We start from the raw sequence: 144,179 nt of genomic DNA on the forward strand, positions 1-144,179 counted from the left end.
GCATCTTTGCTCGCAGACACTCCTCTTCTCTGTTGCAGGCGCCCCGGACCCTGGAGTTCGTGTATGTGCAGTTGCAGTCACGGAGTCAGGAGCATTTCTGGCCATCCTCCAGGCGTGGGAAAGAGCGGAACAGTCGAGAAGCTCTGAAAGGCTGGAGCCGCACACTCAGGCGTAATACAGCAGCGCACCAAAGCCACACTTCACTGCCTTCCTCCTCCAGGGCCAAGGAGGACGATTGGAAACAGTCCCTTTGGAAGCCGTACCTAGAACAGGTTGTTCCAATCCAGCCTTGGAACATTAAGGCTTGGCCTCCGACCCAAGCAGGGAGCTAACTCTCACTCTTCCCGGCTGCCGAGGCCCAGACGGCACACGTGTTGCTACCCGGCAGATAAATATTCCAGGGCACCAACATTCACGGTCTCCAGCCTGCCACCCTCTCCTGCACAGTGCGAGTCGTGCAAATCAGAGAGGTGTTCAGAGAATGAAGATGCGTCTCGCTTCTCTGTGATAATCCAGTGCATACCGGAAGCCTGCTCCCCTGCCCCCTTCTACCGTCATAAAGACTCCAGTCATCCAAGGGTAGCGACTACTTTTGAAAATTACAGGCAGAAGTTCAACCATGGATGCCACCTATGACTAGGAGCAAGGGACTATGGGGCGGCAGGGAGGGGGAGCTGCATTCAATCGACGCCCCTTGATTATTGTCCAGATACTCCAAGGTTGCGGGTTTGATCCCTGGGCAGACACGCACAAGAAGCAACCAATGCGTGCATCAGTAAGTGGAACAACCTATCAGTGAAGGCTGCCGGGCGACGAGACAATGAACTTGCTGCTGCAGCTGAGTAAGGACAACTGGTTTACCTAAGGAGGCAAGAAGCAGAACCTGGTCTGTTGTATTTGCAACTTTGCCAAACCTTGTGTAAGTTTGTAAACACCATAAAATATGTTACGATGTTTACAGCATATGTCTCTTATTGTTAAGGACTATTGTGAAAGTAGGAGCAGAGTCTACTTCTTAAAATATTTTTTATATAATAGTTACGGCATCCAATTATACAATAGTAATTGTGAATAATTATACCAAACCCCAGTCTGTTTTATGACTGCTTCACATGCTGAGCTCATATACTCTGTATAAACACCATCTGTATCAAACATAAAACTCTTAGTTGTTCTCAGAACACGGGCTTGGAGAATGTTGTTTATTAGTTTTGGGGCCAAGCGGTTTCACGGCTGTTGCTGGGCCCCAAACCGCATGAATCTGGTGATCTCCTCCATCTCCGGCTGGGTCCTGTTTCTTTGACTTAAGGCCTAGTTACCTGTGTGCTCAGGTTCATTGCAGGAGTTGCGGCCCACATGCCCAGCCCGCAGGAACGCTTCTGCAGAGCTTTTGTTTAGCACTGTGTTTGATTGCTCTGCTGAGCTCTGTTCACCTCCTGTGTGCACAGCGATGATGTCAGCACTTGACACTGGCCGAGGGTGGTGCTTCCTGCACCCCCCTCGCTGCCGTGCTGTGGGGGTGCCAGCCTTGTCCTCCGGAAATCCCCAGTGGAAGCGTTCCCACCATCGAGGCCCCTCGCCATGTAAATGGTTTTAACAATGAATGAGAAGAACAACAGCCAAAAAGATCACCAACCTCTGCAGTTTCAGGTTCAAGAATTTAATCTCTGTACACAATTACCTAACCTATTTGAGAGTCTGACCTTACTCAAAACATGAACACAGTTCATATTTTGTCCACAATGGACAAATTATTCTTTGGCCATAAACAAACTTTAGCCATAACATACAAATGAACAGAAATTGCTTCATAGGAATTAAGCCCAATCCAAAAAAGATACCATATTTTTCGGACTATAAAACACACTACCCCCCCCCCAAATTTGGGAGGAATAATGGTTGTTAATGCTGCTGTTGAGTTCTGATGACATTTACATTGGCGAAACATTATGATATTGATGTTATTAAATATTTTACCACATTTTTTGCTTCAAATTTTTTTTTTCCTATTTTCCTCCTCTAAAACCCGGGTGTGTCTTATGGTCTGAAAAATACGGTAATTTGTGCCCATTCTAAAAGCGATTCCGCTTTGACTGGCTGTGTGTATCTAGCAGCTGGTTGAGCCCAAGAAGCACATTGTTGGGCTTTTGATGATCTGGAAGCAAATACCATTGCCACCCTTTGGGCACATTTAAATCTTGAAAATTTTCCCTGAGAATAACCCCAATCTCCTTGCTAACCAAGATTTTAGGATATAAACTGTGAGAAGACACATTTTGACTGTTTTGGTTAGAAACGTCTACCTCCCAATAGCATAAGCAACAGTGAATTATTTTCTACATGCAAAAAGAACCATGCATTTCGTCCACGGAATTCTTTGCAAAGAACTACGGCTGAACTTGCATTTGTTGGCCAAAATATTCTGACCATTAAAAAGTCACACTCCAGGAATGCCAGCTTTCCGACACAATTTATAAAAATGTTATTATGGAGAAAATGGTGTCATTCCTTCCAGGTAACTGTCCAAACAGCCCAAGATGGATGACTTAATTTGGCATCCGAAACAGCACAGAAGAGGTCAGGCTGTACGTAGGTAATTTCCTCAGATGCCGTTACTGTCCCCTGGGACTCCACCTACTCAATTCCAATTACAGAGGAAAGGATTACAAACGGGCCAACAGGGTAAGGGTAGACCAGCAGGCCCGAATGATCTGAACTGAGATCTTGTAGCATCTTTGCAAATGACCAATTAAGGCAGGTTTAGACCATGGCATCATTTTCGCTCATTGTGACAACCTGAAAATTAAGGCTCTCTCTGCCTGTCCCAGGGATGACATATAACGAGGAATGTTACCAAAAGAATCCAACTTGGTCACATATCGTTGGATATGAGGCGAACTAGCCAGAAAGAAAAAGTAGGCCAAAAATCTGAAAATAAACCTAAGACCCGGATCTCAAAATAACCGCAACTCGGTTTGACGCTGGATTAAGTCACTCAAACGCCTTGGGAAGGGAAGAGTAAAGGGGGGGAAATGGGGACAGCTGTAATTGAACAACAATAAAAAAAAAAATTAGAAAAAAAAAAAAACCCTTGAAAATGAAAGGCTCCAAGAATTCGTTCACCAGAATGTTTATATCTGGTGTTCTGGATGAGTATGTTAGAATTGCTATTCATTTCTATTCAATCTTTGCAAATGACTCTTCGCAAGGGAGCTTTATTCATTTAAAGTTAAGACAGTACTAAAGTCTTGTCGACAGGGCATGAAAAATTAGAGGTCCCCACCTCCGTATTTCCTGTGACAAGTGGCGGTCCGTGGTACAGCGCAGCCCGCTCAGTGGGGAATGGGGGGGTGTGGTCTTGGAGATGGAAGGGAGACTCAGGAAGCCGTATCAGGGTGGTTACTCTGAGATCCCTGGGGAGATGCACCCCTAAGCAGCCATCAGTTTCCTGTACTCGGTATCGATTTGCCAGACGCCTTCAAATGATGCACATAGGGTGCACCCACCTGGCGCTCACCCATCTCCATCTTCCTTAAAGCCCGTCTTTTCTTTTTAAACGTGCAGAGCGGTATAAGGCTTTGGCACCTTTGTGGCATCATCTCCAGACCTAAGAGTCGAACATAAGTCAAGGCTGTTTGCTTGAATACGAAATCATCAGAGAGAACTTGCTAGAGAAACAACTGGGTGGGGAAGAGCCCACGTGGAAAAAAGGGCCACGTGGCATGAGGCCCCACGGGAAACGTGGACTCAGTGGCATTCACGCTGGCTCACTGCCTGAGTAGCCACGAGGAAAACACACATCCCTTATTCTCTTGGGTACCGACGGACTTGTCATATATATTTATATCATCCACCTATTCACCCACATATTTATCCTACATACAAATATATATGGCAGATATAAAAACTTCAAATATATGTCATACATGTACACACTTTAGGTCAATGACACAGGGGACCTAGAGTGGAAAATGTTCCATTCCCAGCTCCATGTCTCTTCGAGGCAAAGCGCTATCGGAACCAGTTGCCCCTCTCTCCGTGCCTCAGTTTCCTAACTTGTTCCGTGAGGGTAACTCTTGCCCAGTCTACAGAGGGAACTGAACGGGGCACCACACACGTGCTCGCGATAATGAGGCGTTTTACAAAAGCGCATTATTCCTTGGCTAAGTGTGCATCAGCATCCGTGTTTTCTAGCTGTGAAGGCTCTTCTTTGAAATTAAATTGAGACCACAACCAACACCCCTCCCAGGGCCGCCTGAGGTGTTGCGCTCAGCAACAAAGCAAGGGCTTCTTTTCATCATTCATCACATTTGAGTTCAAGCACCAAGAGGTACTTTTCACCAGCGGTGCAAATAGCTTTCCTTTCACAGCAGAAACACGGAAAATGAGCTCCCTCTCGACGCCCATGTAAAGGATAAGGCTCCCTCTGCAGTTGGCACCAAAAATGCCTGGATCTGGCTCCGCCGGCGGTGTTTCTTGCACCGGGAAGATGGGAGCGGAAGCTTCATGTGTGCGTGTGAATAATGAAAACAGATCATTAAAATAATTAACACAAAGGAGAATCTTGCTGCATTTTTCTTTCAGCTTTTAGGGGGGCCAAATGGCAGCTTCCCTTCTCGAAGCTAAGTTCAAATCCTTTCTGCATTCCCTTCCTTCCTCAGACACTTCAGTGTTTTCTTGTTAAGCCCAAGCCCCTGACCAGGTAGACAGGACCCCAAACTTCCTTTCTAGCACTTTCTTCCACTCGCCTCCCCCAGAATACAGTGCCCAAGTTGCTATGTTCTCTACTGATGTTTGGATAGTGCCTGTATTTTCTTTTTATTTTTTAGATTTTATTTACTTATTTTTAGAGAGGGAAGGGAGGGAGAAAGAGAGAAACATCAATGTGTGGTTGCTGGGGGCCGTGGCCTACAACCCAGGCATGTACCCTGACTGGGAATCGAACCTGCAACACTTTGGTTCGCAGCCCGTGTTCAATCCACTGAGCTACGCCAGCCAGGGCTGGTGCCCATACTGTCAATGTGAATGTTTTTCTCTCCTGCTCCGCCCTGTCTGGAGATAGTCCTACCAAGATAGTTCTACTCCTACCAAGACCTGACTTCCATCTTGGCCTGCTGAAATCCTACCCAGCCTTCGATGCACGTCTTAAATGCCAGGAACCCTGCGCAACTTCCACCCAGGTCCCTACCCAATTGCCATCACTTTCCTTTCCAAATAAATTTTAATTTTCTCAGATTATACAAAAAAGCACAACCACCCCCTATTTGTTTTACGTCTTGGGTTGGCCCACGAATCAATCTGCCTGCTGGGTACATTTCCCCACTGCAATAAAAAAAAAAAATTAAGGCCCCTTAAGTTAAGGAGGGCTTCTTCTTTTTTGAGCTTCCACGATGGAACATTTCAAACATACACCAAGTAAACAGAAGGCTGTGCTTATTTTTGCATCTCCCTCGGGGCCTATCCCGGTGCTTTGCATGTAACAGAAGTAAGTTTAGGTAATGAGGGCCGTAGGCAAATGAAGCTGTCGGCCTGGCCCACCTAACACCGCATTTCCCAGGGGGTTCAGCTCGTCCTCCGCAACACACTGGGCCAGCACAGCTCACACACCTGTAGGGTCACAATCAGGCTGGCTCACGCCCACTCGGCAGCTTTAAAACTCAGGGAGGTGTGTGTCCTTGAGGTCACCTCAAACAGCCAGCGACACTAGCCTTATTGGGGGAATGAGAACAATGGATACAGTCAAGAATATTTCCTACAAAAATTCTAATCTGGTTGTGTACCTGGGTGGCGCTCCCACTAAAGGCGGATTTGTTACATATGTGCAGTATCTGATGGGTAAAATCTACAAATAATGAGGACTCTGTCTACATCTCAGAATTAATTTTTCTCTACCTTCTATTATTAACTGATCCAAGTACCCTTGAGATTCCCTCGCCTTCCTAACACCTCCACCTCAGGCTCTTAGTAAAGTCTACTGTATTAAACACTGCTGAAACATGTGCCTAATCAGCCCCGTGATTTCTGCGATTAATGTGCAGCGCGCGTGGGGCTGCGTGTGCATGTGTGTGCCTACTTGGGAGAAAGATGAAATCCTTAAAGCAAAGGGGAATTCTAGAGTGAAAGAGGGCATGCCCAACCCGTGTCATATCTAATTAGCTCAAAGTGACTGCACAGGGCATTCTCCGGTTGGTGCATGGAAGATCAATAACTACGGGGAAAATCCACCCACCTCCCCACTTTCCCACCCGACTCCAGTAGGTCTGGGGCGGACCGTGCTTCTGCGATGTGTGCACCGCAGCCCAGGCAGGCAGGTGGTGCATAGACACCATTCAGACTTGGCCTATTCAATCCCAACTCCTCTAACTCCCCATTCATGCATAGCAAAACACCATCTGGTCCTATTTTGCCTCCAGCAATCACAGCTGACCAAAAACGATAATAACAGCTGTTGCAAAACAAAAGCCAAACAAAGGGGGTGGGGGGAGAAGGAAAGGTTAGATTGAAGTCCGGTGCTGAAAAATGCTCCGAGAAGTGAGAAAGGGGGAAAGAGACCATTCAGATGTCTGCGGCCCACTGAATGCACGCGGTGGCAGTGGCGGACTCCTACTTAAAACTTGAGCTAGGAATCCATTTGTCTAGAAAGCCCTCCAACCTCCGTCAGGTGGTCACGCACCACAGAAATTATGCCGCACGAAGGCATTTAAGCTTTTGTTCTTGGAGCCGGGAACTAATGACCCCACGTCAGCTAAAAAATGAAAACTCCTTCTGTTCTTTCATCAGGCGGCTTCCAGGTTCATGCAAGAAGGAGAACACGTTTAGCCGGAGTAATAAAATAAGGTGCCCGCGGCAAGGGGCACCAAAAAGGAAAGGTGTGTGATGGGGGCAGAGGGTGGGAGGGGGTGGGAGAACCCCGTTAATGACCACAGATCACTTCAGAGGGAGGGATGAGGGCCATGCAGGCACCCCACTAATCAGAGGCCACATTGCTCAGGCCCACTTTTCATTACCCTGATTTATTTCTGCTCTGTCACAACAAAGAGCACTCCAAGTGCTTCCAAAGTCTCCGGGGCGGGCTCCGGAGTCCCGTGGATGAATGGAAATACAAGTTGATGCATAATACATTAGCGGATCTTGAGAGAAAGAATCTGGTACCAAGTTTGGGGGAATTCTTTTCAACGATTCAAGCCTTTTGATGTTTTGAATATCTAGTTTTGCCTGATGATTAATTTCTGAAACTGTAGGAACTGAACTATTTTTTTTTCCCTTGAAACTGACCATCACTTAATCCAATGTGATAAAACCCACGATTTATAAAATCACTTAATAGATGTTACAACACCTGCTTCTAGCCGCAAACAGTGGAAAACAGACTTCACTTGCAATTAAGTGTTATCATTAGTGACATTTTTTTTTCCAAGCAATACTTCATGGGTTTTCAAAATGACAATTACAGACCTCATACACAATTACTGTCACATGTAGTTTGGCAATTAATTTTGAAGACATTTGTCTAAAGGTTTCACAACAGAATATAAAGTGGCTCTTATTGTTAGGTAACGTTACTTTCAATGCACCGAAAATCTTTTCCCATCAGCTCTGCTTCTGATGGGGCTGATGCAGGCAGATCACTTCTTTGTGGAATACAGTCCCCCCGCTTGTAGCTGTGATTAGGCATCATCCGAAGACTGTTCGAACACTGATACTCGTCAACTAATGCATCTTATGAAAAGCTCCAATTTAGACATAAATTTTCCTACAGCAAGAAATCTATAAATTTATAATTAGGAGCTCTTGCTGTTCAATATTTGTACATAATCCAGAGTAGGAGAGGATTATGAAATATTGAGAGCTGAATTCATTATTCATAGGCCACAACATACAGTAAATATTCTTTGAAATCTACAGCGGATGCAAGGCACCCATATTCCATTATTTCTGAATGTCTTGCACACGGTAACTATGGACACTACGGCTCACACCCTTGTTTTTTTCTTTTTTCTTTCTTTTTTTTTTTTCTTTTTCAAATTAGGATTCTGGTCAGGGTTGACACTTGCTGTTTTTAATTTTCATTTTATCATAAGCAGTTTAAGACTGTTGCCAGTGGTAATTTGCAATTTTTATCAAGACCTCTTCATTATAGCTTCTGACACGACAGATGCTGTAATTAATCATGCAAGACAAGTGGGGATAGTGGTCACACTGTTCTCAAAGAGGAGCCAGTGAAGAGCAAGAAAGGGGGGAAAGAAATAGGCACCGAAATAATTATTTTGGCTTAAGAATTAGCATTCGCCCTCAGTTTTAACAGCAGTAACAACACGGGCCCGCCAGCTCCAGTCCCTAACGTGAGAAGGCAAGTGCTGTTCCTCTGCACTTACCTTCCCCTTGCACTGCAACAGACAGGTAATTTACAGAAGTATTTCCAACGTTTTCCTTTGCTTTCAAGGGCCCTGGTGTGGGGCCGTGCCATGCCAATCCTTGGCTGTATCATATGTGCAATCAAACATGGAAGACGAGCTTGAGCCCAAATACAAGTGGGTATCTTGCCCTAGTTCCCCATCTGATACTTACTCAAGGAACCAAGAGGGAAATGTGACATATCATTTTATTTGAAAAGTGAACAGGTTCCTGGTTGTTGCATCAAAATACAGTCCACGGGTTTTACTGAAATGTGTTTATTCTATAGCAAGATAAAAGCATTTTTGTTTCAGTTAAGCAAAATACAAACAACTTAATCGCTGCTATCGTAACTCATAAAAAAGTATAAAACAGCATAAAAACACAATAAGCAACGTAGCAATGAATGGTTCGTGTCACCAGTGTTTACGTTAAAGCCTCGTTTATGAAAACTTTACAACACGTGATAGGAAAACTTACAACTTTGAAAGGAAATATTTACACTGATTATTCACGGTGGCGCGACTTTTAAATATTCTACCGGTATTACATCATAATAAAAACTCTCACTTTTTTTTTTAAATCTTAACTTTTTTGTAATAACTGTTTTCATTTAAGTTCATTTCCCTTTGAAAAATACAGTGTTTTTTTTTAATTTTTCGAAACTTGTCACTCAAAACACAGAATATAGTATTCACATTCTTTTCCTCTAATTGGAATGAGTATAACAGGCTAACAGCGGTCAGAGATATATTGTTGGGACATAGACTGTGGTTTGGTTTGGAGGAGTCATGGGTAAAAAGTGGGGATGAGTCAATAATTGAATCTAATCACTTGCATTTTTTTGTTTCTGGAGATATTTAGGAAAGAAAAATAAGACCTTTGGCAAGAGTCTGTGATTTACATTATTTTTTTTCATGACAAAAAAATGCCATCAACTATTCACGTCATACAAGTGTTTGTATGAAACAGGAATCTTCATATTCAGGTAGTTACAACTGTGCTTTTGATTGCTAGGGTTGCGCGAGCTCCCGCGGCCCGGAGGTGCGGTTCATTCACTCCTGGAGAAGTAAGGCCATGTTCTGTGACTCAGAGAGGCCAGTTTATAGTCCCCGGTATGTGTCCCAGGATTGGTGGAACGGTTCGATTCACATATTGTAGGTATAGCCTGAATAAATAAAAAAGGCATCGCATAAAAGAGCACAGCTTCTCTCGTTTAAAAACCAAGTGGCAGAGCGTGTCAGCTCGAGAGGATGCCCCGCTGCGCCGCGGGTCTTATTGCCTATCTAATAGACACTTCAGAGGACCACGTGACCTGTCCCACGTTTCTGCAGAACCAACACCGACTTACGGGTCTCAGCCGCGGACGGTCTCCCCTCCGCTCGCCTCCACGTGCCCGTTTGTCCGCCACACGCGTCTTCAGAAAATACTGACCTGCGGTAACACTGGAGTCTGTGCCTGGGGCTGTATTTGCGACTGGTGCTGCTGGGAGGCTGGCTGGGGGCTCCCGATGGTGGGCACGGGGGAGGTCATCTGAGAGGCGACGGGCGAGTGCTGTCGAGGCGAAGGCTGAGACGGGTGCGGCATGTGCTGCAGCTGCTGCAGCTGGAGCTGCTGCTGCAGCTGCTGCTGCAGCTGCTGCTGGCTGATCTGCTGCTGCAGCTGCTGCTGCTGCTGCAGGTGCTGCTGCATGTGGTGCTGAAAATGCTGCTGCTGCATCTGCTGCTGGATCTGCTGATGCATCTGGTGCTGCTGCAGCTGCTGCTGCTGCATCTGCTGCAGCTGCTGCTGCTGGGTCTGCACGGAAGGGCTCACCTGGGTGGAGGGTGCTGAGCCCACCAGGGTCGTGCCCAGGGAGCTGATCAGCGGGGCCCCAATGTTCGATGGCATGTTGGCCGCAATGGTGACCGACGTGACAATCTGGTTCATGGGCAGTCTCATGGTCAAGGGCTTGGGAGCAATTGACCGAGGGAGCGACTGCTGCAGAGTCTGAGGTGCTGCCGGCACCGCTCCGTGTTGAGACAGTGGAGGGTTGAGCAGCAGGGAGGAGGTCAGATTGGTGGACGCCAGTGTCTGCTGGACAGAGCGGATGGTCTGGGCCTCCGCTGATTCGGCAGCTGCCTGCATTTGGGGAAGAAAAGTCCAAAAGATTAAAACACACAAGTGGTTGAAATATTTAAGTATTTTTCAGCATGGCCACCACGATGCATGCTTCCCTGGACACAAGCCCTCTGTCATGTGACTTTTTAGCTTGTCCCCGAGATAGAATCAAATTCCCCACCTCTCAACCGGGGCTGGCCTTGTGCCTTTGCTCTGCTCAACGGAACGTGGTACAAGTGAGGTCTCCGAAGGCCTTGCCCCCTTCCACACACACTGTCTCTCAAACCTACCAGTGCCGTGTGTGTGATGACGGACACATGGCCGGCCCGCTCAGCCTACTCAAGAGCCAGCCAACTGCCCTGTACGTGAACAGCCCAGTTCCCCACCCCTGACCCCACACTTCCTGTTGACCGCAGACAGATGGGCAGAGCTAGCTGACCCTGCCCACCATGCCCTCGGATCGGAAGAAACAGCCAGGTAACTGGCACTCTCGGAGGTCGATCCTTATCTTTTTAAGTCACTGGCTCTGCAGCTACTTGTTACGCAGCAATACTGTAGCACACAATGACTGATACATGTGCAACAGTTCTTCACCATTTCAGCCTGCACCGACCTCCCCACCAAACCCTGACTGACACCAGCGTGCAGACCACCAGCATACAAATCCACCTCTCAGGCTTAACGACTCCGACCTGGGGTGGGTTCCCTCACCCCCCCATTCCTCGGTTTCCTTATCTGCAGAATGGGGTTGCATGGCGTTCACCTCGGGCAGAGGCGGCGAGGATTCAATTAGCGCCCGCGTGTGAGTCACACGGAACAGTGCCTGGCCCATGGGAAGCGCTTGGTAAGTATTAGCCATTTTTGTTAACAACTACCGCTACCAGAACACATCAGAGCCCCATATTTGCATGATTATCTTGCAACAGTGCTCAGCTGAATATAAGAAGGACATAATTGGATTCCTTAGAGGGACTGCACGGAAGCACTTTACAATGTTAGCAACGGTGCGCTGTACTGACTATTGGCAAAGGTTTCCAGGATGCATCGAGGCAGCCACAGGCGAGGGAAGAGCACCACGACTCACGTGACTGCGTGCCCTGTTACAAAGAACCGATCTGGGAGTCAACGTGGAGAGAGACCGCCTATTCCATTTTGTCCTAAAAAAACACAGAGCTACCTCCTCAGAAACATAGTTTCCACTAACGCCACAGTGACTGGAATGATTCTTCTGAAAAACTATTTTTTTTCTTATCCTTCACAAAACCAGGGGGCCTTGGAGGAAGGGCCGCTGGGGCACCGTGGGGCTATCGAGCTGATAGCCACTCTCTTCGAATGATTCTCAATGTTTACTTCTAGGTTCTTATTACTCGGATTTATAAAGCCTGCTATTAGAAGGAACCCGAGGCGCGACTCTGGTGTCGGGACAGCCACTCCGTGTGGGAGCAGCCGCGGTCGATGGCATCACTGAACGGACGCTCTGGTTCACTTTCCGGCTGCTGCGGAGCCTGGGCCTGGGAGCCGGGCCGCAGCGGAAGAGAGCGAGCCCCGCCCCGCCCCGCCCCGCCCCGCAGAAGCCGTAAGTAGCCCTCGCACAGGATGCAGCCCGCTAGGCCATCCCAGCGTGGAGGCTGGGCTCCTGCTCCCAGCACCCTCGCTCCTTGCAGCGGGGCTTCTCGCTGAGGCTCAGAGCCGAGACAGGCCTCCCCCACACCTGGGGACTCACTGCACCTGCTCCCCAGTCCTCACGTTCCGTCTCTTTCAATCACTTGCACGTGATTGGATTTTCCGTCCTCCTCGTCGCGGGGGCCACCCTCCGGGGGGCCCTCCTTGCCCACTGTTCCTCTTTAGACCGTGGGGTCCCAAACCAGAGCCACACCTTCCCGTGAGGCCAGCGGATCAGCCGCTGCTTCCTACTTGCGGTTCCAGCTGAAATTACTCCCTACACTTACACTCCACGGACTACAGTAGCGCCTACCAGGTCTCTGAATACAAATGCGGGGATGCTCTTATGACACTCCTTCCTGTTGACGTTTTGGAGCCACTGAATTCCATTCAAAACTATCTCTGAATCCGGTTTCTCCTAGCCAATGTGGACCTTATTCACCTTCCCCTTCTAAGGCAGCCCACGGAGCTGATGAGCCGATCGCCCTGGCGATTGCCTTCCCGCCTTTCCAGTTACTGGCTCTGGGCCGAAACCCATGTGCCCTCGATCGCTCATGCTCTAAGGCACAAAGATCACCTCCACTGCTTCCGGGTAAGTGAATGAATGAATAATCCACAGAAGGAGGACACTCTGTTCACGTCACTCTGTCTAATTACCCATCAACTCCACCTCCACTCTAAATATCGATGAAAAAACCACATTCGGTGGTTTTCTGCCAATGGGAAATCCGAGGCCAGAATTGGTACCACGTCTTTTGTGGCGCGTCTCCCAGAGTCTGAGAAAGAGGTTTTGCGATATATGGGACTGTTTCCTCTTTCTAACGACCTGGAACGTGTCCCGCCAGCTGTCAGAGACAGGAGGCCCTCTCTGGACCGGATTCTGAGCAGCTGCCCAGGGTGGATCTTAGCAGGAAGGAGAAACAATTCGGGAGAAGACGAGAAACGTGGGATAAGCCCTGGCCGACGGCTGTGCCACCGAGCCCGCCACGCCCTGAGGCCCTGGAGGTGGAGACAGGACGAGGACACGGAATCACTGCTCGCCAGAGGGCGTTCACCCAGATAAAAACCCTCGGCTTAATTCCTCCTCCCCCAAAGCCTCTCTAAATTCTAGGAAGGCTCAAGACAAAGTTAATTAAATGGTAAAATAATACAATGCAAAGCTCAGGCTCCTTCTGGATCAAGGTAATAATAATCTGCACTGACATTTGCTTTGGGATATTGGCGCATTTTATAATACATCAGGGTCCATTGTATACTCTGTGTGTAATACATATACATGTCTTTTTTTTTTTCCGGAACTGGGAGTGTAATTTTATTTTAAATAATCATGAGGCTTATTTATTTATATGATGTGGAACAGTTTGGTCAAAAATGCCACCTCCCCTGTTGCAATAATGTAGCCAGTGGAAAATTTATGATATGGTGTCCAAAAAAAAAAAAAAAAAAACGCCTGACAAACAAGCCTGCCAGTTGCAAAAGGAGACATTAATACGCGTCTCCCTCTCTGGCGGAAAGAAAAGAATAAGAGGCTATTTAAAATTTGTCCAAATAGCTTCCACACACATCGAAAGAGATCAGCGAATCCTTTGGAAACCATTTAGATTTAACAGCTTAAATTAGTTCTATTTATCATATTTTTCATGCCATCACAGCCATGAATGCATAATGGCAAACAAATACATGTTTGAGTTATTCAAGAGGCTTTCCAGTTAAGTCCGAAGGGAGCTGCGCTTATGTTTTCAGTGGTCCCAGGGTAGAAGGGTGGGGGTTCGGGTCTTCAACGTTGTCACGTTGTCACTCCCCGAGACTGGCCGCCCCCGCGCACGCCTACCTTAGAAACGAGGCTGGCCCTGTACGCAGCCAGGGCCTTCAGGTACTCCTTTTTGGCAGCTTCCGTTTTCCTCTTGTACACCTGTTGGAAGACCACAGTGAGCGAGCACCGCACGTGCTGAACCATCAAATAACCGTTGTACGACTCAGGTCACCAACTAACTCCCATCGTTCACAGAAAACGCTGGCCTCTGTGGCTTTGATCAACGTAAACACACACACACATCAAAACAAAACCCAGCTCGCTCCCTGGAGCACAAATCTGATGTTTACTGTGGCAAACGAGGAAAAGATTTCAGGTTGCAGCATAGACTCCTTGGGAGTAACAGCTGGGGGCCTCATGCACTGGAAGTCCATGAAGGTACTGAGAATACACTCCGCTGCTGCCAGGGGGTGAAATGATAGAAAGTAACAAGCTTCCCCAACACTGTCCACTTCCCCCCACACACGTTTCTAAACTGGATCAAGTCAGAGAATTAAAATACCCACAACAGGCAGAGCATGTGAAGACAGAATACATGGAGGCCTCCTGGACCCTGGTTTCCTTCCGCAGAGAAGAACAGTCAGAAATAGTATGACACCCGCAATGGCCATCAGTGCGACCCGGGAGTTACAGAGACACCTGCCAGTGTGGTGCCCGAAGGGGCTTCTTCCCCTGACAGTGGCCTGAAGGCTGAGTGTTGGGCCAAGGCACCGCTAACTGCCTCTCCCTCTGGAGTTTAAAATTAGGTGCAGCCGTGAGCCACACCCTTAGGATTATGTGCCCGGGGTAGAAAATCACACAGCAACTCAGCTCCCTGCAAACACACAGGCAGATTCTACATGCACCATCCCAACAAAACCAGCTGGTAAAACCGATTTCACAATTTGGAGAAAAAAATATAAGGCAATAAGGGTTTTCCATGCTCCAGACCGGAAACAAGTATTCTATGTTCTTCCTAATCGGGGTCTTCTTCTGCAGCTGTGAGAAGTTAACTGGTATTAATGGTCACCAGACTTGCGTGCCAGCAGCAAAGGGAGGACTGACCCCCACGGGAGTGGTTTCTTCTGCACTCTCTGGGGGAGCTGCTGGGGTGGGGGTGGGGGCGGCAAGGAGAAGAGACGGGGCCCTGAGGAAGTATCTCCCACCAGCGTGGCGAATTTCTCAATGCTTCTCACACTGCCGAGCTTTCAAATGGACCTGGAATAAAATGTCCAACGCCCGGGGAAAATAATGAGACACGCCGAGGCGGCTTCACAGTGTGGGACCCCGCCGGGACAGCACAAGAGTCCAGAGAGACGGTCAAGGGGAAGGTAGGCGGGACGGTCCTCACCGCTCCGCAGGGCCCTTTTCGAACAAAGCGGGGGAACACTCCACATTGTTTCAAATGAAGAGATGGCCGTCAAAAGTTTACGCGTGCAGGGGACTGCTTGGATTTCCTCCAGCTCTCCCCTGAATGGGTTCGCAACATGCACCCTTCTGGGAACTGAGAAGTCCATATACCTGGCCAGTGGTCTGGGGTCGTGTGTGTGTGTGTGTGTGTGTGTGTGTGTGTGTTGCTCTAATCCCACAGCTTAGAAAGGCTTCCGGGGGAAGCGATCCTATCAAGCGAATGAACCCACTTGGAAAAGATGCAAGGGCCGCTCTGGCCACGTTTTAGGGTCGCGGCCACGACGGAGCTTCGCCTTACCTGCTTCTGTTCCTCTCCCAGGCTGTCCCACATGGACGCCACGATTTTTGAGACCTCCCCGAAGGTCGCATTGGGGTTTTGACCTTTAATCGCAGCCTGCGTGTCTCTGAAAAACAGGGCGTACGCTGACACTGGCTTCTGAGGCTCGTTGGGGTCTTTCTTTTTCTTTTTCTTGGGGGTCTTGGGCTTCTTGCCAGAATCCGGAGCAGCCCTTTTCTCTCCGATGGCCTGCAAAGCATGAGAAAAACATTCACCGCCTGCAATGTATTTGCGGAGAAGGCAGCAAGACTCACATCAGGTCCGTAATCATTCTTTCAAGGCTTTGGGAAGTGTCATCAACAGATGAATCACCACCCGGGACGGGGGAGGGGTGAACTTGCTTAGAGTTGACTGGACAGCAGAGATTAGCATTTAGAACACTGATTAATGAGATCCAGAAGGATCTTCAATACATTTGCCACATATGCTCTAAATAGCAATTATGAGTAATGAAAAGCAGAAGACTCCATACCAGGCGATGCCATGCACGCGCGCACACACACACACACACACACGTGTGCTAGGCTATACATGTATACATAAACAAAACAGTTTACATTTTCAGGGGTTCTAGAAGTAAACCTAAATAATATTCAGGATGTTGATTGTATTCAGATACGATTCCTGGCCGCAGTCATAGGCCAAATGTATAATGGGTCTGAAATGACCTTTTTGAGTCTTATTTTTCAGTTTACCAGAATGTTCCTTTGCTAAAGGGTCTCCAGAAACACCAATGGAAATTAGCCACAACCCCTAAGCTTGCGCGATAGGGTAAGATTACCTTTATTCTCCAAAACAATCACTTTCGAAAGAATAGGACATCGGGAAATGTAAAAGTGTCAAAACTCCTCTAACTGAAGACAGAAAAAAAATTGGTACTCTTCATAAAATTAAAATCCCATCATAAGGCAACAGCTGATCTTAAACTCGCCAAGACTAAAAAGGAGACCAAGAAGATTTGTATGACACGTGGTAAACCAGCCGGCCCAGAACAGTACCGCCTGCCACGCAGGTGCTCTCACAGATTCACAACGTGAGCTCTGTGAGGTCAAAACCACAGAGCTCTGGCTGGTGTGGCTCAGTGGACTGAGTGCTGCCCTGAGAACCAAAGGGTCACCAGTTCGATTCCCAGTCAGGGCACATGCCAGCATTGCGGGCCAGGTGAGCAGTAGGGGGCGCATGAGAGGCAACCACACATTGATGTTTCTCTCCCTCTCTCTCTAAATATAAATAAATAAAATTATTTTCAAACAAGAAATTTTTAAAAAACAGAAATGATGGGGGTACAGCCCTCCAACCCCATAAACTACTGACCTCCAGATTCATCTGCTACCACCACCTAGCTTCAAAGATGATACACGTGTCAGAGAAGCAGGGGACATGACTTACCAACCTGGTTTCATCCCCTTAGGTTACAATATGACTATACTGAAGATAATTTTGCAGCTACCGTCACCCCGAACCCTGAAATGTCAGTCTTCATCTGGCCTTAAGCAAGATCAACAGAGATAGATCGGTTTTTAATGGCCTTGAGTCTTAAACCCTAATTCAAATTTTCCAGGAGTATCACTACTTTCTGAATGAGGGTCATTTGGAACTTCATCCAATTACTAAACTTCTTGGGGAGGGACTGGGCAAGTAGTGTGTCTTCTGAGAGTGTGGAACCCTCGAGGCGTTGGGAAACTGCTGGTCTACTTCTGGGTGGACTTACTATTTGCACCCCTTGAGTGGTAACAACATCCATACCTCATGAGTGGGGGGGACCCCAGAAACCCCGAATCATCTTCTGTGTAGTGCAGGCTTCCCCCGCTAAGTGAGTGTTCTGGGGACCCATCTGTATCAGGGCACCAGCTGGCGTTGCTGTGAGAGGCTGTGTTCGGCTTCCATGAATTTTTTTGATGACTCTTTCACACACTTGCCCTTTTGAGGGCGGGTGACTTACGAGCACACCTGCCCACACTGCGCTGAGTGCTCAGCAGGTTTTGACCCCAGATGGCATGACCTCTGTACCTCGCACTCCCCATTCACCCCATCTCTCCTCAAATGACTTTGTGTCCCCAAAGGGAAACACTTTGCCCATGTGGAACAGGTGAAACAAAAAAATGGCAGAAGCACTAAAAAGCATCAAAATCGACGAGTCCAAAAACTGTTCTGAGCCGTGGAAAAAAGGTCTTGACGGGTGTATCGCATCAAATGGAGAGTCCTTTGAAAGGGACTGAAGTTTAAATATGCAAGAATAAATGCACAATGTTTCATAAATCAATTCCAGGGGCTTTTGGGGGGTCTCCTTCTTATATAATCACTTCACGTACTTCAGATGGGGATAAGTCCTATTTCACCTTTCCTCCCAAATGCCATCTGTGATAACTCGCACAACTCAATAAAATGTTACAGCCCCACCGTCTTTTCATCTACATTCTCAGAAGAACTGAGACTTGTCTGACTCCAGTTAACGAATCTGAGCTTGCAAAGGAGGCAGCTAGCTGCCTTTCAGACAGAGCTGCAGCTGAAGCCGAGTTTTCCTTCAGTGCAAATACATGACTCGAGTCACAAGATAAAAAATATATATATACACACACACAGATTTTTCTGAGTGAGTCAAACATCTGTATTGTCTTCCTGGGAAAAAAAAATGTGGCACTGCTTGCCCCAACAATAACACACTGACCAATGGCAAGATCACAGTAATTTCCAGGGCAGCTTTTACCAAATAAGACAAGGTCAACTTCATTCTCTGTAAAGCGACATTTCAATATCAACAACTTTCAGCGTCTTTCTTGGATAAACTTCACTTGCCCTAATCGCCACTACCTTTTAAGAACACACCAGAAATGAAGACTCTCACAGTTGAAATAAAAGCTCAGAATTCATTCTCCTCAAGAAACTTTTTTTTGCAGTTGGCTCAAAAAGGCTAGGAAAGGTGTAGCCATCGCTTTCCCCGCAAAGGGACGTAATCAAGGGTCAAGTTCATCTTCCTTTCTCATCTAAGCCGCTGCAAAGATAAACTGGGCTCCTTGTCTTTACATAAACCCCAGACCCTGGCTTACAATGGAGCAAGCTCAGGAGTTGCAGAAGAATTTCCCTGGAGACGAGACAATCTCAGACTGGTGCCAAGGTATGTGTTAAAGCCCGTGGAAATGTGAGGGACGTGAAAGGTGTCCGTCTGAATTGCATAATGACCACTGGTGGCTTAGCTGTGCCTTGACACCCCTGGAGTTTCTTTCATCACTATGGTTGACCTACCTCACTCAAGTCCTTAGTGAACAGGGACTGTTAGGGCATCTGCCTGCCCTGGGTCCAATGGGGAGCTCAGAGGATGCGATCCGCCAGCAAACCCTGCTGCAAATAAATCCCTGTGACCTGACTCTCCCCTCCCCTCCATTCTCTTCATCCTCTCGGGCTTCTCCAGCTTCTCTTCTTCCATTTACTACTTAAAATAAATAAACGATACTCAGGGTTCTGGCCTTCACCTGCTCCTCGGACACTCTGAGGCATTCCGATTATTCCCACGCCTCCACATGTGTGTGCTCCTGGTCCCAAGTCTCTAGTTCCACTTCCAATGAACTGAGTTCTCCACTCAAAAAATAAGCATCTCGAATGCAACCCGTGCCAAACTCTTCCCAACGGGGAAAAATAACGTCCCTGTGTTTCTGGGGTGACCCTCTCATTTGCTGATATTCATGTCGGCTCTCCAACTACAGCCCGATGTGTCTTCCAGTTCCTCCCGACTCCAGCGGGTCACCAAACCTTGCCGATTCTCCCTCTTGAGCGTCTCACTCATCTGGCACCCCTGGCCGCTCCTTCCTCTGCTAAAATGAAACACTTCATAAAACATGTCTTCTCACTGGGTTCCTTTTCTCAGGTCCCCCCCCCCAGCCCCCGTAATGCATTCCATGCCTAGCCAAAGTCACCTTTCTCAAGCACAGATCTGCTTGGGCCGTCCCATCGTGGAAGTAATTAATCAGCTCTCAACTACCAACGGGAGAAGGGCCGGTGCGTGTCAGCCATTTCTCTCTGCAGCTCCTCCCCCTCCTCCCCAATATCAAACCGTTCGTGACACCCATCAATTCGACTGTACTGCCAGTGCTCTGTCTACCGGGATGCGGCCTCTCTCTTCTGCCTCACAAACTTTTATGTATCCTCTCAGACCTAACTCGAATATCACCTCCCTGATAAAGTCATGCTAAGACCGCTCCCCCAAGCAGAACGTCAGGATGCCAGATGCATCGATTACACCACTCAGCAGCCGCAGCTCCTTGTCACCATGCTCTTCGTCCCCAGCGGGGAGTCCTATGAGCAGCAACTCTCGTCTGAGACTTCATACCACCAGAACCAAGCACCATGCCGCACACAGTAGGTGTATAGCACATAATTAACAAAGGAGGAATGAGCAACTGTGGACCTAGAATAAATGACTTCAATAAAACGGAACGCTTTTGTAGGCATTCAGAAAAGCCATGCCTGCCCTGGCTGGTATAGCTCAGTGGATTGAGCGCGGGCTGCGAACCAAAGTGTTGCAGGTTCGATTCCCAGTCAGGGTACATTCCTGGGTTGCAGGCCATGACCCCCAGCAACCGCACATTGATGTTTCTCTCTCTATTTACCTCCCTTCCATCTCTGAAAATAAATAAAATCTTAAAAAAAAAAAGAAAAAAGAAAAGTCATGACTGCTACGAGGTTGTAGTTTGAACTATGTATATACAAATAATCTATGCTTTTCCATGCCCAAAGCAAAGGTGTAAGACGGTTAGAATGTAGTCAGTGGTAAATGCCATTGAAGGTGTCAGGCTGTCAAATGGGGTGGCAGTCCAGCCAGCACACCGGATGAAGCCCATCCACGTGACATGACCTCGGACCCAGAGCGCGTGCAGGATTCAGGTGGACTGCAGGCTCTCCCTTAGCACGGGCACACCTACCAGAGTTCCGTGACTCACTCTATGCCTCACACCCAGCAGCAGAAGCCAGACTTCGCGGTTTCGGGTTGCACGCACATCACACAGAGAATAAGCAGAAGAGTGAAGAAAAAAAAACTAATCATCATACACTGAGATGCTCCTCCCAAATCCATGAAGAGAAACAGGACGAAACCGTGAACGAAGGTCAAAGCCGCGAGCACGGGGTGGCCCCGAGCTCCCCGGACGGCCCCAGCCTTAGCAGTGAACTTACTCTGCCGGGTTCATCAGCGTCCTCCTCGTTGACGGAGCTGGAGGGGGAGGGCGTCGCCGACTTGCTCGCGGGGGGCGAAGGGGACGTGTGGGGCAAGCTGGCCCCTCCCAAGTTCAAGCCCAGCTGGGCGCTGAGCTGAGACTGGTTGATGGTGGTGAGCTGGGCGGGAGGCATGATGCCGGCGCGGGCCGCGTCCGTCATGTGCACGATGGACCGCATGATCACGGAGGGGTCCTGGCGGTACTGGGACACCGGCGGGCGGCTCTGGTCCTAGAGAGGCAAAAGCAACAGAGGACACTGCTTTAGGTGCCCCGCACCCCAGGGAACGAAATGGGTGAGGGGGGGCAAAAGGTGCCGACTTCCGACTATGGGATAAAGAAGCCGCTGGGATGCGAGGTAGCACACGGGACCACAGTGAACCACGCTGCAGTGCGTGTTTGACACGTGCGGAGAGAGCGGACCTCACGAGTGCGCTTCGCAGGCAAGAAGGTGTCACTGCGTATGGTTGCCGTGACTCATTTACGTATCCTAAGTGACTCATGGTGGTGCTCATGTTATAATATGTGCAAACATCGAATCCTTACGTTGTGCACCTGAAACTATTAATGACGATAGGTCAATCATACCCCAATTTAAATAAATCAGTGAACTTCTGACGTTCACAGCCCCTCAGACAGATTTAACCTGTTGCGATTTGCACAGGTCTGACCCTGTGCCAGGACCGCGATCTCTGTTAATTTATTAACTATCAGGACTCGTGCCCCAAAGGTGAAAGGTCAAGAGCACAAAGCCCCAATTATCCAGCCTAGTCTATTTCACTATAGAAGTGTCCCTGGATGACTTGTAGAAAAACAGGGTAAAGAGACTATTCGCAAAGGAAGGAGAGACGTCCCACTCTTGTTTCTCATCGAGGAAACCGACGACGAGGGAGGGGGTGAAGCGAGCGGGGGCCCGGCCCCGGGGCTCACCGGCCGCCTGCCGCCCTCCCCACCCACAGCTCCAGTCCGGACCCAGCTCTGTCTGTGAGGGGGGACCCGCGCCCTATCTTACCCTTCCCGGGAGGCCCCTGCCCTGGGGCTGGGCAGGTGCCCAGCACCCGCCGTTGGCTTGGGGCACCCTCTGTGCTCGCCCCTCTGCACGGACCCAGAGGGTCCCTCCCACTCTGCATGACAGTGTCCACGGCATGTGGAAATTGTTCAATGTCTTTAGGATTGGGAAGTCCTGGTTTTCATCTTAAACCTGCTTTTTTGTTGTTGTTCAACCCACCATGATTGAATGAACTAATGGATTTTTAGAAATATGTATAAAGAGGCCCTGGCTGTTGTGGCTGAGTGCACTGAGTGCTGGTCTGCTAACCAAAGGGTCGCTGGTTTGATTCCCAGTCAGGCACACGCCTGGGTTGTGGGCCCGGTGCCCAGTAGGGGGCGTGCGAGAGACAACCACACAGTGATGTTTCTCTCCCTCTTTCCCCCTCCCTCCCTCTTTCTAAAAAAAATAAATAAATAAAATCTTCAAAAAAAAAGAGAGAAATATGTAGAGGAGGCCAGATCATCAGAATTCACTTTTCAGAAAGTTCTTGCCTTCTATTTTTGGCACTCATCCGAAAGGCTTTGGAGTTGCTGTTTTTTCTTTTTCTTTTTTCACTCCAAAGAATCAGAAAATGCAGACATGCTTTTCACATGACTTACTTTAAGGCTGGTCATTTAAAGTGAGCCTGTGACTGTATTGGAACCAAACTCTCTTGACCCACAGTGACCCGGAATCTAATTTCATACACGAGCCTGTGGATTCCTCACTGGGCAGGCCTCTTCCGGGTCTCCCTGAGAAGGCTGGGCTGTGCCCTTTCAAGCAACGGAGGAATTGTAAATAACTAAGGTGGGACATTTGGTTTGATGACATTGAGCATATAAATGCCACTAAGTAAAAACCCATAGCTGTCAACAGGAACCCAGGTGAATCATTATGATCTACCACACTACATCGTATCGGGAAGCTTTTTGAAATAATGAATTAGATTTACATGTATTGACCTCGCACAGGGTGTTGCAACCTTGACTCTTAACCTGTCTGACCAGAGACGTCTTTGCCACGGGGGCTGTCCTCTGCATCTAGGCCTTTTGTAGGAGACCTGGCTAGCCTCTACCTTCCTGACAGCAACTCCCCCCCTCTCCCCGCCAGTCACGAAAATAGTGCCACCCCCGCCCAGGGTGGGGCCAAACTGCTCTTAGCAGAGAACCACGGACCTAGGGAGATAGCCCAGAGACACTAAGTGAAAGGCGAGTTGCAAAATATTTAGAGTACAGATCCTCTTTGTTTAGTACTGAAAATGCGTGTATCCAAACTCTTAGCAATGGTTACATTATAAGGAGCAGGGCTGGAGGAGGAAGGAGGGGGAGCATCTTGAGTTTTTCCATTTACAAAAACACAAAGCAAAATACATGAACTAAAATAATCCGGAAAACCTAAAATGCAAACCTACACGTAGTTACAGCCGTCCGTAGCTCATGGCTAGGGTTGGATAGCAAAAACGTAAATATCCTATTTCTTCGTAATTTCTGAATTTTCAATGTCCCGCGGAACCCTAGAGAAATGTGTCACCTGTACCAGAACGGTCCCCCTCTCGTTGTCTCACGGACAATGCACCCTTCCACCACCCTTAAAATACTACATTCCACTGATACACATCCCACCGCAGACACACGCACATCGCAAACGTGGGCTTTACATTCTCCGTTTGCCCCAATTTCTTGTTAGCTCCTACGACACATTTAGCGAAATATTTCTCTTCAAAATGCATGAGCTGTCTGTTCGCTCCTCCATGTTCTTTGCAAGTTCCCCCTTTGCCTGCTTACATCACGTCTCACCCCCAACTCCTGGGTGTTAAAAGCTGTCTCATTCTTACTTTTTACTCTCCATATCCATCATGTAAAGTGCTTTTTAAAAGGCCTTTCAGCCCTGGCTGGTGTAGCTCAGTGGATTGAGCTCGGGCTGCGAACCAAAGCAACGCAGGTTCGATTCCCAGTCACATGCCTGGGTTGCAGGTCATGGCACCCAGCAACTGCACATTGATGTTTCTCTCTCTCTCTCTCTTTCTCCCTCCCCTCCCCCTCTCTAAAAATAAATAAATAAACTCTTTTTTAAAAAGATTCAAGTTCCTTTAGGATAACCGATTATCCCCAATAGCCTTGGGAAATCAGGTAGTCCTTAACAGGGCCAATCACTTTCCATAAAAAAGGAACCTTTGAGAGATGTCTCCTTTGATCTCAGGATGTCCAGTTAAAAAGAGAAAGAGGCCGGCTCTGGATAAAGATATTTACTGTGCACCTGCTATGTGCCAGGCGACAGGACCCAATGTATCGGTGCTCTTATCTTTGAAAATCACCTTGTCGTTCTGTTAACATGACTCTAATTCAACGTCAGTTAGAATGGACTAACACATTGACTATGACAGCGTGAAGGCAAGATTAACTCACACACATTCCTTCGAAACAGCTCACGATTTCTTCTTCTAGTAACCACATGATTAGGAAATGTGGAGCATAGGTTCATTCACTCTTAGAGTATAACCCAAGAAAGGTAATGCCTGTTTGTAAATCATTCTCAGTTATTAAAATTAAATCTTGATGGCCCCGGCTGACGTAGCTCAGTGGATTGAGCACGGGCTGCAAACCAAAGTGTCAAAGGTTAGATTCCCAGTCAGGGCACATGCCTGGGTTGCAGGCCATGACTCCCAGCAACCACACATTGATGTTTCTCTCTCTCTCCCTCCCTTCCCTCTCTAAAAAAAATTTAAAAATATTAAAAAAATTAAATCTTGAAACATTACCAGTGATCACTGAAAGGCAAAGCCACTGGTGAGTTACTAAGAGGTTGCCGCTGTCTCATCCAACAAGGGTCGGCTGCTGGTAGCTTTTTTGACCCCTCGCACAATTACACTTCATACATAGGGTTCAAGTGCATCGTTTTCTAAATGGTTCATCGCTTGGGAACATCTGCCCCCCCCTTCCTGCTGGTCTCACCCTGTCCTCTGACTGACCATATCAGATAAGAGTTTCTCCACGGCCACAGTATCGACATTTTGTTCTGGATAATTCTTTGTTGGGGGAGGGGCTTCGCTAGCACCCCTGACCTCTGCCTGCTAGATGCCGGGCACCTCCCCCCCACACCAGGTTGTGACAACCACAGTGTGTTCCGACAGTGGCAGGTGTCTCCTGGGGGGTGGGGAACGTGTCCCCCCCGCCCCAATTTCAAACTAGCTCACTGGACAAATGCAAAGGAAGCCATCTTGGGAGGACGAGGCTAAGGGGGAGGGGGGGGGGAACACGCCCACAGCCTGTGTCTGGTCTGCACCGATGGGAAACACGTGCATGAACAAGACTCCAATTGCGACAAACACTGTGAAGAAAATAAATAGGATATTCAGAGACAGACATGCGGCTTTCTCAGAGATGACACTGCAGCTGCTATCTAAAGGATGAGGAGGGGCCAATCATGAGAGGAGGAGGGGCTAAACACGAGGAGGAGGAGGGGCCAGCCGTGAGTGGAGGGGCGAGTCCCAGGTGCGGGGGCACCGCACGTGCAGAGTCTGAGTCGGGAGCAAGGGAAGGGGCCAGGACCGCTGGGAGCAGGGTAGGCAAGGCGGAGAGTAAAAGGCAGTGGGGTTGGAGAGGGGGCAACGGGCCAGATCACACACAGCGGGGAAGCCAGGGGTGCCTCCCCGAGGAGGTGACCCACTGAGCGAAGGGGTGAAGGGGCAGAAGCTAGCAACGCCAGAGAAGAGGGAGGAGCCTCCGAGGCAAAGAAGAACCCGTAGGAAGGGCCGGGGGTCAGGAAGTTCGCCGTGGGGGACAGATCAGAGCCCAGTGCTACAGGGCCCCAGAGAGCAAGGCTGTAATGATCCCCGGGCGCCGGTCCCTGCAGCCCGTCCTGGGAAGTCCGGGTCTCATTCGCTGTTGAAGGCTGCCTCTGAAGGCTGAAAGGCTTGGTCTCCATCTAGGGCGGCTACTCGTTCCCATCAACACGGACCAGAACTCACGGGCAACCGGACTACATCACCAGCACACAATCGGACTTACACATAAATAATAGAAGTACAGATGTAAACAGAGATGCATAGCCTAACATCTCAACCTATGTTTTGAAGAGCCCCCAAGGATTGATATTTGCAGTCAGAGAAGGTCATCAGCGTGGGAAGGTCGTGCACTCCTAATAAGAAGTGCATTCGCTGCCTTCTATTTGCCTATGAGCACAATCCAGCGCGGCCCTGATGGTTTGTGCGTTGCTGGGTGGGGGCAGGGGGGCATGCAGCTGAGGCTTGCTTCTCTCTGCACCTGGTGCAACAGCCTCTCTCTCTCTTTTTCTTTAAAAACCAGGAAGCCAAAGGACGGAGACTTCTGATCGTGGCCCTTCATTTTCTTAGATCGCCCCAAACCCAGTCTGTTATTGAACATCAATCACAGGAGTGAACTGTTCAAGTCAGAATCACTCCGTATTCAAAAGGAAACTTTAGCTCACTGGCATAAATAAAAAACTGGGGTCACCAGCGATCGATGGAAGGTCAAGGAAATATCAAGGGGGGAAAATATTACCATTAAATACAAGGCCCTGCCCTAGGCACTGGGCTGGAGTTGGCTTTGTATTTTTTACTATTATTATTTTTTTAAGATTTTATTTATTTATTTTTACAGAGTGATGGGAGGGAGAAAGAGAGAGAGAGAAACATCAATGTGCGGTTGCTGGGGGCCGTGGCCTGCCCTGACTGGGAATTGAACCTGCGATGCTTTGGTTCGCAGCCCGCACTCAATCCACTGAGCCACACCAGCCAGGGCACTTTGTCTAACTTGAAAAGAACAAAAGAGGGGCGTGAAGGCCTAATCAGCCCCACACTGAGGCTTCCTCCTTGGCTTCATCAAGGCTGGAGGAGAACCAAAAGATGAAAACAGTCCTTACTGGTGTGCATCACGGTGGTACTATACCGGGTCCACACTGTGTATGGGATATGGGGGACCTGGGAGCAAGGGGGGGAATGCGTACAGTTTGCCCCTATTTCTTAAGTCAAGAAAATGCAGCCTCCTGTATAGAGTCAACTCTTTCTCACTCATTCTTTCAGGCCACCGCCTCCATGCAGTCCTCCCTCCCCCCACTGGCAACCCCTGTACTTCCTGCAAGATACAGGCTTTCAAATTTATTTAGTTAGTTTTAAATATCACCCGTCATTATTCTGTATTATCTATTTTTGCTCATTCCAATGGTGCTTACTTCCGTCTAGGTTGATTTCATCATAAAAAATGTTTAAAATCTAATCCACAAATGTGTTTTAATGTACATCCCACATACTTTTACAAATAATGACCCAAAGTTAGGTTTTCATAATAGAAGATAATATCTAATTAAGAAGCAAATAACTCAAACATATTAGAGTGTGACTAAATACATTTACACTGTGCTAGTTTCTAAATCAATACTTCTTGAGAAATGAAGTAATTAGACAATTATCAGTAAAAATAAAATGGTTTCTCTTAATAAATACCAGACGACTACAAATATGCACATCAAGGCAGTAATTTTATGCTCAGTTATTTTAGTGCTGTCCAATAGCAATGCTCAAATTTCATTTCCAAATTAACGACAATCACTAGCTATGCAACAGTACTGTATTCCCAAGCCCAACAGACCTTGAAACCAATAGCTACGCCAAATACGTACCGATGATAATTACAGACCCACATACCACGGGGTGCACCTTCATCAAAATATCTGCGCCGAAATAGATCATTTTTACTTAATCACTACTCTCAGGGTTATAATCAAGCATACCTCCACACGGACGTTATATGAAAAACAGTCTTCCCCAAAGTTAATGAATAGTTTCTTAGCAAAATAAAATTTTCAAGAGTTTATCATAAAACACTCAATGGCACTGTACCCACACACCCTGTAGCTCCTTTGTTTTAACAAGAAGGCTGCTCCATGCTTATTATTTTCTTCGGCCCTCAATTAAAGTTTCACAAAGAGGAGTTCCATTTTTACAGCTGTTTATACTCGAAAGCCCTGCCCCTCCAGTTTCATTTAGCAGTCCAGGTATGCCCTTCGTAACAAATTAAATATTCTTTTTGTTGCCCTTGCATTCATTCATGCGTCCGACCAATCAAATATTTATTGAGAACCCAGTGTTCCCCAGCCCAGGCGTTCTTCCAGGCCTGAGGATGACAGTGGCCAGCGAGACAGGACAGGGACAGGGCAGGCGAAGGGGCCTCTTCCGCAGGGTGACAAGTGCCGTGAACCAAAGAAAGTGGGGCAGCCCTGGCTGGCGTAGCTCAGTGGGTTGAGCGTGGGCTGCGAACCAAAGCATCGCAGGTTCGATTCCCAGCCAGGGCACATGCCTGGGTTGTAGGCTATGACCCCCAGCAACTGCACATTGATGTTCCCTTCTCTCTCTCCTTCTCCCTCCCTTCCCTCTCTAAAAATGAATAAGTAAAATCTTTTTAAAAAATGGGGCAAAGGTGTGGAGAGTGACTCTCATCCCTCTGAAGGAACCTTTGAGCCACCACTCCGGTTTTATTCGGGACTCTGAGGGACATCACATGGTGTCTCTCCTGTCCCTGAACCTATAGGAAGCACCAGCGACACTACGGTGTGGTAGATAACTTCAGGCTGTGTGGTGAAAAGGAGACTCGGGGAGGTAAATCATAGCATAGCTTCCTCACAGCCCTTGTCCTTGGATGCTGTACGTCAAACACGTCCTCCCGTGTCACTTCCCCACAGCTAATTGGGTTTCACGGGGCTCTGGAGTGCACTCCCCCTCTGACCTCTGGCCCCTAAGGTAACTCAGCCTCAAAGACAGCGCTCACGTGTTCGGGGTCGGCAGGCCACGAACGAAGAACATTTATTTTAAGCTACATACGGTAGAAGGTTATCTGGTCTACCAAGAAAGAGGAAAGGCAGCCTGCGCCCAGGCCAAGTGGCTCAGTTGGCCGGAGCATCACGCTGTACATACACCCAAGTGCTATGGGTTAGATTCGCAGACATGGCAGGTACCCAGGTACAGGGGTGGGCAGCAACCACTGAATGTCGCTCTCTCTCTCAAGTCAATAAATGTCTCCTCAGGTAAGGATTTTTTTTTCTTTGAAAGGTACCTTGTACAAATGTCTGTGGTCATCAGATTCTTTGACTTTTTGTAGTACGTGAAAGAGACACTGGTAATCAAGAAAACAATTTTAGGCCCTGGCTAAATAGCTCAGTGGGTTAGAGCATCATCCTGATATGCCAAGGTTGTAGGTTCAATCCCCAGTCATGGCACATAAGAAGATTAGATTCACCAATGAAAGCATAAATAATTTGAACATTATATCAATGTGTCTGTCTGTCTCTCTCCCTCCCCCTTCCTCTCTAAAATCAGTAAATATTTAAAATATTTTTTAAATTAAAAATTGTAGGCCCTGGCTGGCATAGCTCAGTGGATTGAGTGTGGGCTGCGAACCAAAGCATTGCAAGTTCGATTCCCAGTCAGGGCACATGCCTGGGTTGCAGGCCACGGCCCCCAGCAACTGCACATTGATGTTTCTCTCTCTCTCTCTTTCTCCCTCTCTAAAAATAAATAAATACATTCTTAAAAAAATTGTATACATAGCACAATCAGTCTCTAATTATCAGAAACAATATATAGCACTTAGTAGGTACTCAGTAAATATCTTTGCCTGTATCTTTCAATTTTATAATTTAGACTCTGAAGCGATAGGTCCTAGTCCATCTACGCTGAGTTTTTTGCTTATGGCAATCATGCCTTTTCTACTGTTCACTCATAATGAAACTGTTTTGATCATAACTTGACCACACATAAACATTCCTGAAGTAGTCCTCCCATCCACATGAGACTGGTGGCGCCCCCAGCGGCTACAGGACCACCGTATGGGACGTGGTTCTGCAGACTCGACTGGCGGAGGCAGCGAACATGTTCATAACAGTAAGGGCTTGTTTTAATAGAACGTTCCACGCATTAAACACATTAATGACCCATGAAATAACTGTTTTATCTGTAACACATTAAGCAACATTACTAAAACAAGGTATTAATTGAAAGTCTGCTATTTCTCTTAAAGCAACATTTTTAGTAGAAAAATGGCATGCTAGTCATTTTGCCAAAACAAAAAAATTCACCTTCAAAAAAAAAAAAGAATTCACCTTCAAAATGAGAGCCTCATGCAATGATTTTATGAAAATCAAAAATTTCTAACCTAAGCCTGATATTTTAGATGCCTTGTTTTTATCTATTCCAATTGTCTCCTGATCGTCAGAAATGATACCTGTTTAGATTACAACCTAAGTGTCTTATGAGTGCTTTAAAAGCTTAGTTTTCTTCCCCACCTACTTATCTTCCGTGGGACTCCTCTCTCTCTTTTTCTCTTTACTTAACAGGTACGAAGATGACCATCCTCGAATATCCCTCCCTCCCTTCCATCATTTTCAATTTCCTAATACTATGTTTGTGATTACAAGAGCAGCTGTGTGGTTTTTTCTATGCACGCTATCACAACGAAATCCGGAGCAGTATCAAACAGAAAGTCAGTCTCCTAAACACAACCTACAACGTGCGAAGAAAAAGCGCGTGAATTATCAGTGTGTTTTATAAATTCTCTTTTTTGGGGGGGGGGGCCACACAACAGATCAGACTAGAGACTATTATTTTACTGTCTGTTTCTTGGCTATCAAAGAAAATTTTGAAATTCATCAAAGCTAACCTTCTGTTATGTACAACAGGCTAAGCTGAAAAGAATGTTAACAAGTTCAATTTTCATTCAATCAGCACTACTGCTCTCTGAAATGTTTCATTGCAGGAAAGAAATAAAAATAATCTATATGGTAATTATGAGGATGAATCCCCCAGTAACTTTCAGCTACATGAAAGGTCAGTTCTATTCAAGATATTTTATCAGTCCCCCTGCACATACTGCTGTCCTGTCATTTTAAATCTGAACGGCATTTTATTTTCCCATTTACAGCTACCTGCAGAATTAAGTACTTAAGCCAAATAAGGGAAGGGGGAAAAAAAAAAGAATGTTGAATGCTGGCAAAGGCTATAATAGCATAGAGATAAATCGTTCAGCCGCTCTCTCTCAGGCCTCTAGGGCTGTAGATTTTTCTTCTCCTGGTGCACTGTGGGTATTCAAAACTTGTTCAACATGATTTCATTTCATTTCAGGCACTGCCTGAGAAAACTAAATTACAGAATCAATCATACAGAAGGTCAGAGTGAGACTTCATTACAAGTATTGCATGCTTGCATGAATATCTTTCATTTATGACTGACCCAATATGTCACAATAGCTGTCTAGTAAAAATAATCCACTTTCTGAAATTGATGTACTATGGATGTCAGTGCTACTCAGCAGGCTGGGCAGATTATAGAGAGGTGTTAAAAAAAAAAGAAAAAAACCTTTGGCGTGCTTGTTGTAGATTTTTCGGATTGCAATCTTTTGGAGATTACGATAATTTCCAGATGATCAACTGAACTGACAATAATGCACAGAGGTAAGGGGTTTTTTAACCAAGATATACTCTTGATTTCTACTTGCCAACCACAGGCTGCTTTCAAACTCCCAGGTCCACGACCAGCAAATACAGGTTTTCCTTTTAAGTCACAAATGCATCGCCTTGCAGTTTTCCAACAAGCCCTCTCTGAATACCAGCGTGTGATTTGCATATTTTGAAATGTGAATGCTGATCATGTTTTGGATTCATTTTTTTACGGTTTTGTCTTAATATTTTTATTTTACTGTATTTTGTTTTTTAAATTTATATTGACGTTTTGGGGGTGACACTGGTGAATACAATTATACAGGTATGATTCTACAATATATCATATGTATACTATATTGTGTTCACCACCCCACGTCTCCTTCCATCGCCACTTTACCCCCCTTTATCCTCTTCTGCCTCCCCCCACATGTACCCCCCTTTCCCTCTGATCATCCCCATACTGTTGTCTGTGTCCAGGAGTTCTGGGGGGTTTTTTCCTGCTTAATCCCTTCACCTTTTTCACCGGGCCCTCCGGCCCCCTCCGCACTGACAGCTGTCAGTCCGGCCTCTGTATCCGTGAGTCTGCGGCATTTGCCTCGTTTTAATCCCCCTCTTCGCTCCCGCTCTGGTTTTAAACATAATGGCATACATTTAAGGAAGATAAACACGTTGCACTTGTGGCCAGCAAAAATGCACTAATCAGCGACATGACAAGCTGTCACTTTTCCTCTGAAGGAAAACCAAGGAGGCTCCGAAGAGAAGCTGGTTTTTAATGCAACATAAACAAGCTGGTTTTTCGCCTGGGATCATCTTAATTCGCCATAGCAATCCTCCACAGACAGCCATATTCATTTGGGTAATACCACTTCTCCCTTGCAGAAGGTACGAAACACCCACGCGCAGGGGGAAGCCGAATGCATGCGGCCTAAAGTATTATTTGTTATTTTTCTGGTGACCTTCCTGAGGGGAATCTCAGAGGAGCTGCCGGGGTGCATTAGGATGGAGCCAGCCGACGCGGTACCCGGGGGGGGGGGGGGGGGCTGGACGAGAACCTTGACACAGCCTATTTTTAACCAGGCCTCTGGCGATTCTGAATTCGAGTTTATAGGTGAACGTGTCAAGTAGTGCAGAGAACAAAGCCAACGACACATTGTATTCATCATCATTCTGTCCTGGTACATTTTATTTTTCCCAACATTGGTGATTTAAAACCCCATGACATTTCTTCAAGGTGAAATTCGACTGGAATTTTCAACAAGATTAGTTTGTTTCAAGCCAAAATAAATATCATTCGGGTTCAGCAAAACTTTAGAAAGGCACCGATAAATGCGATGAGGTCCAGAGAAGTACCCTGACAACAGCCTGCCCTTAGCTAATGTACTTATACTTTTAAAAATCAATGAAATAATTCAGCTGCTGTAGTGATTAGCAATACATTACAAAAGCGGCATTAAAAATTGAGTCCTCTCTCCTAACGCCAGTCTGTGAAAGCATTGTTCTTTAAGTGTATGTGAATATCATAATTATTTTATGATTCCATCTTCGGTTCTTTCCAGTGTAGTAAATTCAATTGACCATGAAATGAAATTTCATAGTCAAAATGCCTCCTTTACACTTTTTTATAGCAGCAATAACAGTTTTATGGCTCTAAGGGAAAGTAATTCATCAGATGTTTAACTTAAAGGCAGATTCTTATATTATTAATAAATATTTACCAATGTAATAAAGTACACATTTTAGCACGCATTATAAGGTCTTTTAACTATTTCTGCAACATTAATGAGCCCGACTGAGCATCTGTGAATAGTGGTGAACCCTGTAACTCTGTTGGTGACTAAAACACCCTTTTTATTTTTATTATTTGTCAGGCACAACATTGCAAGACTGATTGGAGAGGAACAGAGACAGAATCCTTCTTTCTAGTGTGGAAGGGACAAAAATGTAAGCGAGTGCACGGGAAACAATTATTTGCAATGGCGGGGAACGTCTCTGAATACTTAAAGGCTTTTCCCGACTGTTGGCTGCATTCTTTTCCCACAAAAAGAAAGTAAAAATAAAATCCCTGATGTTCAGCTCCAACACAAAAGATCACAGGCAAAGAAAATGATGTTGCCGCAATCCTATTTGGGAAAGTAATCTTATATTTCAGAGAGCACGCCGCAATCTCTGCACGCTAATCCATTGCATATTTCGCAATTGTCTACTGTTATCAGGGGAATTAACAATGAAACCAGTAGACACCACTGGCGTGGTCCTAATGTGCAGAGAAATATGTAAACAAGCAATGGGATTTGTTTTTTGTTATGCCAACACATCTGTTTCATTTTACCGGGGTTAAAAAAAAATGTCTTACAAACTATTGATCTTGTTTTAAAATCTCTGCTCAGTATCTCACCTGGACAGACACAAATGCTTTGTATACAATGGCGAAAAACACAACAAAAAAATCCCAGCAGAAGAGTTAAAATACTTAAGCAGATTTTACTCTGGTGGTTGCCGACTGTAATTGCTCGCTAAGAAAAACAGAACCAAAATGATTGCCTTAGTAATCCTGGTTCTCCGGAGGGCCTTGTTCAATGTTTGTGACAATAAATAACACAATTAGGTATATTTCACACAATAACTGAATCTGTATTTTCCTCCGCTGCCTGTAAGTGATGATTCTTCTCCTCTTCTCCGTATCCGAGTTTGATGTTTCATTTGAGGTAGGAGCATGCTGTGTATCAGAAACATGACGTTCTAATCCACCCAAGGCAACACGCCTAGGCCCCTGATAAGGGCAACCGTTTCTAAACTCGCACCCGGGCCACCTTTCCACTCAAGGACACCGCTTTTTGAACCAAAGGCAAGGGAAGGTGGGGTGCTTCCAAACCCATGAATCGGACCTTTTGAAAAATCATTTCCGATCGGAAAGATCTTGTCGGGTCATCCCCTTCCATAGGACCGCCAACCAACCCAGCGCCCTCTCCTCAAACACCAGGGATTGATGCCCCCCCCCCCGGGTGTGCACGGCACGAGGAGGAACCATCCACGTGTGCCCCGGCAGACAGGCCTGAGCACGCGTCACAACGGGAACCCCCAGATCTTTAGCAGGAGCAGAACCAAGGACAGAAAAAACGTTCCAGCAAGCGCCTTGCCGCCTACCATGTGCAGCCCACTGCCGTGGAGCGCGCCGTCTGGTTCCGCCAGGTTTCTGGAGATTGTGATGGACGGGAGATCCAGGCTCTGCGGGGGAAACTGGGGCGTGAACTCGCTGCCCTGGGGGGGCAGGGGGTCGCCGAGGCCTTGGAAGGGGAGGAGCACGTCCGGGACGCCCAGGGCGGGGTCGGACTCCGGGGGAGGCGTGATGGGCGGGATCTCAAACTCCTCGTCCCCGAGGCTCGGCGTGTGGAAAGTCTGCTGAAAAGAAACAAAAGACAGATCGTTTTCGCGCTCTGTCCCCGTCTCGCGCTTCTCCCCGGAGGGAAGACGATCTCGCAGGAAAACACCGCAGAGCCGGGCCCAAATATTTATTTCTCCGATGAAAACATCTTAAACACAGATTGCCACATAGAAAAGTTTTGCTGATCGTTCCGATTAAAGATTTAAGTCTCATTATCATATGGTTTTAAAGGCGTATCAGTATTAATAGTTTTTTAATGCGGACTTAATTAGCAACATCTGTCTTTGTTGTTCGTTGGAGCAGCAGCGACATTAGATTTGGCCATATAACAAATTGCCACTTTATTGATATGTTAGTGAAACAGCTCGAGCCGCTCGCAGCACCCCCATGCTCCATAAAACGCGGACGCTTCCGCGGCGCGCGCGCACATTAACGCGGAGGTGCACATTACACGTGTTTACTCGCTGTCACAACGTATAAAGCTCGTCATATTCAATTCGAGGTTCGCTTTTTCCATGTCCTCATTGACACGTTCCCCAGCGTGAGGGTGCTGCTGCTGCAGAAATTGTTACTGGGTCCCACGCACCGCTTTCGCCAGGCACCTATTAAAGGGTTCCAGTGCTTTTATGTAAACTACAAGGAGAGTTATTTCCTTTTACATGAAGGCTTTGATATGTGTTTATCAGAACATTTGCTGCTGCTGCCAGTCTGCGACTGCTAAATACGGTCTGGAGGAGGAACACGAGAGAGATACCTCTGAACTCCACTGAGGTGGCTCACTCGGGGGGATAAGTATTTCCCCAGACCTAGGAGTAAACAATGCCCTGTGTCTTTCATCGCCGCTTAAATTCTTAAAGATAAGTGTCATGAAATATGGCTTTGTGACGTCAGTCAGCAGGACTTTTTGCTCCACTCCACCAACCACCTTTCTTAAACTAGAACTTGGATGTGGGGGTGGTCAAGGCCTACAGTATTGTTTTTGGTAGAGTGAGGAGGTTGGGGCAGGGCACTCCTACTTTTTATTCTTAGCTCAGAGGGTCAAATTTACAGTTCATGGATTATTAATAACATTTTTAAAAAGGTTTTATTTATTTATTTTTAGAGAGGGAAGGGAGAGAGAAACATCAATGTGTGGTTGCTGGGGGCAATGCCCTGCAACCTAGGCATGTGCCCTGACTGGGAATCGAACCTGCGATGCCTGGTTCGCAGCCCGTGCTCAATCCACTGAGCTACGCCAGCCAGGGCCGGATTATTAATAACATTTTTGAAGAATGCATTGGTGCAAGATCACTTGAATCTGCTGTGATTGGTGAAGAGAACGAATGTAGAGCTGAAAACCCTCATGATTCCAACTGTGAACTGGTGGTGTCATCCAACGAGCACGCAAGAGAAAACAGAAACGCACTGAGGGGAGAGGACGCCTTTCCCACAGGCACACCCTGTCCTCTGTCACTGTGTCATCTCACCGGAAACAAAAAGGTCATAAGCCACGATGGACAATCGAACATCTTCAGGTCCTTAGCAGACTCCCTACACGGCAACCCTTACAGCAGGGTAAACACGTGTGAAAGCCAGAAAGAAATATTAGATCTTCTGACATCTTTATTCTAATAAATGAGCCCCCAAAGGTGCTGCTTTCTTACCACGGCACCCCGAGATCCCCAACACAAAGGGATGCACCGGCGGCAAGCGCGGTTGGCTAATGAACGTAACCCCGTGGCTGCGTTCGCTGTTATTTTGGCACTAATTCGGTCTAGTAACAGATGCAGCTGTAATTTGTGACTCATTTGCTACCCCATTACTGCTTAATGAAATCTAACATATCACATTAACAATACGGATAAACACTCGTTCTTGATATGTGGCATTTGGCTGTTTTCATTACCACTGTAATTAACACTTGAAATATTATTTCAATAAATATTTAAAGCACTTTAAAAATGGTCAGGGTAAGCATGACACAGACAGAAAACATGAAGCAAACGTGTGAATTTGAGACTCCGGCGGTCCCGGTCCCCACAGCGTTATCCGCAGGGCGGTATCTGTGTGAGGCGGATTGGTCTCAGCCACGATTTCGACTTTACTGCATCGAACCTCAAGTCTTCCTGAATTAGTTTGCACTCATTAAAATGTTAAAAAAACAAATAAATTTACTTTTAATGCAGTGATTGGGAAATTAGGCGCACGCTATAATGTAGTGCATTAACATTTACTTGGGCTTTATTTTTTGTTCAAAAACGATGTGCAGGGAAATCGTTATATAAGATTGCCTTCTAAACTCTAACATAAACACAGCTTACGCCAGGCAGTCAAAATTAGGAGGCTCTCATTTTAATTTTTGTTAAGGACTAGAAAAAGGAGGAGATCTTATATAATATGTCCTGAGAGCACACTTTTTTAAAAAAGACAAAGTAATTTTAAGTTAGGATTTAGTATACCTATATCAAACCTAATAAAACCATGCAATAAAATTATACTACAGTACACAGTCAAGAAGACGCTAAAATCCTTAACCACTTTTAAAGAGAGGTGATATATTAAATACAGTGTTGAGCATGCCTTGGAAAAAAACGTAACAAAAACACGGCTTCTCTGAGATTGTAACAATAACCGTGCACGTAACAGCCTCAACAGCAAAAACAAAAGGCACAGATTTTTGCATACAGGGCCCCAGGACCAACGGCAGCCTCGTCATGTAGCGTTCCTCTGATTGCTTCTTCCAGATACCGACTTCCCAGTGTTTGCCTCGACCACGTTAAAGGAGTGTGTACATGGTTAAATACCATCTGTACCGAAATGTTCAAAACATTTGTTCCTTTTGATAAAAATGCAAATCTGGAGAACTGTTGTATCAACACACACCCGCCAATGTCTGACACGGTGAATTATCACAGCTGGAATTAAATTGTCTCCGAGCAGCTGCTGGCAGCGGAGCTTTCATCAATGTTTGATTCAAATGTAGGGAAAAAAAAAATCCTCCAGAATGAAACATCACGTTGTCCTTACAGATGGGGTTCGTGTTCATTATCACGCACAACACAGCAGCCCGTGCCAGCCATGTCCCCTTCTCCGGGCTGTCTCCTTGGTCAGGGAGTCAACAGTCACTGGAAAAGGAATTCATCTACACATACTCTTAATACTGGCTTCTCCCTATTTTCTAGTAATTTCTCAAGGTTGATTTCTTTCACGTCACTTGCTTCCTTCCTGGGACCACGATCATTGAGGAAGCCATTGCGATTGCCATTCTCTGGGGTCAAGCTAGTTCCGTGTCCTGTATTCAGATGTATTTGGGAAAGGAAGACTTTTTATTATAGGAACTGCCCAGAGGTTCCATTTGGACTGATGTCACTGTTTGCTCTTGTTTTAAAATCTTCAGTCTCAGCCCTGACTTGTGTAGCTCAGGGGATTGAGCACGGGCTGTGAACCAAAAGGTCACTAGTTCGATTCCCAGTCAGGGAACATGCCCAGGTTGCAGGCCAGGTCCCCAGTAGGGGGAGCTCTAGTGAAAAACCACACATTGATATTTCTCTCTGTCTCTTTCTCCTTTTCTTCCTCTCTAAAAATGAATAAATAAAATCTTTTAAAAAATAAATAAGATGTTCAATCTCAGAGTCTACCATTTTCCAGAAACTGTTTCCTTGCTCTAATCAAGATCGAGGTTTTTCAAAGCCCTGGCTGGCGTAGCTCATTGGATTGAGCGTGGGCTGCGAACCAAAGTGTCGCAGGTTCGATTCCCAGTCAGGGCACATGCCTGGGTTGCAGGCCATGACCCCCAGCAACCACACATTGATGTCTCTCTCTCTCTCTCTCTCTCTCCTCTCTTTCTCTCTCTCTCTCTCTCTCTCTCTCTATCTCCCTCCCTTCCCTCTCTAAAAATAAATAAATAAAATCTTTGAAGAAAAAAGAAAGCATCTAAATGTAGTTATTTAAAAAAAAGATTGAGGTTTGTCAGGGGGGCGAGGGGTAAGTCAGTGAGACAGACAACAGCCCTGAGCCACTAAGTAAGGAATTCAGTAAAAAACAAGAAGGTATGTGTTCCATTTGCACCAGTCGACTGCAGACAAACCCAGAACCAGCATGGTGCTGCCTTTGCACTCTCTCAGCTTTCCTGGCTATGGAATGTCCATTCACTCATTCGATCAGTATTTACTGAGCACCTACTACACGCCAGGCACGGTGCTGGGCTGTGGGGTGCCAACAAAGACCAAAACATGTGTGTCACGCCTCGCCCGCCCAAGACCCACGAAACAGGAATGCTGTTCGGCCACGTTGTTTCCCAGATCATGGCAACTCAGTGAGACTATCCCCGGGGCTATGCGAAGTTAAAATATTGCCTATTAAAAATGACGTCCATCTGGTTTCCCAAATAACTACTTACCTGCTTAGGTAAGTAGCACCAACATAGTTCGTACAGACAGGTGGATTTTATATACTCTCTCACATTACTTTTGCTCGCATATGTGTTTCTCTTTATCGAGAGACACGTGTGAACTGCTAACCTTCGCCACGGCTTTGGCCAGGCGAGAGGGCCGTGTCAGGCCATCTCCCTTTCCCGCAGGTCTTTCTCACTGCCCCTCCTGAGCGGCCGCCTGGCACCACGCACGAGAAAGACAAACTCGGTGCGTGGCTTCTCCCCTCGAGCCTTTTCAAGGATCTGGATGACCCACGAGGCACGAACAGACACGTCAAGGGACACACCTACCTCGCTGGCTGCAAAGAAAGCGTTGTTTGCCTCTGCCATGTTCATGTAGTTATTGCTGGTTCCGAACTGCAAGGAAGCAGATTGTTTCAGGTTAATATGCAAATGAGTAGTGGGCTGTGGCGGGTTACTCGGTACTGGGGGGGTGGGGTGGGGGAGAGCACGGTGCCGCTGGGAGGTGTGGGAGCGGCTTCGCCCAGAGCGAAGGGGACCGGTGGCAGTTTCAAGGCGCCATCCTCTCCTGCCGGCTGGCTCCCTCGGAAACACCAAGCACGGACTTGGGCGAGCTTGGTCATTCCACAAAAGAGTGTTGCTTCTCATCAAGACTAAGAGCAAAGCGAGGCGACTGCAAACGTGCGGCCAACTGGCCACGAGCGTGTGTTATTTATGGGGCCGCCATTTCTCACAGGGTAGAAGGAAAAGGGTCCCCCCACCCCCACCCTCCAAATCACCTTGACACGTTTTTTAAAGCATGTTGCGATTTCATAGCTTACTTTTCCAGAACAGATGTCGCAAGTGTGGGTAGGTTAAGATGTGAATTAAAGGGAATAGAATTCAATTCCCAGGACTCAAATTCTATTTTCTAGTGAATGGGGTGTGGCGTGAATATAAATAAATAATAAGACTAAAGAATATTTCTTTAAATCTCCAGAGTTTGAAACGCTATCTGTATCCATCAGAGCTGCTGAAAATAGCGATATTTAATCTCTCGATGTAACGTTGAGCGCAAAGAGGTTTAAAAACTAAGCGGGATCCCATGAACACAGCAATTTTTATTTAATTCCCTAACACAATAGGCCGTTCATACTGTCACCAATAAGACTGTATCAGCATTTCAGACGTAAGCTCTTTACTTCTGGAGACCCGTTATCAAAATGTTAAACTTGGATTTGGGCAGAAATGTGTTTTCAGGGTCGGATGGGAGGAGGAGCAGGCGCACTGGGTTGCTTTAAACACTCCGTTATCAGCCCGGCAAGATGGAGAGGCTGTGCGCGCAGAATTAGCTGGAGTCGTATTATTTTCATGATTTTTTTCAACAGTAAAAAGGATGCCCTGGTTTCTACACAGTGGATGACTTCCCTCCTTTCATGCATTCAACAGCACAGAGGGTGGCTCTCCAAAGGGTGAAATGGAGACATCCAGTCTTCCATATAAAGAGAGCTAGTCATTATTTAAAGTAGAAGGCACCGTGTGCCCACGGCCGGGGCAGACTAAATAGAGCACAGAGGTAAATCCTCCCAACGAACCCACCGGCACTGGTTTCCGGGGGGGGGCTCTCAGCCGGTGCAGGGAGCGGGACGGACGCGCTGCACGGATTTATCACGTCAGGGACCCAAGAACTGAGCGGGGCTTACACGCAAGACGCTGATGGTTCCAGAGCGCTGGGCTGGTCCGCGGAAGCAAAACCCCACCCCGCACAGCGACACCTCCACGCACACGCACACGCACACACTGAGCCCCCGGATGCGTGCGGACACGTATCTTTATACGGGTTTCTGAAAGACGTATTTGTCTGCGCTCAAGAAAGGCCTCTATCTGGTTTCTCGGAAGCCGCGTGAGAGCAAAAGCAAAAGTCGGGTTATCTCCGCGCTATCAAGGTGTAGACGCGGAATAGGCAGTTTCATGAAAGCCCGTCATGCCTCAACAGAGGGCTTTCAACGTGGCTTCAAAATCAAAACGCACGGTAGGCGTGCACGCACATGCGTGCAGGGACACACACAAACACGCCCCCCCCCCCACGCCCCCGTGTTTCTCCAATGTTAAAACTATGCAGGAAAAAAGTAGGCTCTGTCTTGGAACTCATGGTGAATTAATGATCTCAGAATTCAAATCTTGGGTCTCCATGCCTCACGTGCTTTATAACTATTTCAGAGAACTTGGGTCACGGCGTGTGTTTCACGCACCGATCCTGGCTCCCCAAACTGCCCACGGCCTGCGTCTCAGCGTTACCGTTATTTAAATGTAGGCTTTGTTAGGGAGTTAGAAATCCATCGAAGGGCAACAGCTCATTATCAGAGAGTATTTTTTTAAGATTAAACTCACTTATTATCTAATAGCATCTAAAACAAAGAAAAATAAAGTGGCTATTAAACTAAGGGCCTAAACAATTCAAAAAACAAATTAAGCTGAGAGTGAAGTAAGAACTGGGTTAGAAATCCTCTTCTGAACAGTTAGGATGCGAATGTAATTACTGAAGAAACTACAGCTAATCAGCTGTGAATTGTATCCATTAATTAGTATTTGCCCTGGAGAAATGAGAAAAACCAGTGCGGAGGCAGACAGCTCAACTCTGGTGGCGGGTGGTGGTGGGGGGTGGTGGGTGATGGGTAGTGGTGGTGGGTGGTGGTGGTGGGAGGTAGTGGTGGGTGGTGGTGGGTGCTGGTGGGTGGTGGTGGGTGGTGGTGGTGGGTGCTGGTGGGTAGTGGTGGTGGTGGTGGTGGGTGGTGCTGCTGCTGCTGCTCCATTAGTCAAGCCGGGGGCTCCAGGGGTCGGGTCATTCGGACAGCTCTCACCTGGAGCACCCAGCTGGCGTCACAAAGCGCTCCCTGCGTATCTTCTGCGTCTGTACAAGGCCTTAAGCAATGGCTTTTATTTGGAAACACTTGGCTATGAGGCTACAAGAGCCATCAACCCTTTAAAATAGAAGCAAAGGTCTCTATTTCCTTGGGCGTGAAACATGCCCTCTACAACGACGGCTTCAGATGCCGCCGTGTCCCAGGCAGCCGTGTTTCTCCTGCCAGGCGACCAGGCCCCCGGTTTAGGGCAGTCGGATGAAACACAGGACAGGAAGCCCCGTTCGACCTGACTTTCAAACTATCAACTTAAAAAAAAAAGTATAGGTATGGGCCAAGTGCTATTTGGGATATACTTAGAAATAAAAAAGTGTTCCTTATCTATGACTCAAATTTAGCTGGGTGTTCTTTATTTTTTTGTGTTTTTTTTAAGATTGCATTTATTTATTTTTAGAGAGAGGGGAGAGGAGGGAGAAAAACATCCATGTGTGGTTGCCTCTCACGCACCCCCTACTGGGGACCTGGCCTGCAACCCAGGCATGTGCCCTGACTGGGAATCAAACCTGTGGCGACTTTTTGGTTCACAGGCCGGTGCTCAGCCCACTGAGCCACACCGGCCACGGTGTATATCTGAACCCTGCAATTGTGGTGGTTACCCTGATCATGTTGGAAGGGATGCCACATTCCGGGTGACTTAGCATATCGAGTAACGTTAGCATAATTTCACTTATTTTCAAATGCAACCCATGAACCTGTTTTACTTGTCTATATAAGAAGAGATCGGATTCTTAGAGAAGTGACTCTTTGGGGACAGGTCCGTAATATAATGACCTCTGAACGATTAACTTCAGCGACATTGTGTATAATTAAATTTATGTTCCAAAAGACAGTGACCTTGATAAACACGTTATATTACAGGAAATCCTGGGTCCGTGAGGGAAGGGGCCTTGACTGGGCCCCCGACTGGCACCCCCAGAACTGAGGACAGTGCCTGGCACATTGTGGGCACTCCAAGATCTGCTGAAGGGAGGGAGGAAAGGAGGAATCCCATTGTAACTTCAGTGTCTCATCATCGCCCATCCTAACTGTATCACTTCCATTTTTATGAGAGCGGTGATGACGACCATGCTGATGAAGATGATGATAACGATGCGTTTGCTTGGAAAGCCTTCTACCTACATTATTTAACTTTCCTAAGTGCGACGAGGGGTCATTTGTCTTCCCAGCACCAGTTAGATGAACCTCATCACTGCCCCCCGTTTCTAAGTTAACACACGGAGGCTTCCAGGGGTCAAGCTTCTTGCCCCAAGTCAGACACAAACACGGAAGTCTGACCTCCATCCTGCCGCCTCCCAATCTGTATCACTTATAACCCAACACCCACAAAAACTTGAGTCTTTCTCCGATCAATTCCATCCTGAAAGTCGTCAATCTTACCTATCTTACTCAAAGCTAGAACTTCCCAGGGGGCATTTTAATAAGGTTCCTGACTCCCGTGAAATGTCCCCAGGGGGAAGGGTGGCAGGGCCCGCCCAGTAAATGCGGCCAAGGCTGCAGACCCCGCCCTCTCCGATGGGTCACATCACCCGGGACAGAGTCAGAGGCCCTGAGAAGCCCTGCAGTTAACGCCTCAAGAACCCGCAAGGCACTGCGGTGGGAGCTGGAGACAGAACGGGGAGGATGTTGGTGAGGCTCCTACATGGATGGGGCTCACGTATTTCTTGAGGGTGAGACAGTAATGCCCCCCAATATATTTTTTTCCCATGGGACACTTCCTTTCGTTTCGCCCGCAATGCCTTGTGGGAACACACTTTGGGAAACCTTGTTCCCAACTCTTTGTTCATAGCGTTCTTTCATTTGCCCTGAATCCTCACAAAAGGTAATAGGCTCATGGCGTGCAATGGTAAAGTACACGCATTTTGCGAAGCGACTAAATAAGAATTTCTAAATTATGCATTGTAAGTCACCTTCATCGGGCCTATTTCCAGACGTTCCAAGTGGTAACTCTTCATTTGTTGCTCCTTCAAAGATCTCCTAGGCAACCATAGGAGGTTCCAGATTTCAGGAGTCAACACAAAATATTTCAAACACACTAAATGAGTCCCACGTGAAGGACAGCCAACTACTCTAAGGAGCACATGCAAACATGGTGAGAGAAAGAGTCTCACACATACATGGAAATGGTCCCTGGGAGGCAGGGCATTTAGGGGGTCTTTGCCACTTGGATGGGCTCCAACCGATGACCCCTCCAAAAAATCTAATTATAAGGCAGAACCAAATTGCTCTGCATAACGTCTGCCTCTCCATAATTTCACAAAAGAACATCTTCACGGCACGTGGAGGTAGATTTACTTTTGCTGCTTGATGAGTCATCACGGCTTCAGTGAGTACCGATTTATGAAGGACATCAATTAAGAAGAAGTATTGCTGGGTTTTAAAAACATTATTAAAGACCGTTGTGTCTGTGGGCCGTCGAGCTGTGTGAGGTGCCAAAGGAAATGAATGGCGACCGTTAAGTCCAGCGCGTCCAGGTCTCCACAGGGAGACCGTGGAGCAGCGCGGAGGGGAAGCCGTCCGGAATCCCGAGACGGATGCTCCGGCCCGAGGGGCCCACACAACCCCGGTCCCACTGAAGTCATTTTGACGCGCTGTGAAGAATCATTATGGGCTTGTAATGAAGCAGCATCAACACAGGGCGTCGAACGGCTCAATGGCATACATTTAATCCTTTACAAAAAGAGAAGCTGCCCTGGCTGGCGTAGCTCAGTGGATTGAGCTCGGGCTGCGAACCAAAGTGTCGTAGGTTCAATTCCCAGTCAGGGTACATGCCTGGGTTGCAGGCCATGAGCCCCAGCAACCGCACATTGATGTTTCTCTCTCTCTCTCTCTCCCTTCCCTCTCTAAAAATGGATAAATAAAATTTTAAAAAATATATAAATAAATAAAACCATTTCTTATTAAAAAAAAAAAAGAGAAGCCCTTGGACTCTCTTTTCGGCGCTCCCACTAGGTTTGTTAGCAGACACCATCCAACTGGATGCCCCAGTAAGGACATCTGTCGTTGCTGACACAGACACACCGTGCCGTCATGGACCAGGTGTGCCAAGCACCGTCACGTGATGGGGGAGGGGGTGCTGTTAACAACCCTGTGGGAAAGAACTCAGCGCAGATGACCGAGTTTTAACCACGCTCCACAGCGGTGGTCTGTTCCAGGATGTAGGACCCACAGGCGTGAACACAAGCCCAATAGGGCAAATGACAAGCCCACCAAAAATTCTCGGGAATAGACCTGGAGCTCCCACTCCGGACACAAAGGAGGACTCAGGGAAGAAGGATGATCGTCTATCCCCAAGGTCAGGGGTTCACAGCAGCCTGGAAACAAAAAACTGGCAAATGAGGACTCAGAGGTATAATGAGCAGGAGAATACACACACACACACACACACACACACAATTCTGCTGTGTGTATACAATTATATAGGGAGAATTATGCACACATATACAATTATACACACACACACACAATTCTGCATGTATACAATTATAGAGAGAGAATTATGAACACCTATCCAATTATATATATACACACCCACACATATGAAGGGGACCCCCAAACATCAGAATTTATTTATAAAAGACTGTGTGTTTATTCTTACATGTTTAAACTGCTCAGAACAGTTTTTGAACTTGATTTGGATGCTTTTAAATGCTTCTGACATTTTTTGTTTGTTTGTTTGTTTGACCTCTTCCACCCTAGCAAATGTTCCCTTTGAGAACTTTTTTATCCAGGGAAACAAAAAAAAAAGTTGCTCGGGGTGAGACTGGGTGAATAGGGAGCGTGGGGCGTCGGGAGTTATGTCCTTTTTGGTCAAAAACTGCTGAACACTCAGCGTGGTGTGGGCAGGTGCACTTGCAAGTCACCCATCATGACATGGGCAAACAATCTCAAATAAAATTCACTGAAGCCAAACGCAGCCTCTCACAACACCACCAGCTAGCACACTGATACAGATGGGTTCCCAGTGGGGGAAGCCCATGCTACAAAACTATTACTGGCCTTTCCACATGCTAAAAATCCCTAGGTATTTATCTTCTGAGCATCCGGGTCATATATATAAATAACTGCCACCACACTTCTACTTGGGGGTCAACAGGCCTCTCAATCAACCCTACGAGCAAAACCAAACTCCTCCTCCTCTCCCCCAACCCTGCTCCACCCACAGCCTTCCCCATCTCCTTTGATGGGGACCGGCTCAGTTCCGGTGACTCGGGACAAAAGTCATACATGAATCCACGTGGTCTCCCGTGCTTCTGCTGACTCAACTTTCCAATGCTACCCAGAGCTGGCCACGTGTCACCACCTCCGTGGGACCCTGCGGGACCCACTGCCTCCCCAGTCACTGCGGTAGCCCCTCCCCGGCCCCAGCTCGGCCGCGCTCCCCACACCACAGTGCATTCCAAGTGCACACACAAGGACGACCTTCGAAAACTCGAGTCAGATCGCATCACTCTGCCCCAAGCCTTCCGGTGCCTTCCCATTCGCTTGGCAAAGATGCCCAAGTCCACACACAGGCCTTGGTTTCTCGTCTAAGCCTTGGCCGATGGTCTCCCCGCTGCTCATGGTACCCAGCCCGCTGGCCGCCTGCTGTTCTGTCGAGACCCCAGACAGCACCTCCCCACCGCAGGGCCTTTCCACTGGCCGTCGCCTGGGCAGGGAATGTCGTCCCTCCCAATGTCCCCGTGGCTGGCTCCCTCCCCTCCTTTTGGGCCTCTCCTCAAATGTCCCCTTCTGTCTGACAACCCCAGCCCTCCACCTCTTGCACCTTCTATTGCTCTTCCCCTAGTCCATCTTTCCCACACACCTTTCAACATATTTATCGTCGTTCTCCCTGCCCCGCTGGAACGTAAATTGAAGGACAAGAATCGGCTGCCCACTATTTCCACTGACGTCCCGGTGCCACGAGAGAAATGTTTAACGGACAGCAGACATTCCGTAAATCTCCACTGAATTAATTTCTAGGTGGGAAATGACAGCGTGTAGCATTGCTCCCCAAGCCGAGCAGGGCGCGGTCTAAACACCCCTGGAATCCAGTTGGAGAGGAGGAGCCAAGCGCCCATTGCCATGGGCCCCCTCCACGAACGGTGCCCGATGGGGAAAACGTGGTAACGGGATGAGTTGCAGAAAATGAATATGTTTTAATGCTAGAGACAGTTAGCCTGAAGAATAAGCTTTATTCTAGAAAACGCACTAACCCTTTCCCAGAAAATATACGGGGGCCTGGGCAGACGGGGTGGAGCACTCAGGATGGGGGCCGTAGGTGGCTGAGAAGGAGCTCCGAGGACAACACAGGTCCTGGCCAGCAGGTAAAAAGCTGAGAGAAGAGGAAGAGTGTAATGGGGCAAGCATTTGAGTACGAAATTTGACAGCTGGTTTTTGGTTTTTATTGTTTAAAAACCTGTTAAAAAAAACACTGCTTTATAGTCCGGGTCAGTTTCCCAGCATGGTGCGAGCGGACCACAGCATAACTGGACACTTGCTGAAAATGCAGACCACCTGGCCCCACCCTGGATTTCTTCCATCAGAATCTCCAGGTCGGGGGGCCCTAAAATGCGTTGTATTTCTAAGCCAGCTTCTCGGGAATTCTAAAACACACTAACACTTGAAAAGGACTAGCCTGGTTCATTTCAGACTAATGTGGTGGAAATGTCTTTTTGTCCATAAACCTCTCCGTCTACCCGATGAGGATCTTACTGAGCTGCTGAGGTAGCAGCAGTGGCTACGGGCAAATGTAGCCACTTGTGAGGTGACCACCGGCCCGGAGGAAGGGCGGGAGCGTCCTGAGCTGGACCACGTAGGGGAGGCAGGCTCCGCTGTCAGATTTCTCACCCAGCTCTGTGGACCCACAGACGGAACAACAATGCCTAAACATATGGGCTCTCCCCAAACAGGGAGGCCTTTGGATTTCCATGATCTGGACACATTTGAGGCTGTGAATTGCAGAACCATCTGGACGAGTGAGAAGTGGCAAGGGATTAAAAAAAAATGAAAACCAACTGCACTTGTTTAATACCGCAAACAAATGTAAGGAGAGGAGAGGCTACTAGGCTTCCCAAATCAGGTTTTCTTTTTATTTTTTTTTCCTGATTTTTAAAAAAATGTTTTATTGCTATTCTACTACAGTTATCCCAATGTTTCCCCCTTGCCCTTCATCTGCCCAACCCCCTCTCCCCCTCCCACATTACATTTTCTTTTTAGCAAAAATGGAGCAACTTGGGGATGGGCCCAGCAACCAAGCATGACCCAGGTTCAGAGAACGGGAGAAAGGGGTCCTGGTTTTCCGTAACCACACACGCAAGAGGCGAATGGTGACGCACACACACGCTGTTAAGGGGCCATGCTTCCCACGTCATTCTGGTCTATCGCCGCCCTCCCTCCGAAAAGCCTTACCAACCCTCAAGTGTGTACTCATCGGATGCTACTGAAGAGGACGTATTGGGGGGATCTATCTACCTCCCTGAAGACGGCAGAAAGGACCAGGAGACGATATGATTGTTGCTTTTAAGAGAGGACAACATCCTCAGGGTGATGGGGCACGCACATTTGTCACCCCGAGGGCCCCGTCCGTGACTGACACTGACAAACAGCCCGCAGGTTTCGGGGAAGGCGTGGCCAGGCTGAGTAACGAGTCTTGAGCCGGGGAAGATGGCCAGAGGAGGGAGCATCCCGCAGCAGACTGAAGCGTGCACAGGCTCGGTTCCAGGGGCAGTGCCGAGGCCCACGTGGCTGCAGGGCAGGTGCCGGGCACTGAGAGGAGGGAGGTGACCCGGGAGAGACAGTGGCAGCCAAGCTCTGGAGCACCCTGAAGGCCAACCTGAAGGTCTCGCAATGCACTCGACAGGACGGTCCCCGAGGACTTTGTCGGAGGGAGGAGGGAGAGACAGAGACCAAAAGATCATCGGTGCTGGAAGACCGGAAGCAAAAAGGCCAGGGAAGACCACGCCGAGGCCAGCACGACGTGGCCGGTGCCCAGACGGGGCAGAGGCAAAAGGAGGAGGAACGAAACACAAAGAGCACTTCGTCTCAAGTGAAACCAACGGCCGTGGAACCCTGATCTCACCGCACCAGTTGTGGGTGGCAGGCGAGTTACCTACCCTGACTTGAGGACAAGTTCAAATCCCGGCTGAGCTACGTGTCAGCCAGGTAATTGTGCACAAGCTATTGACTGGGCCGCTGGGTGCTTCAGACCTCCCACCAAGAACTCGGGGAGAACAACAGCATTTGCCTCATCCTGGGCATCGTGCTGAGGACCAAACGGGTTAGTACCCCGAAAGCCACCTTTTCCGTCTGCACCAATGGCCAAGGTAACCTCTCGGTGAGCTTCGTAGAAACCGAAACAGACTGAGCACATACATATTACAAAGTGCTGCGGCTTATGTAACAGCACCTGACAGTTTTACTACGTAAAGAACCCCAACGGCTTCCCAACAGTGTTTAGAGGAAAACAGAAACCCGTGTCCTTAGGCTGCCAGTCCCCACATGATGTGGCTGCAGGCTCCTCATCCATTTCCCTGCCAAGGAGGAGGCTCCTGGTGTCCACCGAGTCCCAGGCTTGCTGCTCCAGCTGCCACCCACTCTCTCCTCTGGGCCGTCACGCCCACTCTCCCCCTTCCTGGCCTGGACCACTCTCCACTCCAGCCTTAGTTTGTGTGGGGCTCTGCTAACCTCGCCCCCTCGGGAGGGCCCCCCAGATCGGCCTGGCTAGCAGGACACACACAGCCCTCCTCAGTCTTTGGTCCGTTCCCCTGCCTTTCATCCCCACAAGGGCTTGTCACTGCCTGGCTCCACCGCACTCGGCCGTCTGGCTGGTTGTCTACCGTCCCATTTCACTAGAACGGACCGTCCAGGATGGCGGGGAATTCATCTGCACCGATGTGGCTTCCTCTGGCTCTCGGCCATGGTGGCCCACAGTGGCAGGCAGGTGCTCGGTATACACCTGTCGGATGCACGAGGGAGTGAAGGAACAAGCCGGAGAGATCCAGGTTCAAATCCCAACTCTACCACTGACGAGCTGGGTATCCTCAGGTCGGCTGCTTCGCGCCACCTCCCTGAACATCTGTCTCCCCTGTTCCAAGGACGAAAGGACGGAACTTTGTGTCAGGAGAAGGGAGAGGACATGACGTCCCCAGCAAAGAGTGTCACAGGGACGAGGCACTGGATCAATGTAAGGAAATTAACGACGAGGAGCCTGGAAAGGTAGGAACGTGATAATCTGGGGAAAATAGACGGGCAGTTACAACACGTCATGTAACATTTATGAAGTGCCCACCATCTAAGAGACAACGGTAGATGTTGGGTGAAAATGTGCGAGAGACGCAGCTCCCACCCAAGGAGAGCTCTCATGGGAAGGACACCTGTGACCCCCCAGGCAGGCGCCTGCCACACCAGGGGTCAACACACAGCGTTCTCTCTGGAAGGTCGGCAGCAGGTTCCAAAGAACAGGAGCCATTTGCGTGGGGTCCTGAAGGGTGGGTAGGAGCCTGTCGGTGAGACAATAGCACTCTGGTGGAGAAAACTACTTGGGCGAAGGACAAGTGGCAGGCAAGCGGGCCGGGCAGACCGCAACATGGGAACGCACATGTTCTTGGCAGAGAGAACGGGGGGAGGGTGGCAAAGGGGGCCGGCAACTACAGACTTCACTTGGGAGAGGTTTAGCCCCGACACGCTGTGTGGATAAACGGTACATCTGTAGGCGGAGGAAGACTAAACTCCAAGGACAAGGAAGACCAGTCAAGAAGAATGGGAAGATTCAGAGTACAGCTTCCAGGAAGTAACAACGAGGCCCATTCTGTGTGTCTTCTGCTGCACGTGGCAAAGTGTGGGCATCCTCTCTATACTCACAACACCTGGCAACATTGTTGTGCGTGGTCTGTTCTGGTTTCTCGAAGGCCACTGAAGTGACAGCTAAGAGCTGCCATTCAGTACGGATGGAGAAGGTGGCTCCTTTCTTCGCTGTCACTGTAAGAATCAGAAGGACCCCTTCCCCTGGCCCCAAGAGGTCGGACACTGGCAGGCAAACGTCTGGTACCAGCAGTACGTCACCCGGGTTTCGAAAGAGCCGTGACTCAGGATCGATTCCAATACCCCTGGGAGGAAGGACCGCCCAGCCCCCCTGCGTCACGGGCGCTTCAGTGCGAGCTTGTTTGTAAGAAGCAGGTCCACTGAGGTGCACAGTGGGGACCATTCTCAAGGATGCTCAGAAAACGGCTCCTTGGAAAAGCCTCCTCGGCACCACCCTGACCACCCCCGGCTGGACTGGATTCTCCTCCTCCAAGCTCCATGGCAACCTGTACGTCACTCTACATTGTGCCCTTGAGGGCAGGGGCCATTTATGCCCCATTGGCTATATTGCAGCTTCATGGCCTGGCGCACAGTAGGTACTCAACTGATAAGGCAACAGCCTCGGGATCAGCCTCAGGGGTACCTGCAATCGGCAGCTTCCTGGTGGTTAAAGACAGGTGAGGAAGCTGTTTATTTTTCTGTGCACAGGGCACCACCCACTGTGACGGTCGCCAAAGTATGCCAAGCCTCAAAACAAAAGAGAAACGCAAAGTCACAGAAGATAAAGTCTGAGTAATGTTCCCGGCACTGCCAGATTTATAGCTCACGTTCAACCAAATGACGAAGGACCTTGGAGACTTAAGGGAATAACCAATTAAGAAAAATGTTCCTCGGTATTTTCAAATAAAATCATCTTAACTAATTACATTTACTTAGTTCGGTAACCAAACTCTACTAACCAGTGATAAACCATGTTCTCTAATTTCAATCCCTCTGATGATGACTTAGCAGGAATTCCATCAAAACACCAGTGACCTCTTATATTGTCTTCCATTCTTTGATCTCATAAGTCTAAAATTTAATACTGGTAAGCCACATTATGTCTACATACCTATATATAAATATGTAGGTATATAGATTAGTGATTCTCAACTAGGGGCCACTTTGCTCCCCCAGGGGCCGCTGGGAAATGTCCAGGGAGATTTCACTGTCATGACTGCTGGGTGCCTCGCGCATCTAATGAGCCAAGGCCAGGGATGTCGCTAAACCTCCTGCTACGCGCAGGGCAGCTCCCACAACAAAGAATTATCCTGTCCGAAATGTCGATAGTGCTGAAGCTGAGAAACTCTAAAACACAGCAATCCATATATTAAGCATAAACAAACAACAGATAAAGTATTTTAAAATAAATGTTACAGGATTACTGCTTCTACGCGGCCCAAACACAATCAGCGTTTTTGCCTTCGAGTGGGCACGAAGCTGACTTTGCATATAGCTACGTGTAAGGTTACTGACTGCAATCAAGGGCTATCTTAAATGTGTTACAAATAGGTATCAACTAGTCGGTTGTCAGCTATGAAGCATTCTATTTACGTAAATACTCAATTGCTCTTTTTCCCCCTGCTGTGGATAAGTCAACAAATAGAAGTAGATTAACACGTTCTTCTACGGCTAATGTTTAAAAAAGATAAATAAACTACAAATTCTCCCTGAAGAATTAAGTGACTTAATGTGTGTATTTTCAATCCTCAACCATTTTTATTTATTTTCTTAAATTATAGTTGATATTCACTATTATTTTATCCCAGTTTTGGGTGTACAACATGGTGTTTAGACATTTATATGCAATTTATGAAGTGATACCCCAATAAGCCTATTACCTACCTGACACCACACATAGTTACTACAGTATTATCGACTATATGCCCTATTAACTTTGATCATTTTTGGTAAACCCGATACTGGAATCCTGCTTCACTCAGAAATTATCAACGGTAAGAAGTTCCTCAGCATATAGAATACAGAGTGATCATTTAGATCAAACAGGATTACACAGGAGGTCTCCTCAGGTCTACTCATTCCCATCTATCAATCCCAAAAGTCTACGGACGAGTCTCAGATGCTTGATGAGAAGCGGTGAGACTTAAGATACGAAACTGCCGCCGGAACCGGTCTGGCCGCCGCCACACGCCAGGGCCGGTGTTCCGACGGAGCCGGCGGCGGAGGGCCTCTGCCCCCACCGCAAGGATATCTGGCTGACGCACATTGCTCCGTGAGTCTGTGATTGCCTCAATTCTGCAGGGACTTTTCACCAGATGGGTGATAGTATAGCCTTCATCAGTGCTCTGCATCTTACCAGTCCCGTGTTCACTTGTTTATCTCGCCTCTTTTCCTAGGAAAGTCTCACGGGAGACTGGGTCCTACTTCTGATAAGGTTTGGGGGGGAGAGGGGAAGAAATCACACTCCTCTCCACCAAGGGTCCTGACACGTGCAACTTAAGATTTTGTAAATTTATTTTAAAAGAAGGTTTTCCCCCCAGCCCCATGTTTTAATTAGTCTGAGTACGAGGCTAACAGTGTCCTAAACAGCATCATAAAATCAAATCCCTTCAAAGTCAGGGCCGTTGGCTTTCATCTTGAAGGCAAATGGCAGAATTCAGTCAAGATGTCAATGCGAATCTGGTGTATAACCCAAAACTTTTCATAGCATTTTATATAAAATAACCATGCACTTCAGCGTCCCTCAACAAGAGAGGCGTTTTATTCTTAGAATCCGAAACAGCCCCTGTATACTAATACGTTCAAGGTTACCTTAACACTCCCTTGCATGAATTTAAAGAGATGGGATTAGACAGCAATTTGTAAGCAGCTCATCTTAAACCATGTATCAAATTTCACACGCGCATCAGAAACCCAGGTCTATTCCAGAGGAGTGACTCAACTGTACGAAGGCAAATTATATCCAGTCGTAAATGCAAAAGTGGCTGAAAAGCAGAGGAAACAGATGTAAAAAATCTTAAAACAATCCCCAAGGGATACTAGTGAGGCTGTGTTCTAAGCTAAAGACAGTATGTGAATACAATGTAAAAACGTACTAACCTTCTTGATGTGCCCATGAAAATGCCCCCTATTGGGGGAGGGGAGGTTTTTACTTAGAAACTTAAAAATGTGAAAGAGAAACCTGGCTCTAAAGTAGAACGTTAGCACCTTATTTACAGGGACTCGTATACAATGCACGAGTTACCAGCCTACACTCACTCCATCCATCCTACAGAGAGAGTGTTTTTCTCACTGCTACTAGTGAAAGAATACACACGGCACACACAAAACGTGACTCCACTTTGCACGGTGCTGGTTAATAACTGAGGGAGAAGGGAAGATCCATCCAAAAGCCTATCTATAAATTACTTCGGCCCTAATAAAAATAACAGGTATGATTTTTTTTAAAGAACTGCGGCTGCTGCCTTCTCATCAAGATTAATATTGAAACTAACCCCAGCGTAACAGGGCCCCCGGGATGAGGGAGAGATTCCGTGAGGGACATCCGTCTGGCGTCCGCCACCAGCCCCTCCCCCCTGCCCCACCGTTCTCTCGGAAGATGCCACGCCAGATAGGTGGTCACAGAAGCCTGTGCCTTCCCAAACCACGCATGTCCCCCAAACTCTCTCTTTCACGTTTGATGACGTTAGTATGATTATAAAGACGTGAGGCTGAAAACCCTAACTCACGCACGAGTGAAAATGGAAAGGTTCATAGAGAAGGAAGAGTCTGGGCAGGAAAAGATCCGATTTCACCACGAGAAGAGAAACCCTTCGGAGACTCCCCGAAACACACCGTGAGAGCGCCTGGCCCCAGCACGGACGACGGGAGAGAAGGGCTGAGAAATCACGGGGTGCCCACCGCGTCCCAGTGTGCACAATCACAAACTCCCCCTCCGCAAACGAGAGCTGGAGGGAGGAAGCCCTCAGGTGCCTGCCCACCCACTGCTGGGCAAAGGTTTTCAAGTTTCCTCCTTTACCAGCAGGGCACTGTTGAATGTAAGAAAAGTAACTTGACTAGAGAGAGACAAGATTTAATTCCTGATGGCAGAGCCTGACGCCGAGGCCTGATGGGGTCACGTGTGGCTCTGGGACGAACACTGACCGGGGACCCGTCACCCTGCTCCTGGGACATGTGAGCGCCAGAGGGTCCAGATGACACCGCGGGGTTTTACCAAGCAGCGGCACCAACACGGGAAACACCCAACACCAAACACAGTGTAATAATTATATACATATATTTTTTAAAAGGTTCTATTTATTTACTTTTAGAGAGAGGGGAGGGAGAAAGAAAGAGAAGGAGAGAAACATCAATGTGTGGTTGCCTCTCACACGCCCCCTACTGGGGACCTGGCCTGCAACCCAGGTTATGTGCTCTCTCTGGGAATCGAACCGGTGACTCTTTGCTTCACAGTCTGGTGCTTAATCCACTGAGACACAGCAGCCAGGGCTGTGATATATTTTAAACACATCCTAAAGTTCACCCAACCTTATGGACTCCAATAATGTAGAGAAACTTCATTAACTAAATAAGGTCTTCCCAAGAGCTTTACGGCATCCAATAGACGCATCTAGAAAGGTTGTGTGTCTCGAATATGTCGATTTTATTTTAAACAGTTCTGAAGTGGTTTCAATGACGTAGAAAAATGGTCATGGCATGACAGAAAACCACAAATCAAAACCACATACAGTAAGACATGAGTTTTTTTAGTCCTTCTATGCTTTCTTAAAATTAGCACCTACTGGTCCAGTAATCAAGGAAAACCATTTACAATGGAATAATGTATCAAGAAGTATTCCCTTCATCTCTGTCAGCATGTGAGTAAACAAAAATCCTGACAGTAAAAACCAGCCATGGTCCATGTTTACGGCTTCTTCACTTACTCCTCCCTACAACACACACATCCTGGCAGCGCCTGTGTGCTAGGGGGTCTGTGACAATCCTGAGAACACACCATGAGCCCAGAACGTGGTCTCCTGCCTTCACGGAGTACATGGCCCAGAAGAGGGAAGTCAGGCAGCGATCGAATGATGATAGAAATGTCATGGCGAAACCCACCTGCAAAGCCTGCTACGAAGAAGGACCCAGGGCACGTGAGGATCGGTGCTGGCGGACCACAAGGAAAACATGCAGCCAGCCAGGTAAGGGAGGGTACCAGCATGCACTAGGGGGGTGCTGGCGGGCGGGGAGGGGAGGGAAGATGGGGAGAGCTGAGAAGTGGGTGGATTCCGGGGCGACTGCTGGGGAGGATGGCCAGGACCAGCACTCGTGTGACCGGGCGGGTGGCAACGCCATTCGTTGAGATAAGGGGAGCTAAACAAAGTCGGGCTTGGGGGTGGGTGGAGAGCTGAATCATGGGCGCACCTTAAACATGTGGGGGCGGAGGCACCAGGGGATGTCTATCGTTGGCGGGGAGGTCTGGGATACGGAGATGTGTTTTGTACGACCCCCGGGCGCAGATGTTCAATGAAGCCGTCAGCACGAAGGCGATCTGGGAGGGGAGAACCCACGGAAGAGGACCTACAGCAGGGCCTTGAGAATCCCCAACATTTAATGACAGGGACCCTGATCCAGCCAAGGAGCCTGCGAAAGACTGGCCAGAGTTTCAGAAGGGCAGGCTGGCACGAGGGACGTCCCTGGCATCAAGACGAGAGAGACCTCAGCCAGCAAGAGGGGCAGGTCACGTGACACACCACAGAAACTTGGAAGCTGGACTTGGAAGCTGGAATTTTTGTTATGGGGGGGTTAGTGATGCCGAGACACGGTGCCTCTCACAGAGGCACAGGCTCGAAACACGGGGTGGTGACAGCACCAGCTGCCCTCGGGGAGCCATGAGGACAGGACAGACAGTCAGGCGACGACTCGGAACCACAGCCAAAGAAACCCGAACACTCGACTCGAAGAGAGAGAGAGAAGGCAGCAGCTCGGGAAGAAGCCCACGCGGAGAGCAAACCCAGGGGGCAGCCATCAGGTGATCTGGGCCGGACGCGGGAGACAGTGATACGCATGTAAGTCATCTGCCCGTAGACAGGCAGAGACCAAAAGCGCCTGTAAAGGAGAGTCCCTCGGGACACCCGGACAGAAGAGAGTCTCATACTAAAGCCAAAGGTGCATCGCTTGGGATTCGTGAAAAGGTCTCGTTTGCCCGTGAAGAGGAGGAGCCGGTGCCCCACGGACCATCGGTCGGGCAGAGGTAGACGCACAAGGCCACGCCGTGCCGGTGCCCGTGACCACAGCGCAAGGGCCACCGAGACCACCGAGTCATAGGTGCCAAGAAAGGAGAAAGACATCCCCTTCATTTTGTGTGTGACAAAGGGGGGGGGGGGGACAAGCTTCCCCAATGCCCTTTCCCTCCCAGCAGATGCCATCTATTTAAAGATATTACAGACCCACTGCACCTCAAGACTCAATTTGGACAGAGGGATAGCTGGAAAATAAACGTGCATGCATTGAGCAAGAAATGCCTCCTGTCTCCACTTTCATGCACCCACGCCCTGTCGGGATGAGAAATCACCCAGACGTGTTCGGAAGAAAACGACACCTACTGGAAGAGAGAGGGTTACGAGCCCGCCTCTGTCTCCGGGACAGCAAATTCGTAAGCCTGGAACCTCGGGGGTCTCGTGTCTTCTTGATGCTGTTTTAGAAGCAGGAGATTCGGACCATGTTCCACACTTCAAGCGACTGCACGGAACATTACCGGCAATGTCTAATGAAGTTGGAGACAGTTTCTCACGAAGCACTTGGGGTTAGGTAAATGCTGATGGTGGGGCACTTTTCAACGGGCAGATTTGTCTATGGTGCAGGGAGAATTCCTACAAGTCTGCCATTTTTGAAATCAGAAATTTAACGACTAATCAGGATATGTGAGTTTTCCCCCCGATTCTGACATGTATTAAAGAATGAAACACACACCTGCACCGACTCATTGCCCTTTGACCTGAGGTCCTGTCAGCTCTACAAAGCAAGCAAAGGTCTTCCTCCAAGTCTCCAAGCCAGAAAAAAGTCAACAACGGACTGCACTTTCTGCATAGATTTCTGGTGCATACTTTCTTTCTTGAACACACCCCCTCCCATCTTCCCACTTCAGGCCGCCTCCTGCGTCTGAAACACTGCAGCTTCTCCCCACCTGCACCGCAGCACCCCTGGCACCCCCACCCCCACCCACTACGCATTCATTCGTCACGCCACGGCCACCAGCCCCTCTCCCGCAGGACCCTTCTCAGCTCGGGACACTGGAGTGGCCGTCTCCTTCTCTGGGCTCTTCAAAGCCCGTCCTTCCCATTTCAGGGGTAGTCACAGTGCCTGGATCTTTCCATTATCAAATGACCCCCACAGTAAGTCCAGTTGCCATCCGTCACCGTACAAAGTTACGATTACTGATGCTACTCCCCACGCTGCAGGTTACGTGCCCTTCCCCACCTTGCTCCCCCACGGACAGGTGTGGTCTCTTCCCTACCAGGTTTCAGAGCGAGGCAGGGCTTTGTTGCTCTTCCTTCAGTTCCCCCAGCAGCTCTCCTGAACCCCTCCCCCCTCATCCTCGCCCCCTCCACTAGAGAAATTTGTCCCTTACCAAGAGAACTGGCCGTGAGACACGGAATGCTTCAACCATCACCCCCAAACCAAAACCTTCCAGCACCCCTTTCCTTCCCCTGCCAAGGAGAACGTGTCCCCACCGTCTACTCCAAACCCTATTCCCACCCAGACGCGGCTGCATCAGTTTACCTCCCGCTGGGTTCGCCGACTTTTCCCACAGCGCTGCTTCCTCCCTCAACGTCTGAAGATGTTCAAATCCTGTTCATCCTTGGGGTGCGGGGTGGGGAGGGAGAGCCAAGACCACGGAGCCCCCCTCAAATTAGCCTCACCCCCCAACCCACTGACCCAGTTTCCATCTCTGCACCTCGACCTCCCTCGTCACTCCCTCCTCACCCTCCAGCTACCTGCCTTCCTTTATGTAACCACCTGCTGTCATTATGTCCGGCGTAGACTCGTAATTTCCAAGTCCCACGGCCACTGCCCCATAGTATCTCCGCCTCCAGCGGCCCCTCTCCCTCCTGACGCTTTCAACCATTCCCTTTCTGAAGGGGTCTTTTCGATTGGAAACAGTCACTCTCGGCCACTTTTCTCGTCCCCCAGAAGATGTCTCAGTTTCCTCTTCACACAGGCCCTGACGACCCATCACGCTGGATGCGTCCACCACCACCAGGTGTGATGTGTCCGTCCCACCTGTCCAGCAGCGAGCTGCAACATCCCGGCTCCTTCTGCGCCGGGCGGTGGGCGCCTTGCCAACGACTCACCTCCCACAAATGCAGCTGCATAGCTTCTCTTGGCCCACCTCCAGCGTGATCCCCTCAAGCACCCCATTAGTAAGCATCTCTTAAGTTTCCCACCCCATCCATGATCGCCTTTGATCCTCTCTCATCCTCCCCGGGGAGGGGGGCGCATTCAGGTTTGCCAACTACGCACCTTTCTCGCCACTTCTTCCAAAAGCACTGCCGATCCTCAGGGTCCACTTGCTTCCCTCCCATCCAGCCTCCACAACGTGTCTGGAGTGACCATTCTCTCCACTCACCTGCGGACTATGGTTCCATTCCATCGTTTAAACCAGTGGGAAACACCGGCCTCCGTGACTCACAGGAAAAGCATTTCACAACCCACTCCAATAGGACCATTCACTATTTTGGCATTATCTTTCCCATTGTTTTTTGGTTTCCTTTTCTGTAGTGTATGTAATCTTAAAAACGAAGCTGGGATCAAAGCATAAACATTGAATACACGTTTTAATGCAACCCCTTTGCTCAGCCATCACCTCCGAAGACGTGGTCTTTAAGCTAGGCAGTACACCAGGGCATGGGGGGACTCGAACTCATCATTCTCGGTGGGGTTAGCCTTCCACACGGAGCTCTGGCTGCGGCACCTGTCCTCATGGGGCTGAACATCCTTCAGAGACACCCACAGCCTAATGATTACAAAGTCCTTCCTCAGTAGGGGAAAAGGCCATTCACGAGTGGACACCCCTTCTCCGTCCAGCTGCATGCCTTCCCCCTCCCCTTTGGCCGTCAGCGTCACCACTCCGGCTCCCACGACCCTCCACTGACAGGTTCTTTCCGTCCAGTGGTGACCGGCCTTGCCGCGGACGCGCCTGGTCTGTCCTCCACACCACACCGGAGAGGGTCGGTTCCTTCCTCCTTCTCCCTAACTGGACCCGGAGCCTCCCTGGAGACACACCATTTTGGCGCACTTGGCCATGAAAGAGAGTGACATCTTACCACGCGTGACAACATGGATAGACCTACAGAGTCTTCTGCTAAGTGGAACATGCCGGTCAGAGAAAGACAAATACCATATGACCTCACTGATATGTCGAATCCGAAGAACAAGATAAGCAAACAAACCACATTGAAACAGGCCCACAGATACAGAGAACAGGCTGATGGTTGCCAGAGGGGAGGGGGAGGGGATAACTGGGTGAAAACGGCGGAGGGGCTGAGAAGTACAAACTGGCAGCTACCAACAGCCCCGGGGATGTCAAGTACAGCATAGGAAATATATACGGTCAATAACATAACAACGTGATAACCAGGTCCGGTGCCGGGTGGGGACTGAAAATACCAGGGGACTCACTTTGTAAAGCGCATGATTGTCCAACCACTTTGCTGTACACCTGAAGCTAATACACAACAAGACTGAATGTCAACTGGAACGGCACAGAAAATTAAACAAAAGCAGATTCAGGGCAGCCCCTCCAAGGTATGTTAAACAAACAGAAACAACAGCAGTCCATGTGGGTGCGCCACCAGATTAGGACTCGCCGCAGAACACTCACGAACAAGAGCTCCCATTTAGCGAGCGCTAAGTACGCGCCCGGCGTGATGTCTGTGTTTCGGCTGCAGTTTTAATGCTTCTGGGGAACCATCCGACTGACCGCGTTGCCCGCCCCACTGGCCGTAAATGTCAGCATGGAACCGCCTCTCTCCCTGCTCACTGTGCGGTGCTGTTCTTTGTACTGAATACACCGTGTGGGACGGCGGGCGCTCATCAACACTTCCTGCGTAGACCCATGGGTGGCCCCGTGAGACGAAGCCCGGCGTTGTCTCCATCTGCCGAGAGTGAAGATAAAACAGTGAGCCCTTTGGTTGGGGGTTCACATCAGAAATCGGACGGGGACACTGTCGTTTGTGATGCCTTGTAATTTTATTTTTCTGAAGGTTTCTCTTCACTCACAAAAGCAGGCGCCATGGCCATACCTCAAACCACGCTCAGGGCCAGAGGCCACGTGGGCAGGAGCGGCCGGAATTTGGGGATTTGAAGGGCTCCCCAGATCTGAACACTCTGCCAGGCCCCCTTGACGTGACAGAGGGAACACGACTCCCTCCATTGTTCCTAGCTTTCTGTATACATCAGATTTATTTCTCCAGATGGATCTGGACGATGAATGTAGGTGTATCAAATGACTTTGGCAATATCTGGGCAACTCTTCAATGGGGCTATTGTTGGGCCCCACTGTGAAACCACACAGAACAGAAATCCTCAGCACAAGAAGGTAGAACGTTCGTAAGAAACCGAGCGTCTGCGGTCAGTTATCTGGGTCCTAAGACAGACAGCCAATCAAACTGAAGTCCCTCTCCCCCTTCCCGACTGAGTTGGGGCTCCGAACGTTCCCAGGTGTTGCCGGACAGGACAAGAAAAATAAAAGGCCTTATCTTCGCTTCTGATTTGCAGGATGATGAAAAGCATCTTCGCTTTCTTCCCCCTCCAGAGGAGCCTCTTTCAACTCCCGAGGTTGTTTTCAGGAGAGCCACGAGGTAGATCAGACGACCCAACTGCAAGTAGAAAAAGTCCACTCCGGCTTTCGTTCTGAGAACAGTCAGATCAAAAGAATTTTTCTGAAGGCAAAACAGGTGGGTTTTTCTCCTTTCTACTTGCAAGTGGGACAGACATGTACTTTGTCCTTCCACGGCACGCAGAGCGGGCGGCCAGAAAGCAGCCTTCCTCTGCTTTCTCAGTCCCCGCACCTGGGGGGGCTCCCAGCCTGCAGAGGAGCACAGGTGTCGGAAACCAGCCACTGATAACTGGGGCAAAGGGAACAGGGTCCCGGGAGCGGTATTCCAACGACTTGTGCAGACACGTGCAGAAAAACGTGCGCGGGAGAAGTCGGCGTAAGGCAGCGTTAGGAAGTATTTAGCCTTGGACAGACAGTCCTCCACCCACAGGTCCACCTCTCCCTCCCAGAAGCCAGCCCTTCGGAAAAGCGAGAGCAACACTTTTTATGGAAGTGCTGCCTATCCATAAATGGGACCGTAAAATAAAAGCAGTAATGGTGAGTTCCCAGGAGAGGTTAAGAAATATATGCACATAAAAAAAAAGAAACATAGGTATAAATAAACTCCAGGGTGATGAAAAGCAGTAAAGCACATTTTAGGCCAAACATCATCTGAAAAGAATGACTGACCAGCAGGAATAAAGACAATCCGTTATCAACACCTGACGACCCTGAACACTTCTTTTGTCCTTCCCAACCCATTTTTCTTGCAGGAAAATGTCCTCAATGTCTTGTGTCCATCCCACTCCACCTCAGAATGGCAGAAACCGAGCCTTGTGACACCAGACAACGTGACGTGACTTACTCATCTCTACACCAAGGCCTTAGCTTCCACCTCTTGAAATCCCGCCTTTCCTCCAAAAATCTCGCCCCGTATCTGGAAGAATGGTGGTCATTATTTCCCAAACTCTGATCTGTTGACGTGCATCATTACCCACACAGCTCTGCGGCCACAGCCGCGCCCCGTCACTCAATGTCAATACTCCAGAGGCTCGGTCGGTGTTTATGCCCCTCCCCGTGGGCACGCGCTCTTCAAACTCTTATCTTCACCAGTACGGGAAGGCTGGAATTTTCTATCTTCGGGGAGCAGATACATTCTGACTGATGATCCAACACTCCCTCTCTTAACCCTTCCACCCACAATTTCTAAGAATAATTTTATAATCTCTTCTTCCAACTCCCCAAAGAATCCTCGAACACTGGCAAACAAAATCTGCTTGTCTTCTGTGGCAGCCTCAGCTAACTACTTTCTAAAAGTCACACTCCTCTTTGCACAACAGAGAATGGCTGGCTGTTTCTAACCTCCAGGAAGTCTGGTGGGGCCACGTGACCAGCTCTCACCAATGCAACGTGAGCTGAACAGACGTGTGGTCATTGTGGCACCAAAGCAGCTGAGAGGCCAATGTGGCTTCTGCACCTTCTGTTCCCACCCCCCACCCCCTTCTACCTGAGCTCCTTGCTGGCACTTAAAAGATGACAGCAGAGCCTCCACCAGCCTCGGTTCACCACCACCAAGACCAACCTTGAGCTGTACAGGTGAACAAGAAATACACCTCAATTGTGTTCACCTTCCTCTACGTTTGGGGTCTATCCGTTACAGCCTGTCAGGCTGTTCTGCCTGGGCCACTGTCGCCCATGTGTTCCCATCCACTTCTTGTAGCTTTTGAGGTCGTCTCCATGGCTCTACATTTGTTAGGTCATTCCGGGTCCTTCTGTCCTCAACCATCTGATCACATCCATCCTTCTGATAAAAACTTCCATCAAAACACGTTCTTATAACACTTAAGTATTGTTTATATTAAGTTCACTTGTACCTGGTTACATCACTCTTAATCCCTCCATCAATAAATATTTATTTGTTGCTCTTCCATCAAAGGCAAGGTTATTTTGCCAGCCTCATTTTATGATACCAGAGGAGAGGAGGCTTTTTACTTTACTTGCGTCCCTGTGACTAACCATCTACCTGTGTCATCCGCACACTGGTGGGTACAAGAGATTATGTCAAACAGCCAAGAGGGTTTAATTAGCTCACTCATGACAACACCCTCCCCAGTACTTCCTCTGAAGAAGTTATTCTCCTAAAAATAGGACTGTTGCCTGCTGTGGTTGAAAAGGACATTGGTTTGCAGTCTGAGGGTCATGGGTTCAAATCCCACCCGCCAGCTAGGATTATGTGAGCGCTTTAACAATTCCTTAAATACACCTGTTTCCTCGCTGAGAGAACAGAGAGAATTCTATTCCGATGCTGACTTTGAAGGGCCATTGTGTAGCAGCTCCTAAGAGATGGGAAGACACTCTTCTGCCTCTAGGACCATAATACAGTCTTCAGAGGAGTCCCGAGTTCAAGTACATTTGGAAACAGAGATCTTCCTTTCTCCTCAAAGTGCAATTTCCTGATGCCTTGTTTTCTCTTCAAAATTCATTTTTTTTCAGGCACTACGGAGAACAGCCAAGTAACCTTCCACTAATGATGACCAGATAACGTGCTAGTGCAAGGAAAGCATGCGTGAAAGTCAGCACTCGGGACCAGCCTCTCCAAATCCCCCTAGAGCGGAAGCAGCTGGCGGGCCACGTTAACACCAACATTCACTGCCATGCAGGTACCCTGCCCCTGGATCCCCAGCTGTAAGGGCAGTATCCCTTTCTCCCCAGGCTGCAGATGCAGACGCTGGTTCTTGGAGAAGTTGAGCATCTTGGTCAAAAGTCACACAAGTGCACGCACGTGTGGTGGGCAGAGGACTTGAAGCCCACCTGTCTGATGCCAGATGGTGCACTCTCACGGACCACCGCGGTGTTTGGACGCTCACCCCGCGCCCTTCCAGAGCACCGCTGGTGCACGCAACATCTCCAAATCCTTGCAGCAAGGTGGTCGAGCCTCCAATTTCCCCCCAAATTCGTCTAGAAAATCTCCAAATTATCATGGGTGGGGAGAGAAGATTGTCTATAAATCTCTATGTCAGTATAGCGAAACGTGAGTGTTACATTTTCTTCCACCAACTCTCACTAGAATCCTGGGAAGAGAAACTTTGAAATCGAGCCCTTGCCCCATCATGAACCGCCACCAAATACCCCAGGCCGGTGCAGAGAGGCGCGGTACCTGGCTTTACTAAATGCTGCTCACAAAAGAGTGTCACATTCTACCTATGACTTTCTCTCCGTCTTTTCTACTCACGACGCAAAAGCCTACATAAAATAGAAACTGGGAGCTTAAAAAAAAACATGCAAAATATCATATAATCAAGATTGTTTAAATGTATAAAACTGTCAAGTAGATTATCCTTTATGCAATTCAAATGAGCCTCTGGGAGACAGAATTAACTGAGGGCAAACAAGAGCTTAACTTTAGAAGACAAAGAGTTGGTTTATATCAAGTTGACACTTCCAGATAAGATACTGCATTATACCAGGTTCTACGCACAATAATAATTTTTGATTGGCATATCATTTGCCACTAACTACTGCTTGGCTTCCCTGGAGCAGACGCAACACACTACGAACTGTTATGAGAGATGTCTTTGTATTGTTCAATATTTACAGGGTGCGTTATTTTATCAGTGTTCGAGCCAGCCTAAGATTTTTTTTAAAGGCATGAAAACACCGCAGATCAAAATGATCCCCTCTGCCTCACAAAAGAAGTGCTTTCTAAAGACAGGTGACAGTTCTGTTCAGAAATGTTCACACCAAGGCTAAGGCCGCATTCAGTGGTGAGAACAGAATTGCTTTGTTCAGCTGTACAAACAGATTGCTCCATCGTCTCTCTCTGCGTGCTCCTGAATATCCTCTTTGAGACCCCACTTTTAGGGGGAGCGAAATCAATTTTCTTTCGGACAAAAAAAAGTGTAAGATCTGGTCTAATGATCTTAATCTTTTAAATAAACATGAACTGAACTTGGAGCAGAAGCTTTTCCCCTTAAGAAAAGATCTTTGTTGTTCAGAAAGATCTCTTTCAACCTGTGAACAGTTAATGCCAGTGACAAGCTAACCTGGAAGAAGAAATGAAAAATACGTATTGATACCAATGTTCTTTTAAAAGACAGAAAATGTTTTCACACACACACACGCACACAGACACACACACAAATAACCTTCCACCCCAATGATCCTGCCCCCAATGCAGACTGATGTGAAGTTTAATTTTTGAAGCAACTTAGGTTCCCTGATTCAATTTTAAGCAAATAGAAAATGAGAAACAGAAAACTATAACATAAAACTTTTATTGCTACTTTGAAAGAAAGAAAGAGAGAGAGAGAGAGAGAGAAAGAAAGAGAAAGAGAGAGGGAGGGAGGAAGAGAAGGAGGGAGGGAGAGAAGGAGGGAGGAAGAAAGAGAAAGAAAGAGGGAGGGAAAGAAAGAAAGAAAGGAAGGAAGGAAGGAAGGAAGGAAGGAAGGAAGGAAGGAAGAGCATGAAGACAGACGCGTACCTTTCGGTGAGTTGATTCCTTTCGGCGTCTTCCTCCCTCCCGGACTCCCTCTGCATCTATCCACCTCTAGCTCCGTCCCCGCCCTCCTCCCTCTCACCACACCTCCCTCCCTCGCCCTCCCTCCTCAAAGACCTCAGCCCAAAGCATGCTCAGGTTCATGAAACAGAGGCTCCCTCAGCTCCCCAGGGGGGATCTTTCTGAAAGCCGCCCACCCTTCAGGATCCCCGCCCAGCACCGGCCCAGCGCGGCTTTTCCAGGCCAGCCTCGGCCCTGCTAATAGTTACTGTTTGTACAACTGTAACTAAGTACATTACCAACCAGTTGTTCAATCTATATAAATTTAAGAAACACACATTGCCAAGGAGTGACTCATATATCAGTCTATTATATGCTACGGGGCTGACTGTATTAAACAAATCACCCTGCCTACAGCTGAAGAATAGGAGCTATATACAGAGCAGAGGTTATTGTCTAATTTAAATCTTGGCTCGCTTCCCAGGGCTGTACAAGATTCCAATTTGTGGAAGCGCTGCTCTTTGCTACTGCCAGAAAGGCTGCAGAAAATGGTATTGGGCGCCTTCCAGAAATATGTCTGCAAAATGCCAATCAACAAGTCACTAAAGATTAACAGTATGACTGTACCAAATTAATTTAAATTATAGAAACATATGGCTAGGATGTTTGCTTTGCACTTAAGACAACACCTACCTCACAAAGAGCTAGGTGGGGTCCCCAGCAATGAAATAACGTCCCAGTGTTGGGAGTCCTGAAAATTGGGAACATCAGCTAACGACTCGGGAGCCGGGCGTCCCGGCCGCGCTGATCTTTTTGCATCTTTAGGGTCTTATCTTTACTACCTTCAAGACACGTGGGGAAATCCTTTCTACACAAGGCATGTTTCTCCCACAAAGATATAAAGAACACAATCGACGTGATTCGGCGACTGCACACAGCCGGCTCCGGCACGGGGAGAAAATTCCGGCTTTAAGGAGATGCGCCGTGGAGCCCAGAGGATGACGCAATGCGCTGCCCGTTACTCCCAATCCTGGACTAGGACAGCAGGCTAAGAATTTAATATCTAGCCAAGAGAAATCCGCCAATTACATGGCCAGCTCGTGACAATCAAAAGACAACACAGTTTCTACCCCGCCAGCTGCTCTCAACGTACACAATTCTATGCAGGCGGTCTCCCCATTATTTTCATGGGGATCTTTAATATACACAATCATGTCATCAAGCGAAAGGGGCGAAATCAATGGCACTTGGAGCCGTAGTTAGACATTAGTGCGCGCTGTATTTCAACGGAATAGGAAGGGGACTGTTTTATGTTTCTCTCCACTGCCTTTCTATTATTGCCTAGCTAATGGAAATACATCAAACAAATGTTCTACAAGAGCAATAAATATTAAAGTTGACCTATCCATCTGGGAGAAATGAGAACAATACCGCTCACTTTTAGCCCAAATATGACACTGATAAATGAAGCGATGAGATTCCATCACACTTTCAGCAACCTGGACCGGGAGCCCCCCTCGCGATCCTGGTCCCAACCACTTTCTTCATTCATCTTCATTAGGCAGTCACTTGACCTCCCTCCCAGCATCCCTGCCGAATCAGAACCTTTGGGGGGGCTAGTACTTTCAACAATGTCGCCTAAATGGGGCTCTGCATGTTTTTATGTTTTTGGTTTTTTTTTTTTTTTGAGAAAAGCCAGAAGAGGGCCTTGAGGAGCTTGAAAGAGGGTGCCCACAACCCCTCGGGAAGCAAAGAGACATCAGAGATTGTTATCCACGACCGACAGGGAAGCCTCGGTGGGAAGGAGGTCCAGGCAGCCTCCCGTGCCCCAGCCCCCCGCTGCGGAGTCTGGGATGGGCTCTGAGTGTGCGAACCGGCACCCCCCCTCCCGGAGCCTTAGAGAGACAATTATGTATTCAGATGAAGGAGAGACGCTGGCTTTGTCGCAGAGGTAGAAATGCTCTCCATTTCCTTCCTCAATCAGGGTTTCCAGCGAGCTGGAACAGGAGAGGAGGGCGTTCCTCCCCGCACACAATGAGCGAGTGTCATCATCACATTAGTGGTTGTGCGTTGCAGTCCCATTATTTCCTATTTCAACGGCCTCATACAAGGTGCTGATTTGATTATTCCGTCACAGTGAAAATGAAGACCCATGCAATATGAAATTGCTGTTATTATAACACAAGGCCACTAACACGACTCACAAGACCCCCTGGAAATTAGGCTCTATAACCGCGATCACGGGGGAAGAACCGGAAAGCGAGCGGGCCAGGCGCGAAGTAGGCGCTGCCACGCCCGGCCCAGCGGCGCAGACAGCTGCTCCCGCGACGCCAGGAGGCATTTGCTGGGGAGTAACACGCGACACCCCGTCCTTGTTGATTATTGGAGAGGCATTCCTTTCGCTGTTCTCCACGGCACGTGTTCCCGATACTCGTGATGGCAACTGAAGCCATGTGCGCATCTAGTATTAACACAAGGCTGTCTGCCCTCGCTCTGAGCCAGGAGGTCGAGAAGAGATCCCACAGGGTTTTCTGATTCAAATAAATAAATAAATAAATGAGAGGGATGTTTCAAAAAGATTTTTGGAGGGCACCACAATGCTGCCATGTTTTGAACGCTGGGTCCCCCAGGAGCGATTCTCAGGGTTGAGAAGGCTGAGACCCACGCTCGGGCTCGAGGTCCGGGGCCGGCCGCCAACACCCTCCAAGTACCGTCACAGCTTTCTGCCCCCTTCCTTCCTTTCCAGCACAGTCCCTACGTCCGTGTGTCTTAATAATACCCGGTAATGTTTACTGAGCACCTTCTGCACGCTAGGCATTATGCAAATCACTTCCTATTAATTATCTAATGTATTCTTACAGCAACCTTATAAAGTAGAAACTATCACATTGCATAAAATCTCAGATACTGCTGGTTGTACAGTACAATCCAGCCACATGGTAAAATATGAGAAACTGTGCGCCTTGGCCAGTGAATACGGTGTGATTATTACTGCAACCTCCATTTGCTGCTAAGGAAACAGCTCAGAGAGGTTAAGCAACTTGTTCACCGTCACACGGCAAGAATATCAAGACTCAAAACCAAGAACGGTTTGATTCTGAAATCTTAAATTCTCAATACGTAGTCTCCAATGATTTGCGCTACCTGCTGCTAGGAAAGATGTTCATGCGAATCACAGCTGACGCTTTCATGTCACTTACTGTGACGTCCAGCTGTCCCAAGCCCTCTCACGGGCTAAGTTATTACTCCCTCACAACGACCCACAGGTCCCGCCACCACGCCCGCTCTACAAAGGACCCTGGTCACGGACAGGGGGCGATGCAGACACGCAAGCGCAAGCCCACGCTCCTGAGCTACCGTCTCTGAAACCACCTCCAGTCTATGAAGGTTTACAAAGTGCATACACAGTGAGCCCCATGCTGGCATTTCAAAAATATATCGAAAAACAGAATGAAAAAGTGCAAGAGAAAATACAGAATAACTACTCTTTTCTTCTCCAATCCTAAAGCCACGTGGACTGTGCTGGGGAAATGTCCTAAGCCACTAACGGAAACACAGTCCTTTGACCACCCTCCCTTATTTGGAAGGATCCACAAAAGGCCACCGTGCCACCAACTCCGGCCCCTCCGCCTTCCCTCCTGGGGTGACAGGGACTCTTCTCGCCTGTCTCCAACTGCTTGAGAGAAGGAAGGGACAGAAGAGGGAAGGAGGGCATTGTAGTCTCCTGTGGAACACTTGGGCTTGGGCGTGTGAATAAGGGAGACATGGCCGCACCTTCCCAGGAGGCTTATCGATGCCCCGTTTGCTGGGACACAGAAACTCCTCTTTTTCCTGAAAGTTCCTTCCAGCCCCACAATCAGACGGACAGCGACACACTTCCGGACGGCCTGCCCTTGGCCGGCCTGCCTGTAGTACCAGGAGCACAAAGAGAAAAGCCACAGCCATTTCAGGAACGAGATTTCCAAGTGAAAAAGGAAAGGGAAATCAGCACGGATGGAAAAACAACACGCTCCGCCATGCTTCGACTTCAGTTCTCATTTCCAAAACGCCTTCCCTTATCCATTAGCCAGAAAGCCAGTTTCCAGCAAGAGGAGCAGCAATAAATTCTATGCAAGTCAAACCTACAATGTCTTCAAGGAAAGAATTCTCAGCCACATGTAAAAAAAAAAGCCTCCTTTGAACAGAAAAGCACAGACTGAGGAAATATTTCAATAGCAAAGAAGGAAAATTAGCATCGATTCAGGCTGCCATGTCTCAGGCAAAGCAGTATGGTTCTTAAGAAAATCTTTAGTATTCAAGTTCAAGCAAATACATTAATTATACTGTAGGCAGAATGAAGAATTCCAAGATTTCTCAAATGTAACTTTTAACAAAGCTCAGAGCAGGGCCAGCATTTTACAGTTACAGACAACTGAGAGGCCAACGTAAGAATTCCATGGTACCCCAAGGGAAACTACACTTCATTAACTCAATTTCTAGAAATTTCCAATTGTCCAATAACATTGCTTCTTGCAGTAAGTATAACACTGGCTTGTTGGTAATTTAATACTAATACAAATAATAATAACAATGCATTTTCCTGTGTTATGTTAAATTGGGAGCCAGCAACCTCTTTCTTAAGGACCAGATCCTGAATACTTCAGGCTCTGTGGGCCACATGGTCTCCCACTGCCAACTCCTCAGCTCCATCTGCTGTAGCAAACAGCAGCCGCAGAGAAGGTAGTCAGTGCACAGCTGAACGAGCGTGGCTACCTGCCGATAAAACTTTATTTACAAAAACAGGCCACGGACCCATGGCCCGTAGTTTATGACGCCTGACTTAAATTAGTATTTGTATCCACCTTATTTTTTATGATGGCTGTTTATTGTGGTCTTTCCACCATAAAAATTGCGGTTGTTCATTAAAGAAATTTCATATATTCAAACACGCAGAACAAAGAAAGAGCCTTGAGCTACGATGTCGAACAGGGCTGGGCTCCAGGACAGCTGCGGGACCGGATCTGGGCAAGCGACCCACCATCTCTAAGGGTCAGGCTGGTCACCTGTAAAATGGCGATGACGACAGTTTGGACCTCAGAGTGCCATTTGTTGTGAAGCCCAGACCAGCGAATGGGCAGAGAGTACCACCTACCACCCACGCTATCGCACCTTCTGCTGATCGCCCGTGATATCGCCCAAAGCACCCAGGACCATGGCAACGCGCCGTACTGTGCCGTGTATAATGCACACTTTATCCGCCCACACTTTTGAGGGAGAAATAAGGGTGTGCATTATACCTGGGGAGTACTGATTCCGCCTCTATATAAATGTTTTTAATTCTTTTATTTATGCTTCTGTGTTAAAAGTGTAACTCCAGCCCTGGCTGGCGTTGCTCAGTGGATTGAGCGCGGGCTGCGAACCAAAGTGTTGCAGGTTCGATTCCCAGTCAGGGTACATGCCTGGGTTGCAGGCCATGACCCCCAGCAACTGCACACTGATGTTTCTCTCTCTCTCTTTCTCTCTCTCTCCCTCCCTTCCCTCTCTAAAAATAAATAAATAAAATCTTTTTTAAAAAGTATAACTCCAAAAAGGAATAATGATACCCATATGCAAAATGACACCCTGGAACACGATCAATGCTGTTTCTAAATATAAATAAATAAATCACTGAATTAAAAAATTAAGGTAAAAGATTTTTTTCCCTGAAAGTTTGGGCCAAAAACATGGGGGCGCATTACACACAGCAAAACAGAGTGGGGAGATGCTCATGTTAAACGCATTAGCGAAGGAAAGACACGCGGGAGATGGTAAAATCTTACCTTCATTTCCAAATTAAAGTACAACCTGCATCTTCCCAGGTTTTACAAATAAAAGAAAGGCCATGAGAAGCCATAGTGAATATTTAAACGGTATTAATAGGTATTCTCAACAAAACTATAGAGTTTGTTTTTCTCCAGTTCCCAAAGAATGAGAAATAAAAAGTAAATGACAAGAGCTGTCATTTTACACGACGGGAACCCAAAGGATGTGTTTCTGGGGACAGAAGACATACTGTCCATGAACCAGTTCCGATGCGATACAGCAGCAGCCCGAGAACAAGGGTGTCAGATGATCACACACCGACCACTCGGAGGCCTGCTTTATTGTTGTTTTTAAAATCAATCAGTTGAGCCCTGGCTGGCATAGCTCAGTGGATTGAGTGCAGGCTGCAAACCAAAGTGTTGCAGGTTCGATTCCCAGTCAGGGTACATGCCTGGGTTGCAGGCCACGACCCCCAGCAACCGCACATTGATGTTTCTCTCTCTCTCTCTTTCTCCCTCCCTTCCCTCTCTAAAAATAAATAAATAAAATCTTTTTTAAAAAAATCAAGCAGCCGTATGCTGGTATCTGTTCTCTAGCGGAATCTTCACATTCCTCGTCATGACAACCTGAGATGACATGTTTAATAAACAAGAGGCCACGGAGATCCAGGGGTCCAGTCGCGTGTCTGCAGCCACAATGGAAATGAGGGCAACATACACTGGCCTCAGAGAGCCATCCCAGCTGGCTGTGCGGCCCCGGTTGCTGCTGGGACAGAGGAGAAGGCTCAGCATAAGGAGGCTCAGACTCCAAAACGGAGAGAAATGAGCCGTGCCTGTGCACCCAGCGTCCCACATACGCCCACGAGTTGGAGAACACCGTCAGGTCTACATTCTCTCCTGCTCCCATGACATTTCAAAGCACGAGAGAGGTTCAAAGGGTGGCAGAGACGTGATGTTTCTCGCTGGCGGGATAAAGGAGGCTCTCGAAGACCTACGGGGCTGGGCCAGGAAAGGATCAAGTGTGAGAGACAGAAAGGAGAGGCGTGGTGCTCCGTCTAGAGACACGGAGAGTGGAGGTGCAAGGGGTCCCCCGGAACAGCGGTGCCTGGTGACGTATGCAAAGGAGGGAAGCTTCTAAAGAAGCAACACAGGTAAGAAGCAACCCGGGGCAGACCAGGTAAGGAGAACAAGGAGTGGGAAAGAAGAGGCCTGGTTAGGAGTCCCCGGATCATCTTCTGACTCTCCTTAGGTCTTCAAAGCAGCTGAGCTCTAGTGATTCATGTATGCCACCAAGAGTTCTGATTTTATTAGCCTCGCGTTGGAGTAAGAATCATCATCTGGCTGATCCATTTCTTCAGAGGGATTACTCGTTTGCCTGGTTCTTTAGCTGTAAGAAACTCGGAACGCCAGGGTCTCCGAAGGATGCACGAAACAGATGGATGGATGATTTGGAAGCCCAGGATTAGCTGGAGACACGCTGGAAGTGTAGCTAAGATCGGGTTTGCATAAAGCTCATGACTGGATGTCGCCACAGAAATCGCAAACTGCTTTGGCGCCTGGAGAATCGTCTCGTGGATGAGACCAAGGTCCTTCCAGAGAATGTCAAACAGTCAAAATCACATTCAACGAGGTGATTCTTTTATATCCCAAGAATGAAGAATCGCGGAGAAAGTCTCCATTTTTATCTAAACCTATTTGAAGTCTCAATGATGGGCTTTATTAACTTAGCCTTGAACTGACACTCCTTGTCATAATTACAACCGTTGTGGAAGGGTCTCAGGATTAACCTCTAAGCCTGTTTGATCTCCACCCGAGAAGCTAGAAACAGTGCAATGCACACTCTCCTCGGGCTCAAACCAGGGCACAGAGCACCTCCTGGTTGTACATCTCACTAGGCACGTGCCAGAAACACAGAATATTCCAGCTCCATTCCCGGAACCCCAAAGGTCTAGCTACCCAAAGACAAGGACGGGACAGACAAAAGGAGCATTTGCTCCAAATGGCAGGGAGAAGGCATGCCCCAGGTGAAGAAAGAAGAGAGAGCAAGGTTAGAATTCAAAACACACAGTCGTCGGTCGCTGCCTTCATTCACAACCCAACCCACCAAGTGACGTGTCGGACTGGACTGCAGACAGGTGGAGGCCGTTACAGACGGGCTGGCATGCACAGCTCGAGGGCTGCGTGGATTCTCAGCCCTTGTTTTAAAATAGGGGGTCCTTCTGGGCCAGGGTAGAACCAACCATAGGGTCAGGATGGCCAGCCCCCCTTGCACAAGATGCTCATCACCACAAGCATATTGTTCAGGTTCATAAAGTAATCAGATGGCCCTGGCTGGGTGGTTCACTGGGTTACAGTGTCAACCTGATATGCCAAGGTTGCAGGTTCAATCCCCAGTCGGGGCACATGCAACAACCAACCAATGAGCGCCTACGTAAGTGGAACAACAAATCCATGTTTCTCCCTCTCTCCCCCCTCCACCTCTCAGATCAATAAATAACATTTTAAAAAACATAATCAGGGCACCTTACAGGCTGCAGGCCAGGTGCAGAAGAGAGGACTCTTATGGGGTGTTGGGGAGACCTCCGACAATGAGATACCACTTACAGTCCTTTGGAAGATTCAAAAACATGATTAAACCCTACATTAACATTCTCCACCTCAGAACCCTGGCTCTCCTGAGAATGTCCTTCTACACTGACTTCAACTAAGAAGAGCCACCATGTATAACGTGGCATTGTGTGTGTCGAGCTCTCCAAGGAGGTTATCGTGGGGGCCGATGGGTCCCGGGGCTGGAGGCCCCGATTAGAGCCGCCCACAGAGATCTGAATGCCACCCTGACTGTGCAAAGCCTGCCACCGAGCAGAGCCAGGAGTCACAGGGAGGAGACCCGGAGAGTCACGTGCGGCACCCCACTCTCCTCACTGAGGCTGGGACGACTAAGAAATGCACTAAAAATGTTCGAAGTGACAGAATGAAGTGGGTAGTTTCCCGAAGAATGGGGGAGGAGAGGGGGCAGGACTTGAGTTTCATGGCAGACATGGAGACACTACACAAAAGAATGTGGCACCTGCACTTAAAAATAAAACAAGAGGCTTCGGGATCTGCTGCAAGCCACGTGGCTTTGAAGATGAGCTGTCTGCCTTCTCCGCCACTGGGATGCTTCTGCTTGTGGCGAGGAAGGCGACGCTGAAGTCGTCGCCTCAACATGGAGGCTCATTCGTACGTATTTTACTAAGCAAAACAAGCCACCGCCAAGGAAAGAAATGTTTAGGAAAATGCTATGTCAAAAACTCCTTTTAAGGAAAATGCCATGAGTTCGATTACTTCCATATCAATAGAGCACAGGCATGCCAGGGCTAACCCAAAATATCGCTTAGTCCGGAACCGGTGCTGAGTCCAGAGGTCATAAACGGAGAAATGAAACACACCAGATGACTTTTGCAGAGTCCCCGCCATCTGAGTCACCTTTACTGGGTCGAGTGCTGTTTTTTCACGTTATTTGGAAACAGTGCCCTCCCCTCACATCAGCTGGTGCTCAGGAGGGAGTGAGCGTCAATCCGGTGACTCAGCTCCATCACAGAGAAGCTCGAGGGTTTGCATAACTCTAACGACGTGATAAGTGAGACTCGAGTTTCTTGCTGAACGTGTTTAATATTTGATCAACACTGTTGAGCGCTCTTGACTAAGCACCGTAAACTAAGACGCGGGCTATCCTGGCAGAACTCCTATGGGTGTAAGAAGAGCTTCCCCTCGATTTAGTTGGCGAATGAATGAACCAGACGCACAGCTGGAGACACGACGAGGAGGAAGGCTGCTTTGGAGGCGACACCCCACACGGACACCCACGCGCTGGGTGGGAGTGTAAGTGGGTACGAGTGTTCTGGGAAATAGTTCAGCACCAGCTAGTCAAAGCAGGTGCCCGACCCTAAACGGATACGGGGGTCTCGGGGGTACAGATGCAGGATGGCGGCAGGGACACTGCTCATGCTAGCGACGTGTTGCAACAGAGGCAAAAGTCCAGAACAGAAACGACGCATTCACACAACTGAAGGGTCCACAGCAGTGAAAACCACGGCCCAGCCCCATGCATCATCTCAGACGCGACTGTCACAACAACAACATGGAGGGGAGAGCGAGTCAGGAAGGCACTTATTGCAGAGATCAGCGAGATGCAAAACTGAAAAACCTGTTGCTGAGGGGCAGCTAGACACATGGTAAACCTGTAAGAAATACAAGGGAATGATAAATATGAAATTCAGAGAAGCAACTACTGCTGTGCTGGGAAGGACATGACTTTCAGTCAAGCTGAGCGCTGGGTAAACAGATGCTTGTTTTATCATCAGTCTTTAAACGTACTCATCAATTACGCTCTTGTATATGAATTATATTTCATAATTTACATTCACATGGACAGCTCTGTATGCATGGACATGTCCATATATAACAATTAAGAGGTTTAAAATGCAATAAAAGAGTGAAGAAGCCCAAGTTTCTGGGATACTAACAATCCAAAAACGATTGTTATTGATAAGTAATTTTTTTAAAGATTTCATTTTATTTTATTTTTTAGAGAGGAAAGGGAAGGAGAAAGAGAGAGGGAGAGAAACATCAATGTGCAGTTGCTGGGGGCTGTGGCCTGTAACCCAGGCTTGTGCCCTGACTGGGAATCGAACCTGCGATGCTTTGGTTCACAGCCCGCGCTCAATCCACTGAGCTACGCCAGCCAGGGCGATGAGTAATTTTTTTAAAAAAGCATTAGAGTAGGTTCCCGAATTCCTGGTGGTTGTGGTGTTCTTTCAACCCAGAATAATAAAGTTTAGGAAAGTTCCACTGTGTGTCTCCTTCTTCTGAGCAGCAAATACAAATTAATGTTTACTGGGAATGACCTCTATAGCTCTCCTGGAAGCTGAAGGTGCGAGTAAAGCTATTTATATAGCTTTACCACGGCGTCTGACTGCTTATCATTGCAGTTTTATTACAAAGAACATCGAAAAGATTTCTTTCCAAGCTAAGAAAAAAAAAGAGCCCAGTACTATAATAAGGTATCTTAGATTAGTGGGTAAAAATATTCCTTTTAGAGAACATAATATAATTAGTTTCTATTCCAAGTCTGTCGGTGTGCACTGTTAACCTCTGACAACGATACATGAACCTTTTAATTAGTATGTTATCTTTGGTGCGATTAATAACTCGGGCCTCGTGTTACAAGCAAATTAAAGTTTTCCCACTAAAACCAAATTCCTCAGTCTAGTTCTAAAAAGTGTTTTGCCATTTACGTGAAATGATAATATTCAAACCTCTCGCTCCCAAAACACACAAGCCATTTTTCCCCAAGCTAGACAGCTTTTCACTATCAATGCTATTCCAAATATTTTACCTAAGACAGAGAAACTCATATTAAATCCAATTTCACACTTGCCAATCACACCCACCCACTCCCAATTCCTCCAGAAAACGCAATGCGGCCTGATGTGTGTGTGTACGTGTGCACAGGCGGGCACGCAGAACACCCGAGCACGCACAAACACATCAGCTGCTAGGCATGGGTTGAAACAGACTTTGAGCATTCCATCTTATTCTATATTTAACCCAGTGATTGACATTAGCAGTTCTACTAACACAATTCACCTTTAAGTTTGAGTTGGTAAGACCTAAGTCTGAGACCCTTCGCACTGGTTCCCAAGTCAGCGCTCTCACGGGGAGGTGCGGTCGGTATCTGAGGGATGCACTCCCCCAGGGCCCCCAGCCCCACTCCTCCCGGGAACCAGAGGCAGCCACTGCCAAACACAAAATGAGCCATTGTCCTCCAGTCCCTGGATACCCTTCCCCTTCCCCTGAACCTCAAAAAACGTCTGTTGCCTTTCCAAGAGATAGAAGGCTTGCTAAAAATGATGTCACTTGCAAGTTAAAATGCAAGATTCTTTTTTACATCTTTCCCTCTTCCCTTATGACAAGCAGGGATAATTTCAAAATATTTGTGTCTAGCCCTGGCTGGTGTGGCTCAGCGGACTGAGGGCAGGCCTTCAAACCAAAGTGTCACTGGTTGGATTCCCAGTCAGGTCACAGGCCTGGGTTGCGGGCCAGGTCCCCAGTAGGGGGCGTGAGAGAGGCGACTACACATTGATGTTTCTCTCCCTCCCTTCCTCTCGCTCTAAAATTAAATAAATAAAACATTTTTTAAAAATTGTGCCCAGCCCTCGACGGTGGCTCAGTTTGCTGGAGTGTCACCCTGTGCACCTAAAGGTCAAAAGGTTGTGGGTTCAGTTCCCGGTCAGGGCACATACCTAGGTTGTGGGTTTGATTCTCAATCGATGTTTCCTTCTCTCTGCCCCCTCCCTCCTCCCCTCCCATCCTTTCTCTCTAAAATCAATAAATATATCCTCAGGTGAGGATTTAAAAAAAAAATAGATATGCCCATAAAGTGACTACAATAAAATGGTAGATGAGTAAATTCGATAAAAAATAAAAATCAAATATTAAAGAAGAGAAATAAAAGTAATTGTCAGGACCAGGGTCTTAAAATTTTATAGTCGGTATGTTGAGTAGAAATATATATAAAAATTTTATATTAGAAAATAAAAATGGATTTAGCAATGCTGGATTGAAATCAGAAATAGCTATTTGAACTCATGACCTTCACAAAAAAGTAGCTTTTCGGCTTCACAAAAAAGTAAACTGACCTCACAGGAGTCATTTCTTCCTTCCAGAGACATGTGAATGGAACAGCAGCCAATGTCTGGCCTTGAATGCTCTTCTCCATGAACGCGACCAGAGAGCTGCCTGGAGAAGAACTCACTCCTTGTGTCGGGACAGGAGACCAACAAGAGGGACTGGAACCTCCTGTGGCTCTCAGAAAGCAAAAGTATTTTCAGGAATGTCTGGGGGCGTAGCCAAGAGGACCAAGGAGGAAACTTCAGGAGACGCCCCACAGGTCCTGCTGTGACCCTCGGAGCGTCAACAGGAGGATACGAACTATAACTCAGTAGAACACATGCATCCTCTGAAAAGCTCTAAATCCAGGACACGGAAATAGCAAAGTGAACGTAAACATGCCTAAAAAAGGTACTTGGGATACCAAAGAGCCGTGCGCATGAGAAGATATTTTAAGGTATACCTGAATCGGTGAAGTGCTCGCGAGTTTCGATGTCGCATCTCTCCTCTCACGCGTGAGCTTCTGGGTAAGAGCTGCACTTCCCGTTGTGGGTGTTGGGAGGGAAGAGTGGACACGAGAGCTCGGAGCAACCGCCCGCAGGAGTTCCAGAAGAGGAAGGACCACTATTCTGAAACAACACGAAGGAGCCCGGCAACAGCTGGAAGAGTGAGTCTTCGGGTCTTAAGAAACTTGCAGACCATCAGTCTGTCCTCTGACGACTTGAGAAAATTAATTCGGCGTAAATTGTGTCTGCCCTTATCATTTCAGAGAGTACTTAAAACCAACATACACAGCATGTGCCAAACAGGTCAAAACTACTAATGCCTTAAGATCCCCACCCCGAGTAAATGGGGGACAACACGTGAGAAACCAACCATCCCCAGGGCTTGTATTTGGTGATTCATCTTTCAGATCGCTTTAGCATACAGATAAGTTATTTTTACTACCATGCCCCAGAAATCAGGACACATTCTGGGAAAAAAAAAAAAACACATAGAAATATTGGCTCAAAGAGATTTTCTTTGAACAGAATTAAAGGGACAAAAATGTGCCTCAGAAATAGTTGTCCGACTACCAGGAAGGTTGATCAAGGGAAAACTACGAAGTTGAGGAATTATGTTCAACCCCCTCGAATGATTCCAGCCCCCAGTGCGCTACAATCCAGACCTTTACTCCACGGATGTTCCCACCATCATGAGCTTCTGTGCTTCTATTTACCCCGAGCATGGTGACAAAGGCTATGGTTATTATTATGGTACATGAGGTACGATTCTATGTGCTTAAGAGGCAGCTACCAACAAAAAAGACCAAAGTGCCTTCCCCGGACAAGTGGGGAAAAGATGGATGACAATAAATAAAAACCTCAGGTGAAGAAAGTAAAATAAAGTCACGTGACAACAACAAGGGTGGGAAAGATACTTTGGGGAGGAGACATAGGCTCCCTGGAGTGGGGGACGTTCTGAGCTGAGACAGAAGCGATGAGAAGGAGCTGGCCTTCCCAGGAGCTGGAGAAAGCATTCCCTGCAGAGGGAAGAACACGTGGGAAAGCCCTGAGTTAGAAACAGGTCAGCCATTTAAAAGAAAGAAAGAGAAAGCAAGCTCTGACGTTTAAGCAGCGTGAATGCCAGGCGGCAGGATGACGAGCATGGACAGGAAGGGGCGAGAGAATAGGGCGGGAGCAAGGCACGCAAAGAGAATCAGTGCCACCCCCTAGCACCCAAAAGTCGATGCATCTTTTCTGTTTGCAATCCCAAACGCTATGGATGGTTATAAAACCACAGCGTGAACCACAGCCGTGACCACCAGGAAAGAAGGGCGAATATGCAGACAGACAGCAAGTGATTCTTGGAGGGGCTGAAGCTGAAAGAGGGGGGGACACACCAGCACCAGAGTCGGCACCAACCGCTGCCTGGCCTGACCAGCACCATTAAGGCTGGCCACAGACTGTACAAGAGGCACCTGCTTGTCCATTTCCAGCCACGCGGTCGCTCCACCTCGCAGACGATAGAAAAGACAGCCTCACGTCTGTGTTCTAGAAACATTGTGTGTTATGGTAACTGGAGAGGTATGGCACACTCAGTACGAAGGTGACAAATACGCATTACTTTTTTGGAAATTCAATGTACAGAACTATCTGGGGCCAGGCCCACACCTCCCCAACATTCACAAAGTGAAATCGTTGCGAGGGCAAAGGCGTGACTGAGAAGTCTCGATGAGAGAGAAATGGAAAACACACTCAAAACGGCCGCCCCTGTAGTTTAAGTGGGATAATACATGCAAAGCTCCTCGCATGGTACCTGGGATCCCATGCAGGCTCAGGAAACGTGCATTCTTTTCCAAAATAAAAATGACACGGTTTTTCTGTGTTGTTTCTATTCTAGGCCTAAAGCTAACTCTACCGAGCAAAAGCAGAGTGACCTAGAATGGAGATGGAAAAGCCGATCTAAGATTAAAAAAATCTAACATGTAGAACTCTTAAAAAATTAAAATAAAATCTAGAACTTTTAAACTATGGGGAATTTCACTGATTCTTTACCTTTAGTTGAATATTTATTTCTATCTTTTCAAGACGTTTTATTGAATTTATTGGGGTGACAATGGTTAGTAAAAACTATATATGTTTCAGGTGCACAATGCTGCAGCACATCATTTGTATATTGTGTTGTGTGTTCACCACCCCAGGTCACATCTCCCATCGCCATGTACCCCTCCCGTGCCCTGACTCATTAAAAATACTTAGCAGGAGAACAGGAAATGGACACATTTTTTCTAGATGGTGTACACACGTGAAACCTCACAATGAACCTGAGGTAGGTATTACCATCTCCTTATTTCCAAAGAAATCATAGCTCAGAGATCCTAAATAACGTAAACAAAGGCACAAAGCAAATACACGGCAGTTACAGGGGTCAAGCAGAGGGTTATCAGGCTCCAAACCCATGTCTTTCCATGATACTGAACTACCTCTCTAATACACAGCTTTAACAAATTTCACATCATCGGGGCCTCAACAGACACCTTTTTTCATTAAACATTGTCATGTCTTCACTTGTGTTTCTGCGTATCGTCTCAGCCACAAATCCAGAGCCAGCACTTACAGATTTAACTCCTTGCGACTGGTTTCGAGCAAGAACCCGACTGGTACTTAACCATGAAAGTTCTCACAGCATCCTTCATTCATCGTTCAAAGCCATGTAAAAAAAAGGAAAGCAGGTATTGTTTTCTCAATGTGGTTGTAAGCTACAAGATAAGAACAGGTCTAACAATAGAGGCAGATAACTCAAGGGCTTGTGAAGACCGAAGTAGGATGAGTGTAATGGAAGTTGAGAATCTAAGAAGTATTTCTATGAGATACAATTACCTTGGAGGAGGAGGCTAGCCCTAGAAAGAGAGAAAGAAAGAACATACAAGTTGATGAAAGAACTAACTTTGTAAAAGAACCCGAGGGAATACAAGTCTCACGAGAGCAGAGCTCTGGTCTGTCTTGTGTGGCCCCATGGTACATACTCAACAGGTCATTATTGAAGGAATACATGAAGCATGTACAGAACTTACAAGCATAGCTATGAAGAGTTTACCACCAAAAAAAAAAAAAAAAAAAAACACGCGGGGAGAGGCATGCCTGTGCCTCTGTCCTTGGTCCTGAATCATCGTGTTTGTCTAGTTATGATGGTTTCTTAATCCCAGTTGCTACTGGTTTTCCTTGGAAATTTCATCTTTATGAAATAAAAAGGTTCTGATTTTTTTCGAGCTGCAGAACAAGAAGTCATTCCGAGACTTCTGCTCTCAGCGTGCGGAGCTGACTGCGCGTCCTTCCGACAGTTCCATCACGCCTGACACTACTTTTCCCTGCTCCCTCGGGGAAGTGGGGAGGTCCTTGTTTCTCATCCTCCCCTGATGTTGTACTTCAGTTTAAAAATAACAGCCATTATCACTCAATTATTCAGTGATCAAGTGGAACACCAGGTGCAAACAAAAGTCCCGACAACAGTGACAAATGCCCTTGTTGCTGCAGAGGGTTTAAGAGCGCGGCATTCATGAGGCCAGGGCCTCACGTTACTCCGTCAAGTTGAAGGAGGTGACCACAAGCACAGACCAAGCTGAATCTTTTTTTTTGTTTTTTATTTCTTTTCGGTATTTTTCTTGGTATTAAGGATACCTGTAGCAAAAAATGTTACTTAGTTTTCTTCACTGTTTCCACTGGTATAATCAACCACTGGATTATTTTTTTTTAAGTATCTGTACAATCAATTTTCTGAACCAACAGCTCTGAAGATATCAACAGCATACTCACTTTGGATTTTTTCTTTCTTTCCCATTGATAGTTCACGTGTGTGTGAATCTTTATACACACAGCTATATACAAACACACGTATGCACAAATCAAACACACACATCTATTTGTTTTTAAAAACCTCAAAGATGTATATATTTTAAAACTGAAAGGACATTTGGACTCAGCTAGTCCAAAGTCTTGGTGTGCAAATGGCCTTAAATGTAAAACAACTTTCAAATGATCACAGATATGATACTTAAGAAAAATCAGCTAAAGATTAACAACACATTTAGATTTTTAAAAACAGTGTTCTTTAACATTTTATCGATTTCCAAATTTCAGAAACTAAATCTATACAGCCCTATGGATATAGGCTACATAGGCTATAGCCCTATAGTGTTTAACAAACACTATAGAAGACAAATTATAATATTTTGTCCACATAAAAACAGATATATATATAAATAAAATGCTTATCTGCAGGAGAAAGGGACCTGAATGCATTACTTAAAAGCTTTTAGAATAATCTTTCTCATTCACAAGCAACAATGAAGGAGAATAAAGTCAATTATACTTATTTTCTAAGTAAATAATTTGGGACATAATCTTTTTCACTGTAGTTGATATGAACTTTTTACTTAAATATCTGACATTTCCTATTTCTGATAATGACTCAACATTACCAAAATTTAGGATGTGACTGAAAAAAATGAAACATAAATGCTAGTCATAAAGGTTTGGCTAGGGATATATATATATATAAACATTTACATACTTAATGGTTTAATTTTGTTGCCTTAAACATAAATGCACAAACATCATGTAGACAGAGAGCGGATCGGTGGTTGGGGGTAAGCTGGGCCCAGGGAACATCTCAAGGTCATGGAAATGTTCTGTATCGAGGTGTGGTTGTCACAACTGTACATATTTGCCAGAACTTAAAATTGGCAAGTTTTATTATATGTAAATAATATTCAGTAAATTGACCACTGTCTCTCTCTCTCTCTCTCTCTCTCTCTCTCACACACACACACACACACACAACCCTGATTACCACGGCACCTAAGAATTTCTATAGAATGTCTGACCTAGAGTGTCATGTACACACAACTATTACTGATGAGCCAACCTCCAATGAATGAATAGTGACTGTCTTATAAAACAACACTCGCACATCAGAGCACACACATACACACATACACACTATGTGTGAAGAAATAACAAGTACGAAAATTAAGTTAGACATCCTAACACAAAGCAAAGAACAGATTTCCTCCCCGCTGCCCTAACGACCCCTTACCAATGCTCAGAGTCATTCAGGGCAGACCTGGGACATTTCCGGGAGAATCTTAACTCACTTCCTACAGATGCCGCCCCTCCAAGACTCCCGTGGTTCCAGACCCTTCAGCCTGGTCTCGCCTGACACTCAGAGATTTTGACCAGGAGAGAGGGACAGCCCACCCCCACCTGGACCTCTGCTTCTATACAGGAAGTACGCGCAGGAGAAGAGATTCAAGTTCTCGAGGGAGAAGAAAGGAGGAGCAACGCCAGGACGGTTCGTTGTGGCCAAACCATCCCCTGCCGTACTGGTAGCCCCCTCGCCCTCCGTGTGGCCGGGCCAGCCCCCGGGAGTGTCTATACATAGAGACAAGACAAAAGCCCTAATAATGCCAGACGTAACACAGTAAACAGTTTATGAAGGATAAGACAGTAGCACCACGGAGCTCTGAAAGAGCACGCAGGCTGTCTGTATCTCACTTACAAGTTCAGTGTTTAAAACCCCCACTCTTCCTCGCGATGCCATCCCCCCAAGAAAATCGATAAACTGGGAATACCGCGACCTTTTCAGTCAGATCGAACACACCAAGGCTACTTTGAAAAGGAAAACAAAAACAATATTTGGAAAGCATAATCTATTACAAATAGGGAAAAGGTTTCCCTTTAGTCTATCTGCAATCTCTCTCCCAACCCCCCAAGCAAAGGAGACATAAATTTCTGCTTCCAAAAGAATGTTTTCGCAAACTGTGTAACACATGGGTCTTCCCCTTTATTTAATAAGACGTAGGGCAAAGTGAAAAGCAGGTGCCTGGACAGATGGGGTGTGCCTGAACACGTGACACTTCTGATATGCTGGAGCCCCACCCCCTTTCGGAATCCAAAGCACCCCTAAAAACCCACATGTCAAATATGGCTAAATATTTAGGTTGCCAGAGGATGGGGTTTGTTACTTTGCAGTTACACGTCTTCAAACAGTGTCTCAGGCCGGTTCTGAAGAAGCGCAGCTGATATCTTTGCCATATACACTTAACCTCCTACAGATTTATTTGAGTCTCAATAATTACTATTCTCTGGTAACAGGCATATGTTATTACAGCACACTGCACTCCCACCAACTCCCACCAAGCTGTCCGTTCAGTGTATTTTAATAAATCTCTGCCAGAGCTGTATAAATTTGATCCTGTTTAAATTTAATAAGGATCAGAATATATCAAAGCACAAATACCCATGGGGGAAATAGATAGTTTGCATAGTTATTGAATGGCCTATTCAGGGATACAATATGTAAGGCCCAGACCATCAACCTGGAATTAAAAAGAGAGATTAATGTGTTCGAGGCTGGCGACTTGTTAAATAACATACGAAATTAGTATTTAATAAAACATCTTCTCTATATTGCTGCTAATGGTATCGGTCCTGACACAGCTCTCATTTCAATACTCCCGTGCAGAATTCTAATATTGACAAGAATTGGCAGCAACATATTTCTCAAATAGCTACATCTACTTTGATAAAAGGCAATGCTAGCAATACTAGATGACACAGAAGTGAAGCGTCACTTACATGATTTAGATCTGGGGGCTTCATGTCCCTCTGAATAACAAAGTTTTAAAAACCCCCACTTTCCTTCACAGATGTCTCCCGGATTTCAAGCACGATGAACAATGACCCACTCTCCCAAACATTCCCGTCCACGATGGGATGTCTCTCATTTGAATCACATTTCCATGACCCTTAATGTTCTAGGGTTGAGTAAAGTCACTTCAGGTTTTTCTCTACCCAAACTTACACTGGAGGGTGAGCACAAGGGACAGTGACGAAGGAGCCGGATTTACCAGCTGGAAGAAAGCACGGAGAGAAGGGCACAGTGACAGCTATCAGGAAACCCACCCTGGCAGTGAGGACAATAGTTTGGGGACAACTACTGTCAAGGAGATCAGAGAGACGCAGTATCACTGAAGGCACGTCACACCGACCTTTGCTAGCAGTGAGCGTCCTGGGAAGATGGATGGACCAAACTATCTTAAGTTATCTGCAGCATTCCGGAGGCTACAGATTGCTTAAGGCCCATGAACTCTTCATTAGCTTGTGCACGTGGTATTGGAACTTACACCTTCTTATTCCCAACCATTCATTCACCTGATTGAAACTAGAAGGGTGAGAGCCAGTGTGGTCATCTCAGAAACTGATAAAACGCAGTGTCAGCCGGCCCACGGAGGTCCATCCGCCAACCTGGCCAGATAGGCCTGACCACCAGAGAGGTGGTCCTCCCAGAACCGCTGCTCTCATCAGCGGGGCCGTGCCCGGAGTGGGCTGGCCCCTCGCTGCACCTCCGGGGAGCATCTGGGTCTTTCTCCTCTACCACTCCTCTCCCTTCTGCCCCTCTGCTGGACCCGGTGGGTGAAAGAGGCAAGTCCTAGCTCAGCAAAGGAAAGGGATATATAGATAGTTGGACAGTCTGCCATTGTTCACGCTGAGAAGACAGGCTCAAACACCGGCCATCACTAGTTAGATGATCTACAAATCCAATATCCCCACGGCCGACAGAAACGGGAACACGAATGCGGACACTGCATGCAAGACAGGCCCAACGTTATGAGGTGCTGGTATATAAAATCCAAACACACAAAAGGGGCAGATCCATAAGATTAATTGGTGTATTTTTGAAAACCCTGAAATAGCATTTCAAAATCCATTTTTGAACAGGCTCTTGGTGGAATGTCTTCAGTTTTCCAGGAAAAGTAGCATCATTTCTTCTACTCTAACCTTCCCCAAAAGCTTTTGTTTTACAAGATCAGGCTTAGCAGCAGGACCAGCCCCTTCTCTTGCGTCAAACACAGACCAGACAGAGACGCAACCACTAGCTGACAGAAAGCCAAAGCGGGGGAACTCCACGACGCATTACGTACATTCTGTTCACATTCCTGGACTCACCTCGAATTACAGCTCCTCCCCCAGATCAGAGCCTCTGGGAGCTCAGCGATTTGTGTGACCACCTTGCCGACAGGTGTCATTGAGAGCGGGTCCCCGTTCTTCCTTAGCCAAAGTCTCGGGGCCAGGTGTGTTTTACGGTTGAGATTGTTTAAGATTCAGAAGGTACACAATGCATGTGCCGTCTCTCGCGTGACGCCTCCAGTGACCGTGGACGGTACCCCACGGTCAGACACTGGAACATTTCGGCAGCGGCACGCCCGCGCACCCCTCAAGGGCAGGCTCAGGCGGGGCGACACCAGCCCCCCACAAGTCCCGTTTGGGTTCCGCTGCACTGTGTTGCCATGAGTCTATTTTTTAAAACTTTGGTTTTCAGAACGTTTAGAATTTGGGAGTTACGGATAAGGTATTGTAAGCTTTTACCTTAGAATTCAGTCATTTGAATGAAAACAACTGTGTTTTTTTTATTCACAAACGTGGTATCATCCGTGGAAAACCAACATTCCTTGACATCACTAGAATACAGCCACCAAAAGGAATACAATAATAGCCAAATAATCTCATCCTAGCAAACGGCGAGCTATAGAAGGGTTGGGAACTGAGTCCTGAATTCCCTCTCCCTCTCCTCTTCCTTCCTCCTTCCCTCCCTCTTCCTCTTTCAGTCTCTCCGTAGAAAAAGAGATAAGCAAGCAGTGGGTGCTAAAAACATACCGGCACCAAACGGAACTTTCCTCACCGATACAAGAAGTCGCACTAAAAGGCAAAGAGAAAGGAAATACTCTGTGTGTAACTCCACATGGTTTAATGACCCATCTTTGCAACTAAAAGTCAAACCACAACCCACTAACAGTAGAGCTGGCCCCTACTTCCTCATCCTATCCTACTGTCCACTGGTGTCACTGGCCAGACCGGGTTTCTGTCAGACATTTGGAAATACTTAAGTTGTCTAAGGCTCCAGGGCTCCAGGAAGTGCTTCGCTTGACAAGAAAAGAAAAACCATTTTGTGCCTATTAAATAAGTTCTGCATGTGCCTATGGCTGCCCGTGTAGAAGACAGTGGCTGCCAGAGTAGGCCAGCCAGAGACCGACTGCGTGTGCACCATTCCAGTGGACACAGGAGTGTTCTCTCCAGCGGTCCAGGTCCACACGGAGGCCTTGGAAGGGTGGTGCTCAACCTGAGGTTTCCGCACAGCATCCCTGGCATCGCCTGGGAGTTTGTTAGGAAAGCAAATTCTTGATACCCACCCCATCAACCCAATCAGAACCTCTGGATGTGCGGCCCAGCCATGTCAAGTTTAACAAGTCTTCCAGGTGATTCTGACGCTCATTGAAATCTGAGCAGCAGGAGGGTGAGGAGCACCGGCCCAGCACCAGCCTGTTGCATCTAAACCCCAGCTCATCCACCTCCTGGCCTGCATGACCTGGAATGAGCTATCTCATCTGACCTTGCCTCTGTGACGTCATCTGTAAACTGGAACGCTAAGGGTACTTACCTCATAGAGTTGTTGAGGATTAAATGTATTCATGCCTGTCCGATGCTTAGAATAGTTCTTGGTAATATTCCACAAATATTAATGTTGTCCCATGTAAATTACATAAAAGCCTTTACCTACCTCGAACGATGACATTTCTTTCCTCCAAACAGTAAAGACAGTTAATAGCTATGCTCTTCATTTAGGATTTAAAACAAAGGCTCACAGGCCTTGTCCCCTAATGAGCTGAAAGCCCAGGTCCGCCTCGGCAGAGGCAGCCAAGTGCCAGCCCACGGGCCAGACGCGAGCCTTAGACAGCTGCCCATTAGTCAGCCGACACTTAAAACGGAAAACCGTACAGAATCGAAGTTGCTGGTTCCCCTTGAAAATGTGGCAGCTCAGACAACAGTTCGGTCTACAGTCCCCTAGAGCTATAATTGGCCAGCACGGAGTCGCAACCGCCCTTTAGAAGGGCCAGAGTTAAGTTCACCATGGCCTCCAGCAGGTCCGGTGCAGTACTGCACCACCGTCCTGGTGCCCACGAACATGGGCTTGTGAGCTCTGTCTTCCTGCAGACTCGAAGAGCTTCAAGTCCATTTCCGGGCAGAGGGCGCCCAGCCACTGAGTTTGCTGAGGCTGAGGGGTTCCCAGGACATGAGTCCTTCATGTTAGCACTGGAACAGGCCCAGGAAACCTGGGATGACTTGGTCCCCCATCCGTGCAGGTGGCTCCCAAACCTACCTTCTACGTGTCTCTCCTGGTATTCTGCTCCCCACTCCCAACTGCCAAAGGGAATGTTTCCCTTGAAAAAATCCTACATTTGTCTCAAAAAAAAAACTTTTCTCCATTCATTTGTGCATTCCACAAATACTTTTTTGAACTAGCCAGTGCAATTCTGGGCAACAAAGATAAAACAGTGGAGAGACAAGGATCTCTGCCCTTACAAGGCATGTGCCAGCATGTTCTAGCATGGCGGAGACAAGCAACCAACAAAATGCATGTAGAGTACGTCTGAAGACCAAGCGCTTGGAGAGTAAGGAAGCAGGGAAAGGGGATGAAGAATACAGGGAAAGGGAAGATAGTCCACTTTCAGATAGGGTGGTCATGAAGTGCCTTCCTGAGAAAAGGACATCGTGGAGGAAAGACCTTCAGGAGATGAGAGTGAGACACGGAAACATCTGAAGGAGGAGTCCGGGGCAGAGAAGTCCACCTACGGCCCCGAGGTGGGAGCGTGCCTTGGCGCTCCCAGCAGCAACAAGGACACAGGTGCGTGCGTGGCCGGAGCGGAGAGAGCCAGGACTAGAAGACAGCCAGGCCCAGAGACAAGGTCAAGGACAGCACAGTGGCCACCAGGTTGAAGCTGTGCAGGACTCCGACGTTGACTGCGAATGAACAAGAGCCGCTGTAGAGCAGGGGAGCAACAGCACTAACAGGGACCAGCTCAATTGCTTTTCTAGAACAGTCGTCAGCGTAGAGCCGTTTTTTCCTTCACACCCAAGGACGTCAGTTCAAGGAAACTAGCTTCCACTCCTGTAATTTTAGCGCCCTTCTCACAGAAGACAAGAACCACTTTTGACATCATTGGGTCCTTTGGCAGCAACGACTAATGTGGAATCAAAACGGGGAAAAGAAAGACTTACCTCAGTTCATCCACTGGGATTTATGTACTGTAGGCTCATATGCTATTTCACCGGAATTATTTGTGTTTATGGAGACATTCTGATGAACGGTACTTTTTTTTTTCTTCGGTTCATGAAATTTTCAACATAAAAGAACCCTGAATTCTTATTTGGAAATCCATTGTGCCATTTTCATTCTGCCTGTATTTTAATATAGCATCAATATTTAACTACTCATTAAATGAAGTGTGACTTTTATAGTAAAAATGTCAGTCTTTGCAGTTCATTAAATTCATTTAACATATTGCTGCTCGATTTTTTTTTGTCCTGGAAGAATAAAAGGACTAGGAATTGAAGGCATAAACTTTCAATGTAAGCATGTGTTTCCTCCAAAATTAACATCCAGGACCTGGAACATGATTCATAAGACTGGGGGGGTGGGGGCTATTTGCATGTCTCCGCATTTCACTGAGTGGCTGTCGTCTTCATGGAGTACGGAGCTGTTTATCACAGTTGGTTATGACCAGCGGAATGTCACCGTGGACATTAAGATGTCATAAGCTATTATGAATCTCTGGAATTCTGCATGTCGTATTAAAAAAACATTATCTCGAACTACAGCATCAGAAGAAAAAAATAAACCTGAAAGATGGGAAATTTAATAACTTGCCGAATCCAACGGGGCCTCAGAGCGGTCTGTTTCAGTTTTTTAAAATAATTCTGATCAGACGCTGGATTGCCCGAAAGAAAAGGATATATTAAAGATGGAACTGGAGAAATGAATTCAGATGAATTTTTTAGATGTTTGCAAGTCTTTCTTCCTAAAATTACCATGATTTACGTGGAGGGAGCAGTACATGCAAATGGTCTCGAGTCACCCTGGGGAGGTGTGTGTGATTAGAAAGTCTCTTACTGAGACTTTAGAAGACATCACTGAACACAGCGGAAAGGCATGGAGCGCTGCGATGCCCTTCCAGGGACCCAGGTCTCTCCACAAGAACACAGCCACCCCCACCCCAACCCCGTCCAGCCAGCCCTCTTGCAAAACAGACACCCAAGCCTGACCCTCGGTGCAGACAGACCTTGAAAGTGCCTAAAAGTTAAAGCCCCGACCCTGAATGAACCCAGACAGGCCAGCGCCTCTGCAACCTGGCCTCAATGCCCCTCTCCAAGAACCCCCTCTTCTGCCCTTCCACGGCGCCCCACCCCGGCATTCTTCTGTTACGGTAAAACTTCCCAAATGAGCTTCTTTCGTTGGAGAGATAATTATTTTTTTTAATTTTAAAAAATTGTTTTATTTGATTTCAAAAATCTAAAAGGTAAGACATTTGAAGGTGGGAAAGGTCTGGAGATTGGCTTTAAAAAAAAATAAAATAAAGTTGCAGAACCTGGCAGTTCCGGGTGTTGCATGTGCTGATCGCACGGCACCTCATCAGATACAGTAGGTAAAATAATTCGGGACTCTTGCTGATGAGTGAAAAGGTGGATGCCTGGGGGAGGGATCCTGTCCACGTATTTATAATAATGTATTTATAATCATTTATAATGAAATGATCCACTTGAATAAGTTTGTGTGATTGTTATCTGGTTCTTTTGTCCTCTTCCCTGAAGCCCTCCCACCGGAAAAGCAGTGGAAATACAACTTATCCGGAGCCCAGAACGCCTTCCTAAATTACTGAGACAACAGAGCACATACGAAATAAAATAATGAATTAAATTCTACTCGAGGCACCTCGCCACTTGCTCAGAAGCGTGCACCCTGCCATCAGTAACTTTCCCGGCACCTGGAGGGGCCAACTTGAACTTCGAATTAGTGGCTACTGTCAAGCATTTGTGAATCTGTCTCCCTGCCTCTGTGCTACCAGGCAGTGGGGGCACAGAGGACCAAGGCGGTGGCTGAAGAAGTCACATCTCTGAGCCTCCCCAGCGCTGGGATGTCCATCGAGCCCCACAGGGCAGCTGCACACACGCGTGCACAGGTGCACACACATGTGCACACACATCCTTCCAAAACCCAGGAGAAACTGGAAAACTGTGCAATGCAATCCTATTGAAAGATACCCACCATTGCATTGCTAGTTCCTATCTTTAAATAGCAAAAGTATCGGTCTGCTCATTTGCCCTCATGTACATCTTCCAGAGCTGGCTCTACGGGAACTGCCCCTGTGGTCCAGAGGAGCAACTTTTTCCAAGAATTTCCCACTGCCTCTAAGGCATTCTCCAACACGCCCTTTAGCTTAAGGCGTCTCATGCTTTTCCGTCTAAGTTTGTGGTTCCTCAAGTTTAATGACCCCAGAGCGATCCAGTCATCATCGACAAACAACTAAAGGAGTATGGAATTTTTTTCCCTCCATAACTCTATTCATTGAGACGCCCCCAAGCCCGGAATGTCCAGGGAAAGAGTCAATAATCAGGGGAGAAATGAGGTGCAGGGGCTCAAAGAGAACAGAATAGCCGAGGCGGGAGCTTACGAAGCCGGGGGCGAGGGCTCACTGAATTAAACATTCTTAAGCAGACTTACATACATAATGAATTGGTCAATTCTGTCCAGTGTTTCTGAAAGAGATTACCCTTCCTACAAGCCAAACGAGTGTTCAAGGATGCTCGCTCGGATGGATTCCCGAACAGAATAAGTGCTAATCACTTTATCTCCCCCAATCTTTTTTTGTGGAGAAGAGCAACTTTTCATTTCCATAAAGCCCTGAGATCGTCAGCTGGCAGGAGCTGGGGGCCTGGGGGAGGGCCGGGCAGAGGATGCAGACAATGCAGCCCCTGAAAAGGGGGATTTCCCGACAATGAAACCCTGATCAGAGCGAGAGAGCGGCGACACTGTGGTCCGCAGCCTTCTCCCCTTCCCGTCGGGAATTCCAGGCGTGGCAGAGGGCGGGGGGCACCAGGACAAGGGGTTTGGGCAAGGACAACCAGGTAGGCTTGGAGGTGGACCGCTTGGGAAACACTGGAGCCCCACAGTACATTTCCTTGGAGCTTATTCTTGTAAGCACATTACTCCAGGTTTCTTCATGATAGTCTGCCCATTGTCCAAAAACCTTTAGGCAAAGGACAGGGGATATTAGCCCAGTGTCTGAAAGGTCTTTGGGTATTGGGGTACTCCTCCACTCCCGGCTCAGGGCTGGGTACCCAGCAACGAACAAAACAACTGTGGCCACTATTCCCCAGAACGCAAGAGTGTGGAAAGCCAAAGCTACCTCCTTCACCTTCTCCACATCCCGGGCCACGCTCAGTAGCCAACCCATAAGCATCCGAGGAACAAGCGAATGAAAAAAAAAAAGACTTCTGAGCTTGGGGTTCACACGACTCAAGACTTAAAAACAAACCAAAACAGCAGATATACTGAGAACAACCCAACACATAAAATAATCGGCTTGAGCGTGGCCCACACTTTCCGAAGGAACAGAGCAAGACTCATAACTCTCTGACATCTGGGTTGTCTAGTCTTCCAGTACAGCCCTCGCGTGGCACCGGTCACTGGTGGTGCTTTAACACTTCATCCCAAGTAGCTTCGTGACCGACCGGGTTCGGGCACCCGGAGACACAGGCTGGCCCCACCTGAGCCGATTCCCCAAGTTCATGGGCAATGATGGGCTCTCATGGACACGAAGACCTTTTCTTTCTCAGCCCACGAAAGCCACACAGCTTTGTAAATGCTAAAGATAGTTTTACTAACCCAGAGAGACTGCCAAACAGAGAGAAGCAACAATAGCGGGCAGGTGGCAAGACAGGTGACTCTTTCACTTGGCCCAGAAGCTCCCTTCCCTGGCGACCGTCCACGCGAGACGGACACGGGCCTTCTGCGCTCTCCGGGGGCAGACGCGCCGTTGAACGCCACGGGGCCCTGGAGAAACGCACACCCTATATTTAGAGAGATGCCCTTTGCAACAAAGGGGGAACTCATCCCAGTTAGCACTTTTTAAATGATAAAACCAGCAAGTTTTCTAAAATATTCCTCCATCTCACTGGCTCCCCACCAGGGGTGGTCTGTGCCCGGGGGAATATGGGGCGATGTCTCAAGACATTACTGGTTGTCATAACGGGGTGCGGGGGGGCAGCTACTGACCTTTAGTGGGTAGAAGCCGGGGACGCTGCTAAACACAAAGAACAAAGGATCCACCCGCCAATGCCCAGCGGGTGACATCCTCCTAATAGTTCTGTTCACATACCGGGATATTCTGAGGTGAGATTCTTCTCCCATAGTCTGTGGTCAGCAATATTCCATAGGTTAAGAAATGTTCCTAAGCTGAGGATAAAAATATCTTAGAATAACAATGGTGCCCTGGCTGGCGTAGCTCAGTGGTTTGAGCACGGGCTGGGAATCAAAGTGTCCCAGGTTCGGTTCCCAGCCAGGGTACATTCCTGGGTTGCAGGCCATGACCCCCAGCAACCTCACATGGATGTTTCTCTCTCTCTCTCTCTCTCTCTCTCTATCTCCCTCCCTTCCCTCTCTAAAAATAAATAAATAAAAATCTTAAAAAAAAAGGACTTGCAGGAAAATAGTTGTGGGAGAGGGGTATTCATGTAACTAATAATGAATACCAAAAATGGCCACTACTTAAAAAAAAAAAAAAGAATAACAATGGTGACAGTAGCCAGCTGTAATGCAGGGCTCAGTACAGACAGAGTCACAGTCAACATTTACAGCAACCCTGTTATTAGTCTCTACATGGCGGAGAAGCTCAACGGCGAACTTATGTACCGCACACACTGACCCTGTGTTGTGGCTGAGTGTGCAAGGCCCTCGAATGGCAGCGCCGTGGAGCAAGGTTTGCTCTGTCGGGCTCCCGGCCGCCTGCCCGGCAGCCAGAGCAGAGTCGCCGTGTTAGAGATGAGGCACTGAACATGCCCGCACGTGGAAAGGGGTTCCCTCCAGGCCTCTGCCCTCGCACCCTGCCGTCGCTGAGATCCGTCAGCCCCGCCCCTGCAGCGAGCCTTGGGTAAGCAGAACCCACAAGCCCAGGAGCCGGAGTGAGTCGGGCTGCTTTCCAAAAGTTACCAAAATAACACGCTTCTGCTTTTCAGGAAGCTGGGAAACCAAAACAGGGACCCCAAGACAATGGTTAAGGACCTCGGCATCGCCACGCGTCACTTGAAAGCCATCTAAGAAGGCGGCTGGTTTTACGGACAGCAAGGTGCTTCTTTTAACGTGGGCAGGGTGCGTGCTGGCACCAGGCAGGGTCCCCCAAGCCAAGACAGCAGTGCTTCCTCAAGGGACCAAGTTCCCTGCGTGAGCGGAGAGGCTCCTCCCAACCGCATGGACCGACTGGTCCAGTGGACCCCCGATACCGGTAACCTTGGCACAGACTTCAGGTGAGATTCCAAGCACATCTTCATGAGGGCAGATGCTGACCATGGCAAAGCAGGCACTTCCAGGAACCCACACTATTTTCCTAACAGAGGAGTTCACACATTATTGTAAAGAGCGAGAGCCTAGCCACTTCCCTATTTGCATTCCTTCAATAGATTCCATCATTCCGGAGGGAAATATCCTCTAAGTGACAAACTCGAGCTGGTGCTTTAAACGGAGGATTGCATTCATCCCCACAGAGGAGGCCAAGAGGGGGAGGAATCGAAAGTTTGTTTTTCAGTCTCACAGTGTTGACACAACACACACACACTCGGGGTGTGGGCATTCCTCCTGCAGAGAGAGGCAGGCCAAGCGCCCTCCACGCGCTACAGATGCGTTCGCTGCACTCAGACATCCTCTTTGTGTTTATTCACAACCTGCCTGTCTCCATAAAACGTGGGGGTGACTCTTGAAAGTAAGTTTGATTCTAAAGAGAGGGGTCATACTTATAAGAATCAAAGCAAAGAAAACACAGAATTAAGAGTATACTAAAACCAACACGACCGGCATGCAGGAATGGATATCCTGTCACCTTGGACACTTACCAAATGGGGTTTTTTAAATTGTATTTTTTCAATCATCGTTCGCATCCAGTATCATTACGTATCAGTTTCAGGTGCACAGCCTAGTGGTCAGGCAATCACGTGCTTTGCAAAGGGGTTCCCCCCGCACCACACACAGCCATTACAACATTATTGCCTATATTCCCTAGCCTGTACTTCAATGACCCAGAGGAATAAAAGAGGCCAAGTAATCAAAATTAATTTTTTGCATCTGGAAATGATGGAGGCCCCGAGAAAAGCGGTGAAAATGTGAGGAGGAACGTTGTGGGTAGAAGCAATGCCTGCTGGCACGTGGCTCACGCTGGACTTGAACTGGCGGCAGACAGTGACATGGGCATGCCCTGCAGAGAGCTGCCACACAGGAGACAAGGAGGCCAATCAGGCTGGAGATGAAAGTTTGAGGCCTTGGGGTAGATCACAAAAATGGCCATAATTCCTCCTAACCCCCTGGTACCCATGCCCCTTGGTAAGGTGATTTTTGCAGCCCCTCCCCTGGAGAAATAGAATCTGTTTCCTCCCCGCTTGAGTCGGGGCTGGCCTTGCAACTTGCTCCAGGCAGCAGAATGCGGTAGAAGGAAGACTGTGGCCCTTCTTGGCTCTTAATTACTACTCGGAATGCTGCTGCCAGGAAGGGCCATGGCACAGGGACGTGAGAGACACACACACACAGGACAAAGAGGGGACCCAGCTGACAGCCAGCCACACCCAGAGCAAAGCCTCCTGGACAGCCAGCAGGAAACTGGAAATACACAGGGGAACATCCCCACGGGGCCCAGCCTGCACCACTGGTTTGCAGAACCAGCAGCCACACAGTTTAATTTGTTACGCAGCAAGAGATAACAGATACAAACAGCACCAGAATGGGACGGGCGAAAGGCAGCAAACAAGATCCATGTATAAAGTGAACAAACAGTCAAGGGTAAGAGCCAAGCTTGGGGAGGATACTCCCAATGGCTGGGAACAGGAGGTAAGAAGCAGACACACTGGCAGAGAAAACGCCAGGCAGGCATCCAACACACGGTATTAGGGCAGCAGCGAGGGGGAAGATGGAAGTATGAGAGTAGAGGTGGGCGATTTCAAGGAGTCATCGGGACAGCATGACCCCAGGGCTTGGAAAAGTAGCCAGTCCATATTCCAGAGTGAGTGCCTCCTCTGGCAAAGCAGAGCTCCCCAGAGAAGAGATACGCTCAGTAACCTAACAGGGAATAGAAGCAGACCGCAGGGTGGCTAGGCAGGCGGCGTGGGGGGGAGGTGGAACCCTGGGAAGAGGTTTCCTGCTGGAGAAGCTGTTCGGAAACACGTTGGAGGGTCCACGGAGCCCGGCCAAAGCACACAAGTGCAACGTCCCTTTCCCTATGCGCGGCATCCGCAAGTGCGGCCGGGAACCAGCGCACCAGCACCACCTGGGACCGTGCCTGCCATGCCTGCCCTCGGGCACCACCCCCCAGGCTGCTGACCCGCCTTTACCCAGACCCCCAGCGGACCCGCAGGCACATCCGGCTTCGGGAGAAGCACTGCTCTGAGCCAGCAGAGACTGGGAGAAAGACATTCTGCCTGGAATCCCGTCCGAGCCCCCAGCTACAATCCGACACCAAGTCCGCTGGGTGCTAACCCAGCCTCGACACGCTTCCGAACACTTGCGCCCCTCCCTTTCCAACAAACAGAGAGGGCGGCGTGGGTGAGCGAGGTCTCCTGTGAGCTTTCCACAGTCCTGCTTACCCCCCTGGTGTTGACGTGTAGGGTTCCGTCCTATGCAGGAAAAGTAACAGGGTTTTCCATGGGTGGTCGTCTGAATGTCACATGAATTTATTTGAGGGGGAAAAGTGAGTCAAACAAAAGTGTGAAGGCTATTACGATGTGGGTGGGACGAGGAGGTGACAGTGTGACAGTGAGGGGGCACTCAGCACACTAAAGCCCGGAAAACCTGGGCACATGCCAAGGAGAAAAAGCAACCCGGCCGCAAAGATGGACGTCGGCTGCAGAATTCGGGACAATCAACAATCAGAAAGGATCGACGTTATTACAAGGATTTATTCCAAAGAGCAGCCAGGCTCTCTCTCCCTGGGTCTAAAGAAAGACAGAACCGGCTCCAAGCGAGAGAGGACGGCCAGTGGGTGATTCACACCCGACAATGTCACCATTCCTCATGAAGTGAGAGGCCACGGTTCTCTTCCCAGGACGGAGGTCGGGCTGGTCGGACCTCGACCTGCGGAGAACGTCCGGGAGAATAAAGAGATGGATACAAGAGGGGACGGCGAGGGCCCGGGGACATTCAGGCAGCATTAGCTTGTAGTGAGGGAAGGGGACGCCGTGTTCGGTTGTCCTGAGGCTGAGACACGAGACTGGCCTGAAGGCGGACAAGACACACGGCTAAAGCAGAGGGGACCCAGCAGTGCTCCAGGGATGGGGGCAGCGGACGTGGCTTTGCAGTTAAACCCGCAAGAAGAACCCAGGGTGGACCACGGGGCCCATGGATGGGACGAGGAGAAGGAAGAGTAATAAAGGACGGCCGGTGTCTGGGGAAGGAAATCCAGTGGATGTACGGACGTGAGGGGTGGGAGGTGAGCTGGGTCTGATCAAAAAGAAAAGGTACCCACTCACATTTTTTAAAAAATCTAGTTTGGAAAATGCGGACAAGCGCCCAAAACTTGTGTTTGCCCACACTGAAGACGTGAGAAATGGTAGCATAAAGATTCGAGAGGCATTGTGCAAAGCAGAGAAATTTTATACCTAAAATATAGGTATAGTCCATGACAAGGAGCACAGGTTCTACAGTTCCTACAGAGCACATAAATCATGGGGGGTTTTGAGCAGGCCCCAAACAAAGCCCCCAAACCGAAGAAAGAACTGAAAAGGTATCACAGTGTATCACCCAAGGAGGACCCTCCACGCAGCCGATGAAAACTAACAGAGTGGATGGAGTTTATCCACATGTAATGCTGCCGTTCATACACAAAGTCTCAAATCTTGCAGATACTCAAGGAGGGTTCCTTGGCTCCTGGGCCCTCGCCCATCGCTCACTCCCGCGCACCTGCTAGAAACTGCTCGTCGTCCCCACCTACCCACTCGCCCCTTCTTCCACAGGCACTGAGCGTTTCCCTGGGCCCACGGCCAGCCAGGGCACAGCCTGCATGTCCCGGGTAGCCCGTCGTCACCGATGCGGCCACGTGTCCCAGTTCTGGCCAATGAAAAACACGCCAATGTCACGTGGCACCTTCTGGAAACCTCCCTTTACCTGTGACGTCTCCTCCTCCTTCCCGGTTGGACCGAGGACGAAGCCTGGCGCCGCGCCTGGAGCCCCGGGAACAGGGGTCACCGGAAGCGGAAGGCAGCCGGGCCCCCGGATGTCTGCAAACCCACCGTACACCAGCCCCGAGCCACTGGCCTCTACGCCTCCCCAGGAAAAGGAGAGACAAGCGTGTACCTCATTCCAGCCACTGCTACTTAAGTTATTTATTTACTTTCCTATTTCTAGTGGGAGAATCCAACCTAACACACTTCTCTGCATGTACTGGCGTCTTCCCCTGCCTTGACCCCTTCCTCACCAGCCTGCACACTTCGAGGGAGGAGAGTCACTTCCATGAGCTCCTTCACTGGCGTCCCTCCACCCCTGTCCTTCTCCCGTTCCTGCCCAGGCCAGATCCGCCCAGCGACACGTGAAATACTGAGAGAGGAAATTGCAAATAAAATGTAAGCTTAACAACTGCTGACAGGGATCATCACAACTAGGCCAGCTCCTTCAGAGTAGGACAAGTGACTCTTCAACTCTGCATTCCCATTCCCTAGAAGTGCCTGGCACATAGTAGGTCCAACGTGTTTATTCAAAGATTAAACAACGATGACATCTTCCCAGCAATAGTTCCATTCAACTCCGGTTCACTCCTTATCCCGTTGTCTTTTATGTGCCAAACACTGTTCCCGCTGCTGGGTGTACAGTGGTCATCAAAATTCCCTCCCCTCGAGGAGTGTGAATGGGATGGGGGCGGGGGGGCACAAGACACATACGGCTAAATGAGTAAACGGAATTCAAGTAGGTGCGTGCTATAAATACAATAAGGAGGGCAGGGAGATAGCGATGGAGGGATGGGGGAAAGGATATTTTAAACATTTAGATGTTACTTCATGATCAGACCGTACCTGAAAGCTTCGACATGAACACTGAGAAAAAGGTCTTTGAAAACGGATCCCGACAGAGGGAAGAGCAGGTGCAGAAGGATGGGGGTGCAGGCTGGGTGGTGAGACACCGAAGCAGGGAGGAGGAGAGTAGTGGCGAGGAATGAGGCAGAAGCAGGCAAAGATGGACCTTGGGTTTGGTCAATCGACTTCCACACCCGTTCTCTCCACTCACTGTCATCCATCTCTCCGTCCCTCCCTGCTTCCTTCCCCCCTTCTCCCATGTTCTCCTTCTTCCCAACCATCTCAAAGAAGGGTCAGCCAGCTTTTATTCCAAGGCTGATGCCCCTTTATCTACAGCCTCATTCCAAGACCAACAGCCCTGTCCATCACTCCACCCTCTCTCTGTGCCTCTTTAATCTCTCCCCTGAACATTCTCAGGTGCTGTCTTGAAAACAGCTTCTCACTAGCTAACCACCCGCCCCCCGTTCAAACTGTCAGCATCTACATATGTACACAACTACACCTGTGCGTGCAAATGTACCCCCCCAACAGACAGGCACAATTTACTAGTATCTACTAAATAAAACCCCGGGTACATCACCAGGCATTCCAGTGCCTCCACGATTTGGTTTCAACCAACCCCATCTCCCACCACATGACCCCAGTTGTCCCCCTTGTCTGTCCCCCAAGCCTGACAGCCTCTGTGAGCTCATTCGCCAGGTCACACCATCCCTTGGGGACCTTCTCCCTCATCCAATCTGCTCCTGGACCATGTTCACCAGCTCGGATCAATAACTTCAGCCTAGAGTATCGCCCTTATGTACACATATTCACACACATGTGCACACACACGTTTCATGGACATTTACAGAAACACATTCGCTCCCCTAACAAATGAGGTGTTTCTTGAAGGCAGACCACATTTAACAGAGTCCCTAACAAGTGCATTCCTAATACGTACTTAATAAATAATAGTTATGATATCTGCATCAAATGGGCACAGGCCCTTTCTGGTTTGCCCAAAGCAGCAGCAGCAGCGTGCACAACTCAGATCCTCGGAAGTCTTGGAAATCGTCAAGCCCCACTTCATTTCACAACTGAAATGGACTTTTTTCTCACTCATGACGTAGGCATAAAGGAGCAGCGAAACAGATCTAGAAGGTATGCTTCTTAAGTGCTCGATATTCCTAGATTTAACTCAGGATTTTTTTCAAGAAAATCAACTTCCAACCAGTTCTACATATTTCATAAAAGTTATTGAGTCAGATCAGCATTTGGGACTTCTCCTTCTTATATGTAGACGATTTTGCAAGGAAAGTGTAAAACACTGATTATCCCACAGTACATCAAAATCCCTTGCTCATTACAAATCAGCTACAGAAACTGTTCAGAAAAATCTCTCAGTATGGTACAGTGACTTCTACTACATCAACTTAAAATACTAAAAATCCTGCTCCCACCGCCGTATTTAATATAATTTCTCTATATAAACAATTTGGTCAATGTAGAAAACGCCATATTCAACTTGCAGCCTTTGGAATAGAATGGCCCAGCTTGAAATCTATCTCCACCAAAAGAAGACACTTACATCATTTAAATATATGCTTAGAGTGCAACTAAAATACTTCTTGATACTGGCCAATTTGTTTAACTCATGGATTATCAAGACATTCAAATTATTCTTTTACAAACAAAGTTAAACTAAGATGCACCGCCGTCCAAGGGCTGGCATGCTTCACACAAGCATGGAACTATTCAGGAGAACATGGCCTCCACGAGGAAGGGACTCAGGGTGCAAACCTAGGAAACCAAGGAGTAAAATGATCCGCTACGAAGGGAGAAAATTAAGCCTGTTAGAAGCTCAGGCGGACCTTAAGTAAAGCTTCTGCTCATTTTTTCAACAGGGTTGTGGACATGTACACATGTGTGTGTTCTGGTTTTTGGAAAGAGGTGACTCCACCTTCAAAGTGTTCTTAAGTTTGTTTATAAGTGTACTTGGTAAAAACTGGCCTTCCTGCCTGGCTGGTGTAGCTCAGTGGATTGAGCGCGGGCTGTGAACCAAAGCATCGCAGGTTCGATTCCCAGTCAGGGCACATGCCTGGGTTGCAGGCCACGGCCCCCAGCAACCGCACATTGATGTTCCTCTCTCTCTCTCCCTCTCTCTCTCTCTCTCTGTCTCCCCCCCTCCCCCCTCCCTTCCCTCTCTAAAAATAAATAAATAAATCTTAAAAAAAAACTGGCCTTCCTTATAAACCACATTCAAAACAGATTCTCCAAGATACTTGACATCATTAACATGTCTCAAAATCCAATGAGAAAGTGCACATCTTACATAAGCAAAAAAAAAACCCATAAAGTTTTAATTCATAAATGGCTGATAGGGTTTAAATTACGTTATTGCAAATTATGCATCAACCCCACTGAGTAACAACCATTTAAGAATCTTTTTTGGAAATAACTATTAAGACAGAAAGGATATATCGTCATGCAAATGCACACACACCTCTTTGTGTATCATTCTTATAACGACACACTAGGGTTTCAAAAGTTCTGAGTCCCACACATGACTTCCTCTCTAACTGGGAAGCTGCATCAGCAACCAACCAACCCGCAAGAGCAAAGCAATGCCTGTCTCCTCACTCCTGGAGAAGCCAAGTCCATTTCCGTCACTTGACCACACGCAGGCAGACTCAACTTTGGCTCTTCAGCCCTGAGCTCTCTTGAGTGACGGCGCACTGGTCCAAGTGCCTGCTTGATGCCTCTGTGGGGATATCCCACCAAAATATCCAAAGTCACCTCCATCTTTCCTCCCAAACCAGCTTCTGCTCTGACTGCTCTGCTTCTGTTCAAAGTCCCAGCGTGCATCCAGAGCCCAAGTTCAAACACCCAGAGCCGTCTCTGCCTCCTCTTGCTCCCTTACTGTCTTATGAAGATGCCCTGCTCAGCACCTTCCTCTCCGTCACACCCACACTCACACCTCCCTGGTTCAAATCCTTCTCACACCTCTAGTTCTGTGGGGCAATGGCATCCTCCCTGGTCCCTCCCACCTCTTGTATGAATACAGTAATCTAGTCAATCCATGTTCACAAAGTGCAACTCCAACCAACCCACTGCCCACTCAAGATTCTGCAAATGCGCTCCATAGTAGACACTGTTGGTTTCCTTCCAACAGTCTTCTTCCTGGTTAACAGAGCCTAACACCAATTATGCTCGTGGGACACTGTGCCCCGCCCCAGGTGACACCGGATTGGTCTGAGCCAATCACAGCCATCTCCTTCTGCTTTGTCAACGATTGCCCTAGGGCGAACACGTGATTCATTTGTGATCAGTACAATATAAACGTGTAGCAGAACTGTTTCCAGGAAAGCTTGTCCTTCTTGGTAAGAGGGGTAGAGAGGAGAACGTGGTCTTTGGCTATCACTCCACCCCCCCACCACTCCCTTGCTCCCCGTGTGGCATGCCATCATGTAAGGATGATGCCTCAGCCACAGCAGCCAACTTGTGACCGTGAGGACACAGCAGGAACACCAAGAATGGCAGAATAAAACAAAAAGAAAAGAAGGAGGGTCAACGAAGACATGGCTGAACCATCCAAAACAGCCCGACACTGCCTGCAGAACTTCTCTGTGGAACAAATTTCCTTAGCGTTCATGCCACTCTGTTGAGCGCTGTTACCTGCAGCCCAAAGCATTCTCACTGGCAAACTTACCGAGGACAAACTCCCTACCTTGCCACCACAGGCCCTCTGCGCCATGCTGCTCACGGGCCAGCATCCGCGTCACCTGGGAACCCCACACCACACCCACGACACAGTCTCCTCGAGGGGTAAGAGCCAACACTCGGCGCCACAGAAAGCTCACTGGGTGATTCTTATGCGTGTTAGGGTTTGAGAAACACTGCCGTCCTGTGGTCCCAAGTTACTGTTTTCTGCTTCCCCCACCTCCCTACATCCCGCCAGGAACCCTTGGTCTGTCTCTCTCCAACGACAGTGACTTCATTTCACTGGGTTTGAGCATCATTGGCTGTTCATTTACTTTTGCCTCTTCTTCATCAGTTTTCAACCCCGAAGCCTCCAGGGACCCCAGAAACACAGGGAGTGGAGAGGACCCCCAGGGAAGGGCGTGGCCAACTGACGGGCAATGAGCAGGCATTGCCCTGTGAAGGCGCTGGTCCCCTATTGCCGGATTTCTGAGTTTTTCCAAAGAAAAGCTGGAAATCTAGATCCGTATGCAAAGATTTTTAGGTGAAGATGACTAATTGAATATTTTAAAATACTGGGTAGATTAAACAAGTCCTCCGGAGGATTCAGCATCCCCCTGACAGTTTGTGACCTGAAGCTGTTAGTTCTTAAAATACCTGCACATTCTCTGAAGGTGGTAGCCACATGCATGTCCTGGCTGCATCTCAAATGGCTACAATCACCTTTCTGTGGCTAACTGCAGGTGTGCCCTACTGAGCACGGGACTTTCATTAACATGCCCCTGTCCCGGGTGGCCACACAGGGAGTTGGTAGCCCTCCAGGGAGTGAGAGCCGGAATATTCTACCTGTTAGTCCCTGTAAGCCAGACACTTAGAACTACACGCTTCTCAAGGACCTACAAAATTGTTTAAAATGTAAGGGGAAAAATTCACTGGCCACACAACATACACACATGCTACAAAATTAAAATTAACAGATGCTTAATTAAATGTCTGCAAAATGCCACTGATCGACTCTGATACGGCACCACGTTGCAGTAAATGCGGAATGTGACTCTGATGTCTGATACGAGGTCAAGGACATCAACAGTACTGGGAACCCCACAAGGTCGGAAAAAGGGTGAGCGCCAACCCGGAACCAACCTTCCCACAGTAAGTCTCGTCTTCGTCCCAGCCAATCACAAGCCTCTCTACCCATCTCCTCCAGCTCCTGGAGGCCGACGCCTGCAGAGCAGGATCCTCAGGCTCAATGGAGCGTCTCCACCAGGGCTGCCCGCTGCCATCACCTGGGCAGCTTTTCAAACCCCCAGGCCCGTTTCCAAAGAGTCTTCTTACCGAACTGGTCTGAGGAGAGGCAACAGCCAGGCATGAGTGTCTTTGTAAGGAGTTCCCGCCCACTCAGCCACGGCTCGTGAACAGCCAGGGCTGGGAACCCACTGTTCTGGGAGCATTTTTGAGAAACATTCTCTGAGGCAGTCACCTTCCCGGTTATTCTTTCTTGTTCACTAAATTTTCTTGCTACTTCGAGGCTTGGAACAAAGACAGCCAGCTCAGCCAGGGCTCTGATGATCTAGAACGGGGCGCTGTGAACTTCTCCTGGGCAGAGGCCAGCGCTCAATGTGTTAGGCTTTGTCAGCTGTGCCGTCCGACACCATCGCTCAGCCCTGCTCCCCTGTCATGACAGCAACCACAGGCACACGTACACAAACCAGTGGGGCCGTGTTCCAATAAAACTTTATTGGTGGACACGAGTGTGAGTTTCGCCATTGTAAAATGTTAGTCTTCTTTGGGCTTCTTTCGACCACTTAAAAAGGTTAAGACCCTGCTTCACCCATAGACCACACGGGAACAGGTGGCAGGCCGGATGGGACCCACGGGCTGGGGTGTGCCAACCCCTGATCTAGAACTTCTCCGTGGACTTCAGACCATGCCATTCACCAATGACAGAATCCAAATGCCCGGGCTAGAACTACGTTGGAAGCAACGTAGATTCTAGTTAGATTCTACTTCCTCCGCTCACTTGACCGAAGTGTCCACCCAGCAGGACACGGAGCTGGAACTGTCCTTACAGTTGGACATAAACCAGAAATGACTCGCCAAAGGAGTGATTTCAAACCCTACCTGCACACAAATTTGTCTAAGACACAGTGGCGAAGAAGCAGTACACAGGCATGTTTGGGGGGTCAGACATAACAGTTTTCATTGCTGATTTCCTGACAACATTTAAAAGTCAGAATACTTCACATGCAAATCCAGACTAGCATTCTCTTGACAACATAATTACAAAATGTGGAGAACCTGGGACCAAACGTTTGCGTGGCAAGCAAGAACCTACCACTCTGGACAAGGCTACCCGGGAAATGGGGCAGGTTATCCCTAACCCACAGACCCTCTGTCCATGGAGGGTAACTGGCTGTTCCCCGAGACGTTTGAGTTAATGACCCCTGGTCTCCGGTCCTTAGAATAATCTTATTTCTCTTTCACAACGTGCTTCCATCTCTTCTTTGAAGACCTGACATGGGAAAATACCGAAAACTCTCTCTCATCTGCTCTCAAGAGTCAACGCCCCCGTACCCTATACCATAGAAATGAAACCATTCATTCTCATATGTCAAGTTCACAAGGCATCAACCTAACAAGAGTTTCGATCAAATCCCCTTCTCAATACGGTCTCAATTTGAACCAGAGTCTCCAAGAAGATGGACAAATGACAAATTACCTTTCAGGTCCTCTTTCTTACCCTTCAAGCTGACCAAGACGGACAGGCCCAATGAGATAAAGCTACCGTCCTCCCGTCACAACGTCTTAATTAAGCAGAGTGATCAATAACACACATAATCATCAGAAAGCATGGCTGGGGGCTGATGGGTAAAGGTGACACAGGACTCTTCTACATAGGGTAAGAAGCTAAAGCCATATTTTGAAAGAGGGGGGAACCCCAAGAATATGCAGGAAAAGCTAGCAACTAGTATGTAGTCCAAGTTCATCATCAACCCACTGTGTAACTTCACCTTATACCCACATTAAATGCAATAGGTCATTTTGGGGGGGGCAGACCTCTGACAATTACACACCAATTGATAGATAGGCTGCACATTACCTCCTTACTTTGTAAAAAAAAAAAAAGAAAAAAGACAAATTGAACTCAGGGAAAGAAAAACTCCAGATATATGGATCATGGTCAGCAATTCACTTGAGTAACACAAGGCCTTTCTGTAAAATATACATAAGTGTGCATGGGTGTGTGTGTGTGCGCGTGTGTGTGTGAGTCTAATTTGTTGGCCACCTCAGAAAAAAGAACTGTACAAACAGATTTTTCCACTTGAAAATAAAATGGAAATTAGCCCTTCGAAAACAGAGATGACTTTAAGTTTATACATCAGTGGCGGGTTCATGAATTATTAACTGATTTTAATGATCCTGGCTATATTTCATTTGAAGTTATTTTGCTACTTGCAAGGACTTTTGAACCCTCCCAACTCTTTCATCCATTCTCCATAGACAGAGTACACTTGCATGCCCGCTGACATTTAAAAAGGATCCATATACTCACAGAATGTGAAGATAATACACACGCAAATAATTTAGACAAAGGAGGCGGCTCATTTGTTAAAGAGAGAGATGAATGGAACCCTATTATTCACGGTTTGTAAATAAATTTAAAGGTAAGCGCTAACTTTTCACTTGTTAAGCCTGCAGCGGAGGGTTCTGCGTGCCTTCTAAAGTTCCCCAGATGGTCATTAAAACAAGAAAGGGCCGACACCTACTGTCTTCGAAATCCATCATTTCCCATCCAGAAAGATAATACAGGTCGTCCCAGTGAAGTCTCCAGAGATGAACGGCTACAGGTGTTTCCCAATAAAATAAATGCGTGGCTTTGTAAGCCAGTTCTTCCATTTTCAGTGTGAACCCACACTGAACAGCACCACCTCAGACGCGCAGGCTGGCTGTGAAACAAACGCTATAAACCTTTAATTAGCACTTGCTGTTTTATACCCATAAACTTAATACTTCCTCTTCTACTCCATTCTCCCTATAAAGAAAAAATTACAAGGAGTAAAACTGGGTTTTTCGCTCGTGCAATGAAAAGTAGGAACGTAGAGTTTTGCGGCTCGGTGGAAAGGTCCTTGGTGTTTTTTTTTTTTTCTTTTACTTTCAAGGGAGTGCGGGCAAACATCCCTTAAAATAAGTGCAATTTGATTTCTGCCAATGCTGAGCACTGAGCCTACCTTTCCTGAGTTGGTACACACAGCGCTTACGACGACCAGAATGCTGAATTACCAAGAAACCAAGTTATTTCGGGCACACAGCTGCATTCAGAAAATATGATAGTAAACTAACGTGCACCACCCCCCCCCAAACCCCTGAAGTTAAACATGCATCTCAATAATGTCTGTCTTCGAGCTTTCCCTGAAATACATGGTCTGAGTTTTAAATGGACTCAAAATAGCCTTTCTCAAAAAAAAAAAAAAATGGAAAGGGACACAGGGAAAACACCCACACTCCCCTCTGGTCCCTTGAAGTGCCCTTGGGATCCCAGGCAACACAGGGACTTGCCACACACCGTGGGGACTGGATCGGTACAAAAGGCTTCTATTTGGGCGTCATTTGAGTGCTGCTGATCTTAAATCAGAGAGAGGAGGTACCTTAGGCAAGGTAATGGCTTCCAAAAATAAGAGCCTGCCCGGTTCCACAAGGCTCGCCTGCGTACAGGCCCCCATGTAGGGAGATAAATAATACCGCACTGGAACAATTAGGGGCAGTCTCAGAAACGCTACATACTTAATTAGGCTGCCCGAGTCCCTAACTCAGCAGACATGAGGGACTTTTGAAAAGCATTTAAGAACCCGAGTGGATCCGACGTCAGAGGACGCTCAGCCTCAACTCCGGCGACAAGGCCTTCTCTGGCTTCTCTGTGTTGAGCGTGTATCACTCCCGGAATTTGGAGAGCACGAACGCCCCCACCACCGGCGGGTTCAAACACATTCGAGTAATGTCCCTTCTTTCCACACTTGCGGGAAGGCCCCTCGGTGCCAGGCACGGGGCGCCGATGACTCGGGGGGCGGGGGGAGAGACCCCAAAAGGTCTGCCCAAACTTCAGCACCGGAGTTGGGCACGGAGTAGAAATAAATAGACAGGAACACGAGGCTCGAACAGGCAGGGGGCACAGCAAGCGGCTCCTCACTCGCCAGACAATTCCTCCTCTTCCTGCTATTTATTCCCCAGTTCTGTGTAGCACCTTTCTTTGGGCAGGCTCCTGGTTTCCTCCTCTGTTATCCCAGCGATCATAAACAAACTACGATTTGAAAGAAAAAGAGGGGAGAAGGGAGGAGCGAGGGGGGGGGGGGAGGAGGAGAAAGAAAAACCACATTCAAAAGGCACCGGCCAGCCGGGGCACAGTGCTTTCTCTGAAGACCGCCCTCAGGGTGCTGTTCCCTCCAAAGCTCAGCCCTGCGGGCACCAGGGAGGACCGAGACCACAAGGCTGCGCCGCCCGGGCCGGAGGGCTGCGGCTCCCGCACCGACTCGCCCCTCGGAGCTGCGCCGGCCGGCCGGCCGGCCGGCCACCCCCCGAGATCCGCCTTCGGCCACCAGAAACGTTCGGTCCTGGAAGTTGCGCTGGGGAAGGTGGGGTACCCTAGGGCGTGGCGTGCGGGTCTCCGACCCTAATCTCCCCCCAAAAGCTAAATTTACCCCTCCCCCAAAAAAGATTAAAGATGAGAAGCGACTAATGCTAACAGAGAGGAGCGGGCCCCTCCGTTCCGTGGCCTCAAGCGCCCTACAAGAGGGTAGCGAAAGCCACCTGCGGGGGTCCCACCACGCACCACCCCCGCCCCCCCATCCAGGGCACGCTTAAAAGTTTGTTCATTTCCTTCCCTCAGCGGCCCGGGGTCCAGCCCTCGTAGCGCAGGGGGGAGGTGAACGGACTGGGAGTGGGGCGGTGAGGTTAGCCCACCGCTAGGATCAGGGTCTCCCGCGCACCCCCCCCCCCCAAGGGGGTAAGATCGTGTTTACTAATAACAACAACAAAGAATCACACGCAAGTGCCCCTTCCAGTCTCCGGCTACTCCTCGCTTCTTTGGGGCAGGCAAGGAGAGTCGGCGGGTTGGGGGGTGGGCGGGGGGCAGTGGGAGGAGAGGCGGAGGACAGGGGTAGAGAGAGGGGAGTGCCGGCAGAGAGACAAAAAGGGGGAAAGGCGGGCGGGGGTGGAAGGGGGCAGGAGAAGAGGAGGCAGAGTTGGACAGAGACGAAGCAGCCAAGGGAAAGGAGTGGAGAGGGGAGGAAAGAGGGGAAAGAAAGTGCAGCGGGCGGCAGGCTGGAGCGCGGGGCGCGCCCGGGATGGGAGGTGGCCCACGCCGCGCCGCCCCCCACCCCCCGCCCGGGCCCGAGCCGGTCACCTTGCTGTAGCTGTAGTACCCCAGGCACTGCGCGAAGTCCAGGCCGGCGGGGTCCCCCGCCGCCGCGGGGTAGAACCTCATATCCATGCCGGAGCCGGGCCCGGGGCCGGGGGCCGAGGCTGGGGCTCGCCGGGGCGGGTGCCCGCCTCCTCGAAGCCGCTAGATCCACCGTCAGGGGCGCCCGGTCGGGGTTGTCCGGGGGGCGGCGCGCAGGACTCGGGGCCCGGAGGAGCGCCGCAATCGGATCCCGAGGAGTCCGGGAGCCGCGGCCGCAGCACACAAAGGCGCGGCCACGCGAGCCGCGGGAGAGCGGGAGGCGGCCCAGGGGACGCGCCCCGCCGGGACACCGAGGCAGCGCTGCGCGCGGGCCGGGCGCCTAGGGCGCGGGGCGCGGCGCGGGGGCGCGGGGCGCGGCGCACGGGCCCGGGGCGGCGCGGAGAGCTCAGGTGCGCCGGCCGAGGCTGGGACAGCGGCCGCGGCGGCTGGCCCCGCTCCTCCTCCTCCTCCCCGGGCGGACTGAGGAGAGGAGCCGCGGAGACAAGGGGCCCGGCCCCTCCCCTCCTTCTCCCCCTCCTGCCTCCGCCGCCGCCGCCGCTCCGCCCCTCCCACCGCGGGCAGCTGGCGCGCCGCCTGCCCCGCCGGTGCGCTCCCCGGCCCGGACCGCCTCCGGGCGCGCCCGCCCCGCCCCGCCCGGCCCTGCCCCGCGCGGCCCCTCTGCGCTCACCCCGCGCCTCGCGCAGCCCGCGCCTTCCCCATCGCCCGCGCCTCGGCCTCCCCCTCTTCGGGGCCCCTGCTCTTCCCACCTCGCCCCTCTTCCCGCTCCGGTCCTCTTTGTCCCCGCTGGCTCCGAGCGCTCTCCTCGCTCCCTACTTCCCCCGGCCGCTGCGGCCGTGGCCAGCCCGGTGCCCGGTGTGGCCCTCCCCCGCCTTGGCGACCACCTCTTCCCTCGGACCCCAGCTCCTGCCCTCCGCAGCCACAAGCTATCCGCTTCCGTCCCGCCCTTCTTTCTGTCATTTTCCTCTCCTCGCCCCCATTTCCTCCTCACGGGTGCCCGTCCCGGTTTCCCCTACCCTACGCCCTGCCTAGCCCCACTCATGTCCCCTGCTTGGAGGCACCTAACCCGGCAGCCAACCTGCACGCGTATCTCCGCGCAGCCGGGACCCCACCTGCACCTGTGGTGGGGTGCCGGGGCCTGACCTTTCACAGGTAGGCAGACCTGAGGCTTCCCGGGTTAATCCTCGTGTCGTTTCCCTCCGTGTTCTCTTCGCTCTTGTTTGCATTAGGAAAGCATTTGCGTAACTGGATCTAGGCGGATCGTCCCCTGCTCTGAGAAAATGTCCCCATTTTCCTAGAAGGTTCCGGGTGGTTAACTTCTTCCCGCTGCACTCACCGACCCCCTCTCCATTTCTTTCTGTTTCTGTAAGCTAGATCTCCCCCCACCCGCACTGAGTGTTTCGGCTTCATTCGAGAGCCCGGCCCCCAGCCTTGGTGAAGGAAGGGACTTCCACACTAGTTTGGAACATCAAGGAGAGGTTTGGAGACTTGCCCTGTCCTGGGAAAGTGCAGACTCTTTTGAACTGAAAACAATTCAAGCCCAACAAACTCAGGAAGCGTGCTTTTACCTCCCGCCTACTACCTGCCTGAAGAGATTTAGCTGGGGGGGTTGGAGGGGGGGGAGAGAATGTTTCAGAGGGGGAACTGGAGCATAGTCACCTTAGGACACATGAATTCAGTGTGGCAGCTTGGGAGGACCCGAGCAACAAATCTGTCCTTGTGTCCCATTGTCTCTGGGTGGCTCTGCAAGAACTCACCAAGTGTTGGACTCTCTCCCCCTCCTTTGTCCAAAATGCCGTATATACAGTGTTGCCTCACTGTCCCTGGGGTTTTTTATGCTCATGTGAATTCCCCATGCACACGTATTAACAGTTTTTGACTTTCTCCTGCTAATCTTCTGTGTGTCGTTGCAATTATCTGACCAGCCAGAAGAGCTGAAGGGGTAAGAATAAAGTGCCCCCCCCAAAACCAGCCCTTCCCCAGTGTGGTAATTTAGGAGCTGCTTGCACCCAAAGGCTGACGTTTACAAAACTGTTCAGCTGACACCCACCGCCACTTCCTCCCGGGATGGCCCCCGGCTGGCCCAGGGCCCGAACTTCGTCAGACCTCCCCCGGGGGGCTTCTCCTGGCTTCTGTTCCCCCAAAGTGGTCGCTTGGGCTCGGCGACACCTGTGTGTGTGCCTTGGCCCAATATTATCTTTCTGGAACCAAGCAAGGAAAATAAACTTCAATCAGGTGAAAGTTTGTGTGTATCTGCTCTCCTCGTGGCAGACATGCGCGCCTGGAGACTGCAGGAGAGAGCAGCGTGTGCCCAGGAACGCAACAACTGCTCGCATTGTCTCCGGGTGGACACCGCCCCCCCCCCCACCCCCAAAAGAGCTTTGGTCTCCCCTCCCGAGTCTCCATGTAACGCTGACAACCCAGCGGCGCTCCCTAATGGCCCAGCGGGTTGCACAAATTGGCAGTGAGCTGAGATATTATCAGGACAACACCCCATTGAGCGGGTTCTTGAAACGCACAAGTGGAGGCCCTTTCTCTGGGCCACTGGGCACGCCTGCGGCCTCTCCGCCAATCAGAGCTGGAGGTTGCAGTGGCCACCTGTTGTCTCGCAAGAGAACATCTTTTAAGTTTCACTATTAGTATTTAACAATGGTGTGGAGTGCGGCATCTGGCCACAGGAGAGGAGCAGCCTGCTGGTCCAAAGCACCACAAAAGAAATTCGTTATTTTCCCAGAGGGTATTCAAAGGAGCCCCCAAAGACTAGGGAGCAGAGCTTTTTTCCTGGCACACCTACATTCCTCACCTGCGCGCCTGTCCGGCGTCTGCAGCAGTCTGAGCCTGATTACGGAGGAGGAAGGAAAGGGTCATCAGAGTTCCAGAGAAAGCCAGCCTGTCGCCGTCACCAGGCCAGGAGGACCAGGAACACAAGTGCTCGCGGCGGGAACCTGGTAGCTGCGGGATGGGGAATTGCATGTGGGCTTAGCCGTGTGCCGGGAACATTATGCTGGGGAGCCTAGAAACTGAACCGACATTCCCAGGGGACTCCGGGACTTGGGGACACCAGGTCATAGCCCACACTATCTCTCGGTCACTGTGTTGGGGAAAGCCTTCCCCTTCAAATCCCCCGCCCCGTCCAGATGCAAGTGCCTTTGGGAAGAAACCGTTTCCATCAGTGAATATTTTGTGATGATGACGATTTACGGAAAATCAGACTGTAGGTCTTGAATACCAGGAGAGGGGGGAAAAGGAGAACGCACTTTGTCTAAAGATACCTCTGTTGAGCCCCTTAGAATGCACGCATTACTAGAACAGAAACAGGTCATTTGGGAAGGCTGCCTGATTCTGCCCACAGTGGGGTCCCCAGACGCTCGGCAGCTATTTTGGGGGTGACTGCTGTGTGCCAGGTACTGTTTCGGGCACCTGTGAAGAAGGGAACCCCAGGTGACATACATGGGACATCCCCAACAGAGACTATGAACTGGACACTCCACACACCGGTACATACACGCACGCACCCACGTGCACAGGCCCTGTCCCGTGCACTCGCCCGGAGATCCCGCCCCGACTCTGCCGTGCTCTGGAGAGAAACAACCCTGGTAAACAAATTCACATCCACACCGAGCTCGGGAGGCCAGGTAGGTGTGAAAGGCAGTCCTAGGGAGGGGGCAGCACCTGCTGCTCCAGGCTCCACCTGGAGCACCGCTGTATCCCAAGAACCTTCTGCAATGAATACATATTCACTTAAGGAAGGACGGATGGGAAAGGAGGAGGGGGGGACACAGTGGTTTCAGAGTGGAATGGATAGCTTTCCCAGGGAACCTGGTTAAGGTGAGAGTCCAGAAGGGGGAACCCAGGACCCCGGATTCCGATGTACACAAACAAATGGGGGTTGGGGGAGGGGTGCAGGGGCCTTCTGCACTCCGCTGTTCTAGATCCTTGTGCGAGTTCAAACTCAAATCGAGTGTTGTTTCATTTAGCGCTAACCTGATTAAACCCTTCATTCAGCATGCCACCTAGTTTTCAGAGTTCTGGTAGATGCGACGACCATCCACCGAAAACCATAGAACGACGCTCGTAAAAATGTTATGCAATTGTCACTGTCACGCTGTCATCTTCAGGGTGTCACCTTTTTCAGTCTGTCAGTAATTTTGTTTCAGAAATGCCATAAACAGAGGTTTCCTTTGTACTGGGTTAGCTTTGAATTTGCAGAAACGTCTCCAGGAACATGTCTTGAACATACGTATAATTTATGCAGAGCAGTGCTAACAGCTCCTGTTCTAGAAAAGCCGGACAAGAATCAGTCGTGCAGCCAAAATACAACTGCTGGGCACTAGAAAACTGTAGGGTTTTTCTATGATTTGGGTCAAAACTCTGTCTTATTAGTTACTTGTTTCTAGTCGATAGTGTCATTCAAGAATCTGTAAAAAAAAAATGAGGGAAAAATTCACACATTGTAATGGGGAAACTATATTACATCTGGACAAAACTCTGAAAACTTCATTTCTTTACTTTGGCTCCACGTTAAACAAGAAAGTCCCCATGAGGACTCCGCTGAAACTGCCGATGGTAAAACTACCATAGATCTCCCTGGGTCCCCCTGTTCCACTCCCGTGCGTCCTGCTCTCCTGGATGAGGGGGGGATACTATTAAGCATCAGATATGGTTTAATACTCTTGAGTTTTGGTGATGAAAAGTCCTATCCAAATACTATGATCCTCGTATGCAGTGTGTAATGTCGCCAAATTAACAGCAACTCCAAATGGAAATTAGCAAGGCCAGAGTGTCTCAAGTTTCTTCTCCTCTATTCCCATAGTAACAGCTAACGCGGGATGTTGGTGAGATGTCTCGGGTTTGGTTTTATCTCTGAATGTGGCTCCGGGTCCTACAGCCTGGCCCTTCTCTCCGGGACGGGTCCTTTGTATCTTCTGCCGGGCTCGTCTCCGTGAAACTCGCGAGAGTTCCGCGCCAGAGGATCGCCCCTGCGCGTTCACGGTCTCGATCACGTGCAGATAACATCAAATCAGGCCCAACGAGGCTCTCACAATAGTCAGTGTAGACGTGCTACGGAGCAAGCATTCTGACCCCGGGGCCCTCATTACAAGTCTCCGGCGCGGGCCGGAAAACTGATCACCGGGGGAGTTCCACACGGCAATTACAGTGGGGGGGTGGGGGACTCCCTGAGCACTGAGCACTGTCATGGTTAGTTTTTATTTCAATAGATGCAAATTTCTGTGGTCTGGACATGTGGACTATTCTGACATCTTAGGCGAGAAAATGCAGAAACATGAGCAAGTTGGGAGGGGGGGAATAAGCGCATATTCCATACATGATAATAAATATATACTCAGTTGTGTGCAAGAGGTCGAATGAGGAGTAGTAGTAATATCGAATTGTATTACTACCACTCATTTTGGCCATATCAGTCTCCTGCTGCCAGGCACGAGTAAAGCTCTAGAAAAATAAATCATGCCCTGGCTGGTATAGCTCAGTGGATTGAGCTCGGGCTGAGAACCAAAGCATCGCAGGTTCGATTCCCAGTCAGGGCACATGCCTGGGTTGCAGGCCAGGTCCCCAGTGGGGGCCACATGAGAAGCAACCACACATGGATGTTTCTCTTTCTCTCTCTCTTTCTCCCTCCCTTCCTGTCTCTATAAATAAATAAATAAAATATTTTTAAAAAATGAATCGTTGTCCCAGGTGACTATTACTTTTACTAAGAATAGACATGCCCTTCCCTTTTGACAGATATATAATAATTGTGAAATGGTAACCCCCCAAAACCCTAGTAGCAAGAAAGTACTGAGCTGAGAACTCATTCCCAAAAATATGAAGCACAGCAAGTATTCGCTTCTGACCTAAGTGGCTCTGCAATAAAGCTCTTTTAAAAACCAGTACGCTCGACGCAGTGAGGAGGTGTGGGATTTTCAGCGTGTTTACACCCGGCCCTACAAAAAATACCCTGTATTCACGGAAATCCTCCACCGTGGTCCTGCCTGTTTTCTGAAATATATTCCATTTCTTGAATAGTGAAAGAATGGCCTCTTTTGCAGGAACAATTTCCAGAGACAGCGTGTTTATCAAATGGTCTCTCTGTTTTCATAAAAACAATTTATTTTCCCTGAACTCTTCGAGATAAGCATCAAAACCAGGAAAAAAAGGTACAATGAAGTTTATAATTATAATCCAGAAACTGGGTAGTTTTTATTTTGCTCAAGTGAACAAGACTCCCCCACCCCCCCCCCCCAGGAGACGAAGGTAGTGATGGGGGAGGAATTTATGCCGGAGTGGCAGTCAGAAAGCTCAGAAGGTTCCTAGCAAGAGGGGCCCCTCGGTGTTGCCCACAAAGACCACTGGCTGGGAACAATGAAAGCGGAGGACCCCATACTCTCTTAGGGATGGGTGGGGGTCAGTCCATTTTTTCTTCTTCACCCAGGAACAGCTATAGGAGCATTAAGAAGAGAGTATCATTAGGCAGATATTAATTAAACCCTTCCGCGACAGACCCGTGTGCCCTCGCACACACCCATCTCTTCTAGTTCCAGCCTCTGATGACGCCCTGTCTCCAATGAGCACCCTTGTTTCCAGGCTTCATGTATACGGCCTGTTATTTTTCATAGCCATAAGAACAATAAAACCGTGAGACTGACGGAGGGAAGAACCAAGTCCAATAAAGACCGTGCTTCTTAAGAAATGGGAAACAATTGCATTTGATCACAGAGCAGCCAGGACGAGCAGCGACATAATCTCCCCTAATTTACATAGATCTGTGCTTGCCAAACAGATGAGTGTTTGCTTTCCGAGTAATTGTCCAGGTGCGCATCCCGCGGTGACAGAATCTCCAACTCATCAAAGTGTGTTGCCAGAGCGGGGCAAGCCCTGCTTTCTGGAACCGGTTCAAGCTTTCTCCCCTGCATTCCAGCCACCTGTTTACGGAGTTCGTCCTGGTCGGCAGTAGGTGCCTGCAATTAGGAACTCGAAAATGAAAATAAACGACCTTGTGTGTTATTTACAACAAAGAAACTCAGCAAAATGGATGCTGTGGGGCTTGACCTCTTGACCCGGGAGAAAAAGCCACCTCATGGCTTTGTGGCCGGCGAACAATAGTCCGGCGGCTCCCATTGTCCGCGCGGCCTGACTTCTGGACAGTCGTGAAAGCCGCAGATCCAAAATATGAAATGTGTTACCAGTTGGATTAGAGGATTTGTGCTCTTCGGAAAGGAAAGTGAGACGAGTTGGCCAAAGGGCTTTTCTTTTTCAGGCCAGCAGGTAAAAGCACTTTGTTTTATATACGCAGTGTGTCCTGTGTCAACCACACAATGAAGAAAAGAATATCCAAAATGTTGAGCGCGGCCTCCTTCCCAAACTCCAATCCTCAGCCAGGGCACACGAACGTGAAAATGGGTAACACAGTGGGTCGATCTCTCTCTCTCTCTCTCTCTCTCTCTCTGTTCCTTCCTTCCTCTCTCTAAAAATCAATAAATAAGAATAAATTTTGAGCTAGGGTTCTCGGAATTGAAGAGGGGTGGAATATATCATGCAAATCAAACAGGTGGTCTCAACAAGTAGTCCAGGGGAAACACATTTCCTCTTCGTCACGGCTACTGGCAGGAAAGGAAGACACAACTTCCGTTACGGAAATGCAGTGTGGACGGTGCCCCCTGGAGTTGTGCAGTGAAAATAGCGCCGTCATTCCTTTCTCTCACGTCCCCCAAGCCACACGCCGTGGAGACCCGGGGCAGGCAGGACAGCACGACAACCACCATGATGGAAGGCTCTTCAGACCTGGGGTCTGCCAGGAACGTCCTGAGACAGAACCTGGTAACAAGTGACACCCTCCCGGCTTGTGTCCCTGGTCCTGCATCCTGTCCCCACTTTCGGGTCCCTCCCTTGTCCTCCCACAGCACATTCTGTGAGTGTCTTCCACTGTCCTAGACCTTGGAGTCCAAATGTGATTTACTTCTGCAGTCGCTCAGTTACTGCCCCGTCTGCCCAGTGCTACCGTGCCTTGAACTGTTCTGTTTTTCCCCAGGAGCAAACAACTGTTTTGTTTTGTGTTTCAAAGGAGGACCCTCTACAGCTTCTCAAAACGTCTTTTCCACTGTGACATGAAGCCAGTTTCCCAGGGATGCGGATGGCGTGCGTACACCCCCCGGGGGGATGCCGGGCCCTCCTTCCTCAGCTTTTCCTTCCGACCCGCAGGTCTTCATCATGTGCCTCTCCCCAGCTTTTTGTTCCTGTTTATCGTTTTTTAATTTTCATGCAATTTATTGGGGTGACGTTGGTTAATGAAATTATGTAGTTTTCAAGTGTGCAATTCTATAAATACATCATCTGTCTATGGTGTTGGGTGTTCACCATCCAAGGTCAAGTCTCCTTCCATCACCTTTTACCCACCCTTTGTCCCCTTTTACCTCCCCCACCCCACCCCCTTTCTATCGTCTGTGTCTATGAGGTTTTGTGATTTTTTTTTTGCCTAAGCCCTTTTCCCACCTAACCCCGCAACCCCCCTCCCCTCTGACAGCTGCGTCCTGTATGTACAGGTCTGTGTCCATCTCCACCCCAGCCTTCACTGGGGTGCTCCAGCCACTCATCTGGAGAGAGACCTACAAACCCTTGTTGACCGCATACTGATGGTGACAAGGGCAACACCTACATGACAGCCATGGAAGGTCCGACTTTCTGCCTAACGTCTGTGGGCCCGGCTGATTCTCAGACCCAGCGAAAGGTGCTTCAGAAGTTTCCGCGTTTAACAGATTGAAAGAAACCCGTTCTGCAGTCCAAAAACACATGCCAGCCATTGTTTCACTGGAAGGCTGAGCTCTCTTAATCTAGAAACATCTCCAAGGGAGTTCCCACTGTGTGCTTGAAGCGCCGAATGTGTAGCTGTGTCCATTGGGGGAGAGAGCACAGAAGGTGATCATTCCATCGTATCCAGAACCGATAACTGATCTATGGCCCAGCAAGTTCTCACCACGTCTTTCCAGGCGTGGGGTGCTGAGGCTCCAGAAATAGGAAAAAAAAGATCCATGTCCACACTAGACATTATAAGACCCAGAGAAAGTGTTATAATAGTGAAATATTGTAACCGGTGCCATAGGAGAAGCACACCCTCCCTAGTGTCGTCAGCAAACATTGATTTACAGATATTATTGTGAATAATATGTTGTATGTTGTTTAGAGAAGGCAGAGGTGATTTATGACCGGGATAACCAGAGGAAGCTTCATGGAGAAGGCGTTCGAACGTAGAAAACATTGCAGGGAGGTGAGGAAGAAAAGTGTCCTAGGGGATAAAGGTGTTGAACACAGGTGTTGGAGAGAAGAGCTCACAGGCCTCGCCAGGTGGCTCAGTTGGTTGGAGCATCACCCTGTACACCAAAACGTTGCAGGTTTGATCCCTCATTGGAGCATGCACAAGAGACAACTAATTGATGTTTTTCTCTTACATCTCTCTCTCTCTGTAAAATAAAAACACATCCTGGGGTGAGGATTTTTTTAAAAAGGGGTCATACGTGTGGGAATATGGGGTTGTATCAGCCTTCTCTTGGGTAGGTTGTGCTGCAGTAACAAACAACTCCTGTTATCTTAGCGGGTTACCACCAGGAAGGACCATTTCTCATCCACATGCCTGTCCACCTCCAGCCAGCTGCCACGCTCCACACCATACTTTCATGTCAGGACCAAAGATAGTGCAAGCATGCCAGGGGTCTCAAAGCTTCCGCTCACATCACTTGCACTCACTTTTCATTGGTCAAAGCAAGTCTGATGGCCAAGCCTGAGACCGGTGGGCCAGAGGGGAAGATTCTCCTGCAGGAAATGGTCTGGTGGGGCAGGGTCCTCCATATTTTGAAACAATGCGATCAGGGACAGGGGAAGAGATTCTTAGAGATATCAAAATTCCCGACAGCAGGCACTATTGTGGAGCCGGAGAGTGAGCACCGCCGGAGAGATACACCCGGTGGGATGAGGCCCTGGGGTTTCGGGCAGAAGGAGACGGGTGGGCAGGGAAGCCCAGTGGGGTTCCCAAGTCCCGGCAGCTGCGCTGGGCCGGCTGCAAGAGGCTACGTGGAGGATGGCGTGAAAAACGTGGCTGGGTGTTCTGATCGCAAATTTGCTTTGATTCATACACAGCAGATTCGTTTAACATTTAATGAGTTTATGCTGTGTGCCGGTTGCAATGCAATATAAACATTTGCATATACATATATATATTTTATTTTAATCCTTGTGACATCTCTCTGAGGTAGACAGCATTCCTTTTTCTGTGTTGGAGCACTGGGCTCTCAGAGGTTAAGGAACTTGCTCAGAGACTCAGAAGCAGCACGGAAGAGGGCTGCAAAGGAAATTGAGATCTCTTCCTTCTGCTGCATCACTGCAAGGCAAGGAAATAAAAATGTCACCTTTCTTTAGTATTGACTGGTTATTCTCTATTGTCTCCTTATCCGCGCAGCCTGGAAGCAAGGTTTCTATGATACTTTTTCTCCTCTGGCAGAAGTTGTCGTTAAAATGATGGTGGTACAGCCCTGGCTGGCGTAGCTCAGTGGATTGAGCGCGGGCTGCGAACCAAAGTGTGGCAGGTTCGATTCCCAGTCAGGGCACATGCCTGGGTTGCAGGCCACGGCCCCCAGCAACCACACATTGATGTTTCTCTCTCTCTCTCTTTCTCCCTCTCTTCCCTCTCTAAAAATAAATAAATAAAACAAAAAAAAACACACAAAAACAATTCTTTTAAAAAAATGATGCTGGTACAACCAATCCTTGCACAGCAGAACTTTACAAGGGAATAAAGAAGAAGCAAACCTTTATCTGGGGTATGTGTTTTAAAATTCTGTGGCGGAGACAGTGACTGTCTGTTAAATGTTCATGTGCTACCCCGACCCCCCCCCCCACCATGTGTTTCCTAACCTTTCTTGCCATTAGGTGAGGGGACCACAGGACCAGTTCTGGCCAAGGGACCGGGAGCAGACATGCGTCACTTCCGGTCCAGCACAATTGAGAGCTGGTATTCATCCTCTCTCTCTCCCTCCCTCCCTCTCTCTCCCTCTCTGTCTCTGCTGTGTGTGTGTGTGTGTGTGTGTGTGTGTGTATACTGTAGTGTCCTTAGAAGCCAGGTGGTCCCCATGCCATAGGCAGAAGATGGAGGAGGGCCACCTGTGCCTCGAGAGTCACATGGGTAACAACGTATGTTCGTGTGGGTGAGCCGGGAGACATCAGTGCTTACTTGTTACCGCAGCAGAGCCCAGCCCGATCCGTCAGATCCCCTGACCTTAACTGGCGCAAGGTTAGGCACCCTATGTGCCCTGCTCATTCCCTGGGCCCCACTGCCGAATACAGAGCCCCCCACGGGCTCTGTGCCCCATAAACATTGGGGAAAGGAAACAAACGAGTCCCACATTGAGTCTGGTCTCTCTAAGCTGTTTAACTAAGCCGCCTACTCACCAATTTTGGAAACCAGTGATTGGCCACCTTCCTGAAATACCAGGGCGTCATATCACTCCTCAAATTAAGACCTTACTGTACATCTTATCAGTTTCAAACTCCTCCCCCTGACATTCAGGGTCCTCATAATCGGACCCAGGTTCCTATGAGCTTACTGCCTGATATTTCTAATCTGATCAACCACCACTCCCGGACGTGTGCCTTCCGGTCATTTTCCCGAGGCTCCAGGAGGGCGCACGGTGTGCTCTTGAGCAAATCATTTCAAGTGTCTGAGCCACAGCTTCCCATGTTTGTAAAATTATTATCTGGAGCAAATGAGAGAACACATACAAAACTTGCGAATTATGTAGGTTATGAACATCCCAACTTATTTTGTATTTGCTCGTGTTCACATGTGTTCATTGATCCACAGATCAGAGGAGTGATGGTCAAGAAGGTGTCTCTCTCTCAGGAACCCCCCCTGCCGAAATTTTCCGTGATAAACCTGTTATCAAATCTGTCCTGGGAGGGCTGGCCAGGGAGTGCTATAAAAGGGTCTGTTGGTTCCCAACTCCAAGTTCATTCCTCCTTTTTGCTTAGCCCATCGCCATTTTGGGTAGCCCTCAGCCACCCGCCTCCACGGGGCCACCCCAGGGCAGACCCTATCACAATGGCCCCATGTCCATGGCCAGTGACTGGTTCACTCTCCGCCTGGGACGCATTTCTCTGGCCAACAAGACATGCTCGGATGAGGGCAGGAGGGCTTCTCAGGGATTCCTTGCTCTTGAAAATAAACTCTCAAGAGTAAAGAGTAATGCCATCGTCTGGACAATGTCAGGTCCGGAAATGGCGCCCCCACCCTGCCTGCACGAAAGGACCTAGCCTGACGTCAAAGCTGACGCACTGGGATGGGGGTGGTGGGGCAGAAACATGGGGGTGGGGGGAATTGACTCATGACGATGCCATGAGTCACTGAATGAACTGACCCTGGAGCTCCGCCCCTCCTGACTTCCAGTCCTGTGAATAAGGTCTATTCTTATCTTTTTAAAATTTTTATTATTTTATAGATGCCAAACCCCTATTTGATTCTAGAATTTCTTTTTTTTAGGATTGTGATTTTCCTTCTTTTTTTAAAGATTTTATTTATTATTTTTAGAGAGGGAAGGGAGGGAGAAAAAGAGAGAGAGAGAGAAACATCAATGTGCAGTTGCTGGGGGCCGTGGCCTGCAACCCAGGCATGTGCCCTGACTGGGAATCGAACCTGCGGTGCTTTGGTTTGCAGCCCGTGCTCATTCCACTGAGCTACGCCAGCCGGGGCTATATTCTTATCTTTTGATACAATGAAGTCTAAGTTTTCTGCTACAGTCACTGAAAGCACTGAACTCCACTTAAACTTGCTACATTGGTTTGCCAAGGCTGCCATACAAAATACTGTGGCCCGGGGTGGGGATGGCGCTTAAATAATAGAAATATATTTTCTCAGTGTTTTGTAAGCTGGAAACCCCGGCTCGAGGTCCTGGCAGAGTGGGTTTCTCCCGAGACCTCTCTCCTTGGCCTGCATGTGGCCACCTCCTTGCTGCCCCTCCTCACGGGCATCCCTCTGGGCTCACACATCCTCCGTGTCTCTGTGAGTCCCGATCCTCCTCTTCCACTAAGGACACCAGTCAAAGTGGGGGAGGGGGGAAGGGAGGGGGACAGCCCACCCCAATGGCCTCATTTTAACTTAATCACCTCGTTAAGGGCCCTACATCCAAATACCCTCGCATTCGGAGGCCCCGAGGGTTAGGGTTTCAACATATAAATTTTGCGGGAAACAAAGCTCAGCCCGGACCAGTGGCTCCAGCCACAAAAACAAAAAGAGTTTATTTTAAAACTACAGAAGAACTCACAAAATCAAAGTGCAGGTGATAAAGTTAGACCTCGTGGGGAGTGGGACGCCAGCGGGTAGCCGTTCCCTTCATCTCTCTCTCTCTTTCTGGTCCCGACGCGCTCTCCTTCTCTCCGGGCGTGCGCTTTGGGTCTCTCTCCCTCCCGGCAGGTCGGTCCCCGCTGTCCGGCTGCACGGGGTCCCCCATGGGGGGGCCACACAACCGCGGTCTCAGCCTCTCAGGCACGTGACTCTCTTTCGGGCTCCCTGCAGCTACCAGACTCAGGCTGTGTGCCTATTTCTCTTTGATTGTTTCCAGATTTATTGAGATATAATTACCACATCACATTGCACAGGTTTGAGGGGTACGGCACCAGGATTTGATATGTGGATACGCTGCAAAGTGGTTTCCACCGTAAGTTTAGTTGACATGCATCACCTCACACGGTTATCACTTCTTTTTCTTGTAACGAGAGATTTTAAGACCTACTCTCACATGAACTCTTTACCGAATTCTTGAGACAGACCATTCGATCGCCCCAGTTTCTCCATCCTTGGTCCAGTCTAACGCGGTCGGGTAAGTAACCGCTGGCTCCGAGCGAGGGTCTATAGCTAAGTTAGTTGACCAAGGGAAAGATCTGAATGGGAATAAAATACGGGGCAGTTCTAGAGGAAAAGGGGAAATGTGGACACATTTATACTGCAGTCAGGGGGACTTGAAGTCTGGCTACAAGCTTATTAATTTTATTTATCCTTCTAAAAAAACGGCTCTTCGTTTTATTAATCTTTTCTAGTTTTTTAGTCTCTATCCCATTTCTTTCCTCTCTGATCTTTATTATTTCCTTCATTTTGTTAACTTTGGATTTTGTTTGTTCTTTTTCCAGTTTCTTTATATATAAAGCTAGATGATTTACTTGGAATTTTTCTTGTGTTTTTTTCAGATAGGTGTGTATTACCACAAATCTTCTTCTTGGAAATGCTTTTGCTGCTCCCATAGATTCTGGAAAGTTGTGTTTTTATTTTCATCTGCCTCAGGATTGTTTTTCATTTCCCTTCTGATCTCTTTGTTAAAAGAAATTGGTTGTTGAGTAGCGTGTTTTCTAGTGCAACGTGGGTTTTTCTCCAGTTTTCTTCTTGTAACTGATTTCTAGTGTCACACGACTGTTGTTAGAGAATATGCTTGATGTGATTTCAGTCTCGTTGAATCTACTGAGGCTTGTTTTGTGGCGTAATGTGTGATCTGTCCTGGAGAATGTCCCTTGTGTGCTTGAAGCGAATGTGTGTTCTGCACTTTGGGGATTGAATGCTCTGCAGGTATCTTAAGTTCATGCGATGTAATGTGTCAGTGAAGGCCCGTATTCCCTAAATGATTTCCTCTCTGGATGATCTATTCATTGATGTAAGTGGGGTACTAAAATCTTCTACCATTATTGTGTTACGGTCAAATTTTCCCTTTATGTCTGCTAATACTTGCCTTTACATTTGCGTGGTCCTGTATTTAACCAATGTTATATCTCCTTTTGAACTGACCTCTTTCTTATTAGGTAATAACCTTCTTGGTCTCTTGTTTTCCAATCTGTTTGTCTGATGTGAGTGTGGCTACTGCATTTTTTTTTTCATTTCTGTGTGAATGGAGTATCATTTTCCAACCATTCACTTTTAGTGTGTGTGTCTTTCAATCTGAAATGAGTCTTCTTTAGATAGTATATAAATGGGTCATGTTTTTTTTATCCATTTAGCCACCCTGTGTCTTTTAAATTTTTTTTTTATTGATTGATTTTAGAGAAAGAGGAGCATTGATTTTCTGTTCTGCTCATTCATGTATTCATTGGTTGATTCTCATATGTGCCCTGGCTGGGGACTGAACCTTCAACCTTGGTGTATCAGGACAACACTCCAACCACCTGAGCCACCCAGCCAGGGCCTCCTTATGTCTTTGGATTGGAGCATTTAGTCCACTTACATTTAAAGAAATTATCAGTAGGTATGTACTGATGGCCATGTTGTTCATTACCTTTGCGTTGTTTTCGTAGTTCTTCTCTGTTCCTTTCCTCTTCTCTTGGTCTCTTTGCTGGTTTTGCTGGTTTGTGGTTTGCTGGTTTTCTTTACTGTGATGTTTGGGTTCCTTTCTCTTTATTATTTTTGTGTACATTCCGTAGGTTTTCGGTTTGTGGTCATCACGACGTTTATGTATATCAATATACATAGCAATGGTCTATTTTAAGCCGGTAGGCGTTTAAGTTCTGACACATTCTTAAAGTGCTACATTTTTACTTCCCCTCTCCCACGCTTTTGACGTCATATTTCAGATCTTTTCATTTTGTGTTTCCCTTAACTGCCTACTATAGGTACAGCTGATTTGGCTACTTTTGTCCTTTAACCTTCCTATTAGCCTTTTAAGTAGCTGATCCACCGCCTTTCCTACCTATCTGTCCAGGCAGGTCAGGAAAAAAAAAACAACAAAAACCAGGTTCCCACTCCAGCGGTGCCTGGAGAAACACAGAGAAGCAATCTGGGCTTTCTGGATCATTACTGCGAGGAAGGGAACTAATGTGTGTTCTCTCTCCCTGGCCCCTCTGCACACCTGGGCAAACGGCTGTTGACACAGGCCCATCACCCAGCCACTCCCTCAAAGGTACACAGCTGCTTCCTGCCTTCCCTACCTGCACAGATTAGGCCCTGAAAATCCCCAGCGGAAAGAGGAGTAATTCACATTTTCATTCATTCGTTCCACCAAGACCTTCGGAGCGCCTCTGATGTCCCCAGCACTGTGGTAAGAGCTGAGAGTACAGAGAGGAATGACAAGGATGGTGTTTCTCCTTTGACCTCTGTCCATCCCTTACAGAATCCAGGGTTGTCCAAGCTAGATGTGGGGTCCCCAGGCCACCTGCCTCACGGTGCAGATGAAACCACCAAAATCTGGAGAGAGGAAGTGACTCTCCCAAGATGCTGTGCTGGGTCATTACAGAGTTCAAGCGAGTTGGGTCTCAAAGCTCCTTTGTCAACCGTGTGCAGCACCGACCACTGCTGAAGCTATCATCACACGCAGCACCCGACTGGACGGCTGGGCATGTGTCCCATGACCAAACTGTCGCCAGGGAGGGAAAGGAGAAACCAGCAGTCCCTCCAAGTCACCAGGATGTAATCCGGTTCTAAGTCCCTACACCACAACACGGACTCCTTGGACTGACTGGATGAGTCTTACGTTTATTTACCTGTCCTCCAGGGGGCGCTCCCCAATTTCCATTTTCCGCTTTGAAACGAGTGTTTCCTGTCGTTAGTATAAGCATACCTAGAATCATCAATTCTATCTTCATAATGTGTCGTATTTTCTATTGTCCCATGCATCTGTCACATCAGCAGGTGCTTCCCGAGTACCTACTGTGTGCAGGCCTTGCGGGCGATGTGGGGGTTTAATGGTAAGCCAGAGATAAATCTATCCCCAAACCGATCCTGGCTTCCTAGTCTAGTCTCTGAGGCCAGCATCTGTCAGATAGTTGCACATATAAATATACATTTAGTACCGTAGGTCAGGCCCTCGAAGAAGCAGACGCTAAGATGACACACGCAAGAGCGTGTCTGTGAGCGAAGACAGGGAGGGGCTGGGGAAGACTGGCAGACGGGTCAGACGGGGGAGCCGCTCTGGGAAGGAGAGAGAGAGGGGTTGGTCACACACCACAGGGCAGCCCCCAGGACGTGCTGCCGAAGCTGCCCATCCGAGGGGCCTCACGTTCCCAGGACGGACCTGCTGCAGTGTCCCCACTGCGCCCAGTCATGGGAAGTGTGGCCTCGGGAGAGAGGTGGCAGTGGCTTCAGACAACAGCCAGTGACGATGCTCCGCTCCGTAAGACATTAAGAAAGTGCATTTCTGCGGCCACAAGGAGCAAAATACAGTAACACCGGAGGATCGATGAGAGGAACCTGCCCTGGTCTAGGGGAATGGAGGTTCCCGGAGCTAGCCGCCTCTGTGTTGAGTGAACGCGGTGTTCTGGAGGAGGAGGGGGAGACGGCAGGTACCAAGGGCCTGGGGCCGAACCCCGCACAGGCTGTTCACGGAAGTCCAAGCGGGCCGTGCAGCTCAGTGGACAGTGGGATGTGCGGCTGGAGAGGCGGGCACCACGGGGGGGCCCCACAGAGTCTTCCAGCAAAGGACGCACGCCTCAAACTCACCACGAGGGGTGCAGGGTGCGGTCCCACGTGGGTGCCTGGATTTCCAGGCCGTTGAGCTGCAGCGAGACTGCTGCTGGGGCAGCAGAGGAGTGGGGAGGCCAGGGGCCAGATGTCACACGCTCTTGTTAGGATCGGGCGGAGGTCACGAAGTGCTGGCTCCCATGACGAATGCTACTTAAAGATGTGTTTAGGTCGGCCCAGACGGCAGCTTAACCTTTTTTTGAATTTGCTCTTCACATTGAAAAACTGGGCAACTCCACACAAAGATCTAGATCAGCAGCTTCTCTTTTAAAAAAAATAATAATATCTACCAGCACGAGGCCCACACTCCTCGTGGAAAACAGGTGTCTGGTGAAGAGTAGGAACGGCCTCCTTCACACAAAGGCTGTAGATTGATCAATAAATGTCTACTGAATGAGGAATCAGTGAGTGAGGGAATCGACACAGGCCTCTGGGCAGCCCGGACTGCGGTCCCAGAACCCCTCTCAGCCCGAGAGAGAAGGTAACTGAAGACTAAGTCCACCGTGCGCTGGTGAATGTTTAACCACCAGCTCTTTGGGAGATTGAAAAAAAAAATCTCGATTGCTGGTGTTAGCCGGTTTCTGTGCTGTAAATATCCGCACCGTGGCTGGTTTCAAGTTACCAGCAGGAGGCCCCGGAGCGTGGAGCTGGAGACACGCGGGAGTTTGGGGCCAGCTCCGGCACACCTGTCCGGGCCGCGAGACCGGAGTTCCCGTGTGCCTGCAGTGACGACCTCCTGGAACAGCGCCTGGAACACAGCGGGTGCTCCGTGAGCGCTTGGTGAGCCAGGGGCTCAAGGGGTTGAAGCCCACAGATGGGCCCCAGTGGGAAGCAGGGACGGGTAAGGAGGGGTGTGAAGACTGGGGCGTTGTTGGCCCTGGGACCATGGGTCAGGGGGATGTTGTCATTCCTCTGGCCGTTAAGCTTTCTGATTCTCGGGTCTCTTATCAGGCAAATGAACGGGAAGGGTTGGATGGTCTCTCTGCATCCTCTCCCAACTCCACGATGTAAATTAGTGACTTTCAGCCGTTAACTAATGTAATTATGTTTCCAAGCAAAATATCTGAAATCTGATGACAGGGGACGTACACCTGCTGGCAGTCCAGATCCCTTCACTGGTTAGTCTCCCCTGGAGTCCCCACATCTTCCTAGAGCCACACCCATGGGCAGTCACCTCCTCGTGAATCTGGGCTGAGCCTGTGACCTGGTCCAGCCAACCGAACAGAGCAGGGGCAGAGGCCTAAGCGCTGGGGAGGCCCAGGGGCTTCCAGAGCTCTGAGCTGCTGCTCAAGGAGCCCAGTTATCCTGCTGGGGGTGGGGGCACACAGAGGGCCCACGGCGGGCTCCCGAGGAAAGAGAGACGTCCTGAGACTACACGGAGGGGGAGCGAAGACCCAGACACCCCAGTGTGACAGCAGAGCCCCACCCCAAACAGACCTGCCCCCTTGGGGCACCTAACACAGCGATTTCTGACCTCTTCCGTCTCCTGGCACAGACGCCAATGACTGAAATTCTGCAGCACACAAAAAACTATTTTTTGGCCAATCTAAGTAAGAAAATAGGTATAATTTTGATTTTCATTCACACCGAATGGCTATTGTTATGTTGGCTGGAGTCAGTCTTTTATTGGACAATCGGAGGGAAAGGAGTCAGTGTCCCTGACTGAATAGTCAGGTAGTGGACGGTTAAAAAATTGTCGTGGCGCTCCAGCTGGAAATCACTCACTCCTCTACGGGAATGACACGGGCAAGACTAGCAACACGTCTCAGTCGGACCCGATTCCGACCGCAGAATTGGGAACGAGGAAAACAGTTGTTTTAGGTTTTAGAGGATGTCAGAGCTCAGAGTGTGTTAAAGAAGCGGTGTCACCTAAACAGCCGTCGACACAAAGTGGATCCCCACAGCGAAGCACGGTGCAGCTATTCCAAGAACAAGGCGCGTCGAGGTTTGCTGATGGAGATGGCCACCGAGATTCCCTGCCACGCGTGAGAGCAACCTTCAGAAGAGTGTGTGGGATGCAGGGTTCTGCCTGTGCGGCAGGAACACAGCACATGCTCTTGTGGGTGTGTGTGGGTGTGTGTGGGTGTGTGTGCGCAACTGTAAATGCACAGAATACAAACTATTTCTGGAAAGATGCTTACGAAACTAGCAACAGAATGACAGACTCGTGATGGGGGGACCTACTTCACTCTCTGACCTGTTGTACATATAATTTTACAATGTTCCCCTTTATCAGCTATTCAAATCGTGAAAATGACATTTTGACCCAAAATAGCAAAGCGAGCTCTGCCAACGTAAAGTTGCCGATCGCAAGCTACAACACCATGGCCACCTACGCCTGTATTAACCTGGATGATTTAGGTCTCTCATGACACTTCACTCAGAAACAGTACACAAGAAGAGAGGGAAGATGCAGAAAAGAAAGAGGGCATTACTAAGACCCGGTGTCGGCTCTCCAAGAGCAGATCATACCAAAGCCAACACATTTTCATTTTTTTAATTAAGTTCCTTCACTGATCAGCACCAATCTAAGCAAGACCTCTGGCCATGTCTCTAATATTCTCATGGACAACTCACCAACACACAGAGCGGGGGACGGTACAATTAAAAACGGATTTGTTGCCCATTTTGACCAACCGACCATACTCCCCCTCAGCCCGGAAGTCTCTAGAGTTAGTCCCTGAGGTTCTGTCGTTACCCCTGTCTCATTCAGTAGTCTTTCCTTGGTGATCTGAATGTGGACACAGCAAGCGTACTCACCAAACTTTCGGGGGCACACACAGAGAAGGAATAGTTTGGCGGCAGAATGAGGACTCAGATGGAATCGGCAGTCCAGGTCCACAGGCCCAAAGCTCTACCACATACAATTTCAGTCGTAATATCTGTTTTTACCACCGGAAAAGGCAGCCATGTCAGTGCAGGGCCAGGGGCTGGATTCATGGCAACCGAGTCAGAAAGGATCACAGGGTGTGTTCATTGACCCAAAGCTCAATACGACCCAACAACGGAGCTGCTTTTTCTTTTTTAATTTAAAGCAATTTTAAGCTGCAGTAATACGTATTCTTTTTCAGTGGCGGGGCGGTGATACTCCGAGATTCTGTGAGGAGCGCTGTGTACTCAGTTCTGGGTGAAAGAGTGAGCAATTATGCGCAGAGGGGTTTGGAATGCATGCCACCCCAGGAACAGTTATCGGCACTGGAGACAAATGAGAACGAAATGATAATATTTGCAGGAAGTAATGGTGACCGCCGTCTATTTGAAGAGCGTTCAGGTGGAAAAGGGAGTAAGCCGATGCTTTGTGGCTGTCCCTTTTAGTCAGCCACCGCCCCATCGATGCCGTGTTGGCTTCTAACCACATCTCCTGGCCCCTTGCGTCTCTGCGGCCGACCTGGCGTTGGCCGAGCTGACGTGGGCTGGGCTGGGCTGGGCTGGGCTCCAGGGCGTGGTCTGGGCTCTGCTTTGTTCCCTGTGTTTCTGTCTTTCCTTTTTTTTAAATCCTCACCCAAGGATATGTGTATTGGAGAGAGAGAGAGAGAAACATCAATCGGTTGCCTCCCCTATGCACCCTGATGAGGGGTCAAACCCGGAACCTCAGTAGGTCCCCTGCCTGGACTCGAACCTGTAACCTTTTGGGCATATGGTCTGATGCTCCAAGGAACTGAGCCCCCAGGCCAGGGCTCCCTGCCTTTCTTTGCCTTTGGGAATCAGTAGGCGTCCCAGGCGACAATCTTCCCACAGTGACCGGAGGAAGCACAGCAGGGCGTTCCCGAAGGGGCACACGTATGGCCTCTGCTGGCCTCACGGCCACCCGCACCCCAGCTGCCGAGCTCAGGCCACCCCAGAGTCAGGAGTCGTGGCCCTCGGCGAGGCCACGGGCAGGGAGCTGGACCTGTCAGTGCCGGAGAGCAGTGCGGCCGCCCGCTGACCCCACCCAGACTCGCGGGGCAAAGCTAGGGTCCGTGGGCCACAGCTGGAAGGGCTCTGATTCTGGCCAGTGGAATAAAAAACTAAGTGACCACTAAACCTGTCTGATGATACATGCAAACGGGTGATGTCCTTGTCCCAGAAGAGGCTGGACAGAGCACACGACTCGTTTCCCAAGAACGTCGTAAAGGAAGTTCCAGCCAGCAGCCCTTAGAAAGTCGGACACTGGGCCAGTCGGTACCTCTCCGCTTCTAATGCCTGCAAACCCCACGATCCTGTTCCACCCCGCACCTTCCTGTCCTGACCCTGACACCCTGCGGCTGTCTCCCCCAGCCACCCCCTGGGGAGCTTCCCCGTGCACTTGTCCTCACAATGGCTTCGGGGTCCTTTCGGCAGTACCGGCTGGGTCCTCACCCCCCCTTCATCCCCTATGACCCCTCGCTCAGGGTCAGCACCAAGTCCTCAGCAGGTCCCTAAGCCAGCACCCGGCACCCTCTCCGGCCCCAAACCGGTTTTCCAGCCTCGTCTCCTACTTTTCACACCCTGGGGTCCAGCCGAGTAGGGCTACTTGGTCTTCCCCACACACACAGTCTCTGCTTCCCAGAGCTCCGCTGTCCCAAATACCATTCTCCCTTGGCTCCTAACCCAGACCCCACCCGTCCTACCCAGGGAAAAGCGAGTGCTGCCTTCTCTGAGATATTTCCACTCTTCCTCTCCCGGATAGCGCTCACACTTCCAACAATGCTTGTGATCTTTATGGGGATAGAAAAGTCGTTCTCAACCCTAACCCTATTAGGGCGATCTGGGAACTATTTAAAACACACAGCACCTACCCGGGCCCCATCTGAGAACAGGAACTGAGAACAGTGATTTAAGCCATAGAAACCTCTAGTTACCTGATGGTGCAAGGTATATGGTAGTAAGTCATTCCAGGATTGGCACAGCCAAAAACCTAGGCCCTTTCTCTCTCCCTAATGTGCATTTCTTAATGAATCAGCAGTGTCTCTCCTCATGGTTGCAAAACAGCTGCTACGGCTCCAAGCATCACATCCTCACGCCAGCATACTAAGCAGAAACAAAGCAGGCATGGGAAATGTTTTCCTCACATGTCTGTCTTGACAGATAGAGAGCCCAGAAGCTTCTTGCAGACATTTACCTACATCTCTTTGGCTAGAACGGGGCCATACATCCATCCCTGACCTATGACCCGCCGAGAAGAATGGGTGGTCCGGGTTGCTTCAGGCCAAGCATGATCCACTGTTCGGGCTAGACTGTCGGAACAAAATCCAGACGCTGAGCTCTGAGCAGGAAAGAAGGGGGAGTGGGGAAGAAGAGGAGCAGCTGGTATACACAGATGCCCCCAGGAGACAGGAAGCTTGCAAAGGCGGGACCACGGCCAGGCCCTCTGCGTCTTCAGGATGCTCCCTGGTCACTTGCTAGACAACCGAACCCTCTGTCCCCAAGCCATTGCCCGGAGTGCCGCTTTCATCTGTCTGTGATGCGTGTCGTCTGCATGCCCCACTTATCTTGACTTCTGAGCATGTTCATCTTCCCGGGATCTCCAAACACAAGTCGGGTTTCTGCTCAGGCCCGCAAAGCCCTCCCAGGGGTAGAAAGCATGTACGTGTGCGCTAATGATTTGGGTTCCCAGAAAAACGGAGCTCGGAAGGAATTATGGATCGCACGTAGCTCGCTTGTCGGATTTCGTCTTTCCTTTTATCCCCTGCCCGGAGGCAGAGTGGGGAGTGAGTGTGTCAGACAAGCCGGAGTTCAAATACAAGCGCCAACATTTCCTGCCTATGTGGCCTTGGGAAAAGCAGTTAACCTCCCAGAGCCGTGGCCTCCCCACATGTAAAACATGATCCATCTTCCAGCGGTGGTGTGTGTGCCCACACTGGTAATGCTGATCACTGTCTCTTTGTCCACTCTACGGCTGGCCTATTCTATTTAATAGAATATTTGTATTCTAGTATTCTAGCTACTTCATATGCACTGTTGTTTTTGATCTTCACAAAAACACAGTGAGGTGGGGGCCTGCCTGGCTCCCGGAGTTCAGAGAAGTTAGGGGCTGGCTCAGAGTCACACAGCTAGTGGGTGAAGGGCTGAGCCCAGCTGTTTGACTTCAAAGCCAGATCTGAAGCGTATCGCTTACTCAGCATTTCCTGGGGTTCTTTTTTTCCTTTTCTCCAATTATTGGATGCTGTTCCGAAGTCATCAGAATGGCTGCGGTAGGCACTCCTGGCCTTAATTCCGCAATGCATCGTTCTCTTTTCTCTGTTCGGCTCCCAGGTAAATGTTTAGTATCTTTTTCAATGCCTGTACACGTGGAACACCCTGACTAACAAACAGTTCTTCTGGACCACCCCGCCTCCTCTGGGTTCAGGGGATGCAGACGGGAGGCGGGGGGGAAAGATCCACAAACGCCACCTTTTCAGTTTTTACTCTTTCACTTCGGAAGCATACCCTGTCCCTCCCAGAGCCCCTCCCCTCCCCCTCCCCTTCCCAGAGAGTACCAGCCCAGTGTCACTCCCCTCATCGCCCTGTGTCACTGATGGCACAATCTCCTTTTTGTGATAATGTCTCCAGAATGGCGCAGCAGACTTTGTGAGCATCCCAAGTCGCCGCATTCCTCTGGGGCCGGGAGCCCGGGTCTATGGGATGGGACGCCCTCCTTTTCTCTTTTTGGGAAGGACCGGTGTCAGCTTTCATGCCGCTCTTGGGAGCCAGGTGCTCGTGGCTTGCTTCCTCTGAGCCTCGTGGCTGCTGCTTTCCCGTCTCCACCAGTTTCCATTTCTGCACGACGTCGGGTGACCAGGACGTCCCTCCCCCCCCCACCCCGGGACTGGGATTCAGGTGAAACCGGCGGTTGGCATTCTCCGCCAAGCCCGTTCTGCACGCATTTCTAAAAACCTGTTGGGGTCCTGTCCTCCTCCTTCCCTCCACACGTGGGGTCCAGGGGCCCCACCCGCCTCCCTCTTTGGCACCTCCACAGTCTCCCCTGTTCACCATAAAGGAGCCAGTCCTACCTCGAGGGATGAGAGAGCCGGCCCCGCGGCAGGGGATGCAGCCTGAAGCTGCAGTGGCCACAGAACACGCTCTAGAAATGTGAAAGAATACCCAAACAAAAACCCCTTTGTGACCTCGTGCTTAAAATAGGAGCCCAGCAAAGAAATTTGAGAGGGGAGAGCCTGAAAGTAGGTTCATTGCAGGTTAATTGTGGATAATAAGAGCTATCATTGATGGAGCCCGTAATAATGCCCTGCACTCCCCCAGCGTGTCCTATACATAGTATTTAATCTATACAACACGACAGGAATATGTGATTATCCCCCTAGATCTACAGAGAAAATTAAGGCTAAAAGCAGCTAAGTAATTTGCCTAATAGCACGCAGCTAGTAAGCAGCAGAGAAGGGATTTGAACCCAGGCTTTGGCGGACCTCCAAGTCCAGGAGCTCAGGCTCCTGTTACTACCCAGCCTCGTGGGCCCTCCCGTCCACACAGCCCCCTCTCGCTGTTTCCGTGTTTGCCCTCTGGTTAATGTTCACTCCCCCCCCCCCCCCCTCCCCCAGTGCACGGTGTCAAGGGTGTGGCACGGGCTTTCTGCTTCCTCAATGTTCGTCACTCGGTTTGAACCAGATTTGCTCCCTTCCAAGGGACGTTAACAGTGACAACCGTAAGCTCAGTGGAGAGCCAAGAGCTGCCCCCGGTGTCCCACTGGCTCCTGCGTGGAACGGTATCTCTCCTTTCATATTGTTGACTCTTCTTGGATGGAAAAAAAACGGCCTAAATGTTATCTAACTTCCCAACAAGCCCAGAGGACCTGTAGGAACCCCACCCACCCAGGAGGGGTCGCTGGCGAGAGATGGATTCAGGGAAGACCCTCATTTACAGGATTCTGGGGGAATGGGGGGAGCACGGCGGACTTTTTTTTTTTTTTCTGTTGCAGAATCCATCTGGCGGAGGAAGGGCGGGCTTTGGGGTCAGACCCAGGCTTGGGGGATGACCTTGGGCAGCCCTGTGGGCACTCTGAGCCTGCGTCAGCTTCCCCGGTGCTGACAGGGAGATCGGGACGTGCCCTTCTAGGAATATGTTGTGGGTTTATGAGATTTGGCAGGAAAAGGACCCGACAGATACCCGGCACATTGTAGATGCTCCTGAAATGGAAGCAACAGTTCCCCCGAGAGAGGCAGCGTGGTTTGGTGCTCTTGGATTCTCCTTCCCCCGTCTCATTTTTCACCCCTTAGGAAGGGGAGGGAGAGTATACCAGATTGTGGGGGAGGGGGGAGGATGAGGTCCACTCCTTCCTCTGCCTTCACCCTGATTGCCCTCAGCTTCCTCACCTGCTGGAGTGCGTTCGGGAACAGCTGCCTTGCACACCTGCCCAGTAGTTGGAGCAGCCCGGGGGTGGGGGAGGGGGCGCCGAACCCGGAGGGAGCAAAACTGAGTTGCAGTCCCGCGCCAGCCGTAGGCAGGTCGCTGACGTTGCGCAGGCCACTCCCCCTTCTGCGCCTCGGGTCCCTCCTCCGGCCCCGATCCCCGCAGACCCTGGCTCTCGGGCTTGAGGACCCGTGAGCTCCCACGTGTGATGGCGCCTTGAGAACTGTGTGCAGAACGTGTCATCTGTGCTGTTGTCCAAGGTCACTCCCAGGCGATCGCTGCCTCTTTGTTGGTTGGTTCCCGGTCTTTCTCCCACAGCAAAGCACAGACGCGCCAACTCTCTATCCACAGGCGTTTTCGGGAGCATCCGAGGTCCCTCTGGGGTCGTATCTTTCCCAGCTTCGTATAAACCCCGAAGCTGGGTGGGTGGGACACGGAGTGAGTGAGTGTGGCATGTGTGGGGGGAAGGCACACCCCACCCACAGGGACAGCAGAACTCAGTGACAAACGACAGATGCCATGGGTGCGGGGGAGGGTAAATCCAGTGTGGCCCTATCTGGTTGTGCAAACAATGCGAATGATCTTGAAATTCCTTTTTTTAAAGATTTTATTTATTTATTTTTAGAGAGGGAAGGGAAGGAGGAAGAGAGAGAGAAACATCGATGTGCGGTTGCTGGGGACCTTGGCCGGCAACCTAGGCACATGCTCTGACTGGGAATCGAACCTGCGACACTTTGGATCGCAGCCCACGCTCAATCCACTGAGCTATACCAGCCAGGGCTTAAAATTCTTTTTAATGTAAAATCGACCATACCGACCATACAGACACACATGTAACTGTAAATAGCACAGAAAAAAAATATATTGTCTTTGCAGAAGGGCCGGGAACCATAATCAGGTGGATGCACCCATGCCACAGACAGCTGAAGGGGCCTGCTGGGCTGGTCCGCAGCTGACGCCCCGAGCGGGGGCCGCCTGGTGCACACGGAGCACCCATCATCCTCGGCTAGCCACAAACCCACAAACAGGTCTCCCCCTTCCTGGGCAGTGCTTGCGTGAGCACGCTGGGCCTCCTTTTCCAGAAAGGAGATGGAAGAAGCGAGAGACAAGCAGAGAAGGTAAGGGAGAAGGAGCTCATGATGGAAAGAGCAGAGAGGGGACGGTCCCTGACTAGTACCACCCGGTGAGTGCCCGGCGTGCCTCTCAGGGGCACACAGCCAGGCCCCCCTTCCTCCCCTGCTCCTGCACCCCCACAGTGACGGTGCACCCTGGGCAGGGTGTGGCTGTTGCCCCATGCTTGGAACAGAATGCACACCCCCGCCCCAACTCCAGCTGCAGGACACCAGGGAGAGCCACACTCTCAGCCTCCAGCACTGATGGTGTGCCGACAGGGTCAGCTGCATGCCAGCAGCCCTGCCACTGGGCCAGGTGAAGGGGAAGTAGGTTGTAAAGCGCTTTGGGTCTTATCGGAGGTCATTAAAAACCAGCATCCACCTGCCCTGACTGCGCCCCGTCCTGACAGGGAGCCGAGTGGAGGAGAGTAGTGTGTGACGGTCTCCAGGACCCTCACTTCTTGCCTGGCCCGTGACTCGGCTGCTTTCCCTGGGACAGGTCAGGGGCTGTGCCTGCCTTTCCTGCTCTCCTTCCCCACGTGCCCGCTCCCTGCTGCGGAGGGCCGGGTGGAAAACGCAGCATCTGGAAGTCCTGTCTTTGCTGCCTGGTGGGCACCTCTGTGGGAACCCCGACTCCTGCACTCACCGGCGGAGCGACTCAGCCTCCCTGAACCCCGCTGTCCTTAACTCTCAGTGGGGTAACAGTGCACACCGCTTGGCCTCGACAAGTAGCTCACGAAGAGATCATGACTGTGAAGCGTTTCCCGCGGGACAAGGCACCTTCGAAGCAGTCGCCCGGCGGAGTGATAGATAGCTGGGGGCGGTGAGCACAGGGGTCCCTGGAGCCTCCAGGCCGAGTCTAACCAGAAAGCTGTGGGGGGCCGTGCCGTGCAACGCCCCCGCAGGGCCAGGCTGCCTGAGCCCGGACACCCCGACGGCCGCTCAGACGGGTTACCTACTTCCATGTCCTCACCCGGGATGCGGAGATGACGACTCACGGTGCCCACCTCGCGGGGATGTCGGGAAGACGCACAGAGTGCACCCGGGCTGCGCGTAGCGTCACATTCAGCGTGAGTGCGGCATGGAGGGTGAGTATCACTGTCCAGGCCAGCCCCGCGCCACGCCGACTGCCCGTGGGCTCAGCCCTGGTCACCACGGGCCCGGGACCTCAGACAGGAGAGACGCACGGGACGCTCCCTCCCCGCCCACATCCTCTCGGGTCTCAGGCTCGCTCTCGCGGGATGACGCCCGGCCCACTGAGCCACGCAGACCAGGCTGCGCTCTGTTCTTTCTAAACAGAGGTAAAATGTAACAACGCAAGCCTCTGCGTTGTTGTCCGGTTAAAAAAAGGTTAATAATATTAACAATAATAACCAGAACAGTACACCCAGTCGAGAGAAGTCCATTTTTGAACAAACACACGACTCAGCAACAGGTGAGGAAACAAGGGGATAAAAAGTAAAACTCCACATGCCACTTCTGAACTGGTGTGTAAGTCAAGGTCTAGTTTACTCTTCTGCAGAAAATTTAAAAATGAGCCCCGGCTGGCATAGCTCAGTGGATTGAGCGCGGGCTGGGAACCAAAGTGTCCCAGGTTCGATTCCCAGCCAGGGTACATTCCTGGGTTGCAGGCCATAACCCCCAGCAACCGCACATTGATGTTTCTCTCTCTCTCTCTCTATGTCTCTATCTCTATCTCCCTCCCTTCCCTCCCTAAAAAATAAATAAATAAAATCTTAAAAAAAAAATTTAAAAATGTAGAAAGAGAGAGAAAACAAACAAGACTCTCAGAGCCGGCGCTGGCTCTCCAGGGTTCACTGGAGGAAACGGACACGTTACAGAGACAAACCTGCCTTCTCCGAACTCTCTGAAAGGGTGAGAACTCTCCAAAGGCACACGCTGTCTGTTGGTGTGTTTTCCGCCCACATGGACAAGGCAGTTTGCAGCTCTAACAGAAGGCCGGAGTGCAGGTGCCCAGGCCTTAGAAAAGGCAATGAGAGAAGGGAAAAAAAATTTTTTTTAATTTTTTCCATAAAAACATGCTTTTCTTCAAAGAAATTCGATTTTTGCAACAAATGCGGAGCCTGGACCAGGCAGAGAAGGACAAAGTACACCTAGACCCCTCTTCTTCGGCTCTTCCAAAACAAACACTGTCATTCCCAGCCATCACAGGTGTTTTTCCTCCCAAAACAAACACAGAAACAAATATTTACAGAGTTAGGAAGAGTCGACGGAAGTCACCCAGCTGCAAAGATTTCCCCACCTGTGCCCAAGATCTCCAGCCCGGGAGCTGAAACAGAATGTCACACCTCGAGTCCACGGTGGGACACGGGACCCACGGGCCAAAGGAAACTAGTCCCAGAGGGTCTTCGTCAGGAAAAGGGCCACGTCTTGTCGGGAAAGTGTTTGCATCTCCAAGGGAAGGAGGGAATTCAGACAAAAAGCATGCCAGCAGCTTTTCCCGCCTCTGCCCAGATTTGCAGAAATGCCCTCAGAGAACTCAGGACTGCCTTGGGCATCAACCCACCGAGTCTGTCAACAGCACAGAGCGTGGGGTGGGTGGGCTGTCGTGATGGCCACCTTGAATAATGCCTCACTTGGTTGTTGGTGGGAAGGGCCTCATTCGCGTTCGCAACACCGCCCCCCCCATGTCCCGGATGTGAACCGGTCTCCAAAGTAGGAACTGCAGCTGGGGAGTGGTTACTGTCGACGCTCCCTGCTCCCTCCGCTGCCTCCCTGAGCAGCTCTGGAAAAGCAGGCAAGAAAAGAGCGTGGTTTGGGAAGCGGGGAAGAGAGGGAAGAGAAAGAGGGAGGGAGGGGAAGGAAACAGAACAGGAAGGGAGGGAGGGAGGGGAGAATGCAGGAGGATGGAAAGGAGAGAGTAAGGGACTGGAAAGGGGGCGGGGAGAGAGCAGGGGGCACAGAGAGGGATCTGATACTGTCAGACTCTCACTGGTTTCCACTAAGAAGCCAGATAATCACCTCTCAGCGAAAAGCCGAGATTAAGCTCACAACATAATTTCCATTATGTTAATGTTGCTTTAAAATATATTGCACAGAGTGCTGCAACAATCAAATTATCAATTATAATGTCTACTCAGAGTAGAAAAGTGTTGCAAACAGAGGGCTGATTACTGCTTCAGTACATCCAATCTGCATACTCATTGTTCGGTACAGGGAAAACAAATTATCTTGTGTTGGCCCCAGTTCAAATTTAATTAAATGAGTGCAAAGCAATTATAATAAAGTACAATAGCTTAGTAATGAAAGGAAAATAACTCATTAACCTATTAATCTTTATTTATGTTCCTCTCAAATAACTATGTAATTTCTTTATCACCGCATCCCGTAAGAGAAAGGAGGGTCTCCCCGCCAGTGGCCCGGTTTAACAGGTTCTATTCAGTGCAGACACCATCGTGTCGAGCATTTATAACCGACTTTCCTACGCTCGGGGCCGCCCCCCAGCCCTCTCCCCAGGCTCCCTGCCCACCCAGACGTGTGCGTCGGCGAGACTTAGCGCCCCTCTCCCACATTTTCCTGAAACTTGTCAATACACCAGGTGCACCGCTCTGGAGGCGGAGGTGTGCGTACGCGGCACGTCGTGGGAGAGGCGTGCCCCGCACCTGCCGCGTGAGGCCGAGCGAGAGAGACAGCCCGGTGCTTGACGCCCTGAGAGCTACCAATAGCCCGCCCTTGGCAGACTGTTTCAGGTGTGTGGTCTCATGTAAGCCTCGCCAACGACCCTGGGAGGGGGCGTGACTGCTGCCGCCGCCTCCAGACGGGCACAGGGAGCCTGGGACTGGGTGCCTGCTGTGCCCAAGCCTCGGGGCGCACCAGGAGCAGACCCAAGATTCTCACGTAGGTCCCCAGCCCGTGCATCTTCATCTGCGTTCCCTGGAACCTCACTCCTCAAAGCACGGTCCGGAGACCAGCAGCTTTGGAACCCTCTGGAAGCCCGTCGGACGTACAGATGCACGAAGAAGGCTGGGAAGCGCTCGCACCGCTGGGCACCAGGGGGGCCTTCCCTGGCGAGAACAGTGACGCAGACAGCGCTGCCTGCCGGGGCGACGGCTTGCTGAAGTGGTCAGAGCAGCTGCTTTGCTAAGCATTTCCTGGAAACTCTCAACACCTTGGGATGACCTTGAGGTGACCTTGAGGGGTCAGGGTTGACTCTGGCTCCCACTGGTGTGTCATTTGAACACCTGGCTGGAGGTAGAGGACATCATAAGACCAGAAATGGTTTCTCTCTCCGGCCCCACGCCTGACATCCGAACCCTCCCTGCTTCCTTCAAGGAGAATTTTTTTTTTAATGGAGAGGAAGAAGAAAGGAGCAATGGGTGGACTGAGGAAGGAAACAGACCTTGGTTAAGTTTCTGCTTTGCCTGCGTATTATTTCACCTTCACAATGAACACCTTTCTCAGATGAGGTGACTGGCAAGGGCTTTCAATGATGTGCCCGACGTTGCCTACACAGATGGTAAGGAATGAGATCTGGCTTTGCCTCAAAGGTTATAGCTTCACTGCACTACATTTTATCTAAGAACAAAAGAGAGAGAGAGGAAAGAAAAAGAAAGGCGAGGGAGAGAGGGAAGGAAGGGAAAGGAGTGGAGGACAACAAGATGAAGCGAAGTGGTGGTGGGGTAGTTACTGATGTTTTTCCCCAAACACCCTTAGTTCTCACTCTTCCAGGCACGCGGAGGGTTACATTCCTGCCTCCTTGGGGGGGGGGGGGGGCCATAGAACAGCTTTAACTAAAGAGTTTCCAACAGAAGTTTCCTGTTTCGTTTTCTGGGTCGAATATTCCATGGCAGGTGGAGACCTTACACAGCTCCCTCTCTCCCCTCTGCCACGACGTTTGGCCATACCCAAGGGGACACTCTTGTGTCCCAGAGCAAGTGAGAACCCTGACCGAAACCCCTGCCAACCTATGACAGACGCCTGATGCGACGGAGAAAAAAAACAAGCCTTTGTTTTTCCCGAGCCACCGCAGTTTGAGGTGGTTTGTCACTGCAGCGTAACACATCCCGACTCTTACACAGGCTGATCCGGAAGAAGAGGGAAATGCTTCACACTTGTACAGGGCATTTTTTTTCACTTGAGACAGCAATTCCGTGAAACAGCTAGGGCACAGTTATGATTTATTAGTTATTAATTATCACTTACTTTAATAAAGGCACAAGTTCACGTGCCCTGCCCAAGGTCGCCAGGGTCGTACACGGCAGTGCTAGCTTCAGAGCACCTGTGGCTGGATGACTACCCTCCCCCCCACCACAGACCGTTTCCTCTGAGAAAGGCCTGGAACTGTCCCTGTCCTGCTCCAGCCCTGGACTGGTGCCTCCGGCTCTGGACCCAGGCTGCCTTGCCCTCGCCACTCAGGTGGGGGGAAGAGTCCAAGTAATCACGCAAAAGTCAAGCTAAAGGACAACAGGTGCATGCAGTCGCCAGCAGACGACTACCAGGGCCAGTGCTGGGCTAGAGACCACCAGACACAGTCCAGGGGCCTCCCCATCATCGGGGTCCACTGCCAGCAGCTCCGCTGTCTGGGTTTGATTTGTCTTTCTTATCCTTGTTTTCAGAGGGTAGAAGGGCAAGCACCAGTGATGAAGGGACTGCCCTTTGCCACAGGAGCTCAAGAATATCGAGTGTTCGTTTATGAACAGTAAAATCTCTCTTAAATAAACCGCACTTAACCCAGTCACCAAATTTCCCAAAGCTCTCCCTTCTGCCTGTAAAATGCACTTATGCTCCCAGCAGGTGGAAGGCTCGTGAGAAGCAAGCTCCCTTCCGGGGCACCCCTGGCCCCCCTCCCGTCGGTGTCGGTTGAGTTGCTGTGCTTGTCACTAGGAACCCATTACGTTCATCCCCAAACCCGCCTGCGTCGGCCACATTTGCTATTGTGACGTGTGCATCAACGCAACAGAAACAACGAAGGAGCCAGGGCTGTTTCTGTGAACGCTACATCGAATGCTCTGGAAATACTCGATAAAGGGAAGTCGCTAAAAAGAGTGTTGGAAAGTCTGTCAAAAGTTGAGGAAAATGGTGAAGAATGATATAGGAACAGCCCTGGAATATTCTGTTAGTCTCGTGAGGTTTCCTATTCCGTTTGAAAGAAAAGGACACCGAAGCCCAGAGAATACATTGTGAACATGAGAGAGATACATCTTTACGTAAGAGAGAGAGTCTAGAACCCTGAGCAAAGTGATGTAGCCTTTTAAAAAAGAGGGGGCAAGTCTTGGCAAAGTGATCTGTGTGTTCTGAATGAAGATACAACTAAATACATGGAAGGCATGTGTCTTTGCAAGGAAATTCCTCATTTCCACTCTACCCGTGTGACCCCAGGGACTTCCCCGTGACGACTTCCTGCGTCTGTCATTTGTCAGTTCACCCTGCATCCCAGAGACATTCTGTGCCCTTTTCAAGTTCAAGGTCTTTCAGACATTCTTTATGCGACACACACACTTATTGGATGACTGCTGTGTGCCAGGCAGCGGCTTGGACTCGGGGCTAGAGCAGAGAACCAGAGCCCACAGCTGGGGGAACGGGCTTTAGGTAAACAATGAGAGAATTGCCGTTTACTAACCACTGTCCCGTGTGGGGCAGAAGGAAGGGTTGACCCTGTCTTTCCTGACTCAGGCCTGGGGAGCGTCTCCCACTTCTGCAGGCTGAAACACGCGTTGTTTGAATAGACGCACTGGCAACTTTCCTCCCCTGGATTCCATTTTTAGTACAATTTTTTTTTGGCCTGCTTTACTAACTCGCAAATAAAGACTGTGTGTATTTAAGGTAAACAACCTGTATGTTGGTAAGGCAGTTTCTTGGGGCTGGATGAGCACCCCGCCCTTGCCGGGGCCGGCTGAGATTCTGTGGTGGCTGGGGCCCCTTGGGATGGGAAGCACGTTCCCACACTTTTCCCTCTCAGGACACTCTCTCCTCCCCCTCCCCCCCACTCTGTCTCCAAGAAGCTGGTCTTCAAGGACCTGGTCACTGGCACCCTGGC

At 49.1% G+C, this 144,179-nt stretch overlaps 1 protein-coding gene across 2 annotated transcripts; it reads right to left on the bottom strand.

Annotated features, from left to right (window-relative positions):
• Positions 1-8,588: 8,588 nt before the first annotated feature.
• Positions 8,589-110,746, bottom strand: TOX3 (TOX high mobility group box family member 3). 2 transcript variants are annotated; one of them, XM_036011810.1, is made up of 7 exons: positions 110,243-110,746; positions 39,461-39,526; positions 34,521-34,772; positions 20,862-21,131; positions 15,657-15,884; positions 13,988-14,068; positions 8,589-10,515 (listed from the first exon to the last, which is right to left on the bottom strand). In XM_036011810.1, the coding sequence occupies exons 1-7, from the start codon at positions 110,327-110,329 to the stop codon at positions 9,814-9,816; spliced, it is 1,686 nt and encodes a 561-aa protein (XP_035867703.1). In that variant the 5' UTR covers positions 110,330-110,746; the 3' UTR covers positions 8,589-9,813. The 2 variants fall into 2 exon arrangements, with proteins under 2 accessions (XP_035867703.1, XP_028357666.1); XM_028501865.2 differs by having other exon boundaries at positions 34,521-34,775.
• Between the last annotated feature and the right edge of the window lie 33,433 nt (positions 110,747-144,179).

This window comes from Phyllostomus discolor, chromosome 12, assembly GCF_004126475.2.
Source record: "Phyllostomus discolor isolate MPI-MPIP mPhyDis1 chromosome 12, mPhyDis1.pri.v3, whole genome shotgun sequence".
NCBI lineage: Eukaryota > Metazoa > Chordata > Mammalia > Chiroptera > Phyllostomidae > Phyllostomus > Phyllostomus discolor.

Excerpts from the sequence above, each read along its gene's own strand:
- TOX3 (XM_028501865.2), bottom strand. The coding sequence starts at position 110,329 with ATGGATATGAGGTTCTACCCCGCGGCGGCGGGGGACCCCGCCGGCCTG. Across the intron at positions 39,527-110,242 it reads GGTACTACAGCTACAGCAAG|TTCGGAACCAGCAATAACTA; the intron begins GTGACCGGCTCG and ends GCTTCCTTGCAG. Across the intron at positions 15,885-20,861 it reads ACGCTGATGAACCCGGCAGA|GCCATCGGAGAGAAAAGGGC; the intron begins GTAAGTTCACTG and ends CATGCTTTGCAG.